This window comes from Sminthopsis crassicaudata, chromosome X (assembly GCF_048593235.1).
Source record: "Sminthopsis crassicaudata isolate SCR6 chromosome X, ASM4859323v1, whole genome shotgun sequence".
NCBI lineage: Eukaryota > Metazoa > Chordata > Mammalia > Dasyuromorphia > Dasyuridae > Sminthopsis > Sminthopsis crassicaudata.
The window spans coordinates 64,696,892-64,841,070 of NC_133623.1; the positions used below are offsets into that span (position 1 = coordinate 64,696,892).

Genomic DNA, 144,179 nt, shown 5'->3' on the forward strand with positions numbered 1-144,179 from the left:
ACCCCAGGGGATTAGAAGGAGCATTTCCCAGCCCGCAGCTCCCTGTCCTGGGGAAGGGGCCACCCATCCTCCCGCTGGGTCTGTGGCATCCACCATATCTCAAAGGCCTGAACAGACAGACCTTTCTTTTTGCCTAAGCTGCGTGTAGGAGGGGGCTAATTGAATGGGACTTCTCCACACCAGAGAGCCTCCAGTCTCCTAAGGCACATCTCCATGGTGTGTGTGGAGGGGATGGGATCACGCTTTCTACGATACAATCCCTGCAGAGAGCCCCTCTCTTCCACCGTCCCCCCTTCCCGGAGCACTAGGCAATGGGGAGGCTGGCTCTGGGCCACTTTTCTCTTGGTCATCCCTCCTGTAGCTTCTTCCTCCCCCTTAATCCTCCTGACAAAGAGTCAATCACCGTACAATGCGCTAGGCCCCCTCCTCCCGCCCGACCCACCTCACCCTGCCCAGCACGCTGCTGAGCCATCCTTGCCAGGCTGGCTGGGGGGCACCAGGGCCTTCCCAATATGATGCCTGTATGATGTACCCTTCCCCCACCCACCATCTAACAAAACGGGGATTCCCTCCTTCCTTTATGCATAAATAGAATCTCGTTCTCCTCTCGGAGCAGGGCTGCGCTTCGGCCTCCCGTCCCTCTCCCACACCTTGAAAGTGTATACTGTATTATAAAGAAGATATTTTGCAGGAAATTAATGTTAAAACGCTTTCTGTATTAGTGATGACATCACAATAGGTCATGCTAGATTGTTTTATTATTATTATTATTTGTTCTGCAGCTCCTTTTCTGTCTCTGTCTGCTTTCTCTGGGTTTTGACAGACCTGGCTTCTCTCTTCCCTTCTCCACTGGGCAATGGGACTCGGACGGAGGGGAGCAGCCCACAACTGCCATCTGCCTTCCTGCCCAAGTCTCATGATTTGCTGTAAAATGTATCAGCCCTCTTGCTGTGTTTTAGTCCCCAGTGGCTAACTTGATGTGTCCCAGAAGGCAAGAGTTGGGGGCAGTAATTTGCCCCATGGGAGGCTGGGACAGAAGGCTAGACTTTGTGCGTGCGTCTTATGTGTTTATTATTATTTTTTGTTTTGTTTTGTTATTTGTCTGGAGGGGTTTATTCTAAGGTCACATCATGTTCGGTTTCAGTGCCAATAAAATTGAAACTACCCCCACTCTTTGGCTTGGTTTCAATTATTTAGGGAGCATTTATTAAGTACCTACTGTGTGAGGGAGTGCCCTGGGTGGCCTGAAAACTTGTGTGTGAGGGGACATGGGTTGGGACGTGACATGTTTTGTGACCCGAGTCCAAATCTGGCCTCAAGACAGTAGCAAATCACTCCAGCATCCCTATCAAGAAAGTCTCATGAATAGGGGACTAGGGATGTAACTGAACATTTTTTTTATTCCCATCTTTGTGTCTGTCACAATTTCTTTTTATATTTTTGCATCTTATGCACAAAAATGTTACATTATATATACAAAAATTTTACATTTTATATACGAAGTTACATTATATATACAGCTTTACATTTTCTATACAGTTTTACATTTTATATACAAAATTTTATATTTTACATACAAAATTTTACGTTTATATACAAAGTTTACATTTTATATACAAAGTTTTAAGTTTTACATTTTATATACAAATGTTCTACATTTTATATACACAGTTTTACATTTTCTATACAGTTTTACATTTTACATACAAAGTGTTACGTTTTATATAACAAACTTCCATTTTACATACAGAATTTTACATTTTAAATAATTTTTAGGTTTTCTTTTGGAATTAAGTTTTATTTCTAATACTGAATCCTTTCCTTCTCCCATTGATAAAACAAGGAATACAAAACGAATTCTCACATTAGCCATGTCCTGAAAAACCTCCCTCCTTATGCACCCTGAGTCCCTCAGTTCCAGCTGAGGGTGGGCGGCTTGTCTCCTCACAAGTCCTCGAGAACTGTGGTTACTTCCATTGTGGTGTTTCTGTATCATCATGTTTTCCAGATACGCGTCCTGCTCCAGAATTAAAGACGGAAGAACCATTGAGCAAAACGAATTGAGGCAGTGACCTGGTATGACCAGGCGAGGAATAAATGACTTGGCAAAACCCCCGGAGCCGTAGTGCCGTTTCTAAGTGATAGCTCCTGTTAGGAGAAGGATTCTGTCTTCAGCATTCACTCCGGCTGCTCTGTGGGAAGTTGGGTGTCGCGAGATAGCTTTGCCACTAACCAGATAGTCCCAGGGAAAGGTCCCCGTTCTGGGGAAGAACATTGAGTAGCAAATGGCCTCCCAGTTTGGGGTTTGAAGGATGGGCAAGGAAAGGGAAAGATCTCACTATCCAAATGTCTGGAGGTATGGAAAGTGAAGACTATCCAGGAGCTTAGTTCCTTGCATGGAGCAGAGTGAGTTGTGTGTGCATTTGGGAAGGTCCATCATGGGGATACCTCACCAGGGCTGTGAAACTTCCTGAAGGCTTCCCTTGGATCAGACATTTCCTCAAGTCTATTCCCCGCTCCATCTTGCTCTGTGTTCTCTGGACAGCTGTGATGTTGAGCCTCAATTTCCCTCTTGTGAAATGAGGACATCTGAGTAGGCTTGAAGGTCCCTTCTTGCCATAACATGTCAGGATTCAAGTAAACTCTTAAGGGTACTGGGTCATATGGGAGAATGCTGGTCCTGCACTCAAAGTACCCCCAGCCTTGAGACGACGGAGATGGACCAAACCACCCAAAGTCCACAAGAAGAACTTGGGAAGCTCCAGTTAAAGTAGTATGAGTGGATATCTCCATTAGACCTAAGTGGGCTTAGGGGAGTGGGTCTCTTCTGCCCCCTAGTGGGCAGTCCAGATTGGTGCTTCAGCAGGGAAAGTCTCTAGCAAAGCAGCTGGCTGGATTGGGCTCATCCTAGTGTTTCCCAGGGTCTGGAAGCAAAACATCTTGAGTTTGTGTCTGGAGCTCAGAAGCTGTTCACACAATTAACAGTATGATGTGTTGGAGGTTAGGCCAAATGTCTGGAGGCCTAGAGCCAAAACCTACCTTGGAAGCTTCTTAGCTGTATGATCTTAGATAAATCCTTTCCCTTTCCTGAACCTCCATTTCCTCCTCTGTAAAATGAAGAGATCAGTGGCCTTTGATGTCCCCAAATCTACAATTCTGTTGCCCTTTCATTTGGATTTCTAGTCTGAACATTTCCTGTCAATAAACCAGGATCCAGTTTGAATAGCCTTTGATGTCCCCAAATCTACAATTCTGTGACCCTTTCATTTGGATTTCCAATCTGAACATTGTCTATCAATGAACCAGATCCAGTTTGAATTGTCTCTGATGTCCCCAAATCTTTAATTCTGGTCCCCTTTCATTTGGATTTCCAATCTGAATAGTACCTATCAGCTAAATGGGATCCTTTTCAAAAGGGGATTCAAATGTTGATGCCTTGACCATTGCCCCGGTGCTCAGCTGTGCCCCACTTCACATCTGTACTATGGGGACATCTATACTCAGATGTCTCAAAGCCATCCTCATCAGGAAAGAATATACCATATTCTATACCATAGTATATTCTATACCATATTCTATACCATAGTATATTCTATACCATATTCTATACCATAGTATATTCTATACCATATTCTATACCATAGTATATTCTATACCATATTCTATACTATAGTATATTCTATACCATATTCTATACCATAGTATATTCTATACCATATTCTATACCATAGTATATTCTAAACCATATTCTATACCATAGTATATTCTATACCATATTCTATACCATAGTATATTCTATACCATATTCTATACTATAGTATATTCTATACCATATTCTATACCATAGTATATTCTATACCATATTCTATACCATAGTATATTCTATACCATATTCTATACCATAGTATAGAACTTATTCCAGATGAGGGCAGACATGGAAAAGGAAAGGCCTTGAAGTTCAGGCTATATGAGATTCTGTTGAAGGAACTGGAAGTATTTCAAGAAAAGCAGGCTTGGGAAGTCTTAGATGGCAGGTTTCAAATACTTGCTGGACTGTCACCTCAGAAAAGATTTGTTCCACTTAGCCTAGAAAAAAAGAACTAGGACGGCTGGGTAGCAGGTATCGAAAAGGCTTGGTGCAGACAAAAACATAATTAGAACTACAGAAAATGGACTCTGGGATAGAGTGCCAAACTTGGAGTCAGGAAGAAGCGTCTTCCTGAGTTCAAATCCAGCCTCAGACACTTGTTAGCTGTGTTACCCTGGTTGCCTCAGTTTCCCCAACTGTAAAATGAACTGGAGAAGGTAAGCCATGGCTGTATTTTTGCCAAGAAAATCCTAAATGGGGTCACAAGAGTCAGACATCACTGAAACAACTGAATAACAACAATATACATGGACTGGGTAGCTCTGCTAGGTAAAGACTTGCCCATCACTGGACATATCCAAGCAGAGTGAGGGCTACTGAAAGGAGCAGATCAGGGTTGGACTAGAGGCAATCCGAATCCCTTAGCTCTACCAGTCTGGGATTTTGGCAGAGATTTGTGACCCCCTCCCCGACCTGCCATTACTATAAATATTAAATATTAAGTATAAAAAATTCAGCATAAATAGAAATACCAACATGTTCAGGGTTAAATAGAAATATAAAATATAGATATTTTCAGAATTAATAGAAATATAAATTATAAATTTTTCAACTAGATAGAAATGTATAAAATATACATATTTTCAGCACTGAGCTCCTCAGGTTTACTCCCCATGGCACCCATGGCAAAGAACACTCCTTTAATCCAACTCCCCGAGCCTCCTCCTAATAGCTCTTGGGAATGTCTGCTCAAAAGGTAACCACTTTGCTTTGGTCTTAAGTCTTTTCCCTCCCACGCCTTTCATCTTGTGGCATAGCCTCCTGGCTGCAGTCTCCTTTATTTCCCTGCTCAGACAGGGGAGGTAGAAGATTCCTTGCTCCCCTCTGTGACTTGAGGCTCTCCCTCTTCCTCCATCATTCAGGAATCTCACCTGCTCAGAGGTTCAGTCCACATCTGTCATCCAATCAAAATTCTGGTAGCTGTTGCCTGCAGATCTCCAGGACAGACTCCTTCCTCTCTCCTTCCAAAAGGTCAGGGCCTGGCCTACAGGCTTTCCTTCCCACTTCCTGCCCTCATACTAGGGCATTTCAGCATACAGTTCTTCATTCTTCCTCAATCACCCCCCATTTCCTCATCTTGTTCATTTTCCATGGCGTCTTCCTCCATCCCACCTTAGTCCCATACCCAGAGATTTTCCCATATCTTCTAGCAACCCTCTTCAAAACTTCTGTGGGGCGTCTACTTCCTCCTCTTCCTCCTGCTCCCACCCTTTTTTCCTTTTTAATTTGATTTTCCTTGTGCAGCAAGATTATTGAAGAAATATGTATGCATATATTAGATTTAACATTTTTTAATCTATATTGGATTACTTGCTCTGTAGGGGAGGGGATGAAGGGAAGGGGGGAATTGGAACACAAGGTTTTGCAAGGGTTAATGTTGAAAAAGTATCCATGCATAGCTTTTGAAAATTAAAAAACTTCAATAAAAAAAAAGAATTGTCTTGGAAAGATTCTGAAGACACTTGGGTCCTTTCTTGAACTAAACTAACAAGCATTCAAACCCTACTGCAGAGAACTCAACTGTGATGGGCCAGCTATATTCTTTGTATGTCAAATGTACACTTGCTATCTTTTATGGAGGACTCACACGTGGCAAGCACTCACTCACATGGTGATCAGAAAAGGTGATACAAGAATATTCTCAAGAATTTAGGAATCGATTATGTGACATGGGAGCTACTGACACAGGATGGCACGGTATGCCCTCATCAGGCATGGTGCTGTGTTCTGTGAGCAAGGCAAAACTGAATTAGCTCAAAAGAAACATGAGACGCACACATTTAGAGACTCCATTCCAAGTGTTCCCATGGACTATTTGTGCTGACCTGTGGTAGAGCATTCTGCGCTTGTATTGGTCTGATCAGGTATGGTTAACCACACTGTAAACTTGGCTCTAACATAGTGATATCATTTGGGTCCTCTGAGAATGAAAGATTATAACCATTCCCTTCCCCTCCAATTTCCCCATTGTGTAAGATAGGTTTTTATATGCAGCCAACTGTGTATATGTATTCTTCCTTTTTTGAGCCATTTCCAGTGAAAGTGAGGTGTGAGCATTGTCCATCCCCCAATTTCCCCATCCATTGAAAAAGTTCTTCCTTTTGTGTCTTTTTTTTATCATGGCTTTCGAATCATTCTTAAATTATTTCTTTTTTATCTATTTTCTACATTAGTTGTTTTTCTGATAAGATAGTTCACATTTTTCTACTTTTCTCCATTCTTTCACTTCATTATATTGTTTCTTAATGTCTCATGAAGCTTCTAGTTGCTCAATTCCAATTTTTAAAGATTTTTTTTCCTTCAGTGATATTTTGTAATTTTAAAATGTTGCCAGAGTTCAGTGGGGTTGCTGTCTCTAACCCATCATCTTGGCTCTACCACCTCCAAAGTTAACTGGGATTGATAAGTTAAATTTTAGAAAGTATCCAATGCTTTGAGATCATAGATCATAGAACCCTCTGATTATTTAGTATATGAATGCTACACACACACCCACACACACACACACACACACACAGATACACACACACAGATACACTGACTGAAATCAATCAGATATCATAAAGAATCAGAGGTAGAGATTAAGTGATAACCAGGCAAGTTAATGGGCAGAAGTGAAGTAGAAAATATAGCAGGGATAAGAAATGAGATACATACAAACACAGTTAACAGTGATCAGGAGTAGAAATTATTAGAAAAAAAAGTAGGGGTTGTAATCACTGATCTTACACAAATTCAATATTAAAAAAGATTAAACCAAAAAAGAGAAATCTACATTATAGGTCAGCCATATTAATATTGTTTTAGATGTGTGAGTGTGAGTGTGAGTGTGTGTGTGTATGTGTGTGTGTGTGTGTGTGTGTGTGTGTGTGTGTGTGTGTGTGTGTGTAAAATATATCTGTGCTTAACTGTAGCCTGTTTGGAGGAGATAGGGAAGGGAAAAGAATAAAGTATACAGCAGAGTACAAAAAAAAAAAAAAAACCAACCTACAAGGAAGCAAAGAAAAGATGGGTAGTTCTGAATACAATATTCTGTTGCTCTATTATTCTATTATTATAAAGTTCTCTTTTATATTTTTAAAAATTTATTTTATTTAAAAAACAGAATAAGAAAAAAGAAAAACAGAAAGGGGATACAAGAGAAAATACAACAAAACAAAAGAGAACACTGCCATATGCCCAGCAGAACATAAGGGAGGATTCAAAATATATAACAACAAATTACCAGATAAAGAAAGCATAAGAAGAAATTATCTTCATGGATGTGCATTTATAACTTCCCTGTAAATTGTTCTTTTGTTCTCTGCTGCACACCTTTTTTACTTTATTCTTTTTTCCCCTTTTCATCTCCCCCACCACTCTCAAGCAAGCTACAGCTAAGAAAAGGTATATTTATATATACATATGTAGATCTATACATACGCATACATACACACAAGCATACATACATATATACACACACACACATCTTTCCTATTCTTGCTGACTCTTTGATTAAATTCTGCTCCATAACTTTCCTAGCTATTACTTAACCTCTCCCTATCCTTGGATCCCTCCCTTGTCTTCTTCCCTTACCCTTTGCTTCTCTACCCGCCCATCCCCCCTATTTTTTAATAGATTTTGAAGTGTGCTACACTCTTCATAGTGTATACATAGTGTTGTCTATTTAACCCATTTCCAATATGAGTAGGTTTTCAGAACTACAAGGCCTCCTCCCCAATGCCTCTGTGTCTATTCTTCCTTTGCAGCTCATTTGCATTACATAATTACTATTTTTACTTTAACTCTGCCCCAATCTTTTGTGCTACCCTATTGTTGATGTAAATCTTTTTTTTTTAAATAATAGCTTTTTATTTTAAAAATATATGCAAAGATTGTTTTCAACATTCATCCGTGTAAAACCTTGTGTTCCAAATTTTCCCTCCCTTCAACAGCAAGCAATGTATGTTAAACATGTGTAGTTCTTTTATACATATTTTCACATTTATCATGCTGCACAAGAAAAATCAGATCAAAGAGGGGAAAAATGAGAAAGAAAAAAAAAACAAGTAAAGAACAAAAAAGGCGAAAATATTATGTTGTGATCCACACTCAGTTCCCACAGTCCTCTCTCTGGGTGAATTGGATCTCTCCATCACAAGTCTATTGGAATTGGCCAGAATCACCTCGTTGTTGAAAAGAGCCACATCCATCAGAATTGATCATCACAGTCTTGTTGTTGCCATGTACAATGATCTCCTAGTTCTCTACTCACTTCACTCAGCATCTCCACTCTCTCCAGGCCTTTCTTAAATCATCCTAGTGATCATTTCTTATAGAATAATAATATTCCATAGCATTCATATACCACAACTTATTCAGCCATTCCCCAACTGATTAGCATGTTGATACCAATATTATACATATGGTATACATTTCCCATGGGGGGAAAACGTAAACAATTTATCCATGTTGAGTTCCTTGAAATTAATCTTTGACATTGCCTCTTATATGTTAAATTTTCTATTAAATTCGAGTTTAGTTGATAGTAAGTCCTGAATTTTCAGTACTACACATTCATGAAGGTTCTTTTTTTTTTTTTTTGCTTATTCAATATTATAGATAACTTTGCTGAATATAGTATTTTTGGTTGCAGACCTAGTTCTTTTGATTATTGCTATATATGACTCCAGGACTTGCATTATTATTATTTTTATTATTAATTCACTTTGTTATTGTTATTATCATGTGTAATTGTTATTGTTAATCAGTATTATTGCTGATAAATCTTGTACAATTCTAACTGTAGCTCCAGCATATTTGAGTTGTTTTTCTTGTTTCTTGCAAAATATTCTCTTTAATCTGGGGGTTTCAAAATTTGGCAATAGTATTCATTTGTGTTATCTGCAAAGGATCTCATTGAGGTGGTGATCGGTGGATTTTTTCTCTTTCTACTTTCCCCTCATGTTCTATCACTCTAGGACAATTTTCTTGGATTATTTCTTTCATTATTAGGTCAACATTATTTTTTTTTGGTCACAATTTTCAGTAGTCCAATTATTCTTATATTTTCTCTTCTTGATCTGTTCTCCAGATCTGTTGTTTTTCTTATGTTTCACATTCTATTCTATTTTTTCATTTTTTTAATTAGTATGTTTTGTTATTTCTTGGTCTCATATCTTCACTGGCTTTCCCTTGCCCAATTCTAATTTTCATCTCTGAGATTCTGTATTTCCTTTTCTAGTTGGTAAACATTTTTCATACTCTTATTTTTCTTGGATTTTTTTCTTTAGCTTTTCCTCAATGTCTCTTATTTGATTTTTAAATTCTTTTTTGAATTCTATAAATTCTCTTAGGCAGATAGCCATTTCATGTTACTCTTTGGGGTAAAAGCTTTTTTATTTCAGATCTTCTTTGTTACTATATCAAGTTTCTATGGTTGAGACCTTCTTCTTTGTTGGCTCATTTTTTTTTTTTAATAAAGAGGTATTAGTGTAAGACCACTCACTAATCATGGGGTAGAGGGTGTTGCTTCTGCCTTCACTTTAGCTCTCCTTTCTGACCTAGAATCCCAAACCAAGAGCTCTACCCTCCAAAAGTGTCCACAGTCAGCAGTGACCCTGACTCACTGCTTCTGCCCTCATGGGTGTGCTGGCTCCTTCTCACCCAAGGCCATCTTTCATAAATGTTCTCTTGAAATGGCAATTTATTATTACATATTTTGAATCCTCCCTTATGTTCTGCTGTGCACATAACAAAGTTATTTTTATGTTTCCGTCTTTCTTTTCTATTCTATATTTAAGTTTTAAATAAATAATAAATACATTTTTAAAAAAAATTTTAAGAATAGAAGCATAGAGAGGCAGAGGAAAGAGGTACTTTAATACTCATCCACATCAGTCACTTCATTTTAGAGATGAGTAAAAGGAGGCTCAGAAATTGAAGTGGTTTGCCTAGTGCTATGTTTTCAAGCCCAAATTTCTGAATTTCGCCCTTATAGATGTCATTTTAATACTCAGACATCTATTCTGGGGCCTGAGGGAGGGAGGAGGTCCCTGTCCTCCCCTGTCTTCCAGGTGGCCTCTAACTCCAGGAGCCGATATCCTCAGTGAAGAATAAGACTCAAAGATTCCATGTTGGCACAAATGAAAGCATCTCCTCTGAAATGAAAATGGAAAACTGTCTCCAAACTGAACAGCCACATATTGGCTGAGATCTGATTGCAGAATCCATTGTAACTGCTGCCGCCACCATTCTCTGCTGTTCTGTTTGAAGAGATGTAAGAAAAAATGGGACGAAAATCTCAGAAATGGCTCTAGGTTTCTAGGAAACATACCATGTAGTGGAACCAAGAACCACTCAGGATCTCAGTGCCCTCCTTTGTGTGGAGTTAGAAAGACTACCCCACCATCAGGGCTTGATGGAGACAAAGCTGTTTCTTGACCCTTGTCCAGGGCTACTGTATATATGGAAAAGCAATGTATAGAAGGTGTTATCATCTATGCCCCTAAGTGGACATTGAATGCCTCCCTCACAAAAATGCAACTGGGTCAGGCCTCATACGTGGTGATTTCTAGACTCACTCACACCTGTCTGTGGAGATCCCCACTCAGCATCTAACTGAAATCTTCAGCAAACATTATTTGTAATAAGGATAAGCTAGAAGTCTTCCCAATAAGATCAGGAGCGAAACAAGAGTGCCATTATCAGTGATATCATTCAATATTGTATCAGAAATACTAATAGCAAGAAAAGAAGAAAAACAAAGTGAAATAATCAGAATGGGCAATGAGGGAAAAAACTATCTCTTTTTGCAAATGATATATTTGAAAAATTCTAGAAATTCAACTAAAAACCTAAACAATGATCTTAGCAAAAGTAGCAGAATATAAAATAAACCCATATTATAAGTCTTCAGTGTTTCTATGTTTCACAGTTTCTTAAACTTTTTACTCTCATGACTCCTTTTTGCCTGAGAAGTTTTTACATGACCCATGGGGGGTATATAGGAATATAAAATAGGTATATAGATCAAACATTTACCAATAATAAATCATAATTTTCACGACCCCCACATTCAGTTAAAAATCCTATATGGGGTAGAAAACCACAGTTTTAGAATCTGGGCTATATAAATCAACAACAAAACCTGCAAGAAAAGGTAGACACCTTAAATCTTTAAAATAATCACAGATAGTATAACATACATGAGAATATACCTGCAAAGATAAACCCAAGAATTACATGAACATAACTATAAAATATTCTTTATACAAATAGAGACAAATTTAAGTAATTGGAGAAATATAAATTGTTTATGGATAGACAGAGCCAATATAATAAAAAGGGCAATTCTTCTGAAACTTATCTACATAGTCTATTTTTGTTGTTGTTCAGTCATTTCAGTCATGTCTGACTCTTTGTGATTCCATTTGTGATTTTCTTGGCAAAGATACTGAAGTGGTTTTCCATTTTCTCCTCCAGCTCATTTTATGCGTGAGGAGCTGAGGTAAACAAGGTTAACTTGAGTTGTCCAGGGGCACAAAACTAGAAAGCTTCTGAGTCCAGATTTGAACTCAGGAAGACAAGTCTTCCTAACTTCAGGCCCAAAACTGTATCCACTGCACCAACTAGCTACCCATACTTATTCAATACCATCCAAATTACGTGACCAAAAATTATTTTATTGAGCTGGAAAAAAGTATAACAAAGTTCATTTAGAAGAATGAAAGATTAAAAAAATTAATGGATCGAAAAATATAAAGGAAGGAGATGTAGCAGTATCAGATCTTAATCTTGAACTATATTATTAAGCAGTAATTAGCAATACCACCTTTTATTGGTTAAGAAATAGGAAGGTGGATCAGTGGAACAGCACAGGCATAATACAATAAACTTGTAGTAAATGATTACAATAAACGTGTGTTTTACAAATGTAAAGATTTAAACTTTGGGGATAAGAATTTATTATTTGGTAAAAATTGTTGGGAAAACTGGAAAGCTGTCTGGCAGAAATAGGGATAGACCAATATCCTTTACTATTTACCAAGATAAAATCAAAATGGATATGTGATCTAGCTATATAGGGAGATAACATGAGTAAGTTAGAAGGACATGGAACATATTACCTGCCAGTCCTAAGGATAGGAGAAAAATTTTACAAATAAAGAAGAGGTAAAGAGCATTGTGAGATGTCAAATAGATACTTTTGATTACATTAAATTAAAAAGGGTTTGTACAAATAAAACTAATATAGCCAAGATTAGAAGGAAAGTAGAAAATTGGGAAACAATTTTATAGACAGTTTCTCATATAAAGGTCTTATATCTCAAATCTATACAATGTATAAGAATACAAAGGATTATATGTATAATATAATATGTAATATTATATTTTATATATAATAATATGCATAATAATATATAGTATTATACACATATAATAATATATAATTAATAATAAATAATAATATAAATAAATATAAATTTATATTTATATAAATATAATTTCCCATCCCTCCCTCCAGCCCCTCCCCTAGATGGCAGGTAGTCATATACATGTTAAACATGTTAAAGTATTTCCTAGATACAATACATAATAATATATAATATTATTATACATATAGAATAATATAATGTGTGCTCAACTACTTAGATTTAGTTTCAGTTGACTGTTTTTTCATTTTTAGGCTGGTCCAAGTCACACTCACTCAGTGAGAGCCCATGCTCTGGCTGTCCTGACCCAGCTTCTTTATTATGTCACTGCAAGGAACATCCACATCATCATTTAGTTCATTTTCTAAAGCTGTTGGAAAAAGTCATTTTCTCTGTCACAGATGATTGAAATAAATATCTCTCAAGAGGGAAGCAATTTCTTCTCCAAATATCCTGTAGCAATTTTTCATTTAGAAATTGTACAGTGGAGAGATCTTTTTTGGTGAATTCATTCTCCAGCCCAGGACTGGCAGAAGACGGTGGTCAAAGAATGCTGGGAGCAAAGCACACTGCCATATTAAAAGATATCAGTTGATTGGATGCAGATTGTTGCACATTGCTGTGTAACATCCCAAATAAATACTGTGGGAGAAAGACACTGGCTCTAGAAAGCTGCTCTATTAGCCTCTGAACTGTGTTTATCTTGTCTTCATCATTGCTTTGATCTATGATGCAGATGCACCGTTAAAAGAGATCAGATGAAAAAAATATATATACTTCCTGGAATGTTTCAAAGAAAACTCTTTAAGATGCATGATGTCACAAAAATAGTTTCAGAGTCTTAAGTCCACCTCAGTCCCTGAGTGAAGTTTCTCCTTCAACTCTCTGAAGGATTTCATATTCCCAAATAGCCTGAAAATGCCATTTGTGAGAGGCCCTTTTTGATTTAGAAGAAAAAGTATGTCCAAAACGGATTTGGGCAGCTTGTGATTCTCACAGATCTCTGACAGTGAAACCCCAAAGAGCTGCCCTGGCATTGAGAATGTTGAATACACTAACATGTTGTCCAGGGGAGCGCCCAATTTATGATAGTTAAACATCCTCTGGCTGGGATCAGACAGTGGTTGGCTCCTAACCAGGCACCTGGGTGGGCTTCAATATGGAATGGCATTGCATCTCCTGGGGCAGCTGCTCTTTGAGGAATAACTCCTGGAGGTCCAAAGGAGATGAAGTCCTTTGATTCCTACATCAGAAATAGTGTCTTGAAGGTGACCCATTTTAATTCCATAACATACTCATGGATATGGAGCTTCTTTTCTCCCAGTATTCATGCACAGCTGATAGTCTTTTACAGAACCACTTATTCCTAGCATTGACAGGGCCATGGTGATGATTTTATTCATTGCACTGGAATTCCGGATTGTTATTGTTTTGGAGTGAGCACAATTCCCACTGTCTTTTGGAAAGACTTTAAGGGAATGCTCTTTGGATATGCTCTCCTCTTCATCAATATATCTCTGGAGAAGATATATTGTTTTTTTGTTGTAGAGAGCTGAAAGTGGCAACCAAATTGACAATAGGCCATCCTAAAACAAATGACTTTACAGCACTGGTATTTCCTTCACCCACTTCATCCGTACATCTTGCTGTCCATGTGTCATTTAGTTTACTTTAATTTCTTTTTTTAATTTTTAACCCTAAATGTACACCTTGGAACCAGATCTAAGTGTATGGTTTATATGCAAACATCAGGGAAAAAATCAGGACCGAATTGTGCTTTGGGGGCCTTCCAGTGACTTGGGTCTCTTCCAGTGTTTGACCCAGTGCCCTGCACATAGTAAGTGCTTAATGAACAGGATTGGTTCTGGAAAGGCACAAAAGAGCAGCAGTCAGTGAGCATTTGTCCCGGGAAAGCCGAGGCAGGACCAGCCCGGATCCTCGTGCCGGGAGCGGGCAGGAAGACCAGAGCCCTTGGGCTCATGGCGGGCTCTGGCCATCTTCCTCTGCAGGCTTCCGAGATGGCAGAGCTGACGGCCAGGATCAGCCAGCTGGAGATGGCCCGTCAGAAGAAGGAGAGCGAGGCTGTGGAGTGGCAGCAGAAGGTGAGACAGCTGGGCCCCAGGTGGTGTAAGCAGGCAGGAGAGGACCAGGGTGGGACCGATTTGGGGGACATGGCCCCCAAGGCCTCAGCCTCCCAGCTTTAATGGGGAGCATGGCAAGGCCATATCCTGGCTCTGACCCCTTTGTCTTTGAATGCCAACTTGCCCCTTTGTAAAAGGGAAAGGTGCTACTGGAAAGCACCTTCCTCCCTTGGGAAAGCTCTAGAGTGATTTTCACATGGGTTGTAGCAGTGGTCAGATCCCTGTTGCCCACCTGTGACTCAGAAAACCCCAAACGTTATATGCTATATTTTGACTCCTTGTCTTAAATGTCTCCCAATGATGTTTTCCTCAGGGGGTTTGCTGGCTTAGAAGTTTTATACCTATTCTCTAGTGGCTAAAAGAAGCCCTGGGTTCAAATCTTGCCTCTGATCCCTTCTGGTGGTGTGAGTCTCCGCCCTCCACCTGGTGGTTGAAACCCCAGGTCCAGTGTCCCCCCTCTGGGCCTTTCTGTGGCTCATCTTGGGGCGCTCTACTACACAGGCCCAAATGGTGCAGGAGGACTTGGAGAAGACCCGAGCCGAACTGAAGAATGCCATGAGCACCCCTCACGAGAACGAGCAGGATGACGAGCAGGACGAGAACGCGGCCGAAGCCAGTGCCGAGCTGCGGGCTGAGGCCTCCACCAAGGACCACAGCGAGGAAGAACGGACCACTGAGGCCGAGAAGAACGAACGGGTCCAGAAGCACCTGAAGGTAGCTCTGGGAGAGAGGGGGGGTGGGGATGGGGGGAAGGAGGGAGGAAGTTCCCAGCAAGACACCAAAAACATTTTAACTCTTGGCTGCCCAGCACCCCCAAGCAAAACAGTGCCTTATGGGGGCTGTTGAGGAGGCCTTCTGACTGGCTACCTGTGCCTTAGGTGCTGTTCCTTCTCCCCTATTTGGGCCAGCCCCTCTCCCCACCCCTCCTTTCCAGAAACCCCAGGGGATTAGAAGGAGCATTTCTCAGCCCCCAGCTCCCTGTCCTGGGGAAGGGGCCACCCAGCGCCCCGCTGGATCTGTGGCATCCACCATATCTCAAAGGCCTGAGCAGACAGACCTTTCTTTTTGCCTAAGCTGCATGTAGGAGGGGGCTAATTGAATGGGACTCCCCCACACCAGAGAGCCTCCAGTCTCCTAAGGCACATCTCCATGGTGTGTGTGGAGGGGATGGGATCATGCTTTCTAGTGAAAGTGAAGACTATCCAGGAGCTTAGTTCCTTGCACAGAGCAGAGTGAGTTGTGGGTGCATTTGGGGAAGGTCCATCATGGGGATACCTCTCCAGGGCTGTGAAACTTCCTGAAGGCTTCCCTTGGAACAGACATTTCCCCAAGTCTGTTCCCCGCTCCACCTTGCTCTGTGTTCTCTGGACAGCTGTGATGTTGATCCTCGATTTCCCTCTTGTGAAATGAGGACATCTGAGTAGGCTTGAAGGTCCCTTCTTGCCATAATATTTCAGAATTCAAGTAAACTCTTAAGCAGTGGTCCTCAAACTTTTTAAATAGGGGGCCAGTTCACTGTCCCTCAAACTGTTGGGGGACCGGACTACAGTAAAAACAAAAACTATGAACAAATTCATATGCACACTGCATATATCTTATTTTGAAGTAAAGAAACAAAATGGGTACAAATAGAATATTTTAAATGAAGTAAAGTTAAATCAACAAACTTACCAGTATTTCAATGGGATCTATGGGCCTGCTTTTGGCTAATGAGATGGTCAATGTCTGCTTCCATATTTGTCACTGCTAGTCGTAACAAGTGAATCAAGTGTGCATCTGTTAGTCTTGATCTGGTTGGAAATTTTAAATGTTTCATTCTAGAAAAAGTCTGTTCACAGACATAAGTGCTGCCAAAGATAGTTGCCATTTTGAGTGTATGGATCCTGAGATGAGGATATGTCTCAGTGGGGAATGATGCATAGAAATTATGAAGGCTGCTTGACTTGAATGTGTCTTTCAGAGAGTCACAATTCTGCAGTTCAGCCAGTTCCATTTGGTAAATTGTATCCACATTTTCAATATCAATAGAAAATAGATTACAGAAAAGCTGTATGTCCTGTTCATGGAGATGAAGCTCTTTAAATCTAAATTGGAACTCCTTTTGCAGTTTTTCCAATGAATCCAATCAGCATTTTTTCTGCTAACAGATTTTGAGTTGTGGGGAGATGGCAGAAATTTTCCTCCTTCACTTGTTTGGGAGGCCTAATTTTACTTCAAATGCTTTGACATGTGATTGCATATCACAGATGAGCTTCCCCTTTCCTGGAAGTCGCATATTGAAATTGTTGAGTAGCTCTGTTACATCTGTCAGAAAGGCAAGGTGCCATTTCCATTCTGCATCATTGAGCTCTGGTACTTCTTTGTTTTTTGAAAGCAGAAAAGTTGTCATCTGTGGAAGTCAGTCATAGAAACGTTTCCAAACTCTCCTTCGATTCAGCCAATGGACTTCTGTATGATATAGAACATCTTCATACTCAACATTTAGCTCAGACAGAAATTCCTGAAATTGTCTGTGATTTGTTGCATTAGCTCTAATGAAGTTAATACAAGATACCACAATTTTCATACCAGAGTCCCACTTCAGTGATTTACTACACAGCGCTTGTTGGTGGATGAGGCAGTGATTGTAAGGGGCCTTTAAATGGGCGGACACAGCGCATCGGGAGATTGAGTGGTCCGGAAGTAATTTCTGTGGATATTAGGACTGCCCTTGGGCGGGATCCTGGCCATATTGAGATAGCTTCGTAATGGGTGACTCTCTCACTGATTGGCTGTGTGTGTGACCTCACAGGTCCTTTATAAGCCCACTGCAGGCAGCAGTCGCTCTCTTTAACCTGGTGTTCTTCACCCTGGCTCCCTAGCCTGGGTGGCCAAGCCAAGATGGGTAGCCAAAAGAGGTAAGGGTTTTGGTAGTGAACACGTGGGTCTTCTGACCAGGTGTTCACTCGGGAACCAACAAGTCAGGGCATCAGTCAGGGCATTATGTGAGTAGGTATAATAAAGGCTTTTAAGATTACACGTGGTTGTTCTTGAGTGCGCTACTGGTTATTAAGCTATAGATTCAAGAGATTGTGGCCAGAGACCTTTGAAGACCTCAGAGGAGGCGAGCCGGGTAGAGTTCACACTGCAGAGGACAGTGGTCAAAGGTACTCTGGTGGGTCTAGGACAGACTAGTAATTGTAACTGCCAGGCGTTACAAATAGTGTATGGCTATTGGATGAGAATGGTTATGTTTGTCCATCTCTTGGTTAATGCGAACAATTTCTCCTTTCTCAGACCCCACCATGCTAGGGGCACCATCAGTTGTCACGCTGGCTAGTTTAACCCAGTCTAGCTCCAAAACATTCATAGTTTGCAAACCTTTTCATAGATATCCTCTCCTGTAGTTGTTCCTTTGATGCTTTGCAGTGCAGCAAGCTCTTCTATGACGTCAAAATAATCATTTGTTCCATGAATAAAAATTAGAAGTTGTGCAGAATCACGAACATAATTGTTTTCGTCGAGCGCCAAGGCAAAATATGAAATTTTTTTTGGTGGAGTTTTGCAAATGCTGATGCAGATTGTCTCCCATTTCTTCAATCCTCCGTGTAATTGTAGGTCCTGAAAGACTCACTGTACTAAATAAATCGGCCTTCTCTGGACATATTTCTTTGGCAACAGAAAGAAGACGTTCTTTAACAAATTCTCCCTCCACAAATGGTCTGCCAGTGTGTGCTATTAGCTTGGCAACTTGAAAACTTGCTCGCAGTGATGAAATATTTAGCTACTTCTGCTTCACAAAAATATTTTGCTGAGTTGTCAATGTATTTTTCAGTTTTAATATTTTATCTTCTCTCACTTCTCCAACCAATCATATTTATCTTTATGTTGAGTTTCATAGTGTTGACACAAATTATATTCTTTGAACACAGACACTATATTCTGGCATATCAGACATACAGCTCTTTCCTTGTACTGCATGAAAAAGTAATCATAAGTCCACTGTTCTTTGAATATCCTACACTCCAAGTCAATTTTTCTTTTTCTTGACATCATTATTTCTAAGGCATTCCAAATTACTATTAGTAAAATACCTATATATACAGTGCTACAAAACCAATATACCAGAAATAACTTTGCCCACTCAGAGACAAACAGACTGCAATGCCCAACTTCCTCCAAGCTGCCTCTGCGCTGTGATGCCTCCATTTCCCGTACTCTCTCTCCCACTTCAGATCTTCACTGCACACAAGTCACCGCTCAGGCAGCCCTCCCAAATGTCCTGGCTTCCTCTAAATCCTGGGATCAGTTCTCATGATCTAGCGCTGCATAATCGTACGTGCTGCACTCATAATTTATCACAATCGCAGGCAAGACTGTGCATATATGTATATAACTGCACAATATATTGTATGTGCAGAATGCGCTTCAGTGACAAATCGTACATTGGGGCTTCTGGGGGAGGTCATCACGTGCCTTGAAGCTGCACAAGTGTATGGGGACCTTAAGAATCTGGAGGGGGATGAAGCAGTACACCAGCTCTGCACCCCCTCATACTCAGGATAACTGGGGGGGCACTAAGGTCAGACCCCCAGTGATTATAAGGTGATGACATATGTTAGCAATATTCCTCTCTTTATGAAACTACACAACATGCACACAGTGATAAAACTGATGACCACAACAGCCAGACATGAGGTCACTATGGATACAGGGCCACGGCCTGGTACTCACTCTGGGCAACAATAACAGTCAGCACCACAGCATGCCCTAGAGAGGAAGCCGTTACATTGTCATTACGGCATAATGACAATGATAGAGTCAAACTGGGACTTGTGGTACTTACTGTTACTATACTCGTGCACCAGACACAGCCCATATATTCCCCCTGCAGTAGCTGTGACATGCGCAGCATGCACTGTACATTCCTCACACCTGTCTGTTGTGGTGGCTTCCGTTACTTTACAAGGAGGAAGGCTGTCAGTTCTCCCTTCTGCATCTCTCTCCCTTCCCCACACCATACACCCCGGCCTGGGAACTCAACTCATCTCCCTATAGCCTCACACTCTGTCTCTGCCTCCTCAGCCCAGTGCCAGAAGTGTGCGGTGCTAACATGAGTTTAGGTGGAACGTCACTTCCGGTCTGATTTTGCCATAACCCCACGGGCCGCATAAACGTCCTCAATGGGCCGCATCTGGCCCTCGGGCTGTAGTTTGAGGACCCCTGTTCTTAAGGGTACTGGGTCATATGGGAGAATGCTGGTCCTTCACTCAAAGTACCCCCAGCCTTGAGACGACGGAGATGGACCAAACCACCCAAAGTCCACATGAAGAACTTGGGAAGCTCCAATTAAAGTAGTATGAGTGGATATCGCCATTAGACCTAAGTGGGCTTAGGGGAGTGGGTCTCTTCTGCCCCCTAGTGGGCAGTCCAGATTGGTGCTTCAGCAGGGAAAGTCTCTAGCAAAGCAGCTGGCTGGATTGGGCTCATCCTAGTGTTTCCCAGGGTCTGGAAGCAAAACATCTTGAGTTTGTGTCTGGAGCTCAGAAGCTGTTCACACAATTAACAGTATGATGTGTTGGAGGTTAGGCCAAATGTCCAGAGGCCTAGAGCCAAAACCTACCTTGGAAGCTTCTTAGCTGTGTGATCTTAGATAAATCCTTTCCCTTTCCTGAACCTCCATTTCCTCCTCTGTAAAATGAAGAGATCAGTGGCCTTTGATGTCCCCAAATCTACAATTCTTTTACCCTTTCATTTGGATTTCTAGTCTGAACATTTCCTGTCAAGGAATGGGCTCCTGTTTGAATGGTCTCTGATGTCCCCAAATCTATAATTCTGATACCTTTTTGATTTCCAATCTGAACATTGCCTACTAATGAATCGGGATCCAGTTTGATTGATCTTTCATGTCCCTAAATCTACAATTCTGTTACTCTTTCATTTGGAGTTCCAGTCTAAGCATTGCCTGTCAATAGACCAGGATCCAGTTTGAATGGTCTCTGATCTCTCCAAATCTATAATTCTGTTACCCTTTCATTTGAGTTCCAATCTGAACATTGTCTGTTAATGAATCAGGGATCCAGTTTGAATGGTCTCTGATGTCCCTAAATCTACCACTTTGTTGCCCTTTCATTTGGATTTCCAGTCTGAACATTGCTTGTCAATAAACCAGGATCCAGTTTGAATAGCCTTTGATGTCCCTAAATCTACAATTCTGTGACCCTTTCATTTGGATTTCCAATCTGAACATTGTCTATCAATGAACCGGATCCAGTTTGAATTGTCTCTGATGTCCCCAAATCTTTAATTCTGGTCCCCTTTCATTTGGATTTCCAATCTGAATAGTACCTATCAGCTAAATGGGATCCTTTTCAAAAGGGGATTCAAATGTTGATGCCTTGACCATTGCCCCGGTGCTCAGCTGTGCCCCACTTCACATCTGTACTATGGGGACATCTATACTCAGATGTCTCAAAGCCATCCTCATCAGGAAAGAATATACCATATTCTATACCATAGTATATTCTATACCATATTCTATACCATAGTATATTCTATACCATGTTCTATACCATAGTATATTCTATACCATATTCTATACCATAGTATATTCTATACCATGTTCTATACCATAGTATATTCTATACCATGTTCTATACCATAGTATATTCTATACCATATTCTATACCATAGTATATTCTATACCATATTCTATACCATAGTATATTCTATACCATATTCTATACCATAGTATAGAACTTATTCCAGATGAGGGCAGACATGGAAAAGGAAAGGCCTTGAAGTTCAGGCTATATGAGATTCTGTTGAAGGAACTGGAAGTATTTCAAGAAAAGCAGGCTTGGGAAGTCTTAGATGGCAGGTTTCAAATACTTGCTGGACTGTCACCTCAGAAAAGATTTGTTCCACTTAGCCTAGAAAAAAAGAACTAGGACGGCTGGGTAGCAGGTATCGAAAAGGCTTGGTGCAGACAAAAACATAATTAGAACTACAGAAAATGGACTCTGGGATAGAGTGCCAAACTTGGAGTCAGGAAGAAGCGTCTTCCTGAGTTCAAATCCAGCCTCAGACACTTGTTAGCTGTGTTACCCTGGTTGCCTCAGTTTCCCCAACTGTAAAATGAACTGGAGAAGGTAAGCCATGGCTGTATTTTTGCCAAGAAAATCCTAAATGGGGTCACAAGAGTCAGACATCACTGAAACAACTGAATAACAATATACATGGACTGGGTAGCTCTGCTAGGTAAAGACTTGCCCATCACTGGACATATCCAAGCAGAGTGAGGGCTACTGAAAGGAGCAGATCAGGGTTGGACTAGAGGCAATCCGAATCCCTTAGCTCTACCAGTCTGGGATTTTGGCAGAGATTTGTGACCCCCTCCCCGACCTGCCATTACTATAAATATTAAATATTAAGTATAAAAAATTCAGCATAAATAGAAATACCACCATGTTCAGCATTAAATAGAAATATAAAATATATTTTCAGAATTAATAGAAATATAAATTTTTCAACTACATAGAAATGTATAAGATATACATATTTTCAGCACTGAGCTCCTCAGTGTTTACTCCCCATGGCACCCATGGCAAAGAACACTCCTTTAATCCAACTCCCCGAGCCTCCTCCTAATAGCTCTTGGGAATGTCTGCTCAATAGGTAACCACTTTGCTTTGGTCTTAAGTCTTTTCCCTCCCACGCCTTTCATCTTGTGGCTCTCCCTCCATTCCTCCTTGTGGCATAGCCTCCTGGCTGCAGTCTCCTTTATTTCCCTGCTCAGACAGGGGAGGTAGAAGATTCCTTGCTCCCCTCTGTGACTTGAGGCTCTCCCTCTTCCTCCATCATTCAGGAATCTCACCTGCTCAGAGGTTCAGTCCACATCTGTCATCCAATCAAAATTCTGGTAGCTGTTGCCTGCAGATCTCCAGGACAGACTCCTTCCTCTCTCCTTCCAAAAGGTCAGGGCCTGGCCTACAGGCTTTCCTTCCCACTTCCTGCCCTCATGCTAGGGCATTTCAGCATACAGTTCTTCATTCTTCCTCAATCACCCCCCATTTCCTCATCTTGTTCATTTTCCATGGCGTCTTCCTCCATCCCACCTTAGTCCCATACCCAGAGATTTTCCCATATCTTCTAGCAACCCTCTTCAAAACTTCTGTGGGGCGTCTACTTCCTCCTCTTCCTCCTGCTCCCACCCTTAGCAAAGAACCTTGCTTCATATCTCACTGACAAAATGGAGACCATTTGCTGAAAGATCCCCCCTCTCCTCTCCCCTCCTCATCTCTATCTGACGAAAGAACATCATCCACCATCCTGTCCAATCCCCTTCATCTGATGGATGAGGAAACTGAGGTCCAGAGAGGGTCAGCTATAGTATCATAGACCCCACTGGATGCAGTGGACCCCACTGGAAGAGCTCATTTTACAGACCTGGAAACTGAGAACCCTGAAGGAGGAGCAGTCTGTCTAAGGTCCAGCTTGGTGCTGAAGGCCTCTTGAACTAATTCACAAGAGCTGATTGTTAAATTTTCACTGTGATCATCTACCCCTCTGAAATTGGCAAATGCTATGAATCAGGGATTGCTCGTTTTGTTGATTGTCTTGGTTTAAGAAAATGGTAGAGAAAATGTTAATACTGTGGCTTAAAAGTGTGTCATGGGTATATTCCTCCTCCCAGCCCAAGCTGGTTGTTAAAATTGTTTAACAGCAGACCCCTGTCAAGGTCACACAGAGACTCACTGCTAGAGAGCTAAGAGTCCTTTGAAGGCCCGAGGTCACACACAGGATCTTCCATCTAGAAGCAGGTTAGGCTGCATAGAGAACAGCACACTGGGCCCAGACTCAGGAAGGCCTGAATTCAAATCATGCCTCACACACTTTCTCCACTTGGGGAGCCTATAGCTAAATGGGCTTGAGATCAACCTCCTCACTATCCAGACAAGAAAAATTAGACCTGCAGATGTTCAGTGAGTTGCCGAAGGTCACATCGCTAGTAAGAGTCAAGCAGCAGTTAGTTAGGTTTCCTTGGCTCTTCAATCTAGCTCCTAAATCATAAAATCCATTTGGATTATTCTGTTGTGCCCCCTGCTGCCCCCTAAGCCACAACTTCCTTAGGCCTCAAGGTTTTTTCTTTTTAAACCTAAAGAGAATTGAATGAGATCAATGGTCCCTTCAAACTCTAAACGTGATTCTATGAATTACATTCAATGTCTCCCAAGGCTCCTATTCAGGCAGAACTTCAGTGACTTCATAGGCTCTCTGCATTCCCCAGCTAATGTACCCTTCTTCTCAGCCCTTTGGAGGAAAGGGAAGAGATACTCATTAAACAATTACTGTGGGCTTTACAAGTATCTCATCTGATTCTTACAACAACTCTGAGAGGGGGTATTATTATGATCCCTATTTTACAGATGAAGAAACTGAGGCAGACAGGGGTAAAATGACTTGACCAGGGTCACACAGCTAGACAGAATCTGAGGCTGGATTTGAACTCATGTATTCCTGACTTGAGGACCAGTGCTCTGTCTATCCAGTTGCCTCCTTAGAGTTCTTAGATGCCAAAGGTTTTTAGCCACAGGATGAGATAGCATTGAAGGATGGTAACATAGACAGCCAGGATGATCTAGAAGAGGCATGATCTAGAAGAGTGGATGATCTAAAACAGGAGTGATCCAGAATAGGGTGGGCCAGAACAGAAAGGCATGGCTTTTTTTGTGATACAGAAAAAAAAGCACTTCTCTTTTTGTCCACCTAGAAGAGGGATGATATAGACTGGAGGGTGATCTAGAATGCAGTATAATCCAGAATGGAGGGTGATCTAGAATGGGGTGATCTGGAATGGGGGATGATCCTGAACAGGGATGATCTAGAAGAGGCATTTTGAAGAACAGTAAATAATCTAAAACAGGAGTGATCCAGAACAGGGTGGGGCAGAACAGAAAGAAGTAGCTTTTTTGTGATCCAGAACAGAAGCACTTCTCTTTTTGCCAACCTAGAACAGGCATGTTCCAGACTGTAGGGTGATCTAGAACGGAGGGTGATCCAGAACGTGGGATGATCTAGAACAGAGGATGATCTAGAACAGAGGGTAGTCTAGGACACGGATTGATTCAGAACATGGGTGATCAAGACAGGGCGATCTAGAATAGAGGATGATCTAGAATGCAGGATGATCCTGAACAGGGATGATCTAGAAGAGATGATTTTGAAGAACAGTAAATAATCTAAAACAGGAGTGATCCAGAACAGGGTGGGGCAGAACAGAAAGAAGTAGCTTTTTTGTGATCCAGAACAGAAGCACTTCTCTTTTTGCCAACCTAGAACAGGCATGTTCCAGACTGGAGGGTGATCTAGAACGGAGGGTGATCCAGAACATGGGATGATCTAGAACAGAGGATGATCTAGAACAGAGGGTAGTCTAGGACACGGATTGATTCAGAACATGGGTGATCAAGACAGGGCGATCTAGAATGGTGGGTGATCTAGAATGGAGGATAATCCAGAACGGGGGTGATCCAGCATGCAGTAGGATCTAGAATAGAGGATGATCTAGAATGGAGGATGATCCTGAACAGGGATGATCTAGAAGAGATGATTTTGAAGAACAGTAAATAATCTAAAACAGGAGTGATCCAGAACAGGGTAGGCCAGAACCAGAAAGGCATAGCTTTTTCGTGATCCAGAACAGAAGCACTTCTCTTTTTGCCAACCTAGAACAGGCATGTTCCAGACTGTAGGGTGATCTAGAACGGAGGGTGATCCAGAACGTGGGATGATCTAGAACAGAGGATGATCTAGAACAGAGGGTAGTCTAGGACACGGATTGATTCAGAACATGGGTGATCAAGACAGGGCGATCTAGAATAGAGGATGATCTAGAATGCAGGATGATCCTGAACAGGGATGATCTAGAAGAGATGATTTTGAAGAACAGTAAATAATCTAAAACAGGAGTGATCCAGAACAGGGTGGGGCAGAACAGAAAGAAGTAGCTTTCTTGTGATCCAGAACAGAAGCACTTCTATTTTGCCAACCTAGAACAGGCATGTTCCAGACTGGAGGGTGATCTAGAACGGAGGGTGATCCAGAACGTGGGATGATCTAGAACAGAGGATGATCTAGAACAGAGGGTAGTCTAGGACACGGATTGATTCAGAACATGGGTGATCAAGACAGGGCGATCTAGAATGGTGGGTGATCTAGAATGGAGGATAATCCAGAACGGGGGTGATCCAGCATGCAGTAGGATCTAGAATAGAGGATGATCTAGAATGGAGGATGATCCTGAACAGGGATGATCTAGAAGAGATGATTTTGAAGAACAGTAAATAATCTAAAACAGGAGTGATCCAGAACAGGGTGGGCCAGAACCAGAAAGGCATAGCTTTTTCGTGATCCAGAACAGAAGCACTTCTCTTTTTGCCAACCTAGAACAGGCATGTTCCAGACTGTAGGGTGATCTAGAACGGAGGGTGATCCAGAACGTGGGATGATCTAGAACAGAGGATGATCTAGAACAGAGGGTAGTCTAGGACACGGATTGATTCAGAACATGGGTGATCAAGACAGGGCGATCTAGAATAGAGGATGATCTAGAATGCAGGATGATCCTGAACAGGGATGATCTAGAAGAGATGATTTTGAAGAACAGTAAATAATCTAAAACAGGAGTGATCCAGAACAGGGTGGGGCAGAACAGAAAGAAGTAGCTTTTTTGTGATCCAGAACAGAAGCACTTCTCTTTTTGCCAACCTAGAACAGGCATGTTCCAGACTGTAGGGTGATCTAGAACGGAGGGTGATCCAGAACGTGGGATGATCTAGAACAGAGGATGATCTAGAACAGAGGGTAGTCTAGGACACGGATTGATTCAGAACATGGGTGATCAAGACAGGGCGATCTAGAATAGAGGATGATCTAGAATGCAGGATGATCCTGAACAGGGATGATCTAGAAGAGATGATTTTGAAGAACAGTAAATAATCTAAAACAGGAGTGATCCAGAACAGGGTGGGGCAGAACAGAAAGAAGTAGCTTTTTTGTGATCCAGAACAGAAGCACTTCTCTTTTTGCCAACCTAGAACAGGCATGTTCCAGACTGGAGGGTGATCTAGAACGGAGGGTGATCCAGAACGTGGGATGATCTAGAACAGAGGATGATCTGGAACAGAGGATGATCTAGAACAGAGGGTAGTCTAGGATAGGGAATGATTCAGAACATGGGAGATCAAGACTGGGCGATCTAGAATGGAGGGTGATCTAGAATGGGGGATGATCCTGAAAAGGTGATGACCTAGAAGAGGCATGATCAAGAACAGTGCATAATCTGAAAAAGGAGTGATATAGAAAATGGTGAGCCAGAATGGAAAGGCAAGGCTTTTTTTTTTGTGATCCACAACAGATGTACTATTTTTTGGGGTCAACCTAGAATGGGGATGATCTAGACTGGAGGGTGATCTAGAATGGAGGATAATCCAGAATGGGGCTGATCCAGCATGCAGTAGGATCTAGAATAGAAGATGATCTAGAATGGAGGATGATCCTGAACAGGGATGATCTATAAGAGATGATTTTGAAGAACAGTAAATAATCTAAAACAGGAGTGATCCAGAACAGGGTGGGCCAGAACCAGAAAGGCATAACTTTTTTGTGATCCAGAACAGAAGCACTTCTCTTTTTGCCAACCTAGAACAGGCATGTTCCAGACTGTAGGGTGATCTAGAACGGAGGGTGATCCAGAACGTGGGATGATCTAGAACAGAGGATGATCTAGAACAGAGGGTAGTCTAGGACACGGATTGATTCAGAACATGGGTGATCAAGACAGGGCGATCTAGAATAGAGGATGATCTAGAATGCAGGATGATCCTGAACAGGGATGATCTAGAAGAGATGATTTTGAAGAACAGTAAATAATCTAAAACAGGAGTGATCCAGAACAGGGTGGGGCAGAACAGAAAGAAGTAGCTTTTTTGTGATCCAGAACAGAAGCACTTCTCTTTTTGCCAACCTAGAACAGTCATGTTCCAGACTGGAGGGTGATCTAGAACGGAGGGTGATCCAGAACGTGGGATGATCTAGAACAGAGGGAAGTCTAGGACACTGATTGATTCAGAACATGGGTGATCAAGACAGGGCGATCTAGAATGGTGGGTGATCTAGAATGGAGGATAATCCAGAACGGGGGTGATCCAGCATGCAGTAGGATCTAGAATAGAGGATGATCTAGAATGGAGGATGATCCTGAACAGGAATGATCTAGAAGAGATGATTTTGAAGATGAGTAAATAATCTAAAACAGGAGTGATCCAGAACAGGGTGGGCCAGAACCAGAAAGGCATAGCTTTTTTGTGACCCAGAACAGAAGCACTTCTCTTTTTGCCAACCTAGAACAGGCATGTTCCAGACTGTAGGGTGATCTAGAATGGAGGGTGATCCAGAACGTGGAGTGATCTAGAACAGAGGATGATCTGGAACAGAGGGTAGTCTAGGACAGGGAATGATTCAGAACATGGGTGATGAAGACTGGGCGATCTAGAATGGAGGGTGATCTAGAATGGGGGATGATCCTGAAAAGGTGATGACCTAGAAGAGGCATGATCAAGAACAGTGCATAATCTGAAAAAGGAGTGATCTAGAAAATAGTGAGCCAGAATGGAAAGGCATGGCTTTTTTTTGTGATCCACAACAGATGTATTGTTTTTTTGGGTCAACCTAGAATGGGGATGATCTAGACTGGAGGGTGATCTAGAATGGAGGATAATCCAGAACGGGGGTGATCCAGCATGCAGTAGGATCTAGAATAGAGGATGATCTAGAATGGAGGATGATCCTGAACAGGGATGATCTAGAAGAGATGATTTTGAAGAACAGTAAATAATCTAAAACAGGAGTGATCCAGAACAGGGTGGGCCAGAACCAGAAAGGCATAGCTTTTTTGTGACCCAGAACAGAAGCACTTCTCTTTTTGCCAACCTAGAACAGGCATGTTCCAGACTGTAGGGTGATCTAGAATGGAGGGTGATCCAGAACGTGGGGGTGGTCTAGAACAGAGGATGATCTGGAACAGAGGATGATCTAGAATAGAGGGTAGTCTAGGACAGGGAATGATTCAGAACATGGGTGATCAAGACTGGGCGATCTAGAATGGAGGGTGATCTAGAATGGGGGATGATCCTGAACAGGTGATGATCTAGAAGAGGCATGATCAAGAACAGTGAATAATCTGAAAAAGAAGTGATCTAGAAAATAGTGGGCCAGAATGGAAAGGCATGGCTTTTTTTGTGATCCACAATAGATGTACTTTTGGGGGGGTAAACCTAGAATGGGGATGATCTAGACTGGAGGATAATCTAGAACAGGGGTGACCCATCATGTAGTATGATCGAGAACGGTGGGTGATCTAGAACAGGGATGATCCAGAGCAGGGTTGTTCTAGAGCAGCAGTGATCTGCAAGAGATAGTCATGGCTTTTTTCAGTGAGTCAGACTAGAAACACTTCTCTTTTTTTGGCAACCTAGAATGGGGATGATACAGAAAACGGCATGATCCTGAACAGGCGATGATCTAGAAGAGGCATGATCAAGAACAGTAAATAATGTAAAACAGGAGTGATCCCGAATAGGGTGGGCCAGAACAGAAAGGCATACTCTTTTTGTGATCCAGAACAGAAATACTTTTCTTTTTGGCAACCTAGAACAGATATGATCTAGAAATGGAGGGTGATCTAGAACGAAGTATGGTCCAGAACGGGGATGATCTAGAATGGAGGGTGATCTAGAACGAAGGCAAATTCCGAATGGGGGTGATCTGGAATGGGGGTGATCCAGAACAGGGCTGATCTAGAGCAGCAGTGATCCGCAAGAGATAGTCATGTCTTTTTTGGTGATCTAGAAGAGAAACATTTCTCTTTTTCAGCGACCTAGAATGGGGATGATCCAGAACAAGGGATGATCTAGAATAGGGTGGACCAGAAGAGAAAGGCATGTTTTTTTTGGTTGATCAAGACCAGAAACACATACCTTTTTCAGCAACCTAGAATGGGGGGTGATCTAGAAAAGAGGATGATGCAGAATGGGGAATGATCCAGAACAGGGATGATCTAGAACAAAAAGGCATGACTTTTTTATAATACAGAACAGAAACAGTTCTCTTGTTTGGCAAGCAAGAATAGGGATGATCTAGAACCGGGGGGTGTTCTAGAATGTGGGGGAAGATTAGGAACAGGGGATGATATAGAAGAGGCATGATCCTTGAAGAGTGGATTATCCAAAACAGGGGTGATCTAGAACAGGTTGTCCCAGAACAGAAAGGCATGGCTTTTTGTGATCCAGAACAGAAACACTTCTCTTTTTGGTGACCTAGAATGGAGGGTGATCTAGAACAGAGGATCATCCATAACGTGGGATAATCTAGAATGGGGATGGTCAAGAACTGGGTTGATCTAAAGCTGTGGTGATCCAGAAGGGATAGCCATGGCTTTTTTGGTGATCCAGAATAGAAACACTTCTCTTTTTCGGCGACCTAGAATGAGGATGATCCAGAAGAGATCCAGAAGTATAGTTATTTTAAATAAAAATTATACTTATTTTTAAATGAAATATTTCATACTATCTCCTTTCTAATAGATAATTATGCAATAAGGGAATTGCATAAAAATACACAGCTACGAAGTGTTTGAGGCTGGGTTTGAACTTAGGAAGAGGAGTCTTCTTGATTCGTGGACTGGAGCTCTATGCCTGACACCACGCAGCTGTATATATAAATCTCTAGCAAATCTGTGTATATATATGTATGCCTGTTACTTTGCCCAATACGTACCCCTAGTTATATGTTTCACATGAGAAAACGGAGGCACACAGGGTAAAGCGACTTGCCCAGGGCCACACATCTAGAAAGTGTTTGAGGCTGGATTTGAACTGAGGAAGAAGGGTCCTCTGGAGTTTAGACGTGGCGTTCTAGACCTTGACCAATAGACATAGGGCCCGTTCTAGGCCGCCGTCTTCTAGATCGACTCAAAAGACATGGCTTTCATCCCCACACCGTCGTGCTCTACATCGACCCAGAAAACACGGCTTTCTCTTCAAGATCTCCCCGTTCTAGACTGCCCTCCAAGACAAGGTTTCCCTTGTGCTCACCCTGTTCTTGGCCATCGTGCTCTAGATCTGCTGCTCTGGACCACAGTGTTCTGGATCACTCTGTTCTAGGCAGCCATGTTCTATATTGCCCCAGGAAACAAGTGCTCTGTTTTAGATTCGGCCTGTCCCAGAACACCGAGAAGACACGTCCCTCTTCTAGAGCTAAAGTTCTGGGGTTCGGTGTTGTAGATCGCCTGTTCTGGGCCGCCGCGTTCTCGATCGCTTAAAAGACGTGTCTTGCTGTCGCCGATTGCTTTGTTGCAGGTCAGCCCAGGGGTCTTAGGCCGGATTTGAACTTAGCAAGAAGAGCCTTCTTGTCCCAGACCTGCCGCTCTATCCACTACATGAGGCAGTTGTCCCTATCTGTATTGTACAGATGAGGCAACTGAGGAAGACAGGGGAAAGTGACTTGCCCAGGGTCACACAGCTACAAAGTGTCTTGGGCTGGATTTGAAATAGGAGGAAGAGTTTTCTTGACTCCAGTTCGGGTGCTCTATCCCATAGGGCATGTAGCCATCCATCTCTGAATTTTACAAATGAGGAAATTGAGACAGACAGGGTAATGTGACTTCTTCAGGGTCACACTGCTACAAAGTGTCTGAGGCTGGATTTGAACTTAGGAAAAAGAGTCATCTTGACTCTAGAACTGGTGCCTCATCGACTACACCATGTAGCTGCCCCCATCTCATTTTACTGACGAGGAAACAGAGGCCGAACGTGTGAAGTGACTTGGCAGTAGTCACACAGCTACGAGGGCGGGCTTGAACTTAAAAAGAAGAGTCTTCTTCATTTATGACGTGGTGCTTTCTCCACTGTACTATGAAGCTTTATCTTCAAATATCTTTGCTGTAACGGGTATATATATACGTCCTGTGGGCCCAATACATCTCTCTCTCTCTCTCTCTCTCTCTCTCTCTCTCTCTCTCTCTCTCTCTCTCTCTCTCTCTCTCTCTCTCTCTCTCTCTCTTTTCTCTTACAAATGAGAATACAGAGGCAGCCAGGGTAAAGTGAGATGCCCAGGGTCACACAACTACAAAATGTCTGAGGCTGGATTTGAACTTAGCAATAAGGGTCTTCTTGAGTCTAGACATGGCGATCTAGATCTAGAACAAGAAGACATAGTTTCCTGTTCTAGATGGACCCGTTTTCGATCGTCGTGTTCTACATCAGCCCCAAAGACATGGCTCCTGGTCTAGATCGGTGCGTTCTAGAGTGCCACATTCCAGACCCTGCTCTCTGTTCTGGACCACGCTGCTCTAGACCACCGCACACTAGATGCGGACCGGTGGAGCGTCTGGTCCCAGATCGAGCCCAACAAGTTCTGCCCTGTCCAGAACACCGTGTTCTAGATCGCCCCCGGAAGACCGGCGTTTTCTTCTTCCTACACCACCCCAGAATGTCAAGCTCTCTATTGTGTACCGGCACGCTCTAGGCTGCCGGGTTCCAGAGCGCCGTGTTCTAGATCTGGAACCCGGAACCCCGGTTCGAGATCGCCCCCCGTTCTGGTCTAGATGGACTCGAACCAGGTCTTTTCTCTCCAGAGCGCCATGTCCCAGATGTCCCCTGGATGACCCGTCTTTGTTGTTCTGTGGCGCCCCAGAAAAGACAGGGGCTCGGTTCTAGACCGGCACGTTCTAGGCAGCCACGTTCTAGATCAGGGACCCGGAACCCACGTTCTAGGCCGCCCTGTTCTAGAGCGTTGGGTTCTAGGTCAGCTTCAAGGGGGCTGCCTTTCGGTTCTAGATCGCCCCGTTCTAGATCCGGGCACGTTTCTCGGGTTCCATTCAACTCCAGGAAGAAGAAGCTCCTTGACTCTACACTTGCTGCTCTTTCTGCTACAACAAGTACATGACCCTGTCTTTATTTTACAGATGAGGATACCTAAGCAGACAGGGCCAAGTGGCTTCACCAAGGTCACACGCCTACAAATGTGTCTCAGGCAGGATCCGCACTTAGGAGGCAGACACTCCTCTAAAGACTCCAGACTTGGCCCTCTAGGTCTAGACCAAGAACACATTGTTGCCTGTTCTCCATGGGCCCGTTCCATACTGTCATGTCCAACTAGAGCTCACACAGCAGAAAACTCAGGCAGGCAGGATAAAGTGACCTGACCAGGGTCTCACACAACTGCAAAGTGTCTGGGCTTGGATTCTATCTGGCTAAAAAGAGTCTTCTTGACTCCAGACCTGCTGCTCTAGCCACTACACCACATAGCTGTCCCTACCTGTATTTCACAGATGCGGAAACCGAGGCAGGCAGGGGAAAGTGACATGCCCCAAGTCACACAGCTAAGAAGCATTTTGAGGCTTGTTTTCATCTTGTAAAGAAGACTCTTTGGGACCCTAGACTTGGCGCTCTATCCATCCATGTAGATACAGGCATCGACACCATGTAGCTATCCTTGCCTCTGGTTTACAAATATGTAAACTGAGGCAGACAAGCGCAACCTGACTTGCATATGGCCAGAGGAGTCTGAGGCTGGATTTGAAGGTAGCCAGAAGAGTCTTCTCCACTCCAGACCTGGCGCTCTATCCTCTACATCCTGTAGCTGTCCATATCCATATTTTACAGATGAGGAAACTGAAGCTGACAGGGTAATGTGACTTGTTTAGGGTCACACAGCTACAAAGTGTCTGGGGATGGATTCAAACTTAGCAAAAAGAGTCCTCTTGACTCCAAAACTCGTGTTCTACCCACTGCATCACGTACTTGCCCCTCTCTGTATTTGGCGGATGGGGAAACTGAAGGGAATTGCATAAAAATACACAGCTACGAAGTGTTTGAGGCTGGGTTTGAACTTAGGAAGAGGAGTCTTCTTGATTCGTGGACTGGAGCTCTATGCCTGACACCACGCAGCTGTATATATAAATCTCTTGCAAGTCTGTGTATATATATATGTATGCCTGTTACTTTGCCCAATACGTACCCCTAGTTATATGTTTCACATGAGAAAACGGAGGCACACAGGGTAAAGCGACTTGCCCAGGGCCACACATCTAGAAAGTGTTTGAGGCTGGATTTGAACTGAGGAAGAAGGGTCCTCTGGAGTTTAGACGTGGCGTTCTAGACCTTGACCAATAGACATAGGGCCCGTTCTAGGCCGCCGTCTTCTAGATCGACTCAAAAGACATGGCTTTCATCCCCACACCGTCGTGCTCTACATCGACCCAGAAAACACGGCTTTCTCCTCAAGATCTCCCCGTTCTAGACTGCCCTCCAAGACAAGGTTTCCCTTGTGCTCACCCTGTTCTTGGCCATCGTGCTCTAGATCTGCTGCTCTGGACCACAGTGTTCTGGATCACTCTGTTCTAGGCAGCCATGTTCTATATTGCCCCAGGAAACAAGTGCTCTGTTTTAGATTCGGCCTGTCCCAGAACACCGAGAAGACACGTCCCTCTTCTAGAGCTAAAGTTCTGGGGTTCGGTGTTGTAGATCGCCTGTTCTGGGCCGCCGCGTTCTCGATCGCTTAAAAGACGTGTCTTGCTGTCGCCGATTGCTTTGTTGCAGGTCAGCCCAGGGGTCTTAGGCCGGATTTGAACTTAGCAAGAAGAGCCTTCTTGTCCCAGACCTGCCGCTCTATCCACTACATGAGGCAGTTGTCCCTATCTGTATTGTACAGATGAGGCAACTGAGGAAGACAGGGGAAAGTGACTTGCCCAGGGTCACACAGCTACAAAGTGTCTTGGGCTGGATTTGAAATAGGAGGAAGAGTTTTCTTGACTCCAGTTCGGGTGCTCTATCCCATAGGGCATGTAGCCATCCATCTCTGAATTTTACAAATGAGGAAATTGAGACAGACAGGGTAATGTGACTTCTTCAGGGTCACACTGCTACAAAGTGTCTGAGGCTGGATTTGAACTTAGGAAAAAGAGTCATCTTGACTCTAGAACTGGTGCCTCATCGACTACACCATGTAGCTGCCCCCATCTCATTTTACTGACGAGGAAACAGAGGCCGAATGTGTGAAGTGCCTTGAGTACACAGGTACAAGGGCAGGTTTGAGCTGATGAAGAAGAATCTTCTTGACTCAAGACATGCTCCTCTATTCTCCAGGCCATGTAGCTTTTTCTAGGTCGCTGGAAAAGTAATTTTTTTCTGTTTTGAATCAAAAAATGCCATGCCTGTCTCTTCTGGTTCACCCTATTCTAGATCATCCCTTATTGTAGATCACCCCCATTCTAGGTCACTGAAAAAGAGAAGTTTTTTTTTTTTATTCTGGGTTACCAAAAAGTCAATTACTATCTCTTCTGTATCACTCCTGCTCTAGATATATACCCTGCTGTAGATAATCTTTTATTCTGCATCATCCCTGCTCTAGATAATCCTCTCTTCTTGATCATCCCTGTTCTAGTTTGTGAATGAGAGGTGTTTTTGTTCTGCTTCACAAAAAGCCATGCCTTTGTTCTCTGAATCTCCTTTTTCTAGATCACTCCTGTTCCACATCATCCTCATTCTAGATCATTCCACATTCTGGATGTTCCTCAATCTAGAGCATCCTTTATTCTAGCTTACCCTTCTTCTAGGTTGCTAAATAAGAGAGGTGTTTCTGTTCTGCATCACACAAAACCCATGCCTTTCTGTTTTGGATCACCATGTTTCAGATCATCCCTGTTTTGATCACCCACTCATCTAGGTCCTGTCTCTTCTAAATCATCCCATGTTCCAGATAACCTTTGTTCTACATCATCTTTGTTTTGGGTGCTGGAAAAGAGATGTCCTTCTGTTCTGGATCAACAAAAAAAGCCTTGCCTTTTTTTTTCTTGTTCACCCTATTCTAGATCATTTCTTGTCTTAGATCATCCCTGTTCTAGATCATCCCCTTTATAGGTTGCAAAAAAAAAGAAAAGTGTTTCTATTTAGGGTCAGAAAAAAAGCCATGACTTTCTCTTATGGATCACACCTGTGCTAGATTAATAACATTCTAGATCACCCTAGTGCAGGATCACCCCTGTTCTAGATCATCACTGTTCTAGGTTGTTAAAAGGAGAAGTCTTTCTGTTTGGGATCACAAAAAGCCATGTCTTTCTGTTCTAGATCACACCTGTTTCTGTTCTTCCCTGTTCTAGGTCACCAAAATTTTCACTTTTTGTATTCTGATCACCAAAAAAGCCATGTCTTTCTGTTCTAGACTGCTGTGTTCCAGGTTGCTTAAGAGGACATGTTTTTCTCTTCTAATCAGCTCATTCTAGATCTACATGTTCTAGACTACCTAATATATTACCCTTTTCTAGATCATCCTGTTTTAGACTACTTGTCTTTGTGTTCTAGATAGCCCTCCTCTATACTGTTGTGTTCTACATTGCCCAGGACATGTCTTCCTGTTATAGATGCACCCAATGTAGACCACCATGTTCTAGACTGCTGTGTTCTAGATTGCCCAAGAAGACAAATCTTTCTGTTGTAGACCACTGTTTCTAGGTCACCCAAGTGTCTGAGGCTGGATTCGAAGTTAGAAAGAAGAGTAAGAGTCATATTGAGTCCAGACCTGGCGTTCTACCCACTATACCATGTAGCTGTCCCTATCTCTATTTTACAGATGAGGAAACTGAGGCAGACAGGATAAAATCACTACTACAGTGTGTCTGAGGCTGGATTTGAAGTGCTCACTCCAAGCTTAGCATTCTCTTTACCATGAGACCTAGCTGTTACCTGGACCTGTGTACTGTGCTTCTCCTTATGGAAAGGCTGCATGAATGCTGGTAGGAGCTGAGCTGGCAAAGTTAGAGTACTTTCCACCTCTGGGATAACTGACGGGTGTGTGAAGGCCTATTTGCAAGCATCCTCCCCACCCCTGACCTTCCCTCTAACTAGTCCTTGCTAGATACTCCATCTCCAGACCTTCTGAGACAGCTGCAGCTTCCTTCTTGTTCAGGCCCCGTTTCTGAAGGCTTTTTCTGCCACAGTGCTGTACCCCTCAACCGAGAGCGCTTCAGCAGTTCTGGGACTCTTTTTTTTTTGCTGTTTATATCTGCTTCCCTGGCCCTCAGCATGGCTCCAGATGGGGCCTTGGCGAATCCCCACTGCTCTGGTGATTGGAGGACCACCCAGCTCTGACTGCCCCGAGATGGGGGGAGATGCGCGTTGCCTCTGCCAGAGGACTGAGACCTGCCTCCAGCCACCTGCTGCAACAAGCCAACAAGAGGGGTGTCCACATCTCTCCCTCTGGAAATTTGTCCTTCCTCCCAACATGTCCACCCTAGGAAATGGCTGGCAGGCTCCCCCAAAGAAAACTGAACAGCCAGAATTATAAAAGCATAACATGTAACTTTATGGTTGTGCTATACTCACATTTACCCTGGGCAAGTCACTTTACTCCATCTGCCTCATTTTCCTCATCTGTAAAATAGAGATAGGGACAGCTACATGGTGTAGTGGATAGAGAGACAGGTCTGTAGTCAAGAAGACTCTTTTTTCCTGAGTTCAAATCCAGCCTCAAAATGCTTCATACCTGTCTGACTTTGGGCAAGTCACTTTACCCTGTCTGCCTCAGTTTTCTCATCTGTAAAATATCTTGAGGGACTGCTACATGATATACTTGATAGAGCACCAGGTCTGCAGTCAAGAAGACTCTTCTTCCTAAGTTCGAATCCAGCCTCAGACACTTTGTAGCTGTGGGACCCTGGGCAAGTCACTTTACCCTGTCTGCCTCAGTTTCTTCATCTGTAAAATATAGATGGGGACAGCTATGTGAGCGCCAGCACTGGAGCCAAGAAGGCTTCTCTTCCCAAGTTCAAATCCAGCCTCAGACACTTTGTAGCTGTGGGACCCTGGGCAAATCACTTTACCCTGTCTGCCTCCATTTCCTTATCTGTAAAATACAGGCAGGGACAGCTGCATGGTATAGTGGATAGAGAGCCAGCGCTGGAATCAAGAAGTAACTGAAGCCCTAAGAAGGGAAATGCTTTATGAAGTCTTATTCCCAGTCTTCTCTTGGATGTGGGCCCTGTCTCCACTGGGGTAAATTTTAACCCCCAAGAGAAAACTACTCCAGGATATCGTGGTCAGTGTCCACTCAGCTCCCCAGCCCCGAGATAGGGTTAAGGACTCTATTGACGGGTTGCTTTTATTACTCCATTCAAAGAACAAATGAATCAAATACTATAGTGACAGAAATAAGACAGAGCCCCCACACATACGGGGGGGGGGCACTGTCTCACTATGAGTGAGGAGGGAGCACATGGGGAATACAGACAGAGGGGCATCCAGTAAGGGAGAACGTGTCCAGAGGCAGCTCAGAACCTCCACTGATATCCTCCTGGGATGTCTTCAAACAAGCTGATTTCTTCTCCCAAAGTGGAATTATTTACCCCACCCTTCTCAGAGGTCTCCAGGGATCTGCTCTCTGTTGCTCCTCTGCTGGACAGCAGCCGCCATGCAGCCTCTCCCGAGGGAATGGAAGATTTAGCCCCGGTCCGCTGTGGGCTTAGTCCTGGCAGCTCTTATACCCAGCCCTACTGGGCTGGAAAAAGATAGCAGAATGGCACAGTCTTAGCTTTATACTTTTTCTGAGGCAATTGGGGTCAAGTGACTTGCTTGGGATCACACAGCTGGGCAGTATTAAGTGTCTGAGGTCGGAATTGATCTCAGGTCCTCCTGATTTCAGGATGGGTACTCTATCCTCTGCGCCACATAGCTACCCCATTAGCTTTATTTTTAACAATAGCTTTTTATTTTCAAAATACATGCAGTTCCAATGATCTTGTGATGGAGAGAGAGCCATCTGCACCCAGAGAGAGGACTGTGGGAACTGAGTGTGGTTCACAACATGACATTCTTACTCTTTTTGTTGTTGTTTGCTGGCATTTTATTTTCTTTCTCATTTTTTGCCTTCTTGATCCAATTTTTCTTGTGCAGCCAGATAACTGTATAAATATGTATCCATATATTGGATTTAACATACATTATAATGCACTTATTTTTTATTAAAACTTTTTACTTATAAAACATAAGCATCTGAAAATTGCCTGTTCATATCCTTTGACCATTTATCAATTGGAGAATTAGCTTTAGCTTTCTAAGAATATCTTTTGAACTATTTTTCTCCTGCTGCCATCTGGATCTCCCACAATACATTTCATTCCCATCATATTCCTGAGTCCCTTCAGACCATTAGGGTCTTCCACTTAGCAAAACTACAAAGGGCCTGGGTGGAGACGGGCCGAGAAGTGTCTTTTAAGGCCCCATTTGATGTACTGGCTGCCTATGTTATCATCCTATCTCTTCCTGTGGCTAAAAACCTTTGGCATCTAAGAACTCTAAGGAAGCAACTGGAAAGACAGAGCACCGGTCCTCAAGTCAGGAATACATGAGTTCAAATCCAGCCTCGGATTCTGTCTAGCTGTGTGACCCTGGTCAAGTCATTTTACCCCTGTCTGCCTCAGTTTCTTCATCTGTAAAATAGGGATCACAATAATACCCCCTCTCACAGTTGTTGTAAGAATCAGATGAGACACTTGTAAAGCCCACAGTAATTGTTTAATGAGTATCTCTTCCCTTTCCTCCAAAGGGCTGAGAAGAAGGGTACACTAGCTGGGGAATGCAGAGAGCCTATGAAGTCACTGAAGTTCTGCCTGAATAGGAGCCTTGGGAGACATTGAATGTAATTCATAGAATCACATTTAGAGTTTGAAGGGACCATTGATCTCATTCAATTCTCTTTAGGTTTAAAAAGAAAAAACCTTGAGGCCTAAGGAAGTTGTGGCTTAGGGGGCAGCAGGGGGCACAACAGAATAATCCAAATGGATTTTATGATTTAGGAGCTAGATTGAAGAGCCAAGGAAACCTAACTTTAACTGCTGCTTGACTCTTACTAGCCATGTGACCTTCGGCAACTCACTGAACATCTGCAGGTCTAATTTTTCTTGTCTGGATAGTGAGGAGGTTGATCTCAAGCCCATTTAGCTATAGGCTCCCCAAGTGGAGAAAGTGTGTGAGGCATGATTTGAATTCAGGCCTTCCTGAGTCTGGGCCCAGTGTGCTGTTCTCTATGCAGCCTAACCTGCTTCTAGATGGAAGATCCTGTGTGTGACCTCGGGCCTTCAAAGGACTCTTAGCTCTCTAGCAGTGAGTCTCTGTGTGACCTTGACAGGGGTCTGCTGTTAAACAATTTTAACAACCAGCTTGGGCTGGGAGGAGGAATATACCCATGACACACTTTTAAGCCACAGTATTAACATTTTCTTAAACCAAGACAATCAACAAAACGAGCAATCCCTGATTCATAGCATTTGCCAGTTTCAGAGGGGTAGATGATCACAGTGAAAATTTAACAATCAGCTCTTGTGAATTAGTTCAAGAGGCCTTCAGCACCAAGCTGGACCTTAGACAGACTGCTCCTCCTTCAGGGTTCTCAGTTTCCAGGTCTGTAAAATGAGCTCTTCCAGTGGGGTCCACTGCATCCAGTGGGGTCTATGATACTATAGCTGACCCTCTCTGGACCTCAGTTTCCTCATCCATCAGATGAAGGGGATTGGACAGGATGGTGGATGATGTTCTTTCCTCAGATAGAGATGAGGAGGGGAGAGGAGAGGGGGGATCTTTCAGCAAATGGTCTCCATTTTGTCAGTGAGATATGAAGCAAGGTTCTTTGCTAAGGGTGGGAGCAGGAGGAAGAGGAGGAAGTAGACACCCCACAGAAGTTTTGAAGAGGGTTGCTAGAAGATATGGGAAAATCTCTGGGTGTGGGACTAAGGTGGGATGGAGGAAGACGCCATGGAAAATGAACAAGATGAGGAAATGGGGGGTGATTGAGGAAGAATGAAGAACTGTATGCTGAAATGCCCTAGCATGAGGGCAGGAAGTGGGAAGGAAAGCCTGTAGGCCAGGCCCTGACCTTTTGGAAGGAGAGAGGAAGGAGTCTGTCCTGGAGATCTGCAGGCAACAGCTACCAGAATTTTGATTGGATGACAGATGTGGACTGAACCTCTGAGCAGGTGAGATTCCTGAATGATGGAGGAAGAGGGAGAGCCTCAAGTCACAGAGGGGAGCAAGGAATCTTCTACCTCCCCTGTCTGAGCAGGGAAATAAAGGAGACTGCAGCCAGGAGGCTATGCCACAAGGAGGAATGGAGGGAGAGCCACAAGATGAAAGGCGTGGGAGGGAAAAGACTTAAGACCAAAGCAAAGTGGTTACCTATTGAGCAGACATTCCCAAGAGCTATTAGGAGGAGGTTCGGGGAGTTGGATTAAAGGAGTGTTCTTTGCCATGGGTGCCATGGGGAGTAAACACTGAGGAGCTCAGTGCTGAAAATATGTATATCTTATACATTTCTATGTAGTTGAAAAATTTATATTTCTATTAATTCTGAAAATATATTTTATATTTCTATTTAACCCTGAACATGGTGGTATTTCTATTTATGCTGAATTTTTTATACTTAATATTTAATATTTATAGTAATGGCAGGTCGGGGAGGGGGTCACAAATCTCTGCCAAAATCCCAGACTGGTAGAGCTAAGGGATTCGGATTGCCTCTAGTCCAACCCTGATCTGCTCCTTTCAGTAGCCCTCACTCTGCTTGGATATGTCCAGTGATGGGCAAGTCTTTACCTAGCAGAGCTACCCAGTCCATGTATATTGTTGTTATTCAGTTGTTTCAGTGATGTCTGACTCTTGTGACCCCATTTAGGATTTTCTTGGCAAAAATACAGCCATGGCTTACCTTCTCCAGTTCATTTTACAGTTGGGGAAACTGAGGCAACCAGGGTAACACAGCTAACAAGTGTCTGAGGCTGGATTTGAACTCAGGAAGATGCTTCTTCCTGACTCCAAGTTTGGCACTCTATCCCAGAGTCCATTTTCTGTAGTTCTAATTATGTTTTTGTCTGCACCAAGCCTTTTCGATACCTGCTACCCAGCCGTCCTAGTTCTTTTTTTCTAGGCTAAGTGGAACAAATCTTTTCTGAGGTGACAGTCCAGCAAGTATTTGAAACCTGCCATCTAAGACTTCCCAAGCCTGCTTTTCTTGAAATACTTCCAGTTCCTTCAACAGAATCTCATATAGCCTGAACTTCAAGGCCTTTCCTTTTCCATGTCTGCCCTCATCTGGAATAAGTTCTATACTATGGTATAGAATATGGTATAGAATATACTATGGTATAGAATATGGTATAGAATATACTATGGTATAGAATATGGTATAGAATATACTATGGTATAGAATATGGTATAGAATATACTATAGTATAGAATATGGTATAGAATATACTATGGTATAGAATATGGTATAGAATATACTATAGTATAGAATATGGTATAGAATATACTATGGTATAGAATATGGTATAGAATATACTATGGTATAGAATATGGTATAGAATATACTATGGTATAGAATATGGTTTAGAATATACTATGGTATAGAATATGGTATAGAATATACTATGGTATAGAATATGGTATATTCTTTCCTGATGAGGATGGCTTTGAGACATCTGAGTATAGATGTCCCCATAGTACAGATGTGAAGTGGGGCACAGCTGAGCACCGGGGCAATGGTCAAGGCATCAACATTTGAATCCCCTTTTGAAAAGGATCCCATTTAGCTGATAGGTACTATTCAGATTGGAAATCCAAATGAAAGGGGACCAGAATTAGAGATTTGGGGACATCAGAGACAATTCAAACTGGATCCGGTTCATTGATAGACAATGTTCAGATTGGAAATCCAAATGAAAGGGTCACAGAATTGTAGATTTAGGGACATCAAAGGCTATTCAAACTGGATCCTGGTTTATTGACAAGCAATGTTCAGATTGGAAATCAAAAAGGGTATCAGAATTACAGATTTTGGGACATCAGAGACCATTCAAACTGGATCCCCTTCATTGACAGGCAATGTTCTGATTGGAAATCCAAATGAAAAAGACATGGAGATGTTTTGGGGGTTCCTGCTGGCTGTGAAATTTTTGATTTTAAGGTCCCTTCTAGAGCTGATGTTTTGAGTTTTGGTGTGTTAGACAACACTGATGTCCCATGTTTTGGGATCCCTGAAAGCTCTCATATTCTATTTTGGGGTCCCTAATAACTTTGTCTTGGGGTCTTTGCTAGCTATGAAACACTTTATTCTGGGATCCCTGCAAGACCTAATGTTCTGAATTTTGGGGTGTCTAAAATTGTGATGTCCTGTTTTTGGCGTGCCCCTCCTAGACCTAATGTTGTGAGTTTTGGGGTGACTGACAACACTGATGTCTGGTGTTTTGGGGTCCCTGAAAGCCTTCATATTCTATTTTTGGGATCCCTGCTAGCTTTGTATTGGGGTCCCTGCTAGTTGTGAATATTTTTATTTTAAGGTCCCTGCTAAACCTGATGTTCTGAGTTTTGGAATATCTAAAATTGTGAAGTCCTATTTTTGGGGTGTCCCTGATAGGCTTGGTGTTTTATGTTACAGGGTTCCTGTGAGACATAGAGCTGTCTTTTGTGGTCCCTGCTATCTGTGACATTCTATTCTTTAAGGGTCCTACCTGAACTTTTATTCTGAGTTTTAGGGTGTCTAAAATTTTGATGTTCTGCTTTTGGGGTGTCTCTGCAAGGCCTGGTGTTCTGTTTTGGGGTCTCTATGATGCCTGGAGCTTTTTGGGGGTCACTGCTACCTGTGAAGTTCTTTGTTTTAAGGTCCCTGCTAGACCTGGTTTTCTGAGTTTTGGGATGTCTAAAATTTTGATGTTTTCTTTTTGAGGTGTCCCTTCTGGGCCTGATGTTTTATGTTTTGGGCTCTCTGTGAGGCCTGAAGTTGTATTTTGGGGTCCCTGCTAGCTGTGAAATTCTTTGTTTTGGGGTCCCTGAAAGACCTGATATACATCACAAATACATCGCCACAAATATACATCACAAAGCAAACATATATCAAAAAAGAAGCACCCATCACAATATAAATACAGATCACAAAGCAAGCATACACCACAATATAAGCCAACATCACAAATGTATTTATTATTTATTTAAAACTTAAATACAGAATAGAAAAGAAAGACAGAAAAGTAAAAATAACTTTGTTATGTTCACAGCAGAACATAAGGGAGGATTCAAAATATGTAATAATAAATTGCCATTTCAAGAGAACATTTATGAAAGATGGCCTTGGGTGAGAAGGAGCCAGCACACCCATGAGGGCAGAAGCAGTGAGTCAGGGTCACTGCTGACTGTGGACACTTTTGGAGGGTAGAGCTCTTGGTTTGGGATTCTAGGTCAGAAGGGAGAGCTAAAGTGAAGGCAGAGCCACCACCCCCTTACCCCATGATTAGTGGTCTTACACTAATACCTCTTATTTTTAAAAAATGAGCCAGCAAAGAAGGTCTCAATCATAGAAACTTAATATAGAAACAAAGAAGAACTGAAATTAAAAGAAAAAAAAAGATTCTACCCCAAAGATTAACATGAAATGGCTATCTGCCTAAAGAGAATTTATAGAAGAACTCAAAAAAGAATTTAAAAATCAAATGAGAGACATTGAGGAAAAACTAAAAAAAAAAAAAAAATCCAAGAAAAATAAGAGTATGAAAAATGTTTACCAACTAGAAAAGGAAATACAGAATCTCAGAGATGAAAATTAGAATTGGGCAAGGGAAAGCCAGTGAAGATATGAGACCAAGAAATAACAAAACATACTATTAAAAAAATGAAAAAATAGAATAGAATGTGAAACATAAGAAAAACAAAAACAACAGATCTGGAGAACAGATCAAGAAGAGAAAATACAAGAATAATTGGACTATCTGAAAGTTGTGACCAAAAAAAATGTTGAGCTAGTAACACAAGGAATAATCCAAGAAAAATGTACTGGAATGATAGAACATGAAGGGAAAGTAGAAATAGAAAAAATCCACCAACCACCACCTCAATGAGATCCTTTGCGGATAACACATAGGAATATTATTGCCAAATTTTGAAACCCCCAGATGAAAGAGAATATTTTGCAAGAAACAAGAAAAACAATTCAAATATGCTGGAGCTACAGTTAGAATTGTACAAGATTTATCAGCAATAATATTGATTAACAATAACAATTACAAATAATAATAAGAACAAACTGAATTGACAATAAAAACAATAATACTGCAGATCCTGGAATCATATCTATCGACAATCAAAAGAACTCGGTCTACAATCAAAAATACCATATCCAGCAAAGTTATCTATAATACTGAATGAGCAAAAAAATGGACATTTCATGAATGTCCAGTATTGAAAATTCAGGACTTACTATCAACCAAACTCAAATTTAATAGAAAATTTAACACATAAGAGGCAATGTCAAAGAATAATTTCAAGGAACTCAACATGGACAAATTGTTTGTTTTTCCCCCATGGGAAATGTATACCATATGTATAATACTGATATCAACATACTAATCAGTAGGGGAATGGCTGAATAAATTATGATATGCTGAGTTATGGAGATGCTGAGTGGAGTAGAGAAGAATCAGGAGAACATTGTACACGGGCAACAACAAGATTGTCATGATCAACTCTAATGGATGTGGCTCTTTTCAACAATGAGGTGATTCTGGCCAGTTCTAATAGACTTGTGATGGAGAGATCCAATTCACCCAGAGAGAGGACTGTGGGACCTGCATGTGGCTCACAACATAATATTTTCACCTTTTTTGTTCTTTGCTTTTTTTTCCCCTCATTTTCTTTCCCTTTTTGATCTTATTTTTCTTGTGCAGCATGATAAATGTGAAAATATGTATGGAAGAATTGCACATGTTTAACATATATTGGATTGCTTGCTGTCGAAGGGAGGGAAAATTTGGAACACAAGGTTTTACACGGATGAATGTTGAAAACAATCTTTGCATATATTTTGAAAATAAAAAGCTATCATTAAAAAAAAAGATTTACTGAGCAGGACCAGGAGATCATTATATACTTCAACAACAATACTGTTGTACTCTGCTGTATACTCTTTACTTTATTCTTTTTCCTTCCACCCATCTCCTCTAAGTAGGCTACAAGTTAAGCACAAATATATTTTATACATACACACACACATACTCAATTCTGATGGATGTGGCCCTCTCCAACAATGAGATGAATCAAATCAGTTCCAATAGAGCAGTAATGAACTGAATCAGCTACACCCAGCAAAAGAACTCTGGGAGTTGACTATGAACCCCTACAGAGAATTCCTAATCCCTCTATTTTTCTTCTCTGCTTGCATTTTTGATTTCCTTCACAGGCTAATTGTACACTGTTTCAAAATCCAATTCTTTTTATACAACAAAATAACTGATTGGACATGTATACATATATTGTATTTAACTTTTACTTTAACATATTTCACATGTACTGGTTAACCTGCCATCTGGGGGAAGAGGTGGGAGGAGGGAGGAGAAAAGTTGAAACAAAAGGTTTTGCAAAGGTCAATGCTGGAAAATTACCTATGCATAAAATTTTTGTAAAAATTAATTAAATTAATTAATTTTTAAAAAAATAAATAAATAAAAAGATTTACATCAACAATAGGGTAGCACGAAAGATTGGGGCAGAGTTAAGGTAAAAATAGTAATTATGTCATACAAATGAGCTGCAGAAGAAGAATAGACACAGAGGCATTGGGGAGGAGGCCTTGTAGTTCTGAAAACCTACTCATATTGGAAATGGGTTAAATAGACAACACTATGTATACACTATGAAGGGTATAGCACACTTCAAAATCTATAAAGAAATGGGGGGGGGGTAATGGGTGGATAGAGAAGCAAAGGGTAAGGAAGAAGACAAGGGTTAGGGAGAGGTTAAGTAATAGCTAGGCAAGTTATGGAGCAGAATTTAATCAAAGAGTCAGCAGGGATAGGAAAGATGTGTGTGTGTGTATATATGTATGTATGCTTGAGTGTATGTATGCGTATGTATAGATCTACATATGTATATATAAATATACCTTTTCTTAACTGTAGCTTGCTTGAGGGTGGTGGGGGAGATGAAAAGGGGAAAAAAGAATAAAGTAAAAAAGGTGCACAGAAGAAAACAAAAGAACAATTTACAGGGAAGTAAAAAAAAATGGACATTCATGAAGATAATTTCTTCTTATACTTTCTTGATTTGGTAATTTGTTGTTATATATTTTGAATCTTCCCTTATATTCTTCTGGGCATATGGCAGTGTTCTCTTTTGTTTTGTTTTATTTTGTCTTCTATACCTTTTCTGTTTTTCTTTTTTCTTATTCTGTTTTTTTAAATAAAATAAAATTTTAAAAACAAAAAGGGAGCATTTATAATAATAGAATAATAGAGCAATAGAATATTGTATTCAGAACTATCCACCTTTTCTTTGGTTCTTTGTAGGTTGTTTTTTTGTTCTCTGCTGTATACTCTTTACTTTATTCTTTTTCCTTCCCCCATCTCCTCCAAGCAGGCTACAAGTTAGACACAAATATATTTTATACATACACACACACATACTCAAAGATTAATTCCAAGGAACTCAACATGAATAAAATGTTTGTTTTCCCCCCATGGGAAATGTATACCATATGTATAATATTGGTATCAACATGCTAATCAGTTGGGGAATGGCTGAATAAGTTATGGTATATGAATGCTATGGAATATTATTATTCTATAAGAAATGATCAGTAGGATGATTTAAGAAAGGCCTGGAGAGAGTGGAGATGCTGAGTGAAGTGAGTAGAGAACTAGGAGATCATTGTACATGGCAACAACAAGACTGTGATGATCAATTCTGATGGATGTGGCTCTTTTCAACAACGAGGTGATTCTGGCCAATTCCAATAGACTTGTGATGGAGAGATCCAATTCACCCAGAGAGAGGACTGTGGGAACTGAGTGTGGATCACAACATAATATTTTCGCCTTTTTTGTTCTTTACTTGTTTTTTTTCCTTTCTCATTTTTCCCCTCTTTGATCTGATTTTTCTTGTGCAGCATGATAAATGTGAAAATATGTATAAAAGAACTGCACATGTTTAACATACATTGCTTGCTGTTGAAGGGAGGGAAAATTTGGAACACAAGGTTTTACACGGATGAATGTTGAAAACAATCTTTGCATATATTTTTAAAATAAAAAGCTATTATTAAAAAAAAGATTTACATCAACAATAGGGTAGCACAAAAGATTGGGGCAGAGTTAAAGTAAAAATAGTAATTATGTAATGCAAATGAGCTGCAAAGGAAGAATAGACACAGAGGCATTGGGGAGGAGGCCTTGTAGTTCTGAAAATCTACTCATATTGGAAATGGGTTAAATAGACAACACTATGTATACACTATGAAGAGTGTAGCACACTTCAAAATCTATTAAAATATAGGGGGGATGGGCGGGTAGAGAAGCAAAGGGTAAGGGAAGAAGACAAGGGAGGGATCCAAGGATAGGGAGAGGTTAAGTAATAGCTAGGCAAGTTATGGAGCAGAATTTAATCAAAGAGTCAGCAAGAATAGGAAAGATGTGTGTGTGTGTATATATGTATGTATGCTTGTGTGTATGTATAGATCTACATATGTATATATAAATATACCTTTTCTTAGCTGTAGCTTGCTTGAGAGTGGTGGGGGAGATGAAAAGGGGAAAAAAGAATAAAGTAAAAAAGGTGTGCAGCAGAGAACAAAAGAACAATTTACAGGGAAGTTAAAAAATGCACATCCATGAAGATAATTTCTTCTTATGCTTTCTTTATCTGGTAATTTGTTGTTATATATTTTGAATCCTCCCTTATGTTCTGCTGGGCATATGGCAGTGTTCTCTTTTGTTTTGTTGTATTTTCTCTTGTATCCCCTTTCTGTTTTTCTTTTTTCTTATTCTGTTTTTTAAGTAAAATAAAATTTTAAAAATATAAAAGAGAACTTTATAATAATAGAATAATAGAGCAACAGAATATTGTATTCAGAACTACCCATCTTTTCTTTGCTTCCTTGTAGGTTGGTTTTTTTTTTTTTTTTTTTGTACTCTGCTGTATACTTTATTCTTTTCCCTTCCCTATCTCCTCCAAAAAGGCTACAGTTAAGCACAGATATATTTTACACACACACACACACACACACACACACACACACACACACACATACACACACACTCACACATCTAAAACAATATTAATATGGCTGACCTATAATGTAGATTTCTCTTTTTTGGTTTAATCTTTTTTAATGTTGAATTTGTGTAAGATCAGTGATTACTACCCCTACTTTTTTTTCTAATAATTTCTACTCCTGATCACTGTTAACTGTGTTTGTATGTATCTCATTTCTTATCCCTGCTATATTTTCTACTTCACTTCTGCCCATTAACTTGCCTGGTTATCACTTAATCTCTACCTCTGATTCTTTATGATATCTGATTGATTTCAGTCAGTGTATCTGTATGTGTGTATCTGTGTGTGTGTGTTTGTGTGTGTGTGTGTGTGTGTGTGTGTGTGTGTGTAGCATTCATATACTAAATAATCAGAGGGTTCTATGATCTATGATCTCAAAGCATTGGATACTTTCTAAAATTTAACTTATCAATCCCAGTTAACTTTGGAGGTGGTAGAGCCAAGATGATGGGTTAGAGACAGCAACCCCACTGAACTCTGGCAACATTTTAAAATTACAAAATATCACTGAAGGAAAAAAAATCTTTAAAAATTGGAATTGAGCAACTAGAAGCTTCATGAGACATTAAGAAATAATATAATGAAGTGAAAGAATGGAGAAAAGTAGAAAAAATGTGAACTATCTTATCAGAAAAACAACTAATGTAGAAAATAGATAAAAAAGAAATAATTTAAGAATGATTGGAAAGCCATGATAAAAAAAAATCATGATAGCCATGATAAAAAAAGACACAAAAGGAAAAACTTTTTCAATGGATGGGGAAATTGGGGATGGACAATGCTCACACCTCACTTTCACTGGAAATGGCTCAAAAAAGGAAGAATACATATACACAGTTGGCTGCATATAAAAATCTATCTTACACAATGGGGAAATTGGAGGGGAAGGGAATGGTTATAATCTTTCATTCTCAGAGGACCCAAATGATATCACTATGTTAGAGCCAAGTTTACAGTGTGGTTAACCATACCTGATCAGACCAACACAAGCGCAGAATGCTCTACCACAGGTCAGCACAAATAGGCCATGGGAACACTTGGAATGGAGTCTCTAAATTTGTGCGTCTCATGTTTCTTTTGAGCTAATTCAGTTTTGCCTTGCTCACAGAACACAGCACCATGCCTGATGAGGGCATACCGTGCCATCCTGTGTCAGTAGCTCCCATGTCACATAATCGATTCCTAAATTCTTGAGAATATTCTTGTATCACCTTTTCTGATCACCATGTGAGTGAGTGCTTGCCACGTGTGAGTCCTCCATAAAAGATAGCAAGTGTACATTTGACATACAAAGAATATAGCTGGCCCATCACAGTTGAGTTCTCTGAAGTAGGGTTTGAATGTTTGTTAGTTTAGTTCAAGAAAGGACCCAAGTGTCTGATGTCTTATACTGCCAGGTGATCTTCAGCATCTTTCCAAGACAATTCTTTTTTTTTAAGCTTTTTAATTTTCAAAAGCTATGCATGGATAATTTTTCAACATTAACCCTTGCAAAACCTTGTGTTCCAATTCCCCACCTTCCCCTCACATCCCTTCCCCTAGAGAACAAGTAATCCAATATATGTTAAAAATGGTAAAAAATGTTAAATCTAATATATGCATACATATTTCTGCAATAATCTTGCTGCACAAGGAAAATCAAATTAAAAAGGAAAAAATTGAGAAAGAAAATAAAATGCAAGCAAACAAAAACAGAAAGTGAAAATGCTATGTTGTGGTCCCCATTCAGTTCCCCCAGTCCTCTCTCTGGATGTTTGTTGATGGCTCTCTCCATCACAGAATCATTGGAACTGGTCCAAAGCACCTCAAATGGAAATGATTCAGTTTCCCAGCATGGCGCTGGTATACTATCCAGGTTTCACAGGTATACAGCAGTAAGGTCAGCACAGCTCTGTAGAGCTTCAGTTTGGTAGACAACTCAATACCTCTTCTCTTCCACACTTTTCTTTGGAGCCTCCCAAACACTGAACTAGTTCTGGCAACCTTATTATCAATGCGTACATCCCTGAAAAGTAGACCGCCAAAGTAAATGAACTTTTCAACAGTATTCAAAATTTGCCTATTTGCTGAAACTAATGGTTCCACATATAGATGGTATAGTGCTGGCTGGTGGAGCACCTGTGTTTTATTCATGTTAATTGTCAGGCCAAAATTAGCACAAGCACCAAAGAACTGATCCATACTTTGTTGCAGCTTTCTGAAGCTGCATTGAGTGCAGTTATTGGCAAACAAAAACTCACACACCAATTCTCCCTCCACTTTAATCTTGGCTTGTAGCCTTTGCAAGTTAAAGAATTTACCATCAAAGTGGATATCTTCAACATAAAGAAGATCCAACTCACTTTCAGTTGATCAATGATGGACAGAAACAACTACACCCAGAGAAGGAACACTGGGAAGTGAATGTAAATTGTTAGCACTACTGTCTTTCTACCCAGGTTACTTATACATTCGGAAGCTAATACTTAATGTGCAATAAGAAAATGGTATCTACACACATATATTGTATCTAGGTTATACTGTAACACATGTAAAATGTATGGGATTGCCTGTCATCAAGGGGAGGGCGTAGAGGGAGGGAGGGGATAATTTGGAAAAATGAATACAAGGGATAATGTTATTTTTAAAAATACTCATACATATATACTGTCAAAAAAATTATAAATAAATAAAATTTTAAAAAAGAGAGAGAAAAAAAAGAGTTTACCATCAGTGTGGTAGTTGACCTTGATGCCCTGTTTGTCCTCACTGAAGACATTTGACAACATGTTTGGAAACATCAGGGTAAAAAGCACAGCAGCAAGCACACAGCCTTGTTTCACTCCATTGGTGACTAGGGAAGATGATTTATCCAATATAAAAGAGGAAAAATAGCAAAAACGTTAGTAGCGGCTCTTTTTGTGATGGCAAAGAATTGGAAATTGAATAGATGCTCACTCATCAGTTGGGAAATGACTGAACAAGTTGTGGCATATGATTTAATGGACTACTATTGAGATATACGAAATTATGAGGGAGTAATTTAAGAAAAACATGACAAGATCTATATGAACTAATGACAAAACGAAGTGAGAAGAATTGGGAGAATATTGTATAATAACAGCAATGTTGTAACCATGAGTAACTGATCAATACAATGATCCAAGACATTTCCAGATAAAGATAATGTTAATAATGAAAAAATGCTAACTGCCTCCAGAGAGATTATTCATCAACTCTAAATAAAAATTGCAATATAAATTTCTTACTTTCTTTTTTTTCTTTTTCTTTCTTTTGCAATATGGCTAATGTGTAAATGTTTTGCATAATTTGACATGTATGATTGATTTATTGTTTGCCTTCTAAGGGGGTAGAGGAGGGTGTGGTAAGGAGGAAGAAAATTTGGGACTCCGAAATTTTAAAAGAAAAGAATGATAAAATAAATTAAAATATTTTCTAAAAAATCCTAGGTAACTTTGGTCCCTGGCCTCCCATTAGGTCAACATAGGGGGACTTCTCAGTTTTCTGGGAGCCTTATTTGTTGTTGCTTGATTTCATTTGGAGAACTTCTTCAATTCAGACTCTAGGATGAAGTTCATCAATTACAGTGATAATCACATTTGGCAATCATATGTCTCCTTTTGTTCCTCACCTGATATTTATGGTCAGTGGGATACCAAAGTTGTTTCTATTGTTACGCTATTCAAGGTATCTTTAATACTCTTGATGAATATATGAGAAACTGTCTAATGGAAAGGGAGGTATGGGTCTATCAAGTCAGATGCTTTCCTTTATAGTCAACAAACAGTAATAATATTCTCTGGAGAAGGAAATGGCAAATCACTCCAGTATCCATGTTATTCAAGCCAATTCCCATAGACTTGGGTTGGAAAGTACCATCTACATTCAGAGAGAACTACAGAGACTGAATGTGGATCAAAGCATAATGTTTTCACTTTTGTTTGCTGTTGTTTGTTTACTTGTTTTTTTTTTCCTTGTGATTTTTTCCCTTTTGATCTGATCTTTCTCAGGCAGCATGAAGAATAAGGTAATTATGTTTAGAAGAATTGCACGTTTTTAAACCTATTTTGGATTGCTTGGAACACAAAGTTTTGCAAAAGTGTATGTTGAAAACTATCTTTGCATGTATTTGGAAAAATAAAATACTATTGAAAAAATTTCTTAAATTAAGAAAAGAAAATCCCATGAGGTTACATAGAGTCAGACACAACTGAATGACTGAACAAAAATAACATCTTGTATTCTCAGCATCTTTCAACTCTAGTAGTAAAAATGCAATCTACTAGAGAATATCATTTGTGAAAGCTCAATTTGCTCATCAGCAATACTCTTGTGTATACTATTCTCATAATTTTATTTTATCTATCATTTATCTATACAATGTTTAGCAACTATACTGCAAGTTTGGAAGAAAGCCAATCACTTTTTACCTAACAGATACACTAAAAAGTAAAAGCCAAAATTTAGAATGTGGTCCAATGTGACAATCAGGTTCTTTGGAGGATGTTGGTGATGTCCTTTTATTTAATTTTTGTTCCTAAAGTGACTTGCAACAACATAATACATATTGACATAAAAGTTGTATTATTGACTAGACATCAAAAGATTCCTGATGACCAGTTTTGTCCTTTGTTATTGATTCAAGATGTTTTAACTACTTATTTGCATATAGCAACACAATGCAATGTAGCTGTTTTTCTTTTTATTCTCCATTACAAGTATTTACATCTTTACCAAATTGAAAACTGTATTCCACTGATTGTCTTTGTAAGTCTGGAACAGTCAGGAGCAAAATGTATTCATTGTCCTTGCTGAACCCTTAAATGTGAAATTGTTCTTTTAAGTGACAGATATTTAACTATACATTTGTCTATGTGTCTCTCTGTTTAGCATTTAGTTCAGCAACCTTTTAAGTGATTAAGCATCAAGAATAAAGATCAGATAGGGTTTTATTTTGTTTTTTTTTTGAAAGAGAACTTATTCTGGCACATGTCAAAAACCAAGTTCATTCTGTGTTTAAAAGTATTGTTGAAGCTCCAGAAGCATGTAGAATTTTTGCCTTTCAAGATTCATTCCTACATTCAGCAAGCATTGTAAAAATTGTAAAAAATTTATTGATATCTTTTGTTTTCTGTAACTCAAATTTCTCAATATATCCCTTTTCCCCTTCACTTTAAGAAATTCTTCCCTTATAATGATATATAAAAGATTTTTAAAGGATGAATAAAGGGTTCATTTACATTTAGTCATCCATACCTATAGTCCCTCACATCTGCAAAAAAGGGCAGGAGATGCATTTTCATATTTCTCTTTTGGGGTCAAGCTTGGTCATTATTTAACTTCAATTTTTGTGATTACTGTTAATGTTTTCCATTTACACATCTGTAACAACAAGAATTTATCAGCTATCTGCTATGCTCCAAATATTGTGCTGGGTGCTGCAAATATATAAACGAAAACAAAAGTAGTCCTTGCTATAAAGAAATGTTCAATTTCAACTCTATGATAGTAAAAATGCAATCTACTGGAGAATATTATTTGTGAAAGCTCAATTTGCTCATCAGCAATGCTTTTGTGTATACTATTCTCATAATTTTATTTTATCTAGTATTTATCTATACATTTGCTTATCTATCTGTCTATGTGTCTGTCTGTCTCTCTGTCTGTTTAGTATTTTTATTTATGTGCCCTTGCTGGGCTCACAAATACAATGATATTCACCTCATGGTTTAACAACCATGAGGGACTGTGTTTGGTAAGATGGGGGGGGCTGTATTTCCTTTTTTACGTGTTTATTAGCTCACTAAATCACCACCCCAGCAAACTCAAGACGTCATTTAATTAGCAAATTGTAATCAGGAAATTAGCACACAGCTCCAAGTCTGTGGTATGGGGGAGGTAGGGAGTTGAAAAAATGGATTGAATGTAAAATATAAATGGGTATTATTCCTATACAAAACATTAAAGTTAGCCATGAGTGTGCATTAGCCAAGCAGGATTCAGTCATTTAACTTTTAACAATAGGTAGGAAGGTGATACTTAAATTTCATCAGATTGTAAAGCAGTTAGTGGGATTGCTAATTAGGCACTTTCCATTTCACCTCAGCTTTACACCATAGCTTGGCTGGGCCAACTCACTCCTCAGTGGGTGATCCCTGTAAAACAAAGCTTCCCTTTCCCCCATCCAGTTCCAAGCTTAGATTTCAGGATCTTTTAAACTTCAAATTCTAGACACAACTTCCCTGCAATGTTCATCAGCCTGGCAGAGTCTGGGAAAGATCAAAGACCCAAGAGACAAAGGCAAACAAGACCCTGGCATAATCCCCAGTCAATGTTGGGGATGACAGGGGGTCACTATGACACTGGAGTAGAGTATTCTTACCTTCACTATTCATCACTGGAGTCACATCATGTCATCTGGAGAGTTTCAAGTGAGGGATCTGAGTCATAAGCTGTTTCTTCTTTCATTTCAAAATATTCATTTTATTTTATATATTTATTTTATTTTCAGTTCTGAACTTTCTCCCTCCTTCCAACTTTCCACTGAAAAGGCAAAAAATTATAATACCAATTATACATGTAGAGACATGCAAAAAATTCTATATTAGACATGTTTCAAAAAATAAAGAGAAAAAATGTTGAATATGCAACCTGAGTCCCCTATCTAGAGGTGGATAGCATTTTTCATCATGATTCTTTAGAACTGTGTTAGGTTTGTACAGATCAGTGTTAACAAATCTTTCACATTTGCTTATCTTGATAACATTGCTAAATACTGTGTAAATTGTTGTCCTTGGTGGTTCTTCTTTTACTTTGCATCAATTCACATAAGTCTTCTCAGGTTTTTATGAAACCATGTCCCTCATCATTACTTAATAGCACAATAATATTCCATCACATTCATATATTGTACCTTGTTCAGCTATTCCCCAATTGATGGTCAGCCAATTTCTAATTTTTTGCCCCCACAAAGAGCTGCAATAAATATTTATGTACAAATGGGTTTTTTCCCTATTTTTTGTTCCCTTTGGAGTAAAGAATTAGTAGCAGTATTTTTCAATAAAAAGACACGTACAGATTTACAACTTTGGAAGAACATTGTTCCAAATTACTCTCCAGAATGGCTGCACTAGTTCTTAGTTCAATCAATAGTGAGTATGTCAGTGTATCTTAAAAATTAGAACTGGGCAAGTGGAAGCTAATGACTCTATGAGATATTGAGAAATGATATAACAAATTTAAAAGAATAAAAAATGGATGAAAAATTAAAATATTTCATCAAAAAAACTAATGTGGACACTAGATCAAAAAGAGATAATTTAAGAATTGTTGGACCACCAGGAAGCTACTGTTCAGAAAAGAGCCTAAACATCATCTCTGAAGAAATGATCAAGGAAAACTGCCCTAGAACCAGAGGGTAAAACAAAAATTCAAAGAGATTACCTCCTAAAAGAGACCCCACCATGAAAACTCACAAAATATTGTAACCAAGCACCAGAACTTCTAAGTCAAGGAGGAAATATTGCAGGCAGCTAGAACAATTCAGATATGTTGGAACTATCATCAGGCTAACACAGGTTTAGTAGCTTCCCATGTCAAAGGAACAGAGATCTTGGAATGTGATATTCCTGAAGGCAAAGGAACTCGGAGGATAAACAAGAAAGTATAATCCTTCAGGAAGAAAAATGAATTTTCAAGGGAAGAGAGGACTTTCAAGCATTCTTGATGAAAAGACCCAAGGTGAAAATTTGACTTTCAAATAAAAGATTCAAGAGAATCATAAAAAGGTAAAGTGGAAAGATACATTATAAGGGATTCAATAAATTTAAATTACATTCCTACAAGGGAAGATGCTACTTATTATAACTCCCAAGAACTTTGTCTTTGTTAGGGTAGTTAGAAGTTGTATATACATAAATAAAGGACACAAGTGTGAATTTAATATTTTGGGATGATATCTAAAAGAATAAAAATGAAGGGATAAGAAAGAGGAATGTACTGGGAAATGGGGGAGGGAGATGTAGAATGGGGTAAATTATCTTCCATGAAAGAGGCAAGAAAAACCTTTTACAATGGAGGGGAAGATGGGGGAATGTGAGCAGGAATACTTCAATCTTACTTTCATCAGAATTGGCTAAACGGAGAATAATGTACACACTTAGTTGAGTATAGAAGTCTATCTTATCCAATAGGAAAATGAGGGGAAAGGGATAAGGGAAGGAGCAGGGCTGATAGAAGGAAGGGAGATTGGGGGAAGCAAAACACTTTGGAGGACGGACAGGGGAAATGAAGAAAGAGGAGGATAAATGGGGAAAATAGGACGGAGGAAATTATACAATGAGTAATCATCACTGTGAAAAATATTATATCAAGTTTCACTGAGAAAGGTCTCTTTCTCAAATAGTCATTCTCCAACTGATAAATGATCCATGAATATACACAGTCAATTTTTAGATAAAATAATCAAAGCTATCTCTAGGCATGTGAAAAAATGCTCAAAATCACTATTGATTAGAGAAATGCATAATAAAACCACTTTGAGGTATTATGCCATCCCTATCAGATTGCCTAATATGACAGAAAAGGAAAATGATACATATTGGAGGGGTTGGGGATAATTGGGATGCAGATGCATTGTTGATGAAGTTGTGACTGATCCAACCTTTCTCTTTATCTATACATACTTTATTTTTCCAGTTAAATCCCAAACATCTTTTTTTTTACATTTGTTTTCAAAACTTTGAGTTTCAGATCCCCTCCCTTCTCTTCTCTGGAAGAACTCTGCATATAGTAAAAGCAATTACTGTACAATCATCAAGTGTGAATGACTTAGCCATTTTCAGTAACATCCAAGACAATTCCAAAGGATTGATGATGAAAAAAGCTATTTACTTCCAAAGAAAGAACTGATAAGAGTGTGAATCCAGATTGGAGTATGCTTTTTAAAAGAAAAAAAAACTAAGTATTTTTTTTGGTTTTTTGGTCTGTGATTTTTTTTATCACATAATTCATATATTGTATGACTGCACGTGTGTAACATATCAAATTGCTTGCCTTCTTAATTAAGGGGAATGGGTGGAAGAGAAGGGGATGACTTAAAATTCAAAATTTAAAACAATTAATGTTAAACATTGTTTTTACATGTAATTGGGGAAACTACAATATTAAAAAGGAGATAGTGTGAGATATTTCATTTAAAAATAAGTATAAATTGTATTTAAAATAACTAAAATTAAAATAACTATACTTCTGGATCTCTTCCGGATCATCCCCCCGTTCTAGGTCCCCCGAAAAACCTCGTAGGAAGTATGGATGCGCTAGAGACCTCGGCGCCAGCAACAAGTGGGGCAGGCGGCCTTCCCAGGGCGTCTAGGTAGCTTTCCCTGGGGCAGGTCACGGAACCTGCCCCTCTTTCCCACCACGTTCCTCAGGTCCGGAACGGGGATAACTACTGAGCAGCCCTTTGCATCCCACCAGAGGTTCTGTGAGTCAGACAGGAGGACCAAGGGAAAGAGTTCTGGAAACCCTACAGCCTCGGACCAGGAAGGCATTAGAAGGGGCCCGCGTCGCGGGGGGATCGGAAGGGATCGGAAGGCATCGGCAGAGCCCCACCTTGTGCCGAGCCCGCCCCGCGCCGGTAGCGTGAGCGCTAGAGCCCGCCCCGCCCCCCGCCGGCAGAGGGCGCTCTAGACGTCGCGCCGCCCTCGCAGAGAAAAGGAGGGCTGGACCTCACACCGCCCCCTACCTGCAGAGGACGCGCTAGAGCCCACGTCGGCTCCGTTCTCTCGCTGGGCGCTTACGCACCGGACCTGCGCCTTCTGAACTCACGTGCTCGCGCCTGCCGGAAGAGACGTGGGAGGAGGTTGCAGACGCGTGCAGTGTTTCAACGACTCGGGCCAGGAGAAGAACGCCAGCATGGAGTACCAGGAGACATCGGCGACGCTCTCGGGGTTCTTGTTTAGCGCGCTCGCTTTCCAGCATCTTAACTCCAAGACCGACACGGTGAGGCCGTGAGGAGTCAAGGCCACGGCCGGGGAGCGAGCGCCGAAGGGTGGGGGCGGAGGGGCGCCCGTAGGAGGGGCGGGTTCCTTGCTCCCTTAGGTTTTTCTGGTTTTACCGAGGGTCTGCTGGCCGTGATGCTGCGGGATCCTGCAGGGCTGCATGGCTGCCTGTTGTGGGGCTGCGGGATCCTCCGGGAGGCTGCGGGATCCCCCGGGGCTGCGGGATCCTCCGGGAGGCTGCGGGATGCCCGGGGGCTGTGCGGCCGTTGGGCGGGATCCTCTGGGGCTGTGAGGCGGTGGGGCGGGGTCCTCCGGTCGGCTGCCGCATTCCCCCGGGGGGCTGCGGGATCATCCGGGGCTGTGCGGGCCGCGGGGGCGGGATCCCCCGGGGCTTGTGAGACCGCGGGGCTACAGCATCCTTCTGGACACTGCTACTAATGTCGGCCTCGGTGGTCGCGTCACGCAACTCCGACAGAAACTGAAGCCTCTTAGCGGAGCGTGGGGGGAGCCCCGGGTTGCATTGTGACTTAGAAAATCATACTTGAACATTCTCCGTGTTTTAGTGTCTTTTTATTTTGCCATCTATTTTCCAAATGTATTTTAATCCGGTTTGGGTGGGGAGGGTTGTCCGTCCAAATCCCCTACGTTCTCAAAAATTTTGTGTGGTTTAACATGTCCTCCCTCCACCACTCCCCAGACCCACCCACCCCCCCAAAAAAAAAAAAAAAAAAAAAAACGAAAGAAAAGGGGAAAAAATCCCTTGTTAAGTAAAACGAACGTGCGTGCTTCGGCCCTGTCTCAAAATGTCCGGCTCATTCCGCATGGCAGCGCAGAGAACGGGTGGCGTCTTCTCATCATGGGTTCTGGGCAATCGTGAACATTGCCCAGTCAGGGATAAAAGGTGCCCTTTAAAGTGATTTTTTCTTTATAATGATATTGTACAAATGATTTACCAAATTCTGCTCATTTTAGTCTGCATCAGTTCATATAAAATTTTCCAGGTTTCTCATAATCTCTACCTCCATTTTGTCATACGCTATAGAATTTGTCTGACTATTCCCTCATTGAGCAACGCCCCCTTGCGGCTTCTTTCTTTGTCTGCAGCTGGACCTTTTTTTTTTTTTCTTTTTTTTTTCCTTTTTTTTTTTTTTGACGTCTTTGAGAGAAATAACTAGGAATAGTTATTACTATTCCTAATTATAGTTATTAATATGAATAGTTTTTACTATTACTAGCTAGGTAATTAGGGAGTCACAGTTGAATGATTATGATTTTGGGGGCGCGGTTGCAAATTGCTTTCCATAATAGCTGCAATGATCCATTGTTCCATCCAGTAACATATATTTGCCCATTTTCCAAAAGTCCTATATGCCAGTGAGGGGGGCTCTCAGTTGCTTTAATTTTTATTGCTCCACTTGGTGGTTTGGACCTTTCTTTTTTTTTTTTTTTTTTCCTCCTTATGGCTGTGGTTGTCTTGTATTTCTGCCTCTGAAAACGTTTCCTTGCATCCACTGACCTGATCCACTGAATGGCTCTTCTCTTACCTTTTCCCTAGTCTTTGAGAAGAAGGTTTCTGAAAAACATCATTAGCATTCTCTCTCCCTTACAGATTCTTATTAAGGTTTCCTTACAGGTTACATTCTTAGAACCAACCCAGAACACTTGACTGGAAGTCAGACATTAAATTTTTCTTGGCTAACCACATTTTGATTTGTAAAATGCTAAGGTTTTTTTGGGGGGAGTTTTGTTTTTTTGGTTTTTTGGGGTTTTTTTTTTGGGGGGGGTTTGGTTTTGGGTTTTTTTTTTTGTTTGTTTTTGGCATGTTGTGAAATGAAGAAAATAACTGCTAAAAGATAAAACTAAGCAACTGAAAAACACTGGCCCTTTTATAAAAGTAAGAGAGATTATAGACCTAGGTGTACATTTATTTTTTATCTTATTTATTCTTTTTTTATTTTTCTAATAGCTTTTATTTACCAGATATGTGCATGGTTAATTTCACAACATTGACAATTGCCAAACCTTTTGTTCTGATTTTTCCCCTCCTTCCCCCTCCCCCAGATGGCAGGTTGACCAATACATGTTAAATATGTTAGAGTATTAATTAAATACATGTATACATGACCAAACAGTTGTTTTGATGTACAAAAAGAATCAGACTTTGAAATTAGTCTGTACAGTCAGCCTGTGAAGGAAATCCAAAATGCAGGCAGACAAAAATAGAGGGATTGGGAATTCTATGTAGTGGTTCATAATCATCTCCCAGAGTTCTTTCATTGGGTGTGGCTGGTTCAGTTCTATTGGAACTGATTTGGTTCATCTCATTGTTGGAGAGGGACACATCCATCAGAATTGTACATTTATTTTAAATTTCCAGGAGTATGCATACCTCTTTGATTTAAAAAATATATATACTGTGGTATAAAAACTTGTAACCCATTTCAAATAATTGGCTCCCATAGCCAACCTTCCCTTTAGACAGCATACTTCTCCCTTTATCACCATTTCTTCCCTTCAATCCAGATGGATTAACTTTCTAAAACAGACATAATCCTGTCATTTTTACTTTTCTAACTTTGATATTCATGTCAAGGACACCACCATCCTTCCATTCAACCCAAATTTGAAATTTATGAACCATTCCTGATTATTTACTCTTCCTCAACTCCAAAATCTGATCACTTGCCAAGTCTTGTGAGAGATGATGTGAATGTAGAAGCAATGATCATACACCTAATAATGATGACCAATTTAATTGACCCAGGAGAAGACATTCTTTCCATTGGAGAGGTGGGGGACTGTGGGTTTGGAATGTTGTATATGCTATTGCCAAATCAATTGCTTTTGTGTAACTTTTTCTTTGTCAGGAAAAGCTCATTGGAGAGGTAGGCAAGAAAGGATGTGGTTGGAAATGACTGATTTTAAAATAAAAGATAATCAAAATTTTTTTTGTCCATTTTCTGCTCCCCAGCTAGTTCAGGATTTCTTTGCTAGATTGACTGTTTATAGAATAGGAATCTTCTGATTGGCCTTCCTGGCTCAAGGCTTTCTCCTTTCCAGTTCATCCAACATAGATGTGAACATGACCCTCTGATATTCAAAAAGTTTCAGTGGGATCTAAGGTCAAAAACAAATTCCTCAGGTTGGCATATACTGCAAAATTTGCCAATAACTTGCTTCTGTCTTCCTTTTCAAATTTATTACACATTACACCTATAATATATCAATATATTATTATAATGTGATTTATTTATAAGTCCTTTAAATTACAATTAAATTTTTAAAATTCTTTTAATTGAATTCATTAAATTCTTTTATTTTTGTTTGCTTGCTTTTGTTTTGTTTTGTTTTTTTTTTCTGAGGCATTTGGGATTTAATCTCCATGTCTAGCACAAAGTAGGTACTTAATAAATAACTGCTTGTTGATTGATATACCTCAACATCTTCCTGTGAATTCTCATTACCTTGACCATAAAGTCCTAACTCCTTCTGGCATTGAGGTCTCTCCATCCTTTAAGCTCACCCTGCCAATGTGCCAGGAACTTTATTTACCCTCTAGCCAGACTAGGTAGCATAGGATTTTCTGAACCTGACATACTCATTCCTGATTTTAAACCTTAACGCATACACTTTCTCCTACCAGGAATGTCCATTTCCCTATTACAATGTGATCTACTGGGAGCAAAAATATTTTTATATATTGATTAGCATATGGTAGGCATATGATTAATGCAGTGATAAATTCTAGTTGATTGACTAAATCCTACCTTCAGAGTTCAGCTTATAGCCCTACTTCAGTAAACATGAAGAGCTGCTTATGTGCAAGCACTGTGCTATGAAAAGGAAAAAATTATTTTGATTACTTTGATTTATTTTTAGTTTAATTATAGGATTAAGCTCCTTTCTTTAGGAAAATCTAGCCCGAATAGCTAAGCCAGATAACATAGACATTCTCTTAAGTCTAGGTTGCATATAGATTTAGTAAGTAGATTGGCAAGTCTTTGTCATTAAGCAAATAATTTCGAGTAAAACAAATATCTTTGTAGGAAGAAAATAATCATAGGAGTATAAGATTCTCTTTAAAGGATAAATTCCCCTTTCTGGAAGGTGGAGAATAAGTTCCTCTTCCCAGTGGATAATTTTTTTTCAGCTAGAGGTTAAGTCTAAGGTGAGTAAGGTTTCTTCTGAGGTTGGCAGCTGGAAGATGGAGGCAGGAAGATGAGGGGGTGGTAGTAATGGAGCTAATTGCATGCAAGTTTCCCTTTCCCCATTAGCTTTCTGGTTACAAAAAGGCATCATCTGTAGGACAAGGACTCTTGGGATCATCTTACTGAGGTTCAAAGGAGATCCTGAAAAGTTGGGGACACAGACTGATGTCTGCAGGTATTTCAAAAGAATTTGCAGGCTTGAACCCACCTCCAAATCAAGGGGTAAAGTTTATTATCATTGTAATGCCAATTGAAGTGGATTTAGCAAAAGTACCAGCAAGAAGATAAACTTAGAGGAAAAGTTGGAGAGACAAGGAGCTTCATGTTACTTATTTGCTAATTTTCTGGCTGATGGGTAGGTTTGAGGGGTGGCATGTTCACTATTGTCTCAGGAACTTGGTTATCACTGAACAACAAATTGTTTATTATTTATTATGTATAGAATGTATTATTATTATTAACAAATTGTCAGAACAATAGCATTCCTAAGGTGAGGGGGCCTAAAGATTATTGCTTATCTGCCTCTCAGAATTCCTAATGCCCTTCAAAGCTCAGCTCAAACACCATCTTCTACATAATACTTTTTAAATCCCCCCCCCTCTACAAGTTCCTCCCTCCTCCAATGCCCCAATTTTATTTATTCTTTATAAATTATATATATATATATGTATTTAATTTAGTATATTTATAATATATCAATATATTATGTATAATGTAATTATACATTCTCCTAGAAGATGAACCCCATGCATCTTATCATTCCCCTCTCAAATAGTGTGAGACCCCAATAAAGGGGCACAGGTCACATCTTCTGGAGCTGCTTCAGGCTGATAAGGAGTGTAGAGCTTGGAGAATGGAAGAAACAAATTTCACAAGTAAATTAAAAATGCAGAGGCCAAAAATGAGCAAAAAAAAAATGGAGTTAATATGGGGATTACTAGGGACAGTAACCATGTACCCCACCCAGAAGAAGACTTGGGGAGGTAGATGAGGCCATCATGAATGTCTCACATCCAGTTTAGTGTTCAGGTGGCCTAGGATGTAAGCATCATAATGTTTAAAAGTGCTAACCACAGGGTATGGCTTTCAGAGTGGTGATGCTAATCTTAAGTGCCTCAGCCATAGCTTGGGTCATTTGGGAAGTGAAGGCTGGGCAGGCCAAAATGAGGTATGATTGCCTTTAGCAGAAACTCAGCCTTTTCAGTCCTGCAAGGGAAAATTTTTACCCTGTTAGTAAAATTTTCAACAAAAACCAAAAGCAGTTTGAAGGGGACATAGGTGTAAAATCAGACTGTCAGTTCTCCCTTGGTATGAACCCCTCCTCTGGATGGGCTTCAGGATAGGGGGAGGTTTAACAGCCTCTTCAGGATTTTTCACTAGGGATTGGAGGGTCTTTGCCTCCGAGGTGCAGAATAGCCTTTCCTGTTTTCAAACCAAGCTGGTCCATTTGTAAACTATTCACTGTCTGAGTTGTGAGAGGAATGTCCCTCAAGTCAGGCTAACAGGAGTAGACAGAGTCTAAAATTTCCTCACAGTTATGAATGATGTCTCCTGACTGAGTGTTGGCAGGGAGCCAGGGTTGAGAGTGTGGGACACCCGCAGAGGCACTCACAGCAGGAGTGCCTGATACCTGGTAAGCCTCCCATAGCAAGTCTCTGATGACCTCTGCTTCCAAGATGCTTTGAAGACACTGTGGTGGAGGGGCGGTGTTTAGAACCTCCAGTGGTTGGGCTAAGGTGAGTTTGGAGGCTTCCTCCATGAGAAGGGCTGTGCCAGCCATTGCTCTAAGGCAGGAGAATTACCCCAAAGACACCAAATTAAGTTGCTTCGAGAAGTAAGCAACAGGGGGCAGCTAGGTGGTGAGGTGGATAGAGCACCAGCCTTGAATTCAGGAGGACCCAAGTTCAAATCTGGTCTCAGACACTTAACACTTCCTAGCTGCGTGACCCTGGGCAAGTCACTTAACTTTATCGTTCAGGGTCTTAAAAGCCTTAGCCTGATCAGGGGCCCAGTCAAGGGGAAATGTTTTAGGACCTTGAATGGCTGCAAAATGCAGCCATGCCCAGGGAAGTACATAATTGTTTCTTTGAGGCAGGTTCAGGGAGCAACAAGATCTAAACCATACTGAAGATGTTTCAGATGTTGATTCAATCATCAGTAGAATAACAGGTTCCATAGACAGTGTATTAATTAAGGAACCGAATTTCATACAGGTATATATCTAGTCATTTGCCTAATTATTTAGGATATAATAACTACATATTTTCAGATTGAAAATAGCAAAATCTTACATACTTGTATTGTGCTGATGGCTTCTACTGACCACTAGCTCTGATGATAGAAATTTGCTATAAGAGGAAAGAAAAGCAGAAACATAATTATAATAGCATCAAAACAGGTCCTTCAGGCTTCAGCCTGAGAGCATACATGCCAGGATAAAGCATCCTTAGCTCTGTTTTAAAATCAGTCATACAGTAACCATTTTACTTCATAGCCAGACTCCAGGAATAATAAGATGGGGAGCCAAGAAACAGAACTGGGAAACTGAGTCAGAAGGAGCCAACCTTCAACTGAGATAAAGGTTGTTCTCCCAGCTCTTGCCCAGATAAAATGTCCATCTGTGACAGTTCAAGAAGGCATCCTTTGGAGCAACTTACAATATTTCTCTGGAATAGTGGGTTACTGACTTAATGATCCAAATTCAAAACTCAAAAAGAATATCAGTTACAATCCCAAAAGATTTTATCTCTAATAGCAAATTTTACTAATCAATTTATGACTAGATATATTATTATTTTTTTTCCTATTTCAAACAGATGAGAAAATAGTGGGAGTGGGGGTGGGGGTTAAATAGCTTTTTACTGACAAAACATATGCATGGGTAATTTTTCAGCATTGACCCTTGCAAAACCTTCTGTTCCAACTTTTCTCCTCCTTCCCCTAGATGGCAGGTAGTCCAATACATGTTAAAAATGTTAAAGTATATATTAAAAATGTGTATATATGTATACATATTTATACAGTTTAGAGACATTATTTTTAAAAAGTTTACCAAGACTTACACACAGGAGATTTTAATATATTTAAACTCATGTTGTTGCAAAGGATCAATCATTAAACAAGCTTATAGATTCTTAGTAAATATTCCTTTTGGGGGGAACAATACATCCCAAACAAGCTCATTTTTCAAGACTGATGACTTTGCTTACCCTGATGGCTTCAAGAAAACCGGCAAGCTTACAAATTTAGAGGACTTGACAGAGACCCTATTAGTGTGTCTTAAAATATGAAATAGTAACCCATAATATATTTATAATAAAATGATTGTCATTTATATATAAATAACACTGGAAGGTCTACAAAGCACTTTCAATGTTATGCCATTTGATTCTCACATGAACTTTGTGACAAGGACTCTGTTGTTATCCTTAATTTTCTTTTTGTGTGGGCTGTGCTGTTTGTGACCCCCTCCTCCCCCCCAGTCTGTGAAGGGAAAAAATGGTGCTGCACACCCTGGTACTTCAAGGCAAACTGATAAGACTTTTGCTTCATCTTTCTTGTTCCACACACTGTAATTACCAATTTTAGGTTTAACTTGACAGCAACTCCAAATAACTTAGTTAACAATCTTAGAATTTCACAATAGCCAAATAGTCTTAGCTGTAATTTCTTCTTGATTTTCTAACAAATATGGAAATACCTAATTCCCTAAATTAAAGTTATAAAACATAAAACAGGATTAGCAAGGCTAAATAAACTTTCCACCTTTTTTTTTAGTTCAGTTTATTCTGTCCCCAAGCTATTGCAGCTTTGGACGTTGGGGGGTGGGGTGGGGAGAGGTCAACTTCCCTCTTCCCTTGAATAAGTTTCCCTTTTGTTTTAGGGAGAAAACAAGACAATTCTTAAAATTGAGATAGAACAGATTTTACAACTGACTTTAGTTTATGAGATTCCTTAAATTCTAATTAAATGTTCCAGACAAACTGAATTGCCATTTGGTTATTTTCCAATTCACACAAATCATTTTATTGATAGGGCCCCAGAAGACTCCAGATAATGAAAAAGCAAAGTAGCAGTGAGCTGTTTTTCTGTTTTCTTAAAGTTCCCAAACTTTTAACTCTTTTGTTAACACTATCAGTGAAAATAAATTACAGCTTACATAGCCCTTTAGTGGGCTTTGATTGGAACTTCTTTAAAACTGCTTTTAACTATCATATCCCAAATGACAAATTTCACTGAACTGAGTATAGTTTCTTTCCCTCTCACCCCTTCATCCATATATCCCTGCTACAGTCAGGGAAGGGGAGAAGAAAGAGAAAGAGATTCTATTACACACTGTCCTCCTAGTCCTGGGGAGCCCAGGTGTAGTAACCTTAATTTAGTTGAATTTGCTTCCAAATCACACATACACACACATGCACACATCATTTATCTCAACATCGGCTTTGTGTGTTGGTCACATCTAAAAACCCATATAAAGTTAACAAATATGAAGTAATTCTATCCAATAAAACAATTAACTTTCATATAGCATTTGCTTTATGCTACGAATTTTTGCAATCATGTGATCTTCACAACAACCATTATTTCTCTTTACAAATCAGAAATCTGGGCAAAGATAAAAATAATTTGCCATAAATGACATAGCTAATAAGTATCTGCAACTGAAACAGAGAATGGTAGGCTTCAATGCAGAGGTTGACTGGTTTTCTTACCTCACACCGCCATGCTGGGTGCTGCCAGGGGCACCCAGATTCTTGCCAAGCAGTTGCTCTACAGAAATTGCTGAAGTCTGGAGTGACTGATGCTGGGATTTCCCTTTGACAGTAGTTTCAGGTGCCAGAACTCAGGGAATGCTCACCATGGGGCCTGACCCCCCCCTCTGTACCCCCATCGCCAGGTTGGGGACTTGTTTGGGCAAGGTTGTGTGGGGTCCCCATTGCTTTTGCTGCTTCCTTCATTTCTGCTGGAGCAGAATTTGAATTTCCCTCCAGTTGTTTAGCACTTTTTTCTTACTCTGATCTAACATAGTAAACATACTGAGTGATCAGAGTTGTGGAGAGGGCCCCTTAAAAACTTCTGGGGTGCTTTTCCAATGGAATAGAAGGGACTATGCACAAGATAGGAGTCAAGGAAGGGTTAGCAAAAAGTTGCTATTTATCTAGTAGTTTTCTTTTTTTCCTTTTCACTCCCTTCTTTCACAATGGGAGAGTTATCTCCAATGTCTCAGGAATTTTTTCTTGTAATCTTAAGATGACTGATTGCCAAACTCCTTAATCATTGCTCTCAAAACCTTGAGAATCCCCTATTTTAGTGGTTCTATACTTTTAATTAGCTAGCTTTACTTCTATAGCTCCCAGCTTGGCCTGACTTGGGATCCATAGGAAAAAAGTCTGGCTTTTTTCCCTTTTTAAGGTGGGAGTCAAGGATGTTAAGCAATCTTTCTCAGCATTCTAGAACATAGAAGTTTTATCTTGCTGGCTTCATTTTAAATCTTTCCAGATAACACAATCTAGCTTACAGAACAGACATGACACAGACAATCTGTACACAGATACAGCAGACACAAATAACATGGAAGAGAACTGTCCCTTCTTTGCCAAAAGCCATAGGATTTCTCCTCCACATGAAAAGGGTGGCAAATGTTAGTTCTTTGCCAAAAGCCATTCTATAGCACCTTGAGTTTTCCGGCATCTCAGGGAAGATGAAAAAATGGCAAAAGTTCCCTAGGAATTTTGCTGCAAATTGCAAGAATTTCCAAGTCTAGGCATCCCCCATCAAGGAAAATTTATTGGAGCTCAAGACAACCCAGACAAGCCTTTAGGTACTTGGGATATCTCATCTATAAGATCAAGGGAGAAAAGAATAGAGGGCTTACCTTGACAAGGAAGGAGTGAAGCCAGGGAGGATCAGATTCTCCCCATAGAGGACCACCAGATGTTGAGGTTCAAAGGAGACCCCAAAAGTTGAAGACACAGACGGATGTTGGAGGTATCTCAAAAGCTTTCGCAGGCTTGAACCCATTTCCAAATCAAGGGATAAAGTTTATTATCATTGTAATGCCAATTGAAGTGGGCAAAGTTCCAAAAGGATTTAACAAAGTACCAGGAGCAAGAAGATAAACTTAGAGGAAAAGATAGACAAGGAGCTTCATGTTATTTGCTAATTTTCTGGCTGATGGGTAGGTTCGAGGGGTGGCTTGTTCACTATTGTCTCAGGAACTTGGTTACCACTGACCAACAGGTTGTTTATCTGACAATAACGTTTGTAGGACTTAGTATTCCTAAGGCCAAGAGATTTTAGAATAATTGACATTATTAGAACAATAACACTCCTAAGGTCAGGGGGTCTCAGGATTACTGCTATATTTCCCTTAGAAGTTGAACCCCAGGCACTCCATTCCATTTCACTTGGAGAATTTGGGTTAAGAAGGCGTGGGAAAAGCAAACTAATCAGATGACCTGTCCTTTAAAAAAAAATCAATTTTTTTAGGTCATACATATACATTTGTTTTTTACATGTTTCCATATGAGTCATGTTGGAAGAGAAAAATAAGAACAAAAAGGAAAAAAACATGAGAAGGGGAAAAAAAGGTGAAAATAGTATGCTTTAATCTGTATTCAGTCTCCATCATTTTCTCTCTCTGATAAAGATGGCATTTTCCATACAAAGTTTGTTGGAATTGTCTTGAAACACTGAATTATTAAGAAGAGCTAAGTCTATCCCGTTGTAGATTCTTTTTTTTTTTTTATTAAAGCTGTTTATTTTCAAAACATATGCACAGATAATTTTCAGTATTCACCTTTGCAAAACCTTTTGTTCCAATTTTTTTCTTTCCTTCCCCCCAACCCCTCCCCTGGATGGCAAGAAAACCAACATGTTAAACATGTGGAATTCTTCAGATGATGTCTTAACCAATTGAATTATGTTCAAAACAAGTTTCCAATTTTTTTGTTCCTCTTTTATGTTTTAAACTAAATCTGTAAATCGTTCCTTTGTCACTAATTACTGAGGAATTAATGGCAACTTGCTAGCCTTGCTGTTAAATCATTTTCCACTTGGAAACTGTACTTCAGGATTATTTAGATAATTAATTTTAACAGCTAGTTGCTGGGTAGTTACAAGAACAACAAAAAAACTTCAGAGAACTTTGATTCTAGTGGGACATACAGTATGTCAACAGAAATAAAAACAAGGTAAGTTTGGGGAGGAAGGGAGAGAATGCTAATGACTAGAGGAATCAAGAAAAAGTTCACAAAGAAAGTGGCCCCTTAGTAAGTATGGAAGAAAAATTAGCATTCCAAAAATAGCTTGCTCATAGGTATGCAGGTAAGAGATAGAACATTAAGTTCAGGGAACAGAGAGTAGGCCATTTATGTATATGTATGTGACATAAATCTGGAAAGTTAGGCTGGAGCCAGACTGAAGGGTTTTAAATGCCAGATTGAATTGGTATTTTATCTTTGAGGCAATTGAAAACCATTGGGAATTTTTAACAGGGATTAGAATGATTAAACCTGTGATTTGGGGAAATTATTTTGACAGCTGTGGGAATAGAAAATGAAAAAAAGGGAGTAAAGGAAAATAAAAAGGTTGGTCAGGTTATGCAACAGTCAGCTAATACAGATCCCAAATAGGGTAGGAACAATATGAGGGGACAAAAGGGGCAAGGATAAAAAAGATGTTGAGATAAAACTGAAAAAAGTGGGCAAATTAGAGACTCCTGGGTAGCACGGAGAGGGTCATTGATCCTGTTTTCAAGCTTGACTGATAGGAAGATTCATGCTATCTTCAACAGAAATAGGGAAGTTTGGAGTTTAAAGGGGAAGAAAATGAAATTTGTTTTGGTTGTATTGAACTCAATTGCCTAAGATGTCCAGGAAGGCAGTTTCTGGGACTCAAATGGAGGGAAAAGATTAGAGTTGGGTGAACTTATTTTTATGAATCATATGTATAAAGATGATACTTTAGGGTGGTGATAGGGGCTGATGAGATCATAGAAAGGAGAGCACTAAGGACAGAACTTTGGGATACCCTCGTGGTTGGAGGCAAGAGATGGATGATAATCTCCCTTTTTACAGTCCATATTACATATATTGTATTTAATTTATACTTTAACATATTTAACATGCATTGGTCAACCTGCCAGTGGGGGGGGGAAGGAGGGGAAAAATTGGAACAAAAGGTTTGGCAATTGTCAATGTTGTGAAATTGCCCATGCATATGTCTTGTAAATAAAAACTATAATTAATAAAAAAAAATATAATCCATATTAATCTTCCTCTTCTCACAATTTTTAAAATACTTGGCCATGCCATTCATTTTGACATATTGTCTTCTGTTACTACTTTCCAACTAGGTCAATTAAGGTGGTTTCTTGTATCTTTTTTTTTTTTTTTTGTAGTATATTGCATATAAGTATATTGTAGGTGCTCAGGTTTGGAACAAATTAATGAGTAAAGGAATGGTAAATGTCAGTTTATTTTACATATTGCTCCTTTTTTTGTACCCCTCTAGGAAGGTTTTCTTCTTGGAGAAATAAGAGATGATGACTCAAAGAGCAAGATTACAGATGATCCAGGCTTTACATTAAGTGAGATTGAAACTGTTTCTGTAGTTGGTGAGTCTATATTATGTGTAATGTATGTGTTAAAAAATTGTGTTCTTTTAAAATATTTAAAAAATAGTTATAAAAACTTTTTAATGGAGAACACATACAAAATGAATGCAGTCTTCATTTATTCATCATCTAAAAGTATTAGACAGAGTTTGGCTAAAGTAGAAAAAACTGAGGACAAAAGGAACAGAAAGAATTATGGATGAAAGACAGTTTCTTGGTAATAGTCAATTTTATCTATATGCTAGCAAATAATTGAGGTCAATGTTTTCTCTGGTAACCAAAGACCCTGAATGGAGGTTCCTAAATGTTTTAATTACCATTGCAAAAAGGGAGTGTCCCTGAGGGTAAAAATTAACTCTGATTAACAATAAAATAATGAATAATGTAATGAGAGGTTGGTTTTTTCTTGTAAGGGGCTGAGAGAGGTGACTTTGACCGTGTCTGCACTTCTAGATCATTCTGCCTCTAGCAGTCTATACAAAAGAATCTATTCTCTACTTATTCCAAATGAATTTGAGCAGGGGTGGGAAGAGTTCTACCTAAATAAAATGGTCTAGGTGGGGTGAATTTGGGGGCTAGGTCAGAAATATCTTTGAGAAACTGAGTTTTGAATTAAGCAAGCAAAAAGAGGATCTTTTCATCGTATAACTGTTTTTTCTCAATGGGGAGTCAATTTAAATGGAAATTGTCTATCTCTTCCTGCTGAGTTTTATTGGTAATAGATAGTAATGCTAATAATGATTTATGGGGATTTATTACATATTCTATAACTTTGCTGAAGCTATTAGTGGTTTCAATTAATTTCTCATTTTGATTCTCGACTGGTTTTTTACATAAATCATCATTTGATATACAAAAGTCTATAATTTTGTTTGCTTTTTTAATGTGTTTATTATTTCACTTTCATTTCCCTGTCTTATTTTATTGCTAGATCTAGCACTTCTAGCACTGTATTAAATAGTAGACTTCTTTGACTTACTCCAGGTCTCATAGAAAAGGCTTCTAGTTGATCTCTATTATATGTAATGCTCCTCTTGGTTTTAGATAGATACTATTTCTAGGAAGGTAAGTTCCACTTGTGTTTTTGATAGGAATGGATGTTTTATCTTGTCAAATTTTTTTTTCTCTGTGTGTTTTATGTCATGTTATTTGTTGTTTTTCTTGTTACTTCTCCTCAGTTGCTTATAATATGGAACCATAATATGGAATATGCACTTGTCATAGCTTTTGTGATATGTTGCTGTAGTCATATTTTATTTTAAAAATTCGTGTTGATAGTCTTGTATAATTTTCTTTGGTCTAACTTTCCCTTGTTAAGGTAGAAAGGCTGTATTTGCATCATAGAAATCACCTTCTTTTCCTCATTTTCCCTACTGTTTATGTAATATCTGGTCCTTCAGGTTGTTTTCTTTTTGATTTCATTTGTGTCTTGTCTAATTTCTTCTTCTAAAAATGGGTACTTTTAAGTGTTCTTTCACTTGTCATATTAATCTGAGCCTTTTATATTTTTATAAATATTTATCCATTTCATGTCAGAATAAATTAAGTGAAAAAATATGCTCAGATCTACTTCAGCTTATTATCTGGATGTTGATAACATTTTCCTTTATGATTCCTTTGTACTTGTATTGAATCATTGTTTTGCTGAGAAAAGTCGAGTCATTCATAGTTGATCATCATGTGATGTTACTAATAATATGTACAGTGTTTTCCTGGTTCTGCTCATTTTATTTCATCAGTTACAAGTCTTTTCAGGTTTTTCTGAAATCTTCCTGCTCATCATTTCTTATTGCACAGTAGTATTCTATTACCTTCGTATATCACAGCTTATTTAGCCATTCCTCAATTAATGATCAGTTTCTAATATTTTGCCACCATGAAAAGATCCGCTATAAACATTTTTTGCACATGTAAGTACTTTCCCATTATTTAATGATTTCTTTGGGACACATACCTACTCATGGCATTACTTAGATCAAAGGGCATGTTGAGTTTGATAGCCTTTTGGGCTTAGTTCCAAATTGCTCTCCAGAATGGTTGGATCAGTTCTCAATTCTACTAACAGTACATTAGTATCCCAATTTTCCCACATTGCTGCCAATATTGATCATTTTCCTTTTTTGTCATATTAGCCAATATAATGGGGTGTGAAGTGGTGCTTGAGTTGTTTTAATGTAAATTTCTCCAATCAAAAGTGATTCAGGGCACTTCTTCATATATCTGTACATAGCTTTGATTTCTTCATCTGAAAATTGCCTATTCTTATCCATTGTCCATTTATCAATTGGGAAATGGCTTATATTCTGATAAATTTGACTTAGTTTTCTATACATTTGAGAAATAAGGGCTTTATCAGAGATACTTGCTGTAAAAACCATTTCTTAGCTTTCTGCTTTCCTTGTAATCTTGGTTACATTGATTTTCTTTATATAGAAGCTTTTAAATTTAATATAATCAAAATGATCTATTTTGTATTACATAATGCTCTGTATCTCTTATTTGGTTATGAATTTTTCCCCTTCCCATAAGCCTGACAGACTCTTTCTTGTTCTTCTAATTTGTTTGTGGTGTCATCTTTTATGTCTAAATCTCGTACCCATTTCGACCTTATCTTGGTATATGGTGTGAGATGTGGGTCTAACCTAGTTTGTGCTCTATTGTTTTCCAGTTTTCCCAACAGTTTTTGTGAAATAATGAGTTCTTATCCCAAAAGCTGTGTCTTCTTGATCTTTTAATTCTTCCAGATGAATTTTGTTATTTTTTCTAGCTGTATAAAATAATTTTTGGTAGATGGTTTTCTTTTTTAAGTTGCATTCCCAATTCATTGATCTGTTCCTTCTTGTTAGGATTACAAGGTGATAACTCAGGTTCTCTCTCTTTTAATGATAAAAGTCTTGAGGTAAAAATTTCCCCTTAAGAACTATTTTGATAGTGACTCGTTGTTGTTATTATTTTAATGAAATCACTGGTGGTTTCTGTGATTCTAAGGAGGCAGAATCTATTCTACACTAATTATGCTTAATTATAGGATTACATACTTTCTGAGAAAATACTGAGATCCTGCGAAAGGAAGGCTCATATATACCAGCTTAATCGTTAATAGGTTTTATTAGGGTGAGCTTACTAGAGCCAGTTGTCCTAAGTGGCATTAGGACAAAGTGACATCCTGGACCCTGCACCAACCTTGTCCAGGTCATCTGTTATATTGCTGTTTGTTGTTTGTTCTTGAAGATGATGAATGACATCAGGAAGATGACATCTTGACTTGCAAGTAAATTGGATTTAAATGAGAGACAGCACTGTGCAGAGTTACTATTCTCATTCTCACCTTCACAACCATCTGGGTTCAGTGGCAAGATATAGATCAGAACAACTTGAGCTGGCCCTAGATGTAGTGGCAGTTCTTGTCCTTTTTAAACGAAGATCTTTCTTTAAACTAAGGTCTCAAGTTGGTTTGAGGCAAGGCCCAATCAGTGATTAAGGCTAAGAAATTGCTTCTTTTACCTAATCAAGAAAAAAAAATCATTCTGGGAGGGCAAGTTCCTCAGGATTTCTAGCCAAAACAGAAACAATTGCTGTTTACACTCACTGAGTCAAAGGGGCTCAAACCATGACCACGGGAGGCTTGAGCTTTGACCTATTATTGCCAAGAAGTGAGTGCCAGTATGCTTTAGGTTTAAGGCATGGTCAAATAGCTCCATTTGAATCCCAATGGGTCTTATCTAAGTCTGGTTTTCCAGTGTTATATTTCAAGAAATCATAAATGAAAAGTGGTTTTTTTTTTAAATGATAGCAGAAATTAGTAGGGAAGGGAGAGGAAAGAAATCTAGCCTGTAAATTCCAAGATTTGATCATGTGAGGTTTCAATGATCAAAATTTATATTACTTTGGGCAAAGTACTCTCAGGTAAGGGTATGATTCCTTATGTGGACAAAAAGAGGGAGGGAAAGAAAGAAGGAAGGAAGGGAGCAATATTGCCCAAGTGGAATTGGCTAGTTGGATCCCCAGTGGGGTAGCTAGTACTGCTCACAGATTGTTATTTGTCCTTCATTCTCAAAGAAGACCAGTGACATCAGGAATGTGATACCTTGGCTTGCAGATGAATTCAATTTAAGTGAGACAGGGTTGTGCAAAGGCACCAGCTTCACTCTCCTTCATATCTATCTCACATATTATATAGAAAAAGAATAAAGAAGACATAATGCCATGCATGGCATAAGTCACATGCAGATGTTCCCATGGGATTGATGGGATAATGAGGTCTTTTTTTTTTCTATTTTCATTTATTCAAGTCTTCTATGAAGTCATAGATCACATTCCCACTTTGGCTATCCCTTTACACTTTGTCCTTTGATCTTTATTTAGGTTAAGATATTTGGTCTCAATTTAATTTTTTTAAATTCTTTTAATTTTTTTATACTATGATCAATTTTTAAAATTATATCCTTTTCTTTACAAGATATATGCGTGGGCAATTTTTCAGCATTGACAATTGCAAAACCTTTTGTTCCAACTTTTCCCCTCCTTCCCCCCACCTCCTCCAGATGGCAGGTTGACCAATACATGTTAAATATGTTAAAGTATAAGTTAAATACAATATATATATACATGTCTAAACAGTTATTTTGGTGTATAAAAAGAATTGGACAAAAATAGAGGGATTGGGAATTCTACATAGTGGTTCATAGTCATCGCCCAGAGTTTTTTCCACTGAGTGTAGCTGGTTCAATTCATTACTGCTCCATTGGAGCTGATTTGGTTCATCTTCTCAATTTAATTTCTAATAGTTTCTCCAGCAACCTTTTATGCAACATAGCTTTTATTGGATTGCAGTCCTTAAAATATGTTTAATATTCTGCTTTCTGGTTTTTTATTATCTAAAACAGTTAATTTTTATAAGATGCCACATACAATGAAATGTCTATTCTTTTCTATTCCCACTTAGTAACCATCAAACTTCTATCATATCCAACTTTTCTAAAGTGTTTTCAGGTCCTTAAGTTCTTTCCTGTTTATAATTTTGTTATATTTGTCTATGTCTCCGAAGGGTACATGGACATCTCACACTATTATAGTTTTATTGTTCCCTTTAACCCACTTACTTTTCTGTATTTAAATATTATGTCATTTGGTCTATATATTTGGTATTGATATTGTCAACAAATTTCAACTTTTCAACAAAACACTTTTTCTGTTTCTCTATTTTAATCAAGGCTGTTTTTGGTATTGCCTTATCTGGGATCATGATAGTTACCTTGTCCTTTTTTTTTTTTTTTTTTTAACTTCAACTGAGGAATGATAGATTTTATTCCAACTCCTTATTTTAACTGTGTGAATCTTACTTTTTCAAGTGTGCTCCTTGTAAACAACATATTGTTGGATTCTGCTTTTCTCATCTGTTTTGTTATCCTTCAATTTATAGGTGAGTTCACTGCATTCACAGTTATTAATTATGTATTTCTCTCCATTCTGTTCTCTTATATTTTATTTTCCCTTTTCTTTGTTTCTTGTTCTCTTCTTATAAAGAATATGGCTGGGCAAAGAACGTGCTCAGTCCCAGTGCTATAGGTGCTACAGTTTGCTGCTGTTTCCCTGCCCCTTTTCTCTTTCCTTCCCCAACAACTGAATCACAGATTGCTTTCTTTCCTTTTAAGCCCCTCTATGTGAACCACCCTTCAGTTAGATTTAAAAAAATATATATCTCCTTATTTTTCCTTTTATTTCCCTCCTCTCTTTCCCTTCCTGTTTCCTTGTTGAGGGAAACTGTTTCTGTATTCTTCCCTCTTTTGAGCAGTTCAGATGAAAATGAGGGTCCCATTTCTCCTTGTTTGTAATCTTATAACTGCATCCTGATTGCATGTTATACTTCTTTTCCTCATCCTTTTTCTCCCATTCTACCCCCCAACCTCACTGCTGCCCCCAATGTATTCTTTCCCCTTCCTTTTATTCTTTTAGATTGTATCAAAATTTCTACCAGGCCTTCTTTTATCTGCCATTTTCTAGATCCCTGGTGATATTAGAATTCTAAGGGGGGACATATCATCTCCCTCTTTTAGAATATTTACACTTCATCCTTGTTTAATACCTTATTATTTCTCTCTTGTATTTATTTTTTTCTGTTTCTCTTGATTCTTCTGTTTGTATTTCAGAATTTCCACACAACTTGTCTTTTCTTTGGAAAATCTTGGTAATATTCCATTTCATTAAAAGTCAATTTCTTCCTTTTCCCCCCCACCTCCAGCGATATTAAATTCAATACAGTACAAGATTTAATTTAATGGTTTTAAATGATTTTATTATGATAATACATAGTTTTTCTGGTGTCCAAGAAGGGCCTTCTTTCCCTATTCCTTAGTTTGAGGTTGTAAGTTGTGGTGACAGCTGTTTCCTTCGTAGGTGAAGCATTGTAGCAAGGACAATGACAGTGTACCATGGCTTTGCAATTTGACTTGCCTGAGATTCATCAATGGAAGTCACTGGGAGAATATGAGGGCATAGACTGTTGTGGCTTGTATTTAGTGAATGGAACATGGTAGGCTTTTATTAAATGTCTAGTGAATAAGAATAGTCATTACTTGCATAGTACTTGAGGATTTGCAAAGTCCTCCTTAAAACTCCTGTGGAGTATATAGTGCAAATATCATTCCCATTTTTTGAAGAGGAAGCCAAGTCATGATGAGATAGTTATTGACAGATTTGAGACTAAACACAGAGTTTCTAATTTTAAATACAGCATGCCTCCTCTTGTGTAACTTCTCATAAATGTATGCCTAAGGAGATGATCATACCTATATTTATTTCTTCTCTACTCTCATTCCCTTTCCTTAGATTTGATTTGGCTTTTGAGTTGGAAATGAAATAGTTTAGCTTTTAGACATCTCTTGACGTTTTTCCTACCCAAATAGTTAACCTCTGCTTTAGTGAAAAAAGTTAATGCATCTTTTGTGTGTTACCAACTAGTGATTTGGTAAGTTTAGGGGACTTTTCCCATGAGGAAATTCTACCAATTTGAGTCAGTGATGATTTTGCAATTTCGAGTTTTAGAGCATATCTGGAGCCCTGAGGGGTTCAATGAATTGCCTTCAGGTAGGATTTGAACCTAAGTTTTATGGACCCTGAGAACCAGGCATTGATCCATTTCATTTGTGTATCGTTCCTAAGCATCAACCATCCATGGAACTTAATATCTATTAAGCAACCACAGAATGTAATATGGAGAATATATAAAAGCCATCTTTAATAATAACAGCTAACTTGCCAAGATATGAAATTAAGAGTAAAGCTATCTTTAAATTCAGCGAAACTATAGCAGGCTAAGATTGTGCTGTGGGGGAAATATTTGCAATCATTAATGCAGTGTTAAGAATTTCTAATTCAATTGATATAAAAATACTCGTCTTTTCCTTTCAGACATACAAAGGTACATTCCATGCTATCAGCTTTTCAGGTAAGTATTACCATGTGTGAGGAATTCTGACAGGTAGTTTGTGATCGTGCTATATCGAGGAAGCAAGCAATGATTGGCTAAGTTACCTGCCAAATGGCAGGCATTATACCTTTAAGCTTGGACATTCCCTGCCTCAAGAAGCTAATCAGTTCATCTTGGAATGAAAAGGTTTTTTTTCTAATTATCTGAAATGCTATTCATTTACTCATTGAAGCTGAATACTCATATTCTCTATGATACTTCATTGCCTCATTTTTCTAGACCTTCACGTTCATCTTTTGAATCACTCCAGCTACTTGCGCATTTGCCCAGCTTTATTTATTTATTTATTTTTACTATTGCAGCTACTTTTCTTTTTTCTCAGCCGACTGGTTATATTCCTCACTCCACTATACTTTCTTTCATGGTTGCTTACCTTCTCTCTCTTATATTTTCTAAATTGCTCTGGTTTTGCTCTTTCTTCCACTACCCACGCAGTACCTAATGTAAGTGAGGCTATTTTCCATTAACCACATGGAAAACCAGATTTACTGCTTTAGACTTTACAGACTTTGCCTACTGCATCTTCTTGTAATGAATCATTTATTCCTTTTATGTGAGAATAACTTTCCTAATCATTAGAACATATATCTTGAGAAAATGCGAATCTATACCTCTCATTAAGTATAAACTCGTTAATATATTTTGATTTAGTATTTATTGGGCAATTAAGAAAAAAAACTCCAACTATATAGCAGTACCATTCTGAGGATCTGGTAGAAGAAGAATACAGAATATGGCCACTTTTTTATGGTGATACCAGGTTCCTGATGAGGTAATCAAGGCAGATTATTACAATAGAAATGATGGGGACAGTTTGGGGGATGCAGTGGATGGATCAAGCACTAGCCCTGGAGTCAGGAGGACCTGTGTGCTCCTGGGCAAATTCACTCAATGCCAAGTGTCTCACCAAAAAGACAATTAGGATGAAGAACAGTCTTAGGATGCTATGACAGCAAAGGAGATTTTAGGAGAAGAAGCTCTGAGTACAATTATAGGGTCTTTAAACTCATTGGGGAGCTCATAGGGCTGTTTTGGGAAGGAAGTTAAGGAAAGTGGAGAAAAAAGTGACTCTTTTAATGTCACTTTTGGGATGTTTTAGTGGTTTTCAGATGGTCATTGAATCATTCACTTGCAGTCATGCAGTTTTAGAGCTGGAAAAAGTCTGAAAGATCATCTAGTTCAATTCCCTCATTTTACACATAAATTTAAACCAAAAATAATTTAATGACCTTCCTAAGATTCTACAGTTGAGAAAATCAAGACTAGAATGAAAGGCTTCTTACTTTTAAGTGAGCTTTCCAGTATGGTAAGTGCCTCTTGCTTCCATGAATTTCTACTTTTCTTCCGTCCAATCTACTTAAAGGCGTGCTCCTTGAGAACAGAAATGTTTTTCCCTTTCTTTGTATCCTCACAGGCTTAGCAGAATGGCTGGTACAGAGAAAACTCTTAATTAGCACTTGCGATTAATGCCTATTGACTGATTATCAAGTCCTTTTGTTTTTCTAGGACTTAGGATTTCATTGGTATGGAAAGTCTTACCAATTTATACATGCTAAGTGCCTTGGCCCGGTAACATAAGCTAGTCTGTATCCAGGGAAGAATATGAACTCAGGTCTTAATGACTCCCAGGCCCATCCTCTCATCTGTTCTGCCTCCTGCTGTCCTGCTATACCAAGTGCTAAGTTGTAATAGATAGCGTTTTCAAAGGCTCCTGTGTATAAAAGGCATTAGAAAAATCATACATAATGCCTTGTACTTAAGAGTTGCCATATCGAAGCATAGATTTAGAGAGAAATTAGGGACTACAAATGATCTTTTTAGCATTTCTTTGGGGCAGAGGGAGAGCAGCCATTCTCAATTTCAGATCTTGGTTTACTTTTTTTAAACCGTAAAAGCACAGGGAGGAGGAGTGATAAGGGCAAATAATCTCAATCAGGAGTTTCTCTTTGCAACTCTTTATTACAAACATAACTAAAATCTGTTCAAATTTACCCACATGAACGTATGTAGCATTATTACTCATCTCCTACCTCCCTAGCTTTGCAGACTAATACTCTCCCTCCTCACCTTAGAATCTTTTGGCTGAAATGTCAGTTTCCTACACAAGACCTTACCCAATTACCCTAGTTGTTAGGGCTTTAAACCTTCCCACCACCCCCTGTATATTACTTTATATATATTTTGCAATTTTTTGTCTGTGGACATATTTTCTTTCCCAGTAGAGGGTAAACTTTTGTTGTTTCTTTTTCTTAGTATTCCCAGTTCCTGGCACATAGTAGGTACCTGATGCTTGAGCCCAATTGAACGAGTTGTTGCGCTAATATGAGAAATGGGCATGTTATAGCATTGTCGGCAATTTCAGTTACAGTTTCATGCCACTCACTTCTGACCTGAAATTTTTGTGGAGCACTTTGTGTTTCTCTGCCCCATCACGTTCTACCTCAAGATCTTTCAAAACATTTTTTGTCCTCAGCACGGTCTTTTTTTTGGTGGGTAATTAAAAAAGACAGTGAACAATGAAGTTGACACAACTCAAGGAGAGTTTGGAGACCTTAAGTATGTGAAGTTCCCCTTCAGTAAGTAAAGTCCTAGCTAGAGTCCCAACTGCTACAGATTAATTATTTTCCAATCTATGGAGGCTGTATCTTGTTTCTAAATAGGCATTCACATGTTGTCTCCCCCATTAGGCTTTGAGTTCTTTAAGAGCAATGGCTGTCTTTTGCCTTTCTTTGTATCCCCAGCACTTAGAGCACAGTGCCTAGGGCTTAATAAATGTTTATTAATTGACTGATATCCTTTTGAATATTATTAGAGATAAAAGACATTTAATAAACAATTTTATAATAAATTTTTCTTACCTAGCACATATGACATAGTATTTGCAATATAAACAAAACACGTCTATTAAGAAGTACACATTACCCTCAACATTTGTCAGGATGTGAACTTACTGCTGAACACCCGAACTTAAGTGAAGGGTAAGTAAAGACCCACACACTAACAGCAAAATAAGCTTAAACAGCAAAAAAAGAAATTCAATGTTAATTATAATGGGTAAGTTTGGCTCTGAACAAATGAGAAAATGCTCCTGTCCCTTGCAGAGTTGGTGGACTATGATTATGGAATGCTACACGTGCTCTCGGATTCAGTTGATGTGTTAGTTTTGTTGAATTAGCATTTTTTTCACATCTTTGTTTATATTTGGTTGCCAGAGATGATTGGCTGAGGATGATGGGAAATGTGAAGTGAAAATAAGATATGAGTAATAATTTTTAAAATAAAGCAATTTGTTGATATGTGCTTTTAAAGAAAAGAATGACAATCAGTAGACTGGGAATAAAGTAACTTTATTTGAACACTTTTAGAAGATGTCTTTGTTTATATTTCAGAACTCATTTGTTACGTAGCTCACTAGGTACATGGTATCGTCTGTTGATTTTTGCCCACTTGGCCAACACTTGTCGCTTTGTCTTAGGGTACTTTAATTAGGACCAATTAAAGTATGATAACTGGTGTTGAGAGATTTAAAGAATCTTACTGAAATATGTTTTTGACTGCCTCTTTTTAGCTTTTATAACGCGTCAGGTGACATAAATGAGCTGGAACTGAAGAAGATCATCCAGTGCTATGAAAAGGTATGGGATTTGCTCTACCTCTGTGACTCATTGCTTTAATTTTCTATCCTTCTGGCTTCTGACAACATTAATAGTCATATTAACTTTGCACATGTGGTTTCATATTACATATGAGAATATCTTCATATTATTCTCCAGAGTAAAAAAAGCTAAAAGACAGCATGGTCAGTGTAGGACCTGGGGGGGCCATAGGCAAATCCTTGAGCTTTTCTAAACTCTGTCTGCCATGGAGATAAAATGTTGTACCTTCAAGGGTTTTTATGAGAAAAGGCCTCTGTAAACTCTGAGATGTTATATAAATCTGAGTGACAAGCTTTTACCACAGAATTTGAGAGTTATACCCCAAAGGGCATTCCAAACCTGAAAGAGTCCCCCTTAGAGGGAAGAATGATGGGATAATTTAAGACTTCAGAAATTAAGACCAGGTCTTTGGGAGGCAAGTGGGAGGGGCACTGACAGGAGGAGTAGGCCTTTGTTGAATTCCTTGCATTGACAAAAATATAATGATCCCACAGTTGTATTCAGTTAGAAGGCCCAACTATAGATGTCAACCCCCAAGGGTATTTTTCTCATAAAAAACCCTACTGGTACCCCACTTCTTTACTAACTCCTTTTAGGAACTTTGCCCAATTACTAAGCATCGCAATTGCTGGTTTATCAGGAACTTGCTAACCTTATGTTGTAGCTAGTTCATTAGGAACTTAGCCCACCTTATGGTACCTTCCCCTTTGTTAATAGCTAAAAACTTTCTTGTACTTAGCCTACTGCGTGATAAAATCTTTGCCTCTTGATTTGGAGGTCTAAGCCTACAAATTCTTTGGAGATACTTTGCAACACCAGTCCCATACCCCAGTATATTTTGGGATTCACCCCCACATCCCAACAAGAGGGCCTAGCTCAAACCGTTCCTTTTGAACTGTGTGTCCTTAGGAAAGTCACTTCACCTCCCTGGGTTTCAGTTTCGTCCACTGCAAAAGGAGATTGGACTAGATGGCCTCTGAAAAAAGGTCTTTTAAGTACTTAAAAAGATTTTGCGTCAAATACCTCAAGGAGGGAAACCTTCCTAACCCTTATTTGATCCTATCTTCCCAAGGAAATCCATTCCACTTTTGGGTAGCTTTCATTGTTGTTTTCTCCTACCTCAGTCAATGTAAACCCATTGCTCCTAGTTCTGGCCTTCAAGTCCAAGCAGAACAAGTCTGACCCTATCTCAATAGACAGTTGTGTCCATGACCACCTCCTGGATAAAAATTCCAAGTTCCTTCAGCTAATCTCATATGGCATGAACTCCAAGCCCTTTATCATCCTGGTTGCTCTACTGTAGGCATCCTTCAGCTTATTCCTAAAATGTGGTCCCAGAACTAAGCAGAATACTATCTTTTTGGTCTGATCAGGGTAGAGCCTCTCACCTTTCTGCTTCAGTCATTCTATATGAATAAACATTTTCAGTTCAGGGTTTATTTTTTTTTTAAGTAAGTTTTACCTTTCAACTCAGTTACATTAATCCCATCTTTTACAAAGGATCTTATTATCAATTAAAGGCTTGTGACAAATGTAAAGCCCTAGAGACAGAGTTTCTGGGTAATTAATAAGTAAATTTTTTTTTAATTTTTAGCTTTTTATTTTCAAGACATATGTATAGATAATTTTCAACATTCACCCTTAGCAAAACCTTAAGTTCCCAATTTTTTTCTCCCTCTCCCCCAGCCCTTCTTTTAGACACTCAGTAATGCAATATATGTTAAACATGTGCAATTACAAGTCATTTATTAATTAGGTCAGCAAATAATACATTGAAGGTCAGTGGTCTCTCGTGGTAACCAAAGACAAAACCATGGAGATCATTGAATGCTTAAAAACCCTTTGGAAAAATAGGTACCCCTGACAGGTGATTGATGAGCAATTAATGGGAGGGACAGGAGACATTTTATTGAAGAGCTGGGCTTTAGCTGAGAACTGCCTCCAGCCATCTGGACTGAAGAATCCATCTCCACCCAGACCACTTCAGTTAAACAATGTGAGATATCATCAGCCTAATGCTTTAGAGCTGGAATTCCCCAATCTCCTCGTGGGTGGGCTCCAGCCCAAGATTAAGGAGGATATTCCTGGAACTATCCTTCAGAAATTGACTTCTCTGAATGAGGAAATAAAAGGTTAAATAGAAGCCCTCAATTCTAATTTGGTTATTTATATAATAGAAAAATAATCACTTCCCAAGTTCTGGGCTCAGGACAGAATTGAGAAAGTTCTCCTGAGTAGGACCTTTTTTCCTTTCTTGAAAATGTTTTTCGTAAAGTCTAAGAAATACATAAGAATATTGTAAGTACAAACTGGTATTTACACTTTTGAAATGTACAAAACATGTATGTGTAAGTCCTTAAGCTTGTCAATGCTTTTTTTAAATGGTTACTTTTGAGTATTTTTTTAATTTTTATCTCATTGTGATAGCACAATTTTAGATAACAGAGGCATTTAAGTTTGGATTTTCTCCCCCTTAGAATGTGATTGGATGGTACAAATTCAGACGTAATTCAAACCAAACAGTGACCTTTCGAGAGAACATTATTCACAAAAATTTACAACAATATCTTGCAAAGCAAGGACTTATTTTTCTGTTACTGACATCCAGCATCACCACAGAAAACTACTCTACTCATAGACTGGATCATGTATTATACAAATTTCATGAAGGGTAAGCTTGGCATATATTTAGATTAACTAGTAAACTTCAGGAAGTGATTTTTCAATAATTCTGAAATATTTTATACAAATGTTTAAAGGTGATACAATAACTTTTTATGCATAGGTTTTATGTGAGATGAGCCTTTCCCTTTCATATTTAGATTTTCCTGAATACAGGCATCATAGTGATCCCTAGGACCAGGAGGAAAAATCACAAATTTCTTCTTCCCTTAATGATAATAACATGGTAGTTCTACCTCATGTCATCCAGATGCCTTTCTCATGCAGCATCGAGACTGTTGTAAAAATGCATTAACCTGATAGTTTTTTTTAAACTAATGAATAATAGCTTACACCAAAATATTAGTTATGCATAATTATAGCTGTATTCCATTTTAATTGAACTAATCTTTATAAGTCAAAAAAAAGTGTTTTTTTAAAATGTATTTTAAAATAATTGACTATTGTAGAGAAAAGTAATTGCCTACAAATTAGATTAGTTTTAGCTGAGCAATTATTTAGGACAAGTAATAAAGGGTGCTTCCATAGAGTCATCTATTAATGAATGGAAAATGAAGATAATAGAATCCTTCTGCTTATTTTTAACCTTGCTTTATAAATTCATATCAAAAACTATTTTTTAGGACCTTCTATAAAGTGCCTCTACTGGTGACCAGCTTGACTATGTCAGAGGAGCAGGGCTATAAGACTCTGTCTGGTTCCTGCAGCTCCAGCGCCTTTGGCCGAGCAATCAGTACAAACAGGTAAGATAGTTTCTCAACCACTAACTCCTCACTTGTTTCAAACGTTATTGTTCAGTAATTTTTTCAGTTGCTTCTACTCTGTGTTCCCATTTGGGGTTTTCTTGGCCAAGATACTGGAGTGGTTTGCCATTTCCATGTCCAGCTCATTTTACAGAAGAGGCAACTGAGGCAAACAAGGTGAAGTCACTTGCCCAGGGGCCCTTCAGTATCTTAGGCCATATTGGAATTCAGGAAGATGAGCCTTCTTGATTTCAGGGCCCAGTTCTCTATCCACTGCATCACCTAGCCATACTACTTTTAAACAAAAGGATTTTTGTATCATTAAATATAAAAAGGATCTAAACATGAACAAATATAGAACTAAAGCCACTATGGATTTAGTCTGTCTGTAAATTTAAGCTACCTCACTTTTATTCAAATCTTCAAGGCTTTGTTTTATTCAATAGATCGTGTGTGTATATATATATATATATATATATATATAGAGAGAGAGAGAGAGAGAGACAGAGAGAGAGAGAGAGAGAGAGAGAGAGAGAGAGAGAGAGAGAGAGAGAGAGAGAGAGAGAGAGAGAGAGAGAGAGAGAAAGGAGAGAGAGAGAGGGAGGGAGGGAGGGAGGGAGGGAGGGAGGGAGAGAGAGAGAGAGAGAGAGAGAGAGAGAGAGAGAGAGAGAGAGAGAGAGAGAGAGAGAGAGAGAGAGAGAGAGAGAGAGAGAGAGAGAGAAAGGAGAGAGAGAGAGAGAAAGGAGGAGGAAATACAGATTCTGTATACAAGGTACTTGAAAAAAGTCCAGAGCTTCGTGGTATCTTCAGAGTTGGATCTGGGACCCTGCCAGGACACACAGCTTGACCCGAAAGCATAAGATAAAGCTCAGTAAGCCCCTTTCCCCTCTAACTGGTTGTAGCCTTGTTGCCAACAGAACCACACTGACCCCCTTCGGTACATTTTTCCTTTTGTCCCCTCTCACAACTGGCTTTTAGTGGGTACACCAGGTTTTTGCTTCTCAGGCCTGTTTATAACCTAACTTCACCTAATTTGAATGCCAAATACAGTAGTCCATGTGTATCCTAGAAGCAATGGGAGCCACTGGAACTTTTTGATCAGGGAAGTGACATGGTCATGTGTGCTTTGGGAATTTCTACTTCCTGAAGTGGCTGTTGCAAACCTTTTTCTCTATTTTAACTTTGCCTTTCCCTGCTAAAGACTGCACTAGCTATGATATTGATAAGATAAAACTCATTCAGCATGAACTTCCAGCTCTTCATCATTGCTTTTCCTTCACTCTGAAAGAATGAAGAAGTGTTTCTCTTTAAGACTTCCACTAATTCTCCTTCATCCCATCTAACTCTTCCTACCCCCATTCTCCTGAGAACTTGTCCCATCATTGTCCATCCCTACTTTTAAAAGTTCAAATCCTGTTGTCTCATCTGCTAGTAAACATGCAGATTTACCTTATCCTAAAAAAAAACTCCAAAACTACTCTTGATCCTACAGCAGACCCTCCTCCTTATCTTTCCTACATTTCTTTTAACAACTCAAAAAGAATAACACTCTACTTCCTCACCACATACTCTTTAGAGTGTATGTTCTAGGGCCCTACATTACCTAGTCCAATCATTATACAGATGAACTATAAACATCAATTTTGAAACTTATTTGCACAAGGAGATATTTTATCTTTCACCAACAGCTCAGAATTTTTTAATGAAGATGGAACTCTAAAAGAGGTACAGAATATAAAGGAACTTTGCGTCACTGTGCAGGAAGAATTAAAGGTAATTATAACAGACCTTTAAAGATTGTTTCTAGATTTAGAAATCAGCTAGTTTTGCATGTTTAGGATTTCTTCTAGAGGAATATACAGATTTTGCCTAGAGGTGTCATCTATCAAAAAAATACACAGTACCAGAAATAAAGTTAACAATTTATTATTATACATTTACATTGATGTTTTAATTCATAAAGTTTAATTTAATAAAATCCTCACTCTATACATTTGAATTAGGTAATAATTTTGTGGGTTACATTAGGTTTCCCCACCCTCACCCTAATTAAGCACATTGTTTTTAGATAAAGAAGAAAATTGTCCTTGCAGAAATGCAGTAGTTAGCGTATTTTACAATTCAAGAAGTGGTTCACATTGCCCTATTCTGTCCAATAGAATTCCTTTTCCTTAGTATGGATTACTAATGTATTTTGAATTGGAATGTCATGTATATAATTAAACTGATTTTCTTTTGTAGGAAATAACTACTGAAGTATTAGACAGTGAGAACTCAGTAGAAAAACTAATGAAGGATATAAATATACTAAAAGAGAAACTTGCAGAAAAGAAGGCTTTGGAAACTGTAGAAACAGGTAAAATGACAAGTTCATGGCTATATTTATTTACCTAGCAGTTTCCAATTGACAGACCTGTGACTTTGCCAGTGGCCCCTGCACTCCCTTTTACAAAAAAAAAAAAATAGAGGTTCAGAAAGTGATGGTTTGGGGGCCTACAATGACCAGGTTTTTGTTGTTGTTGTTGTTTTAATTTTTATAGTATTTTATTTTTCCAAATACATGTAAAGATAGTTTCCAGCATTCCCTTTTGCAAAACCTTGTGTTCCAAATTTTTCTCCCTCTCCCTTCCCTAAGACAGCAAGAAATCTAAGTTAAACATGTACATATTTCCATATTCATCATGTTGCACAAGAAAAATTAGATGGAAAGGAAAAAAAAAAGAGAAAGAAGAAAAAAACAAGCAAATATACCAACAACAATAGAAGGTGAAAATGCGATCGTGCTTCTGATTTTTCTTGTGCAGCACGATGTAAGTGGTACTTTTCATCACAAGTCTCTTGGAATTGCATTGAATCACTGCAATGACTAGTGCTTAAGCCATCATGAAGCATGCCATGTCAAACTTAGAGTTACCCTCAGTTTAACAAGCTAGTAAGCAGTCTCTGCACAGTAGCACACAGAAGCCATTTTGATAAATACAAAGGACTCCTCAATTCTGGTTCAGGAAGTCATCTTTGGCAAATGTAAGCCAAGCTTGCCAAATATTCTGAGCAAAAGTGTATAAAGTTTTGTAATTGGACTCTTAGCTCAAATAAACCACAAAAGGTCCTATACCCTCACCTTCCATGTCAATCTGAATTATAATGTTATAATAATCTAATCATAATCCAATTATGGATTCTAATAATTTTATAATGCTGAATAATATATTGTGTTATTTGATTTAGCAGGAGGAAGTGGTGACCCAGAAAGAGAAGATAATGTTTTACTCTGTCAGGCTTTCCGTAAATTTTTCCCAAATCAAGACCTTCTTCGTTCATGTGTTGTTTGTTTGAAAGGCAAGCCGCTTGGTAGCAAGTCCTGTACCACTGACCATGAGCCTAGTGAGTTAGAAAAATTAACTCTGATGGCAGAAAGCTCTGATTCTTCAGGTGATGAAACATCAAAATCTAGCTTTAAGCGTAAATTTATAGAGTGTGATAGTATTGATGTTGAGGATGAAAGGCCATTCAAGAAAATAGGACTGTTAAGACTTGAGTCCCCTCCAAAAGTTATTATTGATGATGATGATGATGATGATGATGATGACGACGACGACGATGATGACGATGATGACGACGACGATGAGGACGATGATGATGACTACTACTATGATGAAGATATGGATGAAGGTGATGATGTTGAGATCAACATTGATAGCAGCGATAGTGATACTGATACTGATAGCTATAGTGTAAGCGATAACGATAACAATAATGATACTGATACTGATACTGATGGGATTATAGAAGAGATTGAAGATTCTGACAAAGATGATGTCATTGAATGTCCAGACTCACCACCTTTATAAACCTGTTCATATAATTGTTCTTATTGCCTTGACTAAGCAAAAGTGAACAGAGGAAAAAAAAAAGTTTACTGTGTTACTAATTGTAAAAGTTCTGATAATTCTCTTAAAATAACAAAAGTTTTTGGAAAACTTGCTACATCCGTTACGTGGTAATCTTTGAATTGTTATTACAGTATTCTAAAAGTATGGCAAAAATTACAAGTCATTTTCAATGTTGTTGTTGTTGTTTTTTAATTTCTTGTTGTCAATAAAAGCTTTCACTGAAATTCAACCTACTTTTAGATGAAATTTTTTTATTAATTTTATAATTATACATTTTTTTGACAGTACATATGCATGAGTAATTTTTTTTATAACATTATCCCTTGTATTCATTTTTCCAGATTTTCCCCTCCCTCCCTCTACTCAGAGCCAGGAAATGTTGAGTGTCTGAGGCCAGATTTGAATTCAGGTCTTCCTGACTTCAGGGCTGATCCACTACACACACTACTAGCTGCCCCCAATGGCAAGCACTTTTTGTGAGGTATCTTTTGAGCCCAACTGTGTTTGGCACATAGTAGGTACTTGAAAAATGGCTGCTGAAACCATGAATTGTACTACTTGTATCTAAGTTAAATCCCACTGTTTGAACAAAATGATGTTTCTTCTTGGTTAAAATTCTAAAGGGCTTGATTTAAAAAAACAAACATAACTTTGATTTCATATACACACATATACATATATACACATCCATGTACAATATATATGTATATGTAGTATGTATGTGTATACACATGCATATATGTATATATGTGATCTCACCTTCCTCACCTTCCCTTTTGTAGGCTAAAATCAAGAAATCTGCTGGGTCACCTCCACAATACAGTCAGTTGACAGAGTAGGAATTGGAGGCGGTTAGCCTGAGTTAGCATTCAACTGAGTTTTTTGTTTTCTATTACAAATTTGTGAAAATAATTTGATGAAATCAGATCGCAAGAACTTTAAGGCTCTCTGGAGACCATCTTTTCCAACCTCATTTTACATATGAGAAAGGAAGGTCCAGAGTCACATTGGTAGAAACAGGCCAGTTTTCCCAATATGCAGTCCCATGGTTTTAGAATCGAATCACAGTGAATCTCATACATGTTAACTGCCAAGTTTTATTTGTAATAGCTTTATTCTTAGTACTTAATGGTACAAATGTTGGGATCTTTCAGGTATACAGGATCTTTAAAGATATAAGTCCTATAAAAAATAACTTGCTTTTTAAGTTTTTGCACTAATTCGCACAAATAATAAAAGTAAAATTAGGAAACAAACATTTCATAAAAGTTTAAAGCCTAATGTAAAATCCAAAGCAAACTGAGTTCATAAGACTAGCAGAGGAGATGAGCATTTGCAAAGGAAGAAATGTAAAATAGAGAAAGGTTCAAAATCGCCAATGAGAAATATGCATGGAAATATTGAAGTAGCACTTCATACAAAACCTAGCAAAAAATGGTGAAGTTTAGTGTTGGAGGAAAGTCTGTTGGCAAAGTATGTTTATTTCACTTCTGATAGGACAGTCCAAATGTTTTAATGAATTTTTGTAATTATATAAGAAAGGTCCCTCATTTCTTCACTTCCTTTGATCCAGAAATGTCCAAAGGCCATCCGTGAAAGCCAGAAAAGATTATGTGAAAGCATTCATTCACCACACATTAAATCTGTCCTATGTGTAATTACTATTTCCTGGGTCAAAAGTCTCAGAAACAACTCTAGGCCCCAGAAATAATATCTGTGTGACCCTGGACAAGTCACAACTCGTTTGCCTGAGTTTCCTCTTTAGCAAAATGGAAGTAATTATAATTCCCATCTTTCAAGTTGTGGAGAGGATTAGATGAGCAGTTTGTAAAGTATGTAAGAAAAAGTGGCACACAGTAGGAACTTAACACCTGCTTGTTCTCTTCCATTACACACTTGGTAAGAACTCTTGTGTACCAACCTCCATCCCCCCTTTAAGTTCAGGTAGACCTTGGAGACAGACAGAATAGCAGTGAATGTCCACTGCTGCTAAGCATTTCACTGATACTTACTTCCTTTGGCTTTCACATCAAGGCTTATATTGGACAGATGGAGACCACTGATTCCCCTTTTTATCACCCTCATCTTACATTACTGAAACCTCTTTTCTCAGAGTGGACTGAGTTCAAATCTAGTCTCAGACACTTAACATTTCCTAGCTGTGTGACCCTGGGCAAGTCATTTAACCCCAATTGCCTCAGGGAAAAAAATGAATGCTGAAAAAATATACTTACATGGAATTGGAAAAAATAAAATGCTATCAAATTGGGGGGAAGTGGATAGGAAGAATTTTACCTTGTTATTCTCTTCTTGATTAGAACCACACTTTTGGGGAGTTTCTGCACAAGAATTCAAGACACAATTCAAAGAGACTCACCTAGTCTAATCATCAGTGAGAAAAAATTGGTCATTCAATAAGAGAGAGGTGTTTGAAGAATTCCTATGAAGAAAATCAAAGATGATTCATATGGTCTCTTTCAATTCAAGAAATTTTTCCCCCCCCTGAGGCTGGGGTTAAGTGACTTGCCCAGGGTCACACAGCTAGGAAATGTTAAGTGTCTGAGACCAGATTTGAACTGGGGTCCTCCTGCATTCAAGGCTGGTGCTCTATCCACTGCACCACCTAGCTGCCCCCTAAATTCAAGAAATTTAAGAATTGTAAACAAAGAAACCAAGAAGGCACAGGTAATAAACTCAATTATCCCAGGGGGCAAAAAGTTTTAAAAATGAAAGAATCAATGGAGTGATAACAGAAAATTACCCAAAGAACAGAAATACTTTTAGGTCCCTCAGCAGGTTTATAAAAATTTTTTCCAAGACTAAAGGAAACTGATAATTGGTTTCTTTTATAATTCAACTTAAAAAGAAGTTTCCCAACAAGTAGAACTTAGAAAACTAAGGAGAAACTGCTAAAATGTAGCTAATATAGATGCCTAAAATGTAATGCTATAATGAAATTCTTTTTAGAGGCAAGAAAACAGTTGTAGAAACCTGTGGAAAAAAAATCTCTGTAGGGAAAAGACTGTGGGACTGAATATGGATCATAATGAATGGGGCTGATTGAATGAAGCTTTCTCAGTTTGAGACTACGTCACACGATCTCGGGCCTTGGGTTGCTGGGAGTCACATGGTCTCTAAAGGTCAGACCCATAGGAAGTGATGTAATCCACAGGAAGTGATATGACCCACAGGAAGCAGACAACATTGGTCAAAGATGGTTACATCCTTTTAGTCTATCCATTGAAAAGGCTCAGGTCTTTTGCTTTTTATATCCTGGTCAAGCCGGAAGCTGGTCAGGTGCACGAGCACATGGCAGGAGCTAAGATGGCTCCCAGATGTGTGTCTGGGCATCTTCCTGCAGGGATTGAATGAATGCTTTCTCTTTGTACCTGGAGATGTCTCTGATTAGTTCATTTGGGAAAGGAGGTCTAGTACCAGACTCTTTTAATGAGAGGCAGTGATTTAGGCTTAAGGCACTGTCCTTAAGAAAGAAATCTAAACTGGGCATATTATTACACATGCGCACACATACACACACACACACACACACACACACACACACACACACACACACACACACCCCTTTCATTCACCCAGGTTCTCTACACAGTCCTATCTCTCCTCTTTAATACAGCTGTCAACTTATCAATGTCTGAGGCAGACTTTCTTCCTCCTTTTTCCTTTCAAGACATTCAAGGTTTCCATGGAAATCAGAGCTCGTTGTTTTGTTTCCTCTCACAGTGTCTCCCCCTATTCCCCAATCAATTCACAGCCATCAAATACAAGCCACTTTCTTGTCACCAAGGCCTCCCAAGAATGTCTTGCACTCTCTTGACCTTTTCTCTCACTCTACTATCACATTTGTTAATCTAATCAGCTCCTGGAGCTCTGTGTGTGTGTGTGTGTGTGTGTGTGTGTGTGTGTGTGTGTGTGTGTGTGTGTGTGAGAGAGAGAGAGAGAGAGAGAGAGAGAGAGAGAGAGAGAGAGAGAGAGAGAGAGAGAGAGACAGAGACAGAGAAAAATGAGATGGAAAAAAGGAAAAAGGGAGATTTTTACAGTGATTTTCACAATTATGCTGAGGTTGTGTTAATTTTTCATTATTTCTATTAATAATATGAATATTTATACATTCTAACAACAGGAGAAATTTTGCATAATGGGGGGGTGACAGTCAGTAAACATCAAATTACATGCATTTATTCTCATTGCTTGAAATAGGCTGCCCTGCTTGACCTGATCACAGAATCATTGAATGATTTCTCCTTTTAAAGTGGAAGCAAATCAACCAGCATTAGCTTGCTGCTTATAATAGGGGATGAAAGGTGTTGGGGATCGTGGTTGCCAAAAGGCTACACTTCTCCCAAGGCCGCTCTTTGGTTATCCTTCAAGGTCTGTCATGGGACAAAAACTACATAGGGAAACTTTCTGTTCCTCCTGTACCAAGACCGGCAAGGTAGGAGGTTAATCATATGAAAAAAAGTAGAAAAGCACCCTTGTCTACCCAGCTGGGAGTCAGCTTTGTAATGCTTCACCGTGGGCTGAAAAGAAAATAATCTTTTTTCAGGCATGTCTTAACTCAAAGCCTTGATACAACATAACCCACTGGCTCTCTTGCTTGGGTCTTTGTGACCCCAAAGATCTTTCCCCTTGTAAAAACCTGAAATCAAACCATGAGTTGAGGAATAAAAGATAACAGGGTAGCCAACCTGCCACCCTGGGGATGTCCAGTGGATTTCACGCAAAAACTTCTTATGCCTTTGGGAGGAGAGGGAGAGAAGGCAGTAGGAGGTATCAAAGTCAGGTCAGCAGACCCTAGTGGCCCTTGGCAATTTGGGCAAGAAAGGCCACTTTACTCTGTTTTGCCTTTGGAGCCATGAATCCCAATGGAAGGAGACTAGGACACTAGAAGCTGAACTCCAGCCTTGATCTGGGTTCTTCTACAAGACAAAATCCCTGAGTGGGGACACCCCAGAGGCAATTCAGCTCAACCTGATCAAGAGTAAGGAATAGAAGGACATTATTGAAACTCTGACACCCCAAGGATCATTTAAGGGAGAGATAATCCATATTTCATTTGATATTAACAATTGCTGTCATAATTATATCAATAACTTTCTGTTGCCCTATTAAATAAGTCCGCAAAACATCCCTGAATATGCTGTTGAAAGTGATGTTGATTCAGCATCCCATTGTTCCCAATCCTGCTTATCAATCGGTGTTGGGGGAGGCTCTAATGGGGGGACAGATATGGACTTATTCTCTTCCCCCCCATCTGGCTATTATCAGGCATAATCAATTCCCAGACTATCCGGTTTGTATAGAGTGATTGTGAGAATGGAACTCTTTATCTACCTCCAGAGTCCATCCCCCAAACCTCTAGCTATCTTTTGAGATCGGGATTAGCATATCTTTCCATAAATCTGAGACCAGATCAGCCTGGCTCCTCCTTTACCCCTCCCTCTGAGCTACCAAATCCCCAAGGCTGTATTTCCCTTATAAAAGATCTGCTCCTGATTTCTCTGCTAAGTCGCCCTTAGGTGCACTTTCTCCTCCTAAAGATGACATCTTTGTCCTTTAGCTAACTCTGGTTAGTCTGCTAAACTCTTCCATGGATTTAACCTCCCACCTCATGGTATGTTCCTTTAATGGCTTCTTCCAGACTCTTTTCCTTGATAATGACAACCCTATTGCTTTCTCAACTCTATTTTATATTTGCCACTCCTTTTTTACTCTGTCACCTGTTCCCTTAAATAAGCCTACCTTTGGGCAAAGAGAATGGCCATTGTGAATTTGTCACATGTGTATTTCTTTTTTTTCCCTTTTTAAAAATTAATTTTATAATGATAACATTTTTTGACAGTACATATGCATGGGTAATTTTTTACAACATTATCCCTTGTATTCCCTTCTGTTCCGATTTTTTCCCCTTCTTCCATCCATCCCCTCCCCTAGATGGCAGCCATTCCCAAACATATTAAATCAAATGTGCATTTCAGACTAGGAATTGCTATCCTAACCTCATCAGAAGGATACCCCAAGTCTGCAGCTTTTTGTATTATCCGTATTATCCACACCTACCTGCAGATTGTCATGTTTTTGTTACTTTGAGGAGGAACAGAGATTCAAGGGCTCGACCTCTTTTGCTGAAGTGGACCTCTCCGGATTGTCTTAAAGTTACTAACAAAACAGTTAATGTGATTGTTAATGTGATGTCAGAAAACTGTTAAAACCAATTGTAATATGGACTGCCCAAACTTCTTGGTCATCACAATGATGTCAAAATTCCAGTAATGTCCTTACATCCTTAGGATAACTTCCCAGATCATGGAGACAATTTTGCAAGAAACAAGAAAAAGAAAATTCAAACGAATTGTACAAGGATTTATCTGCAGCCACAATAAAAGATCATAAGTCCTGTTAGCATGTTGACCATCAATCAAAAGAACTAGACCCAAAATACCATATCCAGCAAAATTATTCATAATATTGAATGAAAAAAAAAAAAAACCATTCAATGAACTTAACAGATTTTCAGGACTTTGTTTCAACCAAACTTAAACTTAGTAGAAAATCGAACATATGAGAGCCAACATCAAAGATTAATTTCAAGGAACTTAACAAGGACAAATTGTTTATGTTACATGGAAATGTATACCACATGCTTAAAATTGACATCAGCAACTGGATAGCTTAAAAGAAAGATTGGAGCAGAGCTGAGTATGATCTGACTTTAAAAAGCCAAACTGTCTAGAAAAAATAAAAATAGTACTTAAGGTAGACAAAGGCTTTAGAGGAGGAGGAGGGCTGATAGTTCCTAAAACCTACTCACAGCGGAAAGTGGGTTAAATAGGAAACATGAAGGGTACAGCACCCTCTAAAATCTATCGAGAAATAAGGGAGAAGGATGAAGAGAATAGGATAAGTTGGGATACAGAAGGATATGTAGATTTATGGCTATGGGACAAGGTGTGTAAATAGGCAAGGGATAAAGGGAGGAAGGGTAGCATAGGATAAGGTGGGCTAAAGAAAGGTGTTTAGATGAACAGCCATGAAATAAGGTGTGCAGGTAATAGGAATAGAATAAAGAAGGAAAGAAAGAGTGGGGGGAGAAGGTAAGGGAGGGACCCATGGGTGGGAGGAGGTTAAGAAGTAGCAAGGCAAGTTAAGGAGCAGACAAAGTAGAAGAGCTAGCAGGGATAGGAAAGAAAGCAGTACAGAAATGGTACAACAAAGAGCAGGAGGAGAATTTATTAGGAAAAAAGTAGGGCCGGTAATCATGGATCTTAGACAAAATCAAGCTTAAAGAGTCAATCGAGACAAAAATCTGTATTGTATGTGAGCCTTATTGATATTGTTTTAAATGCATGTTTACATATGGGTAAATGTGCTATATATGTGCAGATCGGAGTATATGTGAGTATTTATGTGTGTAGATCTAGGTATGTATGTATATAGATATATGTTTATTGTGTATGGGCCTCTGTGTGTGTGTGTGTGTGTGTGTGTGTGTGTGTGTGTGTGTGTACACATACAAATATATGGGGGTGGGACGGGTTTTCCAATGTTCTTTTAAAACTCTTGGACTCAGTTTCCCCTATACTCACAGTTGGGGTTTGATTTAGGGCCTGTGAACCTCGGGAGTTCTAGGCCTTGGAGACTGGAGGTTTTCCAATGGTTCCTTTAGAACTCTAGGACTCGGTCTCCCATATAGTCACAGGAGGAGTTTTGATTTAAGGTCCTTTGATCCTGTGATGCTCATAAGGTTTCCTTTAGAATTCTTTGCCTCAATTTCCTATATTGTCACAATAGAGGTTTTGATTTAAGGGCCTTTGAATCTTATATACTTAAGGCCTAGGAGCCTGTGGTTCTTTCAATGGTTCTTTCACAGCTCTTTGCCTCAGTTTCCCTTTATTCTCAGACCTCTGACAAACTTCTGACCTGTAGGTCCTAGAGTCTGTGAGTCTCATAATGTTTCCTTTAGAACCCTTTGACTCAGTTTCCTCTAGAGTCAAGGAGGGGTTTTGATTTTAGGTCCTTTCAGCCTGTGGGTTTCACAAGGGTTCCTTTAGGACTCTTTGCCTCAGTTTCTCCTGTAGTCATAGCAGGGGATTGATTTAAGGTCCTTTGAGCCTTCTGGTCTCTTAAGGCTTTCTTTAGCAATTTTTGCCTCAATTTCCCCTGTAGTCATAGTAGGAATTTTGATTTTGGTTCCATTCTGCCTGTTGGTCTCACAAGGGTTCCTTTAGGACTTTTTGACTCAGTTTCCCCAGTAGTCACATCAGGGGGTTTGATTTAAAGTCCTTTGAGCCTTTGGTCTCATAAAGCTTTCTTCAAAATTTTTTGTCTCATTTTCCCCCTGTAGTCACAGCAGGGGGTTTGATTTAAAGCCCTTTGACCCTTTTAGTCTCATAGGGTTTCCTCAGTAATATTTGCCTCAGTTTCCCCTGTAGTCACAGTAGGGGATTTGATTTAGTTCCGTTCTTTCTGTGGGTCTCATAAGGATTCATTTAAAACACTTTGCCTCAGTTTCCCCTGTAATCACAACAGGGGATTTGATTTAGGGTTCTTTGAGTCTTTTGGTCTCATAAGGCTTTCTTCAACAATTTTTTTTTTTCAGTTTGCCCTGTAGTCATAGTAGGTGTATTGATTTTGGTTCCTTTCTGTCTGTGGGTCTCACAAGGGTTCCTTTAGGACTCTTTGCCTCAGTTTCTCCTGTAGTCATAGCAGGGGATTGATTTAAGGTCCTTTGAGACTTTAGGTCTCATAAGGTTTCCTCAGTAATTTTTGTCTCAGTTTACCCTGTAGTCACAGTAGGGGATTTGTTTTTTGTTCTTTTTAGTCTATGGGTTTCACAAGGGTTCCTTTAGGACTCTTTGCCTCCGTTTCCCCTGTAGTCATAGCAGGGGGTTTGATTTAAGGTCCTTTGAGCCTTCTGGTCTCTTAAGGCTTTCTTTAGCAATTTTTGCCTCAATTTCCCCTGTAGTCATAGTAGGAATTTTGATTTTGGTTCCATTCTGCCTATTGGTCTCACAAGGGTTCCTTTAGGACTTTTTGACTCAGTTTCCCCAGTAGTCACATCAGGGGGTTTGATTTAAAGTCCTTTGAGCCTTTGGTCTCATAAAGCTTTCTTCAAAATTTTTTGTCTCATTTTCCCCCTGTAGTCACAGCAGGGGGTTTGATTTAAAGCTCTTTGACCCTTTTGGTCTCATAGGGTTTCCTCAGTAATATTTGCCTCAGTTTCCCCTGTAGTCACAGTAGGGGATTTGATTTTAGTTCCGTTCTTTCTGTGGGTCTCATAAGGATTCATTTAAAACACTTTGCCTCAGTTTCCCCTGTAATCACAGCAGGGGTTAGATTTAAGGTCCTTTGAGTCTTCTGGTTTCATAAAGCTTTCCTCAGTAATTTTTGCCTCAGTTTCCTCTGTAGTCACAGCAGGGGATTTGATTTAGGGTTCTTTGAGTCTTTTGGTCTCATAAGGCTTTCTTCAACAATTTTTTTTCCAGTTTGCCCTGTAGTCATAGTAGGTGTATTGATTTTGGTTCCTTTCTGTCTGTGGATTTCACAAGGGTTCCTTTAGGACTCTTTACCTCAGTTTCCCCTATAGTCACAGTAGGGGTTTCATTTAAGGTCCTTTGAGCCTTTTGGTCTCATAAGGCTTTTTTCAGTTAATTTTTACCTTGGTTTCCCCTGTAGTCATAGCAGGGGTTAGATTTAAGATCCTTTGAGCCTATTGGTTTCCTAAAGACTTCTTCAATAATTTTTACCTCAATTTCCCCTGTAGTCACAGCAGGGGGTTTGATTTAATGTCTTTGGACTGTTTCAGTCTCATAAGGGTTCCTCAGTAATTTTTGCCTCAGTTTCCCCTGTAGTCAAGTAGGGGTTTTGATTTTGGGTCCTTAGCCTTTGGGTATCACAAGGGTTCCTTTTGGACTGCTTGCCTCAGTTTCTCCTATAGTCACCGCAGGGGGTTTGTTTTAATATCCTTTGAGCCTTTTGGTCTCCTTAGAGTTCCTTTAGAACTCTTTCCTCAGTTTCCCTTTCACAAAAATGTATTTTTTTTTTCTCAGACCTCTGACAGTTTTTTGGATTCTAGGCCATGGAGCCTGTTTATCTTACAGGGCTTCCTTCCAGACTCTTTGCCTTAATTTCCCCTGTAGTCACAGCAGGGGGTTTGATTTAAGGTCCTTTGAGCCTTTTGGTCTCATACGGGTTTTTTCAGAATTCTTTGCCTCAGTTTCCCCTATAGTCACAGTAGAGAGTTTGATTTAAGGTCCTTTGACCCTGTGGGTCTGATAAGGTTTTCTTTAGAACTCTTTGCCTCAGTTTCCCATATACTAAAAATAAAGGTTTTGATTTAAGGGCCTTTGAATATTATCCCCTTTAGACCTATATGGGAAACTGAGGCAAAGAGTTCTTTGAGCCTGTGGTTCTCCCATTGGCTCCTTCAGAGCTCTTTGCCTCAATTTCCCTTTCACAAAAGTATATTTTACTTTCAGACCTCTGACAGGCTTCTGAACTCCAGGCCCTGCAGCCTGTGGGTCTCCCAAGGATTCCTGTAAGACTCTTGACCTCAGTTTCTCTTATAGTCACAGTAGGGGATTTAATTTAAGGGCCTTTGACCCTTTAGGTTTAGGTCTCACAAAAGTGTGTTTTACTCTCAGACCTCTGACAGGCTTCTGACCTGTAGGTCCTGGAGCTTGTGGGTCTCATAATCTTTCCTTTAGAACTCTTGGACTCAGTTTCCCCTATACTCTATAGTAAGGGTTTTGATTTTGGGTCCTTTCAGCTTGTGCATCTCATAGGGTTTCCGTTGGAATTATTTACCTCAGTTTCCCCTATAGTTAAGCAGGCTATTTGATTTAAGGTCCTTTGAACCTTTTGGTCTCATAAGGTTTCCTTCAGAACTTTTTGCCTCAGTTTCCCCTGTAGTAGCGGGGTTAGATTTAAGGACCTTGGAGCTTTTGGTCTCATACGATTTCCTTCAGAACTCTTTGCCTCAGTTACCCCTATGGTCACAGCAAGGGGTTTGATTCAAGCAAGATCCTTTCAGCCTGGGTCTCCCATGGGCTCCTTCAAAACTCTTTGCCTCAGTTTTCCATATAGTCACAATATGAGTTTTGACTTAGGGGCTTTTGAACCTTATCTGCTTTAGCCCTTTGAGCCTGTGGGCCTCATGAGAATTCGTTTAGAACTCTTTGCCTCAGTTTCCCTCATTGCCATAGTATGGAGTTTGATTAAGAGATTTTGAGTTTTGTGAGCTCTAGGCCTTGGAGCCTGTGGGTCTCACAGTGGGTCCTTTAGAAATTTTGGCCTCTGTTTCCTATGCAGGCCCTCATCACCTCACATCTAGGCTACTGCTGGTAGGGCTTCCATACTGTTCTTCCTAAAGTCCAGGTCTATGTCACCCTTCAATAAACTCTTAGTGGCTCCCTATCATCTCTAGGATCAAAACCGAAATTGTCCCTTTGACTTCTAAAGCCCTTTAGTACCTGTCCTCTATACCTTCCCCCACATGTACACTTCAGTTTATTGATACTAGTCCCCTTAGTTGTACCTTTCTACGGTCTGAACTCTTTTTGCTTTTTTGCTCATTTTTAAAAGTTGAGCTCTGCTCCTAGGACAGACACAGGGGAGATTGTCCTAAGCTTTTATTTTTTTGTAGGGGCACAGGAGCCCTTCACTGACTTTTTACTGTGCTGGAGCTAGGCTTTCCCACTGCTCTGGGTTGATCTAGCCTAAATCTTCCTCTTATTCTGGGGTTCAGGGGCTCCTGATTTGCTTTCGGTGGTTGCATTGGAGTCTCACAGCTGTGTGCTGATTCACCGGCCCTCTGTACCAGGACAGAGTAGCCAACACTATTCTAGGCCTCCCTCACAATGCCAGTGCTGGGCCGCCTTCCCCCTGCCCAATTCGGACAAACCTTTCCTGAAGTCCTTCCAAGATATCTTCACCTGAAAGATTATTACACCCCGAGAGTTCTTTCACTCCAAAATCCATTCAGGGGCCCCATCTAGTAGCATTGATTCTGAGGGAAGTTGAGGAGAACACGGACAATGTCCTGGTTTCTCTCTGCCATCTTATGTCATTGGAATTATTGAGTAGAGGCATATGATCCAGTTGGTTCAATTCAATTCAACAAACTTTTTATTTTTATATTTTGTTTCATTTAAAAATAAATATTTATATATTTTTATATATTATATTTATTTTATATTTTTAATGTCTTTCATTTATTTATTTTTAAAGTTTTTCATGTTAACCACTTTAGTTTTTCCAGGTGGAATAAATAATTTAGGGCTGGAGAGGGAAAAGACTTGAGAATAATATGACCAGGTAGAAAGCTATTGCAGTAGCCCCTGTGACAAGAGATAAGTAGAAAGAGAAGAAGGCTCCTTCTACGTTTCTGGCCCTCAGACCAGTTTATCACTTATGTCTTCAGAAGAATAATTCTTCTAGGGCAGGGGTTCTTAAATTTTTTCTAATTGTGACTCCCTTTCACCCAAGAAAATTTTGGGTGACCCTGCTATATAGGTATATAAACTAGGTATACAAATCAAACACCGATAATAAATCATATAAATTATTTTAAAACAATTCTTTGGTATACATATAATTTTACCATTTATTAAGGATGAAAATAAATTTGTATACTAAGGAGATGCATGTGTTTGTTTATTTTTACATAAAGAATTCATACTTGGTGGAATATTTGATACCTTTTACTGTCAGCAAATTTTTTGTGACCCACACATTCATATGTGACCCCATAAAGGCTTGCAGCTTGCTCCGGAGGAGGAAGGGGCTCTTCCTGGTCCAGACTAACCCCTCCAGGAACGCTGCCTGCAGATAGAAGGGCACTGCAGGGATGTGATCACTGACAAGGGGCCCCGCTCAGGCCTTCAGCACCATTTGAAGCTGCTGTGGCCATTAGGTGTATGCGTTGGTGATGGTGTTGTGGAGGGTTTGAGAACCAAGGCAGGTGACTGGTGCCTTGGGACTTCCTCTCCTTAGGTCTCAGTTTCTTCCTCTGTATAACGAGGGCATTGGATCCCACTGCCTCTAAGATGGCTGCTAACCCCTAGACCTCTTGCTCAGAGAGGTTGAGGCTCATACCAGACTGCTCTCTGCCCACTCATTAAGGACTCCCAGTCCCTACAATATTCCTTTCATAAAGGCTTTTAGTTTTTTATGCCAGGAAACCTTTATCACGTGGTCTGGAAGGATTTATTCTGGGAGAAGTCAAGTTTGGCACGTTACGGTGAGGGCTCGCAACCTCCAAGGGCAGTAAATTACTGGGGGCCCGATTTTCAAATACTTGGGGAGAGGGGGCCGTGGAATTTTCCAACCGTAGTCTGGGCAGCAAACGCCTTGGCCCATTTCTGCCGCCCGTGCCTGTGTGTGGTCGTCCATGTGTGTCGATGTGTGTGTGCACGTGCGGCTATGAGTTTCTGACCAGCCTCAGCCACAGAATTCTCCTTTCCCTCAGTTGTGTCAGCAGTGGGAATGGGGCTAGAGGTGCCAAAACCGACCTCATCCGGAAAGAACTCAGAGCCCACCTTGTGGCTGGGGAAGCTGCCAGCCATTGGCTTCCCCACCCACTCGGGAGTCTGCAGTGGAGACACAGCTGTCTTTTTTTCCACCATGGCTCCCGGGAGGTTAGACAGAATTCCTGGAAGAACCGGTGCCCCCGGCTTCCTGACTGACCATGAAAAATCATAGAGTGCTATTCTCTCAGAAACATCAGCTCCGGGAAACGGTCAGAGCCAGGAGAGAGCAGGGAACTCAGAACGTCCCTCCAAACTCAGGATGTCACACCTGTGGGTGACAGCTCATATTTAGAAGACGTTTGTAAATTTTGTCAAGCACTTCACAAACATGATTTCATTTGAGCCTCACATCTTCCCTATTATCTCCATTTTACAGACGAGGAAACTGAGGCTGAGAGGTTAAGTTATTTGACCTGGGAAACTCACCTGGTGACTGTCTCAGGCAAAATTTGAACTCAGGCCTTCCTGATTCTGATTCTAAAACTCTGGAAGGAACCTTAAGAGAATATTAGAGTTTGGAGGTACTTTCCCACTCAGAATGTCTAGCTCTGAGGCACTTTAGCACCCAGAATGCCAGAGTTGGGAAGGACCTTTGAGATCATCTAATTCCATTTATAATTGGGAAAATTGTAATGCAGAGAGAGGCAATGGCCTGCTAGCAGGGGCATTGTGGCATGGGGCGGGTGGGACGGATCCTTAGATTTTTCAGATTCTAGGTCAATGTTTTTTCTTTCATATTAAATTGGGAGGAGGCCAAAGGGTTGACCAGACTAGCTAAGAATTGGGGTCAGCTGTTTGTGGCAATCACTTGAAGACCAGAGGTTGGTTCAATTCTATTCAACAAACATTTATTATTTATTTTTATATCTATATTTATAATATTTTATATAGTTATATTTCATTTCATTTAAAAAATAAATATTTGTATATTTATAAATATTATATTTAGTCTATATTTTCCATTTATTTTATTCATTTATTTTTCATATTAAAATGCTATTTTAACAGCATTTTAGTTTTTCCAGTTGTAAAGACAGTTTCATTATGATTTTATTCATTTATTTTTCATGTTAAAATGCTATTTTAACAGCATCTTAGTTTTTCCAGTTGTAAAGACAGTTTCATTATGATTTTATTCATTTATTTTTCATATTAAAATGCTATTTTAACAGCATTTTAGTTTTTCCAGTTGTAAAGACAGTTTCATTATTCGTTTTTCTAAGATTCTGAGTTCCAGATTTTTCTCTCCCCCTTTCAAGACAGCAAGCAATCTGATATGTGCAATCCCTTTAATCATATTTCTTTTTAAAATTTACTTATTTTTATTAAAGCTTTTTATTTTTAAAACATACGCATAGATAATTTACAACATTCACCCTTGCAAAATGTTGTGGCCCAATTTTTTTTCCCTCCCTTCCCACCACTCCCTCCCCTAGATGACAAATAATCCAATATATGCTTTTAAATATATTTCTATATTATTCATGTGGAAAAAATCAGAACCAACAAACATTTATTATTTCTTTTTATTTTTTCCAGTTACATGTAAAGATAGTTTCAACACCAATTTTTGTAAGATTTTGAGTTCCAAATTTTTCTTCCTTCTTCCCTTCCCTCCCCCTCCCCAAGACAACAAACAATCTGATATAGATTATACGTGTGCAATCAGTTTATTTTTTTGCCTGATTTGTTTTCTTATTTTATAACTTTTTATTTTTCAAAATGCCTGCAAAGATAGTTTTCAACATTCACCCTCACAAAACCTTGTGTTCCCAATTTTTCTCCCTCCTTCTCCACTGCCCCCTTCCCCTAGACAGCAAGTAATCCAACACAGGTTAAACATGTGCGAATGTGCAATCATTTTAAACATATTTCCACATTAGTGCTGGCAAAGAAAAATCAGAACCAACAAACATTTACTAAACTCTTGCTGTTTGTAAGGTACCATACTTAGTCCTGGGGCTTCAAAGATGGAAAAAAAAATAACTTTCCCTTAAGGAACTTTCTTGCTACTAAAGAGGGGAGGGAAGTGCAGAAAAAACATAATGCATAAGAAAGGAAGTAACAAAAATAACCCCAAGAAATAATGACAATTATCCTTTCCACATCAGGGGGGAAGGAGTGGGAAAATCCACATAAAATTTTTTGGCCCTCCCTTCATATCAGAAAAGAAATCTGAACTATTATGTTATTAAAATAAAATCCATTGATATTATACAATACTATAATATAGTATACAGTATAATATTACATTTACATTATATTATATAATAGCATATAGTACAATATAATATAGTATAAACATTCTGTAAATAATATAATGTAAATGTAAATATAATGTATAATGTAAATAATAAATAATATAAATAATAAGTATAGTATAAATATTATGTTTTTCTGAGTTTTAAAATTCTTTCTGTTGTCTGTTAGCCTTCCCACATCATCTGTGGGTCCTGTAAAACTCTCCCAAAATTCACATTTACTTTCTTATGCTGATTCAAGCCCATCAAAAGCACATCATGCACATGACTAACCATTGTATACATTATTAGAGAGAATCTCTGTGTTAAATATTTAACTTAATTGTTTCCCTTTGTCACAAAGGACAGTCCAGTAAGGAGGAGAGATAGATGACTTGGATGAAGAAGCAAAAAATATCCATAAAGTTCATTTTATTTTTATAAACAGATTTTGCAGAAAGCCGAGCCGCAGAACTGATGTTTTTGAATTGTTATTCTGGAGTCTTTTGAGAGTCCTTTGGACAGCAAGGAGATCAAATGAGCCAATATTTAAAGAAATTAACTCAGGCTACCTCCTGAAAGGCCAAATACTGAAGCTAAAACTTAAATCTTTTGGCCACATGATGACTCATTGGCTTGGATGAGGTCCCAGTGGAAAGACATTGATTCTAGCAATTAAGAAATGACTGAGAGTAATCAGTGTCAAACATTTCATTTATGCCTACTGTGTGCTAAGTGCTGGAGATCCAAAGACAGGCCAAAGTGAGTCCTTGTTCTCCAGGAGATTACACTCAAATGCTGGAGATGATAATCAGACCTCTATGTGCGAATGATACATGCAGGATTCATGAAGCTAATCAGTAGAGAGAAGGACTGCAATGAGGATGATCGGGAAAGTGGGATTTGAGCTGGGGTTTGAGGAAAGCCAGGAGATAGCGCTGAGGAGCAAGAGCATTCCAGGCACTGGGGTACAAAGCCAAGAGATAAAATGCTTCATTCACATAGGAGGCCAGGATCACTGCATCAGAGAGTAGGTGGGGGAGAGGGGGAAGGTTTAAGAAGAAGAGAAAATTTGAAGGGGTCTTTTTTTTGAAGGGATTTGAATGCAAAACCAAAGATTTTATATTTGATGTAAGGAGGCAATAATAGTGAACGAGTCAAGTTTATTGAGCAGGGGGAAGACACAGACTTGCATTTTAGCAAGATCACTTAGATGAGTGGATGATGGACCATAATGGGAAGACACGAGACACACAGACTAACCCATGCTGCGATGAGCTGGGAGTGAGGTGGTAAGGGTCTGCATCAGCATAGTAGCAGTGTCAAAAGAGAGAAAGGAGCATGTGTGAGAGATGGGATAATGGTAAAATTTACAAGTCTTGGCAACAGTTGGATTATGAGGGTGAGAGATAGAAGTTGAGGATAATATCTAGATTGGAACCCTGGGAACTGGGAGAATGGCAGTTCCCTTGAGAGTAATAAAAAAGTTACTTCTTCCTAAGTTTTTTTTTTTTGGGGGGGGAAGATAATGAATTTTGTTTTTGGACATGTTGAGTTTAAGAAGTTTAATGGAACATCTGGTTCAAGAGGTCTAATAAGCAATTGGCCAACAGAGACGTTGGTTAAAGCTGGCTAAATAGATTTGGGAATAATATAATTGAATGGGATCACCAAGTGAAATAGTATAGAGGGAAAAGGGAAGAGGGCCCAGGATAGAATCCTGAGGGATATTCCCAGTAAGCAGGCAAGACCTGGATGAAGCTCCACCAAAGAAGCCTGAGAAGGAGTGATCACACAAGTAGGAGGAAAACCAGGAAAGAGCGGTATCCTAAAACCTAAAGAGAAGTGAGAACCAGGAAGAATTCTGCAGTGAGGTGAAGAAGAAAGAAGGTTGAGGAAAGACCATTGGATTGCATAATTAAGAGAACATGGCGTAACTGAAAAGGGCAGTTTTGCTTGATCGATGAGGTCAGAAGCCAGATTGTAGAGAGTTAAAAAAGAGAATGAAAGGGGGAAAAGTGGTAAAAAGGGAGAAGAGATGTGAGACAATGGCTAGCAGGGATAGATGGATAAAGTGAGCATTTTTTGAGGATGGTTAATAAGGGATGCTGGGAAGGCTTCACAGCTCCTTTCCTTCATTACTAAATATATCAGGGATTTCATCCATGTGGATACAGATCTTAACCCATACCATGTCTCAGCTGATGGGTTCATGGGACTCTAGTTCTAGATCTGGAAGGGACTTGAAAGACTATTTAGTTCAACTCTTTCATTTTACAGAAGAGGAAACTGAGTCTCAGGGATGTTAACTGGCTTCTAAAGGCCACTCAGCTAGTGGCAGGGGCAGCATTTGAACCCAAGTATCTTGACTATAAAGCCAGTGCTTTCCTTGGTACCATACTATTTCAAAGAATGAACATTCCCAAAGTTCATTTGGTTTGTCAAAGACCAATGTCTCCTGCTTCACTCTGGTTCACAATTTAGATCCAATTTATTTATTATCATTATTTTTCAGATTTTATTTTTCATCTTTCAAATTTGTCTCTGGCTCCCAAAGGTTTCAGCTCAGATGAAGTCAGGAAAACCCTAGAATTCTTTCATGGCTGCCACTTCCACCAATCATGTTGACCCTGCTTATTGTTCTATCGAATAAACAAACCAGTGACCTCAGATCCTTAATGAGAGTCAGACTTGCCATACCTGGATTCTGTTAAAGTCCCTTCCCAGCCGTTGTAACGCAGCTTTAGAATATGTTCCTAAATATACTGCCAAGAATTTGGGAACATAAACTGAGACTTAAACAATGAGATCATCAAACAAAAAGAAAACAAATATCGATCCAATAGCATTAACTCATTTCAGAGCATGTCCAAATTCATTTGGATAAAATATCCCATGCATCCTCCATCCTTCCAATCACTCAAGGTTCAGATTCAACTCTTTCCATTCACTCGTTCTCCCACTTCCCATCTAATCAGTTGCCAAGTCTGGTGGATTCTACCCCCTCAACACCTTTGATATACATCCCCTTCTCTCTCGTCCCGATGGCTTCTGAGGCAGCTGATTGTCCTATCCCAGAAGCAATGGCACTATAGATTGGTTACTGTGCTCAGGGCAGATGATGGAAGGGGTTGGGGGATATGTATAGCCACAGGGCAGATGGCCCCCTTTTCTCTCACTGGGACTATTGTAATAAGTTTCTTAATGGTCTCCCTACATCTAGTGTCTTCCCTCTCTGATCCAGCCTCCAAGCAGTTACAAATCGATATTTCGAAAGCCTACATCTGACCATATCACTCCTTAGCTCAAAAAGCTTCAGAGATTTCCTATCACTTTTATTATTATTATTATTATTATTATTATTATTATTATTATTATTATTATTATTATGGCTAGGGTTAAGTGACTTGCCCAGGGTCACACAGCTAGGAAGAAGTGTCTGAGATCACATTTGAACTCGGGTCCTCCTGAATTCAAAGCTGGTGCTCTATCCACTGCGCCACCCAGCTGCCCCTATTTCCTATCACTTTTAATTTAAAATTAGTCCTCTTCTGTGAGAACTGCACAGCATTTTTACTCTTTTTGTTGTTTGCTTGCATTTTATTTTCTTTTTCATTTTATTCCTTTTTGGTCTGATTTTTCTTGTGCAGTAAGATAATTGGATAAATACGTGTGCATATATTGGATTTAACATATATTTTTCATCATGTTTAACATATGTTGGCTGGTTTTCTGGCTAGGGGAGGGTGTGAGAGGAAGGCGGGGAAAAATCAGAACACAAGGTTTTGCAAAGGTCAATGTTGAAAAATTATCCATGGACATGTTTTGAAAATTAAAAAGTTTTCATAAAAAAAGAACAAGAAAAAAATAAAATTAGTTCTCTTGGAAAATGAAAAGTGAAAACAACTATAACCATTTAAAATATGAGCTCCCTGGCTTGACATTTAAAGATCTTTGCATCTGGGTCCAATCTATCTTTCTAGGTTGATTACCCATTACTCCCCTGGCATAAATTTTGTGCCTGGCTAATCAGCTGCCTTCTTGTTCCCCATGTACAACTTTCCATCTCTTACCATGTGCCTTTGTATAGAGTGTCTATCATACTTAGGATGTTCCTTCTTCCTTGGAATCCCCAGCTCCCTGCAAGACTTAGAACAAGTGGCACTCCCTCAAAAAACTCTTTCCTGATTGCCCCAGTATCAGAGCCACCCATCCCATCATCATGAATTTGTATGTGTGTATATCCTGTATTTATTGATGTGTGTTCTCTCCCACGGTAGAATAGAAAGCTCTATGAGAACAGGAGCTGTCTTCATTTTTGTCTTCATATCCCTATCACACAGTGGGCACTTTAAGTGCTCATCAATGGATTCTACCATTTGACCTTTATTCCTTAGGATCAGTAAGATTTTGAACTCGGGTCCTCCTGACTTCAGAGCTGGTGCTCTATCCACTGCGCCACCTGGCTGCCCAGATCAGTAAGATTTTTAAAAAATAACATCTCTTTGGAAGGAGGTGTCTTTAACATTACAGAAATAATATATATATATATGTCTCAATTATTTTTCTACTTAGAAATTATTGTTCAGGGGCAGCTGGGTGGCACAGTGGATAGAGCACCAGCCCTGAATTCAAGAGGACTCGAGTTCAAATTTTGTTTCAGACACTTAACACTTCCTAGCTGTGTGACCCTGGGCAAGTCACTTGACCCCAGCCTCAAAAAAAAAAAAGAAAAAGAAAAAAAAGAAATTGTTGTTCATCCTTTGTTCTCAAAGAGAACCAGTGGTACCTAAGTGTAGAAGGTCACTGTGCTAGGACATCTGGAAGAGAGAACTGGAGACCATAATCATATGAAGATTGAGTGAAGAAACTGGGGTGCTTAGCCTGGAGAAGAAATGACGCAAATCTCTGAAGAATCTTCATGTGAAAAAGGATTAGCCTTGTTCTGCTTGGTCCCAGAGGGCAGAGCTAGGAGCAGAGAGTGGAAAGTTTCTAACATATACTCACATATGGCTCAGTGTAAGGAAGAATTATAGACGATCAGAGCTGTCCAACAGTGGGAGAGGCAGGCTCAAGAAATGATGAGTTTCCCATCACTGGAAAGCTTCAAGATGGATTATGCATGTCAGGGTTGTTGTCAGGGATATTCAACATTTACTTCAGGGTTGGGCTTGGAGGTCTCCACAGTTCTGTTAATCCATTCTCAAAGTTCGAAAGGGACTTTCTGCTTTCCTTATGATTCCATAAGGATACCTCTCCCCAAATTCTGCAAAGGGTACACAGAACCCTAGATCCAAAATTGGAAGGGACCTCAGACATCATATGGGCCACGCTCTTCATTTTAGAGATGAGGAAAGTCTAGGTGGAAGAAGTGACTCCCACGTTGAATTGAAGGTCTAGAGCTGGAAAGAACCACAGAGGCTATTTAGTGCACCCCCCCCCTAATTTTACACAGAAGGAAACTGAGGATCAGTAGATTCCTACTATGGCTGCTTCAAACACCTCTGGTATACACACAGAGGTCAGAGGTTTGCATTATCTTTCTCTATTAAAATATTAATATTAATTCATATTAAAATATTAATATTATTCATATTAAAATATAAACCCATACAGTCTTAACCTCTTATCCACCTAAGGAGCAGCATGGTTGGTTTCCCCATCCAATTGTATAAAATGGATAAGCTTCCAATGTAAATAAGCTTTAAAGTTCTATAGATAATGGATGTGAAAGGGCTTTGAAATCACTAGATGGAATGGAAAATGCCCCAGGTTTTGAGTCAGGAGGCCAGAGTTTGAATTCCAGCTCTGCCGCTGGCTAAGTGAGCCATTTTGCTTCTATGGTCTTCACAGATGGCCGTTTGGGGGAAAAAAAAAAAAAGCTGATTGAATGATATTATCACTAAGTCCTTTCCAGCTGTTCCAATCCACAGACTAGAACATCTGGGCCTCGTGAGCTTAGACTTGGCAGGACATTCTAAGCATTTCATCTCAGCTATACTTGGTCCTCCAGGCAGGAGTGAGGATTTCTGACATTTATGCAACATTTGTATACATTATTCACTCTGCTTGGGAACTCCACCCTGGGCTGAGTTGTCTCCATGGATCAATCAGGACTAACTCACCTAGCCCATTAGATCCAGCTGTCACCTGACTGCACTTGCCATCCCAGCCAACTATCCATCCATGTTATGTGGACATCCGCCTCCTACCTGGACTGTACCCTTCCCCTTCCCCACCCCCATCCCCATCTGTCTCCTGCTTTGATTGTACCCTTCCCTGTGGTGTCCTGATTTTTAGAGCCCCCAAGTTGAGGTGACAAAATGTACAATTGCTTTCTAGAGCCCCCAAGTTGGGGTGACAAAACGTACCATTACTTTCTAGAGCACCCACGCTAAAGTGATTAAAATATCCTGCTTTCTAGAGCCCCAAGTTGGGGTGACAGAATGTACTATTGCTTTCTACAGCCCCAATTCTGGGAACATTGAAATATCCTACTTTCAAAAGCCCCCGTGGTGGAGTGACAAAATGTACAATGTTTTCTAGAACCCCCCCACTGGGGTGATTAAAATACCCTGATTTCTAAATCCTCAAGATGGGGTGACAAATAGTACCATTTATTTTTAGAGCTGCCCCCCCCCCACTGGGGTGATTAAAATATCCTGCTTTCCAGAGCCCTAAAGTTCGGGTGACTAAAGTATTTAATCCTGTTGTCAAGGGCCCCCCAAGTTAGGGGGACAAAACTGACCATTTCTTTCTAAAGCCCCCACCATGGGGTGATTAAAATATCCTGCTTTCTAGACCCCCCCCAAGTTGGGGTGAATAAATGTACCATTGTTTTCTTTTTTTTTTTAATAATTTTATAATTAGAATTTTTTGACAGTACATATACATGGGTAATTTTTTTACAACATTATCCCTTGTACTCACTTCTTTTCCGAATTTTCCCCTCCCTCTCTCTACCCCCTCCCCTAGATGGCAGGCAATCCCATACATGTTACATGTGTTACAGTATATCCTAGATACAATATATGTGTGCAAAACCGAATTTCTTGTTGCACAGTAAGAATTGTATTCAGAAGTGTACCATTGTTTTCAAGGGCCCCAAACTGGAGTGATTAAAATATCCTGCTTTCTAGAATCCCCTACTTGGGGTGACAAAACTTCCTATTGCTTTCTAGACTCCCCAAGCTGGGGTGATGAAAATACCCTGCTTTCTAGAGCCTACAACTTGGGGTGACAAAATGTACCATTGCTTTCTAGACCCCCCATGCTGGGGTAATTAAAATACCCTGCTTCATAGAGCCCTACACACTGGGATGATTAAAATATCCTGCTTTCTAGAGCCCCCGAGTTGGGGTGACAAAATGTACCATTGCTTTCTAGAGCTCCCACACTGTGGTGATTAAAACACCCTGATTTATAGAGCCCCCAAGTTGGGGTGACAAATTGTACAATTGTTTTCTAAACCCCACACGTTGTTGTGACTAAAATATCCTGCTTTCTAGAGCCCTCAAGTTGGGGGTGACTAAAGTATTGACTCCTGCTTTCTAGGTCCCCCAAGTTAGGGGGACAAAATGTATCATTGCTTTATGGAGAGCCCACAATGGGGTCTTTAAAATAGCCTCCTTTTTAGAGCTTGTGGTGAAAAAATGTACCATTGCTTTCTAAACCACCCACACTGGGGTAGTTAAAATACCCTGCTTTGTAGAACCTCAATAGTGGGTTGTTCAAATTTACTGCTTTCTAGAGCCCCCACATTGCGGTAACAAAACCTACCTTTTCTTTCTAGGAACCTCACACTGAAGTGATTAAAATATCCTGCATTCTAGAGCCCCCAAGTTGGGGTGACAAAATGTATCATGCTTTCTAGAGCCCGTACATGGGGAGATTAAAACACCCTGATTTCTAGAGCTTCCAATTTCTGGTGAAAATTGTACCCTTGCTTTCTAGACCACCCCCCCACTAGTGTGATTAAGATATCCTGCTTTCTAGAGCCCTCAAGTTGGGTGACTAAAGTATTGTGTCCTGCTTTCCAGAGCCCCCAAGCTGGTGGGACAAAACGTACCATTGCTTTGTAGGGTGTCCACACTGGGGTTATTAATATATCCTGCTTTCTACAGCCCACAACTTGGGGTGACAAAATGTATCAATTATTTCAAGAGCCACCACATTGGTATGATTAAAATATCCTGCCTTCTAAAGTCCCCAAGTTGGGGTGACAAAATGTACCATTGCTTTATTGAGCACCCACAATAGGGTCGTTAAAATATCCTCCTTTTTAGAGCCCCCAACTTGTGGTGAAAAAATGTACCATTGCTTTCTAGAGCCCCCACACTGTGGTAATTAAAATACCCTGCTTTCTAGGCCCCTCGCGCTTGGGTGATTGAAATATCCTGCTTTCAAGAGGTCCCAAATTGGGGTAACAAAGTGTACCATTGCTTTAGAGACCCCAAGCTGGGGTGATTAAAATATCATGCTTTCCAAAGCCTTCAAGTTGGATTGAGAAAATGTACCTTTGCTTTCTAGACCCCCCCATGATGGGGTAATGAAAATACCCTACTTTGTAGATCCCCTACGCTGGGGTGATTAAAATACCATGCTTTCTACAGCCCCCAAATTGGGGTGACAAAATGTACCATTTTTTTTCTAGTGCCCCCAAGCTGGGGTGATTAAAATATCATGCTTTTCAGAGTCCCCAATTTAGGGTGACTAAACATACCATTGCTTTCTATAGCAGCCATTGTGGGCTCATTAAAATATCCTGCTTTCTAGAGCCCCAAAGTTGCGGTGATAAAACCTACTATTGCTTTCTACAGCCCCCACACTGGGGTGCTTAAAATGTCCTCCTTTGTAGAGCTTCCATTTGGGGTGACAAATTGTTCTATTGCTTTTTAGACCACCCATGATGGCGTGATTCATATATCCTGTTTTCTAGAGACCCTAAGTTGGGGTGAGAAAATGTACTCTTTCTTTCTAGAGCCCCCACACAGGGGTAATTAACATATCCTGCTTTCTAGAGCCCCCGACTTGGGGTGACAATAGGTACCATTGCTTTCTAGACCCTCCATGCTGGGGTGATAAAAATATCATGCTTTCTATAGCCCCCAAATTGGGGTGACAAAATGTACCATTGCTTTCTATAGCAGCCATTCTGGGCTCATTAAAATATCCTTTTTAGAAGTCCAAAGTCATGGTGACAAATTGTTCCATTGGATTCTAGACCTCCCCATACTCGGGGGATTAAAATATCCTGCTTATTAGAGCCCCAAAGTTGAGAACACTAAAGAATTGAGTCCTGCTTTCTAGAACCCACAAAGTTGGGGTGACAAAATGTACCACTGCTTTCTACAGACCCCACACTGGGGTGCTTAAAATATAATGCTTTCTAGAGCCCCCAAATTGGGGTGAGAAAATGTACCATGCTTTATAGATCCCCACCCTAGGGTGATTAAAATATCCTGCTCTCTTGGGCCCCCATGTTGAGGAGACTAAAGCACTGAGTCCTGCTTTTTAGAGCCCCCACACTGAAGTGATTAAAATATCCTGCTTTCTGGAGCCTTCAAGTTGGGGTGACAAAATATACCATTTCTTTTGAGAGACCCCAAGTTGGAGTAATTAAAATAATCTGTTTTGTAGAACCCTCATGCTGAAGTGATTAAAAAATCATGCTTTCTATAGCCCTCACGCTGGGGTGAATAAAATATCCTGCTTTCTTGTGCCCCCAATTTGGGGAGACTAAAGAATTGAGTCCTGCTTTCTGGGGCCCCCAAGTATGGGTGACAAAACGTACCATTGCTTTCTAGAGCCCCTACACTGGGCTCATTCAAATATCCTGCTTTCTAGAGCCCCCAAGTTGGGGTAACAATATGTACCATGCTTTCTAGAGTCTCCACACTGGGATGATTAAAATACCCTGATTACTAGAGCTGCCAAGATGGGGTGATAAATTGTACCCTTGCTGTCCAGACCCCTCATACTAGTGTGATTACTATATCCTGCTTTCTACAGCCCTTAAGTTGGGTGACTAAAGTATTGAGTCGTGCTTTCTAGTCCCCAAGTTGGTGGGACAAATCATACCATTGCTTTTGAGAGACCTCACATTGGGGTGATTAAAATGCGGAATCCCCAGGCTGGGGTAATTAAAGTACCCCACTTTCTAGAGTCCCCAAGTTGGGGTGACAAAATGTACCATTTCTTTCTAGAGTCCCCATGCTGGGGTGATTAAAATGCCCTGCTTTTGGGGCAGCTAGGTGGTGCAGTGGATAGAGCACCAGCCCTGAAGTCAGAAGGACCCGAGTTCAAATTTGACCTCAGACACCTAATAGTTCCTGGCTGTATGACCCTGGGCAAGTCACTTAACCCCAATTGCCTCAGGGAAAAAAAAATGTCCTGCTTTCTGGAGCCTTCATGTTTGGTTGACAAAATGTACCATTGCATTCTAGACCTTCCTCACTGTGGTGAGTGAAATACCCTGCTTTCTGGAACCCCCATGCTGGGGTGATTAAAATATCCTACCTTCTAGAGCCCCCAAGTTGGGGTCACAAAAAGTATCATTGCTTTCTAGAGCCCTTTCATTGGGGTGATTAAAATATTCTGCTTTCTAGAGACCCCAAGTTGTGGTGAAAAACGTAAGAGCCCCATGCTAAAGTGATTAAAATATGCTGCTTTCTAGAGCCCCCAATTTGGGGTGACAAAACGTACCATTGCTTTATATAGCAGCCATTGTGGGCTCATTAAAATATCCTGCTTTCTAGAGCCTCGAAGTTGGGTTGAAAAAATGTACCATGCTTTCTAGACCACCCACACTGGGGTGATTAAAATACCCTGATTTCTAGAGCATCCAAGTTGGGGTGACAAATTATACCCATGCTTTCTAGACACCCCACACTATTTTGATTAAAATATCCTGCTTTCCAGACCCCCAAGTTGGGGTGAGAAAATGTACCGTTGCTTTCTATAGACCCCATTCTGGGCTCATTAAATGTCCTGCTTTCTAGAGTCCCCAAGTTGGAGTGATAAAACGTACTATTTCTTCCTAAAGCCCCCCACAATGGGGTGATTAAAATATCCTGCTTTCTAGAGCCCCCAATTTGGGGTGACAATATGTACCATTGCTTTCTAGACCCCCCATGCTGTGGTAATTAAAATACCCTGCTTTGTAGAGCCACCACACTGGGGTGATTAAAATATGGTGTTTTCTATAGCCTCACAGTTGCAGTGACAAAAGTTACCATTGCATTTTAGACCCCCACCCACCCTTGGTTGATTAAAATATCCTGCTTTCTAGAGATCCCAAGTGGGGGTGACATCACGTACGGTTGCTTTCTATCACCCCCATTCTGGGCTCATTAAAATATTCTTTCTAGAGCCCTCAAGTTGGGTTGACAAAATATACCATGCTTTCTATCGCTCTCACACTGTGGTAATTTAAATATCCTGATTTCTAAATCCCCCAAGTTGGGGGGACAAAAAGTACCATTGCTTGATAGAGCGCCCATCCTGGGCACATTAATATAGCCTGCTTTCTAGACTCCCCAATTTGGGGTGATGAAATTTACCATGATTTCTAGACCCCCCACACTGGGGTGATTAAAATACTCTGATTTCTAGAGGTTCCAAGTTGGGGTGACAAAATTTATCCATGCTTTCTAGACCCTCCACACTAGTGTGATTAAAATATTCTACTTTCTAGAGCCCCCACGTTGACAGGACAAAACGTACCATTGCTTTATAGAGTGCCTATACTGGGGTCATTAAAATATCCCACTTTCTAGAGCGCCCACGTTGGAGTAATGAAAATACCATACTTTTTTTAAAAATTAATTTTATAATTATAATTTTTTTTGACAGTACATATGCATGGATAATTTTTTTACATTATCCCTTGTATTCATTTTTCCAAAATTTCCCCTTCCTCCCTCTACTCCCTCCCTTAGATGACAGGTAATCCCATACATTTTACATGTGTTACAGTATAACCTAGATACAATATATGTGTGTAAATCCCATTTTCTTGTTGTACGTTAAGAATTGAAAATACCATGCTTTCTAGAGTCCCCAAGTTGGGGAGACAAAATGTCCCGTTTCTTTCTAAAGCCTCCATGCTGGAGTGATTAAAATATTCTGTTTTCCAGAGTCCCCAAATTAGGGTGAAAAATGTCCCATTGCTTTCCATAGCAGCCATTCTGGGATCATTAAAATATCCTGCTTCCTAGAGTCCCTAAGTTGGGGTGACAAAATTGCCATGGTTTTTAGATGCCCCATGGCAGCATGATTAAAAATGATGTTTTCTAACCCCCCCTCAAGTTGGGGGAAAAACGTACTATTGCTTTATAGAACGCCCACACTGGGGTGATTAAAATATCCTGCTTTCTACAGCCCACAAGTTGGGGTGACAAATGTTTCCGTTGCTTTCTCTATCCCCACGCTGGGGTGATTAAAATGTCCTGCTTTTCCAGAGCCCCCAGGTTAGGGTGACAAAACGTATGATTTATTTCTATAGCCTCCATTCTGGGCTAATTAAAATATCCTGCTTTCTAGAGCCCCTACATTGGAATGACAAAATGTACCATGCTTTCAAGGGCCCCTACACTGGGGTGATTTAAATACCCTGATTTCTAGAGCCTCCAAGTTGGGGTGACAAATTGAACCATTGCTTTCTAGACCCTCCCACATTGATGTGATTAAAATAACCTCCTTTCTACATCCCCCAATTGGGGTCATAAAACATACCCTTTCTTTTTAGAGCACCCATGCCATGGTTTTTATAATATCTTGCTTTCTAGAGCCCCCACACTGGGGTGAAAACATGTATCCTTACTTTCTAGAGCCTCCTTGACTGGGTGATTAAAATACCCTTCTTTCAAGGGCAAGGGACCTGTATGTGCAAGAATGTTTGTGGCAGCCCTCTTTGTAGTGGCCAGAAACTGGAAACTATGTGGATGCCCATCAGTTGGAGAATGGCTGAATAAATTGTGGTATATGAATATTATGGAATATTACTGTTCTGTAAGAAATGACCAGCAGGAGGATTTCAGAGAGGCCTGGAGAGACTTACATGAACTGATGCTGAGGGATATGATCAGGACCAGGAAATTGTTGTATACTTCAACAACAATACTCTATGATGATGAATTCTGATGGACGTGGCCCTCTCCAACAATGAGATGAACCAAATCAGTTCCAATAGAGCAGTAATGAACTGAGCCAGCTACACCCAGCGAAAGAACTCTGGGAGATGACTATGAACTACTACATAGAATTCCCAATCCCTCTGTTTTTGTCCGCCTGCATTTCGGATTTCCTTTACAGGCTAATTGTACGCTGTTTCAAAGTCCGATTCTTTTTGTACAGGAAAACAACTGTTTGGACATGTATACATATTTAACTTATTCTTTAACATATTTAACATATATTGGTCAACCTGCCATCTGGGGGGAGGGGGAAGGAGGGGAAAAATTGGAACAAAAGGTTTGGCAAATGTCAATGCTGTAAAATTATCCATGCATATATCTGGTAAATAAAAACTATAATAAAAAAAGACCTAGGCTTCATTTGAAAGAACAAAATCTAATATTTTAAAGGAATTCATGAAAAATAAGAAAGACAGAGGAATAGAACTTTCAACTCTCAAAAATATTACAAAGAAGAAATCATCAAAACTATTTGGTGCCACCCAGCAAAAGAACTCTGGGAGATAACTATGAACCACTACATAGAATTCCCAATCCCTCTATTTTTGTCCTCCTGCATTTTTTATTTCCTTCACAGGTTAATTGTACACTCTTTCAAAGTTTGATTCTTTTTGTGCAACAAAATAACTGTTTGAACATGTATATATATATATATATATATATATATATATATATATATATATATATATATATATATATATATATATACTGTATTTAATTTATACTTTAACATATTTAACATGTAGTGGTCAACCTGCCATCTGGGGGAAGGGGGGGGAGGGCAGGAGGGGAAAAACTGGGACAAAACGTTTTGCAATTGTCAATGCTGAAAAATTACCCATGCATAAATTTTTTGTAAAAATTAATTTAACTAATTAATTAATTTTTTAAAATACCCTTCTTTCTAGAGCCCCCACACTCGGGTGATTAAAATATCCTGCTTTCTAGAGTCTCCCAATTGCAGTGAAGAAACGTACTATTGCTTTCTAGAGCCCCCACTCTAAGGTGATTAAAATATCCTGTTTTCTATAGCCCCCAAGCTGGGGTGACAAAATGTGCCATTACATTCTAGAGTCCCCACATTGGGGTGATTAAAATACCCTGCTTTCTAAAGCCCCCAAGTTGGGGTGACAAAACATACCATGCTTTCTAGAGCCTCCACGCTGGGGTGATTAAAATATACCTTCCTAGTGGAGAAGGGATGAGATGGGACTCCTTAGGATGGTGGAAAAATGGAGTTGAATTGAATTTGTCAGTGGATTGAAATTAGGAGAAGAGGAGAGGGTGGAAGCAAGGTCAATAGACAGGGTTTAGGACAGTCAAGGGATTGGAGGTCACAGTGTAGATGAAGAACAAGGTTATGAAAGGGAAGGTAGAGATAGAGGCAAAATGCCAATAGATTAGGGCTGGATAAGGAGAATTTAGATTTTTTTTGTTGTTGTTGAGTCAGTTGGGGTTATGTGAGTTTCCCAAGGTCACACAGCTAGGATGTGTTAAGTGTCTGAAACCAGATTTCAACTTGTATCAAAAAAAAAAAGATTAAAAAAGAACTTTGGGGTAGAACTTTTGGTTGAGAGGGATTGGAGTGAAGACCCGAGTGGGCAATGGGGAATGACTGTCACTATGTTGGAGTTGATGTATAGAACTGTGGCTAATGAGCTACACGAGCCAACATGAGTTAAGAAGTCTCTACCACAAGTCAAGCACAAATGGTTCATGTGAACATTTAAATGGAGATGTCTCTAAAGTGGGGGGTGAGGACCTACAGGGATTCCGAGTCACTGATCTATGAATAGTCTGACCAGGTGTGAGCATGTCCATACTGAATGGAAGGCCCTGTTCCTTGCAGACCCTACTCTGCATGCTGTCCCATCAGGAGATGAGAGGTGAAAAAATACTGGGATTATAGAAGCAAGGATGAGAATGAGAATGAATGTCAGAAATGACCATGGTCTTTTTTTTTTTTTTTATTCATTTTTCCAAATTATGCCCTCCCTCCCTCCACTCCCTCCCCCCGATGGCAGGTAATCCCATACATTTTACATGTGTTACAGTATAACTTAGATACACTATATGTGTGTAAATCCCATTTTCTTGTTGCACATTAAGTATTAGCTTCCGAAGGTATAAGTAACCTGGGTAGATAGACAGTAGTGCTAACAATTTACATTCGCTTCCCAGTGTTCCTTCTCTGGGTGTAGTTGTTTCTGTCCATCATTGATCAACTGGAAGTGAGTTGGATCTTCTTTATGTTGAAGATTTCCACTTCCATCAGAATACATCCTCATACAGTATTGTTGTTGAAGTGTATAGTGATCTTCTGGTTCTGCTCATTTCACTCAGCAACAGTTGATTTAAGTCTCTCCAAGCCTCTCTGTATTCCTCCTGCTGAATGACCATGGTCTTATAAAACTAGGCTCAGAAGTGCCAAAACAAAGAGGGAACTGAGTTTGGCCATGAATAGCGGGGAGTGAGCTTCCTATCAGCAGAGGTGTTCAAGTGGGGACTGGATGACTCCTCATTGAAGACGCTTCTGTTACTCCTTCAGGTCTGGGTTGGTCTTTAGGGTTCTGAAGTTCTAGGATTCTGTTAGGAGATAGAACCTCTAAAGAAACTCATGGCTCCCTGAGGCCTAAATCTTTCCTGACCAGTTTTTTAGACAGCAGTATGAAGGAAGGACTGAGGGAGGGGAGGGGGATTTGGACCATCCCTTGGCTTCCAAGAAGTCATAGAAAAAAAGACACAGCTATAGACACAACCCCTAGTCCTAGTTGGGTGAGAATATAACTGCTTATAAAATGCAATTCCAAGATCTTTCCAACTCTGAGTTCTATGTTCTGGTTGTGGAAACGAGTGAAATGGAATGATGTATGTAAAGCGCTTCATAACCCTTAAAACACTCTATAAATGTCGGCTCTTATTAATAGAATGTGTTAGAGATGTAGAAGAGACCGCAGACCCCAGAATATTAAGGCTGGAGCCGAGGTCTAGAGCTAGGACCCAATGAAAGTAAATACCAGGCAGCAAAATGACACGCTCAATCTCACAGGTCTAGATCCAAGACTCAAAACAGAGGTTTTTAATTTCCCATCTCTTTTCACTGGAGTCTTTTCACTGACTTCCCATATTTTAGCCGTTAGGGGGAGCCATAGTGGACAGAGTGTTGAGTGAAGGCAGGAAGAGCTGAATTCAAATGTGACCTCAGACTAGCTGGATGATTCTAGGCAAGACATTTAAGTGATGCTGCCTCAGTTTCCATGGTTGTAAAATGGGGATCATAAGACCACCTCCCTTCCAAGGTTGTTGTGAAGATCAAATTTTTACCAAATCTTGGTAAAAAGTGTTTAGCACAGTGCCAGGCACATAAGTGTTGAATAAACATTAGCTAGTGTATCTTGTGACAGCTGTGGCATAGAAAGGCTTTGTATGGTCTTGGGTTTTTATGATCCCATCACTGGCAGAACATCTGGCCTTCTGCACACATCTGGAAGATTAAGCTTGTCTAGGAAGTAATTTAGCTAGACAGGTTGGCTGGCTTGAGTTGAGAACGAAATTCCGATGGTGTCTGGGAACAGTGTGTTTCTGGGGCAAGAGCTTTGCCTGGGCTGCTCAGATCCCTCACTATTCTACTGGGAAAGTCTCTTTTATATCCTGTGCCTCCATTTCCCCCAAAGGACTTTATTGGAAGGGTTCATATAGGTCAAGAGTCTCACCTGCAGGCCACAGTGCGGTGTTTTTTGTGTGCTCTGCAAACCTAGGTTTTGCCCCCTACCCAAGTAGAGGGCTTGGCTCTACTGGCAAAGGGGAAGTAGCTTAAGGGCCATCTAGTCCAACCCTCTCATTCCAGAGGGAGATACTGAGGTCCAGGGAGTGGAAGAAACTTATCTAAGGTCACATATAGGATCATAGACTTCAAGGTCAAAGGATCTTCAGATCTCCTTATTTGGGGGAATTAAAAAAATTATTCTTATTTAACGAGAATTAATTTTCTCTTCTCTTCCACCCCCCATGGTGATAATCATACATACTCAAGCAAAATAAAGTCCCACCTTGGCCATATCCAAACACGTCTCTCGGCTTCTTCATCTTGAGTTTGATCGCCTCTCTGGCAGGAGGTGATGAGCATGCGATGTCACCTGTCCCCCGAAATCATGATTGGTCAGTGTATTGATTGGAGTTCTTAAGCCTTTCCAAATTGTCTTTACAATGGTGTTATTGTTGTAGAAATTGTCCTCCTGGTTCTGCTCCCCCCTTCTATATAAGCTCATCCAAGTCTTGAAGTGTAACCCAAACCTTCACTTTTTTCTTTTCTTAAAGCACAGTATTGCTCTTGTTCAGTCTTTCCAGTCATGTGACCCTATTTTGGGTTTTCTTGACAAATGGCTAGTCATTTCCTTCTCCAGGTCATTTTACAGATGAGGAAACTGAGGCAGGGAGGGTAAAATGACTTTCCCAGGGTCACCCAGCTAAGAAGTGTCTGAGGCCATATTTGAACTCAGGAAGACAATTCTTCCTGACTCTAGGCCCAGTCCCCTATCTATGGAGTCATCTAGCTTCCATTTTATTCACATATTATGATTCATTCAGCCTTTTCCCACTGATGAGCATACCTTCTTTCATTTTCAAGAGAAGGAACTTGGGGCAGACAAAGGTAAGATGACTCATCCAGGGTCACACAGATTTGACCCCAGGTTTTCCTAACTCCAGCATTCTATCTCTGACAAACTTAGCACTTCATTCACTATACCATACTGTCTCTTTATTGGAAATCCCCATACTGGGAAAGTGGAAGGCACCTGCCCTGTCAGCTCATCCCCAAGCCATAAGCACCATGGAAACACATTTAATTTACACAACAATGAACATGAGTTGGCAGGTCATGCTCTGGGATCTTGGCTCAGACCAGTCCGAGGACTCACAAGTCAGACTGTTTCCATTCCAGACACATGTTTAGCCTCCCAATGACACCTCCTTCCTCCCTCCTCTGGCCTGGCCAAGAGAGAGCCTCAGGAGAGTCTCAATCTCAGGGCTCTTTTTTCTAGCATTGTCTCTTTCCAGCATTACTTGAGAGAATGGGTTTGCCCGATTGCTGAAATGCAGTGCAAAGTGAGGAGCTAGAATATTCGAACTGAAATCCTCCCTTCAAAATTAAATTTAATTTAATGCACCCAGAGAGGGCAAACAGTCTAGGCTCACACCGCCACAGTAACAGAGCTGAGACTATGACCCTTTGTCCATTTTTCAAAATCAATGACCTCACACCACTGAGGATTTTAGCCTCCCCATGCTTTCTCCCATCTCAGTGCTCGACCCTGTGACCACCAGGACCTCCAACATCATCGTCGCATCCTCACTACCATCACTTTAGCTAGGCAATCAGAGTGCTGGCCTTGGGATCAGGAAGTCAAGCTTTTAAGAAGCTTCTGTGGACCCTATATGTGCCAGGCACTGTGCTAAGGGCTAGAGATACAAATAAAGGCAAAGGCAAATATAGTTCTTGCCCTCCAAGAGCTCACAATCTGATGGAAGAGACAACAGGGAAACAACTATCTATCTATCTATCTATCTATCTATCTATCTATCTATCTATCTATCTATATGTATATATGTATACACACATACATAATATTTATGTATATAATATTTATCCATCTATCTATTCACGTCTATCTATCTATCTATCTATCTATCTATCTATCTATCCATCAATCTATCTATCTACCTGTCTATCTATTCATTAGTCTATCTATTCATTTATCTATCTATCTATCTATCTGTATGTATATATGTATACACACATACATAATATTTATGTATATAATATTTATCCATCTATCTATTCACGTCTATCTATCTATCTATCTATCTATCCATCAATCTATCTATCTACCTGTCTATCTATTCATTAGTCTATCTATCCATTTATCTATCTATCTATCTATCTATCTATCTATCTATCTATCTATCTATCTATCTATCTAATAATTTAGAGGTATCAGAGGGAAGGCACCAACATTAGTGAAATACTATATAGAGAGAAAAAGAGCAAAAATTATCACTGAATAATGGTAAAAATGGAAAAATGGTAAAACTAGGAGATTTTTTAAAAAATAAAATAGATAAATAAATGGCTAACCTTTAGGTTTTTTTTTTTTTTTTTAAAGTGGAAAACAAAATTGCTCCCATGAGAACTTAAACTGAAGAAAGAATAAAGAAAACTATCAGAAAATATTTTGAATAATTAATGCTAACAAAACTGATAACTTAGAGGAAATACATGAATATTTACAAAAATATAAAATCCCCAGATTAGTAAAAAAAAAGAAAGAAAGAAAAAAAAAGAAAAAGAAATAGATTATTTAAATAGCCCAATATTTAATTACCCATACATGAATGCCTAAAGAGGGGAAAAACCCTCCAAGACTAGATAGAATTATAATTTAATTCTATATGGCATTCAAAAAAGAGTTAATTCTAGTAATATATAAATTGCTTGTAATTATAAAAAAAGAAGGAATGTTTCTAATATTTTTCTATGATCCTGATACCTAATCCAAGGAGACAAAGCAAACTACAGAGCAAATGTCCCGAATAAATATCGATGGAAACATTTTAGATAAAATATTAACAAGCAGGCTATAACAACACACTAAAAAGATCATACACCATAAGTAGTCATTGAATAGGAATAATCAGGAATTCAGGGTTGGTTCAAGCTAAGGAAGATTATAAATGTAATAAACCATGTTCATAATATAAATAAAATGTTGAATCTCATCAAAAGCCTTTTCAGTATTTATGGATATAATAATATGGCTTTTATTTTCAGTATAGTTATTATTTCCACTAAAAACTCTAGGAATTATGAAAACATATGGACTTTTCCTTAATATAGTAAATAGTATTTAGACTCAGGAGCAAACATAAGTAATAGAGAGAAATTACAGGCCTTTTCAGTAAGACCAGAGGTAAAGCAAAGATGCCCATTATCACTAATGCCCATTATCATTATTTAATATAATGCTTAAAATGCTAGCTATAACCAGAAGAAAAAAAAAAAGAAATGGAGGGAATTTGCATAGCTAGTGGAAATAAAATAATTACTTTTTTTTTTTTTTTTTTTTTTTTTTTCTGAGGCAGTTGGGATTAAGTGACTTGCCCAGGGTCACACAACTAAGAAATTTTAAGTATCTGAGGTCAGGTTTAAACTCAGGTCCCCCTGACTTCAGGGTCAATGCTCTATCCATTGTTCCATCTAGCTGTCCTTAAAGAATTTACTTTTTATAGATGACATGGTAGTGTACTAAGTAAACCTTAGATAATCAAGAAAAAAAATGAATAACTTCAGCAAAGCTTCTGAATTATTATAAATCCACATGAATCATAAACATTCCTATATGGTAACCAACAAAACAAGAATTAGAAAAATTCCATTCAAAATAATTAATTACTGAAGTTATTTGGGTGTATTTCTACCAAAATTCACCCAGAGACTAATTTAACTAAAATTTAAGGAAGTTAGGACTAAAATGTTGGAGAAACATTAATTGCTTATGAGTAGGTCATGCCAATATAATAAAAAATGACAGTGATCCTTAAATAAATTTGCTTATTCATGCTGTATTGATAAAAAGTTTACCAAAGAATACTTTATAGAGCTAGAAAAATAAAAATGAAATTAACCATAAAGGAGAAAAAGGTCAAAAATCTCAAAGATAACATGGGGGGGGTGTAAGGATAAAAGTCTATCCGTACGGGAACTCAAACTATACTACAAAGGAGTAATTAAAACAATTTGGTACCAATTAACAAAAATCAGTGGAACAGATTAGGTATCCAAGACGTAGCAGGTTGGTTGATAATGTTTAATAAACCCAGAGATCTCAGTTCCTGGGAGAAGTACTCCTTTGATAAAAATTTCTGGGAAAACTGGACAACAGTCTGACAGGAATTAAGAGGAAACTGACACTTTCTCATGCTGTACACCAAAATATGATCCAAAATGGATACATGACCCGTGAAAAGTTATGGCATAAACAAATTAGAGGAGCAAGGAAGGATTACCATTCTCCTCTGTGGATAGGGGATGAGCTCATGACTAAAGAAGGGAAAGGATCACACAGGGTGCAATGAACGATTGCAATTAGCTAAAATCTAAAACTCTCTTTGTTCAAATAAACATAATATAGTAAAAATTAGAAGGAAAACAGAGAACCAAAGGGAAATATTTTCAGTAACTTTCTCTGACAAAGGACTTCTCTCTAAGATATAGAAAAAAATGGATTCAAATTTACAAAATTAAGAACGATTCTACAATCTCCAGGCTGTCTCCAAAGTCTTAGTGCTAAGCATAAAGCTACATAAATTTAAACATTAGGAATATCCTAGATGAAGGAAAGCAATAGTTTCAAAGGAAGAAATCTAAGGTGTCAATGGTCATATGAAAAAATGCTCTCCTAATCACTAATAATCAAAGAAATGCAAATTAAAACAACTTTGAGATTCTACTTCAGACCAGAAGATGACAAAAAAAAAATGGAAAATAACAAATGTTGGAGGGGCTGTGGGAAAACAGGTGCACTGTTGATGGAATTGTGAATTGGTCCAGCCATTCTGGAAAGCCATTTGGAACTATGCCCAGAAAGTTATTCAACTGTTCGTGCCCTTTGACCCAGCTGTACTGCAACTAGATCTGTACCCCAACACAAAGAAAGCGGGAAGGGATCTGTATGTACCAAAATATTTATAACGGCTCTTTTCATAGTAACCCCAAGATGAACTAAGATGAGTGTCACCTATCGGGGAGCGGCTGAACAAACTGCCAGACCCGAATGTAACAGAGTATTATTATGCTCTGAGAAATGACAAAATGGACACTTTCAGAGGAAAAGAGTCTATTAACATGCAGATTGACGTAAAAAGAGCAAGGAAAAGAACTTAAACAATGTTTACAAGCTTATCCTCAAAAATAACTCTGAAGTCCTTTGATAGATGCCCCTAGAAACCTGAAGCCCAAAGGAATGGAGGTGGGACATGCTGGGCGTGGGGGTGGTGATGAACTTAAAATACAGCTCCATTTTCAGATGTGGCTAACTGTCCAGCTGGATCATGTAGCTAAGTATTGAGGACTTTTTTTTTTTTTAACGTACTAGGTAAGTAAAAGTAGAACTCGATCGTTTTGAATGCCTATTAATTGAAAAAAATAAAAGAAGCCAAAGAAACTCCCTGTTCAAATAAGATCAACAGCCTTTGATTTTACTTTGAGAATTGTCTGGGGCACAGAAGGTTTAAGGGACTTGGTCAGGGTCACACAGCCAGCCTTTATGTATCAGTAGAATCTGAATGCAGGGCTTCCCATCTCCAAGAACTCTCTCTGTTATGTGGCACTGTCACTTGGAACCGATAACTCGTTTAAATAGGTCAGCTCGGTGGTGTTCTAACCGGGTGACATCTTTTCAAATGTTTTATTCTTTTAGATTTGCATTAATTTATATGTTGGCTCTAACATATCAGTGGGCTGATTGTACAGGTGGTTGCTTTGGGACCAGCTCCCACACCAACAAGTTGTTCCTTGCCTGTTAAAACATTATCGATTTCATTTGGGGTTCTTATTCAGCACGCCCGATGCTTTCTGAGCTTTTCCTCAAAGAAAGTATTCATAACTTAGAGAAGCGAGACTTCTGTGTAGTCTGTGAGTCCCTGGCTCCGTTTCTTAGTCCTAAACTATATTTTCCAGCAAAGTTTCCACCCATGCCCATCTTGGCACTGGAGCCACTGAGAGTCAAAATATATGGGGATTTATTTTGGAGGGCCTTAGGGAGGTTTTTATAGAATATGGGCTGATTGCGGGATGGACTGACATGGGCGAGGGACCCGAGCAGAGCCAAGGAGTCTCTGGGTCCTGAAGACAGTAGGAGTCTGATCCCCTGGCCATGGCCAAGTCCATCTTGCTCCTGCCAGGTTTGGAGATTCTTTATCTGGGACTCTGCCGCCACCTAGTGGTTAATGTGTGGCTTTAGCCTGAGCTTCATTTCTGTTCATCCTAAACTTATTGGGGAGATAGATCCAGGGAAGGGGACCCCTATTGGGAGGCTCATTCCCCAGGGAATGAATATTTTCTTTTCTCCATTCCCCTTATTCTTCTCTTCTGTAATCTCCCTCTTTTCACTCATTCCTGCCTTCTCTTCCTTTTCCTTTCTCCTTTTTCTTCTCCTTTTTCCTCCTCCCCTCCTCCTCTTCCTCCTCCTCCTCCTCCTCTCTTCTCCCTTCTCCTCCTCCTCCTCCTCCTCCTCCTCCTCCTCCTCCTCCTCCTCCTCCTCCTCCTCCTCCTCCTCCTCCTCCTCTTCTTCCTTCTCTTCTTTTTCCTCCTTTTCCTCTTTCTCTAAACAGGAGGAATCTACTGCATACTCACTCCCCAAATCCTTCTGTGCAAATTCCTCATAAGGAGCAGCCCTCACTCCATGTTGTTGAGGCTATGTGGTATGGTGGCTAGAGGACTAGCCTCAGTATCAGGAGACTTGCCTTAGTTACCTGTGTGACTGCTCAAATGACTTTCTTTCCCAGAATTTCATGCTTCACCTGTAAAACGGGGTTAACAAAACAGTGTTGTACTACCTGACCTCAGCAACCCTTTCCATGCCACGTTCCATGTCTCTCCCCCTAGGTGATCCACTTGGAGCCTACCTCTAGACTTCTTGCCATTGCATAGATACCAATGGAGCACATAGACGGTGTTCATTCTTGTTCTGGCATCGGCTCCCTTTTCTTTCTCGTTCTTTTTCTGATATCAACCTTTCCATTGCTTCTCCTCATGTGAGACGTGTTGCAGCCTATCCTTGCCTCCCATGGGCCTTTTTATAACCCTTTGGGTGACCCATCAACTTTAATCCTTCAGACCCTATGCTACGGCTTTCCAAGACTCTTGGTCATACAGCCAAACTAGAAGAATATTGATGTTTAAAAGATGAAACTTTGTTGAGAGAGAAGCTCAGGGCCATTAAAAGAACCGTGTGATTTCCAAAGGCAATCCAGCTGGCTCTCCTCCCCCTTTTCAATACCTACCTCACTGGTCCTGTTTGGCTCTCTATCCCAGATACGTGTACTGATGGACCAGATTTCACTTGATCCTCATCCTGACCCTGAGAGGTAAATGCTATCAATATCCACATTTCCCAGTTAGGAAACTGAGGCAAATAGAGATTAAATGATTTACTTGAAGTCACCCAGCCAGTAAGTGTCTGAGACTGGATTTGGACCATCCTGACTCCTTTGCCAACTAGTCATTCCCAAAGAAGAGGACATCATCCCTTATCAGAAACCTCTCCTCATCTTGAACTTTGTACTGGACATCTTAAAAGATAGCGTTAAACACCTTGGGTGAACATATACCCTTGCTTGATATGAATCATCAGAGATAATTACAATCAGATTATTAATATTTAATAATCATTGTTCCAATCACAGAACAATGTTATCCCTGTGGTACTATCCTTGGAGGGATCTTATATCACTTTAACACATGTAAGGGAGATACCTTGTTGGAGGCAAGCCTTTGAGATGGACCATTGTGAATTATTTTTAAGATCAAGTGAAATATTGAATGCAAAGTCCTTCGAAAACACTTTAGACATGCTGGCCATTAATCATATGTTGTTCTACCTCCCTTCACATACTTAAAACTCTAGCCAAACCAGACTGGTTATTCTCTCTCCTCTGATCTGTTGCTCTTTCCATTCTTTCCATTTCTCCACTAACTGCCAAAGGCTCCTAGGCTTGGGGTCTCCCATTTTTCAATCCAAAACTCTTTTGCTCTTTTATGAAAACTAGTTGGAGCAAGGAAAGGCATTGGAATGATTAATCAGTGAGTGGTGTTTTATGAGGCAAATTTCAAAAAGATTTTATTCTCTAGGACAAGAAACCCATTTCCATTTTCCAGTCCTGAGCAAGTGCACTATTGTCCATTTCTCTCCCTTTGCACACACTTAAGAATCCAAAATGTCAAGATTTACACAGTAGCTCAAAAATTTGTTTTTTTTTTATTAAACTGCTACTGAACTCAGCCTTGACTATCGATACGAATCCTTTCAGTTTGGAAAAGCTGTGCGGAATGCTCTCTCTTCCGCTACCTTTAGTCACCCTCTTGGTCCAAGAGAAGCACCTCTAGATGGAGTTGCTCCACCATCTTGGAATCCACCAGGTGGGCCTTCTAGCATCCTCATTGCACTCAGCCACTGCCTAGCAATAATCCAGTTACCTACTTGCTCTAATTCTTTCTTCTCAGAGTTTGACTCTCCTCGAGCCCATTTATTATTGCATTATACAGTTATTTCTTCCACATAACAGCTTTCTCCCTTGATATATATTGTGGGTCAGCATAAGAAATTAGAGATTTTGAGGGAGCTTTGCAGAAGCTACAGCAAAAGCCAACAGTTGATACAGAAAAAGCTTAGAAACTCAAAAATGCATTAAAGATATATATAGTATTGTATCATATTAACATATTTTATCTTTTAATACCACAAGAATTCAGACTTCTCTGACATGAAGGAAAGGCCAAAACATTTTCCGTGGATTTTCCAGTTTGCGGGGGCACCATGCCCCCTAACCTTCATGATGTGGAAGGGATAACTGTATTTGTCAGGGATTTTCTATTTATCTTTCTCACCAATTTTGCCTTGGAGTTTTCTCATCCTCCACTATAAATTTCATATTGAAAATATAATATTCAAATAAGTTCTTGGAAGCCATCTTGCCTCTTCGCCTTGTAGCACTAAGTTTGCTGAACCATTGTTCTGGTGACTTTTCTCATTGGTGATGATAATCTTAGTTTACTTGAGCTTGCTCTTCTCTGCAGAGGATACACACTAAGGGTGTCATTTGCATCCAAATCAAAGGTCACTTCAATCTGAAGAATACCTCTGAGAACAATAAGAAATTCTGTGAGTTCAAACTTGCCAAGTTCTGCTCCGACATGGAGATTTCCCAGAAGTCACACCAGGTGGGGACAGGGAAGTGAAAGAAGAAAGTTTTCTTTTAGAGCAGCCCCCAAAACTAACCTGAGCACAAAGGTTACATGTGTTTCTATACCATCCTGCATAGGTTTTCAAGCACTCTCCTAAGTGAAAGCTTCATAACTAGCATGAAGATCTAGAAAATTTGGGAAAGTCATTTGTTCCCAGTTCAGTTGCATGTGAACTTGGGATGGCCTCGCTCCGTTGTCAGATACTTGGCCTGTTACTATAAAAGGATCTGCAGTCTGTTTTTCAATACAGTTGTTATGTGAGATGGAAATTATGTCCCTAAGGCCCTTGTGTCTCCCAACTATTTATTTCCTTTCCTCCCTTCTTGAAAAATAAATCAAATAAACAAACCCTGCATGCATTTGAAAATCAGTTTTTGAAAAGAAGAAACAAAATAAAGAGTAAGAAAATCCTGTCTCTTAAAAATTCCAAACTGGATTGGAAATGTATATGGGGTATCTTTGGCTCTTTGTTCAAGCCTTACTTGAGTCAACATGATGTAGTGGAAATTGGAGTGGGAGAATATGAGTTTGATACTTGCTATCTGTGTGACCTTGGGCAAATCACTTGATTTTTATGTGCCTCAGTTTCCTCATCTGTTATCCCTGTCAGATTACAATCTGTTGGTCAGTAATAACAAAGTTTCTAAGAATTCAATAATGGGGTGCAACTCTACCTCTAAGTCCTAGAATTCAATATTCCTCAACTCCACCTCTAAGACCACTCCTCAAGTCTACCTCTAAGCCATAGCATTCAATAATAGGGTGCAACTCCACCTCTACCACTCCTCAGTTTTACCTCAAAGCATCAGTGACTTGAAGAACCTGATCTTTCTTTTTCCTACAAAATTATCTTCTTGTTCCTGATACTTTGCTAAATTCTGTTAGAAATCAGCTCACTGCCAGCAACATAATAAATCTTTAGCCCTTAACTTGGAGATAAACTAAGTTGGCAAAATTCTTTCCCATGCCTCACACCAACCTCAGAACCCTAATGTTGTTGGGGTTGTTGAGGGATAAAGCACCCCAGCAGCATTTGAGGGTCCCCGGTCAGTGTTTCAGGTATGGTGAAAGAATTCGCAAACTCAGTTTGTCTCCAAGTTAAGGGGCAAAATAAGTGTAACTATTACTAATTAATACTACTTTTACTAATTAACACTAATATTACTAATTAATTACTAAATGTAATTTTACACTGGCTAAATTCCAAAAGGGAATTAGCAAAAAGCTAGGAGCAAGAAGATAATTTTATAGAAAAAAGAGAGAGATCAGGTGCTTCATGTCATTGATATGCTCATTTTGTGGTCCAGAGGTAGAAGTGAGGAGTGGTCTGGATCACTGACTGGCAGATTATGAAGCAGGGGTCAGCAAGGTTTGTGGGACTATCCTAAGGCCTGAAGACTTTAGAATCATTGACAGACAGATAGAACAATAGCGCCCTAAGGTCAGAGGGCCTTGGGATCCTTAATATATCTTCCCTAAAATCTAAGGGAAGAAATATTATTATATTCCTAGGCCAGAGGACTTTTATAATCATTGACAGACAGATTGCCGGAACAATAGCACTCCAAAATCAGGGGGACTGCTCTACTACTGTTTCCCCTAGAAGTTATATTCCATCAGGATGTCTTCCCCATGTGGTAGCAACACCACCAATATTTGGTGGGCCTTTATGGTAGAGCACCACATTTTACATCTTCTTTGCTAAGGTAATCCCCTTTTCACCCCTAGCTGGGATACCCCAAGCTCCTAGGAAGGTTAGTTGGGTTGCCAGGAGCCCCAAGCTCAGCAAACTTTCCTTGCCCGGGGACACCTGGACTTCTTGTACTTCTAAGCTTAATTCTCTCGACTAGAGAACCCTTGCTATTTTTTTAATGAGGTTCAGCACAGGGCAAAGTGTTGTGGGAACCCCTTCTGGTCGGTGCAGGTCCTTCATAAAACAATTTATGAACTCGAAAAGTTAGACTGGAAAAAAGAAGTTTATTGGCACTGAAAAGTCAGCCTTTGTTAGGAGGTTAATTTCCTCAGGGGCAAGGTCCTGACAGAAAAGTAAAGGTCTAGCAGAGGAATCCTAGCAGAGAGATAAAGAAGGGTTAATGCTGAGAAAAGGGTGTCTTCTCAGCGGGCAGGGTGTCCTTGCAGGCAGCTATGCCAAGGAAAGAGAGAGGGGTTCCTTGACAAGGCATGGTCCTACTTTGGGCCTCTTTGCCAGGTCCTGACAGAGAAGTAGGTGAGAGAGATAGAGAGGTGTTAACACTGAAAAGAGAATGTCTTCTCAGTGGGCAGGGGGTCCTCTCAGGAAGCTATGCCAAGGAGAGAGGGCTCCTTTGGCCTGGCATGGTCCTGCTTTTAGGTCCTCTGTAAAGAAATGAGCCCCAAAATTTCTCTTTTAAAAGAGATCTGAGACTGAAGTTTTAATTGAATGAGATTACTGCCCCCAGGTCTAGATTTCTAGTAGAATGGGACCATTTACTGGGAGTGGTCCTGAGCCAATCTTCAGCTCAATAGAGTCCCACCAAGATAACAGAATGAAGCCACTTAGTTTGATTCCCTGAGGTGGGCCTCTCCCAGGAGAGTTTCTCCAGAGTTCAAGGAGAGTTTCTCAAGTGTCTATCCCAAAGTCAGGACAGTTTCAGGGTTCCCCCTATCAAGAGCACCCTCTGGCACTCCTGTTAACAGAGCTCCCCTGCTCTTGATAAAGTTATGACTACTGACTCACTTCTGTATCTTCCTGCTTACTAGTTTGTAGTTTTAGCCTTTATAAAACGTTTGCCTCCCGCTGTTCAGGGCTGCTAGATTTGGCTCCCACTATGCCCCTTGCCTCAGTTCTCTTATCTGCCATTTACATAAGTGAAATGATCTTCCTTGCTAGCCCTGTCCTACTCTTGACCTCTCTGCAGCTTCTGGCTGTGGTGTGCCCACTAGCCCTCCTCACTTCTGGCCTCTCATTGGCTTTTCACCACACTGCTATCTCCTCTTTTCCCCACCAGCCCCTCAACTCTTTCTTATTCTCCTTTGTTGGATCTCCATCATAATAGCTAAGATTAGAGTTGGATGGCTTAAATAATGTCTTAAATGTTATCTCATTTCCTCCTCACCAAGTGAGGTAAGTGCTATTATAGATCCCATTGTGAGGTTAAATGTAAGCTGTTAAGTATCTGATTTTTTTTTTTTTAATTCTGAGGCAATTGGGGTTAAGTTGCCCAGGGTCACACAGCTAGGAAGTGTGAAGTGTCTGAGGCCAGATTTGAACTCAGGTTCTCCTGACTTCAGGGCTGGTGCTCTGTCCACTGCATCACCTAGCTGCCCTTATCTGACTTTTTTTTGTCCTTGATTCTCAGAGGACCATGATATCAGGGAGGTGACAACATGACATGTAAGTGAATTGAATTTAAGTGAGGGAGGGCTGAGCAAGGTCACCTGCCTCACTTTCCCCTCCAGAACTATGTGGGTCCAATGGCCAGATATAGATCAGGATGACTGGAGATAGCCCTGGATGAAATGGGAGACCTTGGCCTTTTTAAGCTAAGGAGTTCAACAGGTCTGAGTTTTTCCACACCTTTCAGGGATTAAGGCTAGGTAGCAATTAAAGCAAAGAATCTCCTCTTTTACCTAGTTCCCTCCACCTCCTGCCAAAAAAATCTAAATAAATAAATTAATCTGGAAGGGGAAGACCCCCCCTCCCAAGGTTTATGTCAAAGAAATGATTGATATTTGCATCCAATCTTAGTCAATCAGTACCCAAACAATGACCAAATGGGGTTTGGCCCAGGACCTACTGGTAGCTAATTAGATTGGTTTTGGTTTTAAAGCATGGTCCTTAAGAAAGAAATCTAGCCAGTAAATCACAAAACATCTCAGGAGAATTCAGAGGTACAAGAGAGAAAAAAAGATACTCTTAAAAGCATCTGTAGGTAAGGGTGGACAGAGGGAGGAAAGGAGAGAAGGAGAGAGGGAAGAAAGAATGGAAGGAGGGAGAGAAGGAAGAAAGGAAGGAAGAAAGGAAGGAAAGGAAGAAAGGAAGGAAGGAAGGAAGGAAGGAAGGAAGGAGGGAAAAGAAGGGAGGGAGGGAAAAGGAGGGAGAGAGGGAAAAAGAGGGAGGAAGGAAGGAAGAGAAGGAGGGAGGAAGGAAGGGAATGAGGGAGGGAGGGAAGGAGAAAAGAAGGGAGGAAGGGAGAAAATAAGGGAGGAAAGGAGAGAAGGAGAGAGGGAAGGAAGAATGAAAGGAGGGAGGGAAGGAGAAAAGGAAGGAAGGAAAAGCAGGAGGGAGGAAAAAAGGAAGAAAAGGAGGGAGGAAGGAAGGGAATGAGGGAGGGAGAGAAGAAGAAAAAAAGGGAGGAAGGAAAGAAAGGAGGAAGGGAGAACAGAGGGTGGAAAGGAGAGGAGAGAGAGAAGGAAGAATGGAAGGGGGAAGGAAGGAGGGTAGGAGAACAGGAAGGAAGGAGAGAAAAGAAAGGAAGAAAAGAAAAGGAAGGAAGGAGGTAAAAGGAGGGAAGGAAGAGAAGGAGGGAAAAAGGAAGGAAGGGAATGAGGGAGGGAGGAAGGAAGGGAATGAGGGAGGGAGTGAAGGAGAAAAGAAGAAAGGAAAGAAAGGAGGAAGGGAGGAAGAAAGGGAGGGGGGCAAAGAAAGAAGGGAGGCACGGAATCATTCTTCCAACTGACCAATTCCAGTTTACAGGTTTGTGGTTCAGCTTTACAGGTTGTTGTTTGTCCTTCATTCTCAAAAAAAGATCGTGATCATCATGGGAGGTGAATGAGATTTAACTGAGGGAAAATTTAAGTGAGAAGTGAGGCAAAGGTCACCTGCCTCCCCTCCAGAGCCCTCTGAGTCCAGTGTAAAGCCGGAGAAAATGAGGCAAGATAGAGATTAGAGAGTTTTTAATATTTTATTTATTGGAGAGCTTAATTGATTGACTAGCTGGACTCTCATCTCAAAGTATCCAGTACTGAATGTGAGACTCCAATATTTTTATAGGACTTTAGCGAGAAGAGAAACAAAAGCAGAAGGCAAAGAACGGGAATTTTCAGGGATGGACCATAAATTCAGTTCTGACAGGTTGGGGATGAGAACTATACATTCTTACAAATTGGGAGTTAATGAGGTATCAAGCTAGAGCCAGGAAGTCTGGAGAGATAGAGGTAAAGGATATAAATTAAGTATCTGAGATAGGACATCTGTAGTCTTATCTCTTAGAATGCCAGATCTCTACAGCCCTAATTATCTCAGCCCTAATGAACAGAAAAGGGGTGGGGTTAGCATACTAACTTAGGGAAATTGAGATATTATAATTCAGGGAAACTAATTCAGGGAAACTGAGGTAGAACAATTTAAGGAGACTGTGACATAACAAGAGGTATTTTGAAGTCCAAGTCCAGTTCTCTCTCCACTGTCACATTTTCTAACCGAGGCTGCTCCCCAGGGCTCTGTCCTGGGTCCTCTTCATTCTCTGTACCTTCTCTCATCCATCCCCATGAGTTTGCCTATTCTGATGACTCTCAGATCCATATATACAGTCCTGACCTCTCTCTCTTACCCCATATTGGAGTTGGTAAGTGTTTAGTTTTATGACTCTTAGGCATCTCAGACTCAAACTGTCCCATACAGAACGTCTCCTTTAAAATTCACCAGTACTCAACATTTTGAAATGAGTGTTGAACTTTTTTTTTTTTTACATGTAATTGGCAAAAAATAAAGGAAATTTTTTTGGAAAAAGTCTTCCAAACTTCCTTATTTTGACTGAGGAAAATGGATTGAGGTTATTAAAAATGATCCTTAACTCTTTTCTCTTTCAAATCCAGTCAGTTGCCAAATCTGTCAATTTCACCTCTGCAACATAGCTCATAACTCATCCATAACACTCATAACTCTATTCACATGGCCACCACCCCCTGTTCAAGCTCTCATTGCCTCTGATTCAACTATTGCTATAGCCCCTCTTGTGCTTCCCTGCTTCCAGATTGTCCTTAACTTCCATTCCAAATCTGTTATTCTGTTATCTCTTGTTTCTTTGGTGAAATATGTTACCAGAGACTCCAAGTTTTCTAGTCTGCTAATTATTTCTGTTGTGCAGATCATAAATTTGACTTGTGACCATTTTTATTTCTCTTTTAAACTGGTCAGGAAAACACTATTGTGGATTATGGCTCTCCTGAGAATCTCGAAAGTCCTTCAGCCTCATCTAGGATTGATTGTAGAATACCACAGGGCTATACATGTGTTGTGCCCCAGTTCCCTCTATCCCTCTGTTCCCTGGCCAAGCTCTACTGAGGCAAAAAGAGATGTTATGTGACTCTAACAGGCTGAGTAAATGTTTTTCCCTTTGAATCTCCTCGGCACTAGGAGGAGGCTGAATTAGGAGGTAGAATCAAATTCTGTTGCAATCACGTGTGTCGGCCTACACATTCCTGCTGCCAGGAGCATGGTAGGCCATGGAGGGTTGCTGAGTGAGCTTGGAAGGGGTTAGGGATTAACCTATTCTGCCATTCATCGAGTTTGTACTTTGTTTGGATTCTTGGTGTCCTGGATCCTGGAAACAGCTGAACTCGCATTCTCTCTTGTGTATTATTCCAATTTTGGATCACTTATGAGGACTGGAGAAATTGTCTAATCCTAAATTTTGTTGATCACATCTGCAGCCTCCTAATTGGATTCTCATTGTCTCTCTTCTCTCTAATCCATCCTCCACAGAGCTGCCAAAACAACCTTCCTAAAGTCCAAGTTCCATGCTCAAGAGGTTTCTGTGGCTTCCTATGACTTCTAGAATCAAATGAATCAAAATTAGTTCTAGAATCCTCTGATATTTAAAGCCCTTCCCAGTTTTTTCCAGTGTGCTTTCCAAGATTATTTCCCATCACTCTCTTTCCCACATTCTATATTCTGCCAAACCAACCCACTGTTTTCCTCCAAACTCAGCATTCTATCTTGTTGCCTTTGAACAGGCTTTCCCTGCCATACCTGGAATACTTTCACCGTTGCCCCATAGAATCCTTAGGTTTCTTCAAGGTTCAGTTCATATGTTACCAACCACAGGAAGCTTTTCCTGATCTCTGTCCCCTCCCAACCTTTCAATTCTTTGGGCTGTCTCCCTCTTACAGTGATAATGGATTTCATTCTCTGTTTAACGGTTTTTTCCCCAGCAAAACATAAGTATCTTGAGGTAGGGATTTCTCATATTGTTTTTCTCTTTCCAGGACCTTGTATGTGGTAGGCATTCAATACTTGGATTCATTGGATTCAAGCAACTGATCCCTTACCAACTCCAGGAAGATTTTCCAGATCTCTGTCCCTTCTCCACATCACTGGTTGAGGCTGTCTCCCTCCTGCAGTGATGTAGGATATCCTTCTCTGGTAAATCACTTTATCCCCAAGTTTCTTGAGATAGGACTTCTCATCTTCTTTTTATCTTTCTAGGACCTTTCATACAGTAGGCCTTCAATACTTAGATTTGCTGGTTGGATTGGTTTGGATTCCACTAACTGGTCTGGTACCACCTCCACCTTTCTTGATCTATGCCCCTCCCTACCTGTCACTGGTTCAGGCTGTCTTCCTCCTGCTGTGACACTGGATTTCCTTCTCTCTTCAACTGTTTTAACTCCAGCAAAACATAAGTTTCTTGAGGTAAAGGCTTCTCATCTTGTTTTTCTCTTTCCTGTGCCTTATATACAGTAGGTATTCAATACTTAGATGTGCTTGTTGGATTGGATCGGTCCTTTACTATCTCCAAGAAGCTTTTTCTGAACTCTGTCTACTCCCCACCTGCCAGTTGAGGCTACCTCCCTCCTGCTGTGACACCAGATTTCCTTCTCTGTTTAACTGCTTTACCCCAGTAAAACAATGTTCTTAAGATAGGGAATTCTCATTTTGTTTTTCTCTCTTTCCACTGCACTGTATATAGTATGCTTGCAATATTTAGCATTGCTTGTTGGATCAGATTGGATTGGATTCTACCAATTAATCAGTTACCAGGTCTGGGAACCTTTTTTTGATCTCTGTCCCATCCTCAGCTGTTACTGGTTGAGGCTGTCTCCCTCCTGTAATGACATTGGATTTCATTTTGTGTTTACCTCTTTTATCCCCAATAAAACCAAAGTTTCTTAAGGTATGGACTTCTCATCTTGTTTTTCTTTCCAGTGCCTTGTATACAGTAGGCATTCAATGCTGAGATTTGCTTGTTCGATTGGATTGGATTCCATCAACTGGTCAGAAAAGTTTTTACTGAACTCTATCCCCTCCCCACATCTCATAGGTTGAGGCTATCTCCCTCTTGCAGTGATATTTAATTTTATTCTGTGTTTACCTATTTTATCCCCAATAAAAACTAAGTTTGTTGAGGTAGGGATTTTTCTTGTTTCTCTCTTTCCAGGACTTTGTATCTTGTAGACCTTCAGTGCTTAGATTTGCTTGTTGGATTGGATTGGACTGCACCAGTTGGTCAGTTACCAGGTCCTTCCATACCTGTCACTGGTTGAGGCTGTCTCCCTAATGAGAGGAGATTAGATAGCCTTGTCTAAGTAATCACTTTATCCCCAGTAAAACATAAGTTTCATGACGTATGCACTTCTCATTTCCTTTTTCTCTTTCCAGTGTTGTTAGACTTAGGCATTAAATACTTAGCTTTGCTATCAAACTGTGCATACCCTTTGACCCAGCAGTGTTTCTACTGTGTCTGTATCCCAAAGAGATCATAAAGGAGGGAAAAGGACCCACATGTGCAATAATGTTTGTGGCAGCCCTTTTTGTAATGGCAAGAACCTGAAAACTTGAGTTTTCAGCCTATCGGCTGGAGAATGACTGAATAATTTATGGAAAATGAATGTTATGGAATATTGTTGTTCTGTAAGAAATGATCAGCAGGATGAATACAGAGAGGCCTGGAGAGACTTACATGAGCTGATGCTGAGTGAAATGAGCAGAACCAGAAGATCATTGTACACAGCAACAAGATTATAGGATGATCAATTCTGATGGTCATGGCTCTGATGTATCATGTCTCATTCAACAATGAGATGATTCAAACCCAGTTCCAATTGTTCAGTGATGAAGAAAACCTCTACACCCAGAGAAGAGGCCTGTGGGATCTGACTGTGGATCACAGCACAGCATTTTCACTTTCTATTGTTTGCTTGCATTTTGTTTTCTTTCTCAAGAAAACAAATTTTTTCTCCTTGATCAGATTTTTCTTGTGTACAAATATGTATACATATGTTAGAATTACCATATACTTTAACATATTTAACATCTATTGGACGACCTGCCATCTAGGGAAAGGGGTAGGTGGAAGGAGGAGAAAATTTGGAACAGAGGTTTTGCAACCGTTAATGTTAAAAAAAATTACCCAGGCATATGTTTTATAAATGATAAGCTTTAATAAAAAAGAATTTTAAAAACATAAAAGAAAAAAAATTAGTTAGCTTTGCTTGTTAGATTCGATGGAATTCCAACACCTGGTCTGGGACCCACAACAGATTTTCTTGATCTCTGACCACGCCCCATACGTCACAGGTTGAGGCTGTTTTCCTCCTGAGATGACACTGAATTTTCTTCTCTGTTTAACTGTTTTACCTCTAGTAAAACAGAAGCTTCTTGAGGTAAGGGCTTCTTCTTTTTGTCTTCTTGTGGTTTGTATATATTTTCCTGAAGCCTGTTCACTCCCCACCTGTCAGTTGTTGAGGCTATTTCCTCCCTCTGTGACGCTGGATTTCTTTGTCTGTTTAACTGTTTTATCACTAGGAAAACCTAATTTTCTTGAGGTGAGGACTTAGAACTTCTCCTTTCATTTTTCTCTTGTCAATATATATATATAATATGCTTTCAATATTTAGCTTTGCATCTTTGATTGGACTGGATTCTACCGAAAAGCTCCCATAACTGGAGCAGGAAGCTTTATCTGATGTCTGTCCCCTTCCCATCTGTCAGTTATTGAGGGTACTTTTCCCCGTTAGTGATACTGGATTTCATTCTCTGTGTAACATTTATTTTTACTAAAACCTCAGTTTGTTGAGGTAGGGACTTCTCATCTTAATTGTTGCCTTGTATATTGTAGGCCTACAGTACTTAGATTTGTTTCATTGGACTGGTTTTCCCCCAATGGTTCATTATACTTTCCAGGAAGCTTTTCCTCATCTCTCTCCTTTCCCCACTTGTCACTGTTTCAGGCTGTCTCCATCTTGGAGTGACATTGGTTTTCTTTCTCTGTTCAACTGTTTATCTCCAGCAACACAGAAGCTTCTTGAGGTAAGGCCTTCTCATTTTGTTTTTGTCTTTCCTGTTTCTTGTATACAGTTTCCTGAAGCCTGTTCCCTCCCAACCTGCCAGTTATTGAAGCTATCCCCCTCCTTTAATTCTGGATTTCTTTGTCTGTTTAACTTTTATAGCCAGTAAAACATATTGGGACTTCCGATCTTGCTTTTTTTCCCATGTGTCTTATATACATTAGGCAATCAATACTGAGATTTGCTTGTTCTATTGCATTGGATGGCACTAACTGGTCTTGGACCACTTATGAAAAGCATTCTTGATCTCTGTCGTTTCCCCACCTGTCACTGGTTCAGGTTGTCTCCCTCGGGTAGTGACATTGGATTTTGTTGTCTATACAATAGTTTCATCTCCAGGGAAACATAACCTTCTTGAAATAAGAGCTTCTCATCTTGTTTTTGTCTTTCTTTTGCTTTGTATACATTTTCCTGAAGCTAGTTCATGCCCCACCTGTAAGTTCTTAAGGTTTCCTCCCTCCTGCTTTAACACTGGATTTGTTTGTCTGTTTAACTGTTTTATTGTCACTAAAATTTAAGTTTGGGAAGGTAGGGTCTTATCGTGATTTTTCATTCTTGGGCCTTGTCCACAGTAGGCTTTGAACACTGAGGTTTGCTCGCTCCAATTGCTGCTCTGAGACCATTTAAACAATGTTTTCCTGATCTCTATCTGCTCCTTCAATTTCATTGGTTTGGGATGTTTCCCTCCTGCTTTGACACAGGATTTCCTTCTCTATTTCACTGTTTTATCACCAAGAAAACATATACTTCTTGAGGTAAGTCCTTCTCATCATCTTTTTGTCTTTTCTGTGTTTTGTATACACTTTCCTGAAGCCTCTTCACTCATGCCCTGGCAGGTGTTGGGGTTTCCTCCCTCCTGCTGTGACACTGCATTTTCTTGTCTGTTTTACACTTTTATTTCCAGTAAAACTTAATCTTGTGAAGATAAGGTCTTGTTATCTTGGTATTTCATTCCTCTGTCTTCTCCACAATTGGGTTTGAATTCAGAGATTGGCTTGTTCCATTGGTTTTGATTGCACCAACTCTTCTGAGACCATTTATTCAATGCTTTTGCTGATTTCTATCTGTTCCTTTAATTTCACTGTTGTGGGCTGTTTCCCTCATGTTGTGATACTGGATTTCCTTGTATTAATTTTCCTGAGACCTGTGCACTGCCCACATGTGAGTTGATGGGGTTTCCTCTTTTCTGCTTTGACATGGGATTTCCTTGTCTCTTTAACTGTTTTACAGACAGGAAAACCTAAGTTCCTTTAGGTACAATCTTCTCATCATTGTGTTTCACTCCTCTGCCTTTTCCACATAAGGGTTTGAATACAGAGATTGGCTTGTTCCATTGGTTTAGATTCGACCAACTGCCTTGAGACCATTTATTCAAAGCTTTTGCTGATCTCTATCTTCTACTTTAGTTTCACTGATCTGGGATGTTTTCCTTTTGCTTTGACACTGGATTTCCCTGTCTGTTTAACTGTTTTGTCGCCAAGAAAACATATACTTCTTGGGTTAATTCCTTCGAATCTTCTTTTTGTCTTTTCTGTGTTTTGTATACACTTTTCTGAAGCCTCTTCAATCATACCCTGTCTTCTGTTGGGGTTTTTTCCCTCCTGCTGTGATGCTGCATTTCCTTGTTTTATTTCCAATGAAACTTAATCTTGTGATGTAAGGTCGGCTCATCTTGGTTTTTCATTCCTCTCTGTTCTCCACAATAGAGTTTGAATTCAGAGATTGGCTTGT

The 144,179-nt window shown here is 39.8% G+C and overlaps 3 protein-coding genes, 1 long non-coding RNA gene and 1 pseudogene across 6 annotated transcripts in view; 3 read left to right on the top strand and 2 right to left on the bottom strand.

The window, feature by feature from the left end:
• The window catches only part of LOC141548558 (moesin), a 73,838-nt gene extending 72,668 nt beyond the window's left edge, over window positions 1-1,170 (top strand). For both annotated transcript variants that reach the window (XM_074277534.1, XM_074277535.1), the window contains exon 13: window positions 1-1,170. This exon is cut by the window's left edge and continues 921 nt beyond it. The gene's annotated coding sequence lies outside the window, so the exon portion shown is untranslated.
• An 11,619-nt stretch (window positions 1,171-12,789) lies between these two features.
• Window positions 12,790-14,397, bottom strand: LOC141549047 (rho GTPase-activating protein 20 pseudogene; annotated as a pseudogene).
• A 128-nt stretch (window positions 14,398-14,525) lies between these two features.
• On the top strand, window positions 14,526-32,184 carry LOC141549048 (moesin-like). The gene is made up of 3 exons (XM_074278392.1): window positions 14,526-14,663; window positions 15,204-15,416; window positions 32,047-32,184. Exons 1-3 carry the CDS (start codon window positions 14,541-14,543, stop codon window positions 32,182-32,184), a joined length of 474 nt encoding a protein of 157 aa, XP_074134493.1. The 5' UTR covers window positions 14,526-14,540.
• Window positions 32,185-48,909: 16,725 nt separating this feature from the next.
• Window positions 48,910-55,393, bottom strand: LOC141548969 (uncharacterized). The gene is made up of 3 exons (XR_012484206.1): window positions 55,266-55,393; window positions 51,591-51,716; window positions 48,910-50,888 (listed from the first exon to the last, which is right to left on the bottom strand). It is a non-coding gene; the product is annotated as an uncharacterized LOC141548969 (long non-coding RNA).
• A 3,328-nt stretch (window positions 55,394-58,721) lies between these two features.
• LOC141549250 (BRCA1-A complex subunit Abraxas 1-like) lies at window positions 58,722-90,404 on the top strand. 2 transcript variants are annotated; one of them, XM_074278692.1, is made up of 9 exons: window positions 58,722-58,885; window positions 71,610-71,712; window positions 79,123-79,159; window positions 82,770-82,836; window positions 85,335-85,528; window positions 86,163-86,282; window positions 87,971-88,055; window positions 88,524-88,638; window positions 89,514-90,404. In XM_074278692.1, exons 1-9 carry the CDS (start codon window positions 58,799-58,801, stop codon window positions 90,131-90,133), a joined length of 1,428 nt encoding a protein of 475 aa, XP_074134793.1. In that variant the 5' UTR covers window positions 58,722-58,798; the 3' UTR covers window positions 90,134-90,404. The 2 variants fall into 2 exon arrangements, with proteins under 2 accessions (XP_074134793.1, XP_074134792.1); XM_074278691.1 differs by having other exon boundaries at window positions 58,723-58,885; window positions 89,511-90,404.
• The last annotated feature ends 53,775 nt before the right edge of the window (window positions 90,405-144,179 follow it).

What these genes read in the sequence shown, in the direction of transcription:
- LOC141549048 (XM_074278392.1), top strand. Translation starts at nt 14,541, where the DNA reads ATGGCGGGCTCTGGCCATCTTCCTCTGCAGGCTTCCGAGATGGCAGAG. An exon ending in CTGTGGAGTGGCAGCAGAAG is followed by an intron (nt 14,664 to 15,203) that starts GTGAGACAGCTG and finishes TCTACTACACAG; the next exon opens with GCCCAAATGGTGCAGGAGGA. An exon ending in GGGTCCAGAAGCACCTGAAG is followed by an intron (nt 15,417 to 32,046) that starts GTAGCTCTGGGA and finishes GGTGCGTTCTAG; the next exon opens with AGTGCCACATTCCAGACCCT.
- LOC141549250 (XM_074278691.1), top strand. Translation starts at nt 58,799, where the DNA reads ATGGAGTACCAGGAGACATCGGCGACGCTCTCGGGGTTCTTGTTTAGC. An exon ending in TTAACTCCAAGACCGACACG is followed by an intron (nt 58,886 to 71,609) that starts GTGAGGCCGTGA and finishes GTACCCCTCTAG; the next exon opens with GAAGGTTTTCTTCTTGGAGA. An exon ending in TTTGGAAACTGTAGAAACAG is followed by an intron (nt 88,639 to 89,510) that starts GTAAAATGACAA and finishes TATTTGATTTAG; the next exon opens with CAGGAGGAAGTGGTGACCCA.